The sequence below is a fragment of the Aedes aegypti genome, chromosome 3 (assembly GCF_002204515.2).
Source record: "Aedes aegypti strain LVP_AGWG chromosome 3, AaegL5.0 Primary Assembly, whole genome shotgun sequence".
Classification (NCBI taxonomy): Eukaryota; Metazoa; Arthropoda; class Insecta; order Diptera; family Culicidae; genus Aedes; species Aedes aegypti.
In genome coordinates, this window is record NC_035109.1 from 313,556,619 (window position 1) to 313,691,165 (window position 134,547).

Here is a 134,547-nt window from a genome sequence, read left to right on the forward strand (position 1 = left end):
TACTCGTACCCCGGCCAGTACCACGAGGAGGTAGGGATAGGAGTTGCTGGGCAAGAGGCTAAGGACCGCACAAAGGGGTCTATTTTATTCCTGCAGGTACGCGAGGTACCAATGGTACGCCATGCCCAGCCATTTACCGCGCCCGGGTCTTACTCAAAGGTAATAATTATTGGTCATTGAAAAAAATAAATAAAAAAAAACAAAAGCAATTTAATCAACCAGTGAAAAGAATTTGATAGTTACAAGATAAAATATGGTTCGAACAAAAAAAAACATAAAATTCAAATTATTTATCACATTTTTATTGCATCAAACAGCTATAAATGATGAAATATAATTCCTGAGTCGCCTAACGTAGGAGATAATCCCGAGTAATCACATTGTAGTTCACATAGCATGAAGGCGTTCCTAGTACTGTTTAGATGCTTTCAGCACAGTGGAATGATCCGCAGAGCTCGTTCGAGTTCTTCGTGTAAATCTAAAAATAAAAATAAATTAAAAAAAGAATATGTTAGTCTTTTATATTAATAGGTCGGTAAATCTATAGTAAATATTCATGAGGTATTGATGTTAAATAGGGGTTCTATTCAAATACTTTACAGGTATATAATTTCTCAATGTCTTACTTTTTTCTTTGTTTTTGGCGAACATTTAGAGGCAAAGATTTCAACAAGCTCGTTTTTGATAATTTTCTTACAAATTTGGAAATTTGCTTGGTGTTTTAAATCGTAACGGGGTAACTTTGATAATGCGGGTAACTTTGATAGTGCGGGACCCACCACATACAAAACGAAATAAGATAATATATGTTAATCAGTTAAGCAAAACGAATGCAAAAGTAAAATATATTTGTGTGACACTTCATGGTAGAGCTATTTTCATTTGAATTAAGAACATTTAAGAATTAATATACGAATATTAAATATTGTTGCAACTTTAGCAATTTCGAAACGTTCACTATTTGATGTAGTTTTGAATAGTTCGTCACTTATATTTGGCAGCCTAGTTATAACAGTACTGGAATATGGTCTCAAGTCTATCAGCGAGAGCCTTTTCTACAAACTGTGACCATTTTTGTAATCTAAGTCAGAAATTTCTATATAATGATAAAGGGCTCATTCATGTATTTCGTAACGCTGAAAATGACCATTTTTGACACCCACCCACCCCTTCGTAACGCTTTGGCTTTTTGTATGAATATTCTACAAATTTTGTATGAGCCGTAACATCGCGAGAACACCCCCCAAGGAACAATTGGTAGCTTTTAAGATACTTACGTGTTTAATACAAGCTGCATAGCAGCAACCATTGCTGAACAAATTTTTAGTTGAATCATTAATTGAATAATATTAATTTCCGCTTATAAAAAAGCTGTTATTCCACTTGCAGTTTGTGTTTTGAATAAGAGATGAATAAACCTCCGAAAATGCAAATATAGTAGCTTTTATTCTACAACACATAAGAAGTTTAACAATTGACTGATTAAAAGCTTCTATAGGTTGTAGCTATCATTTTAGTAGCATATTGAACATTTGATTAACAACAAATCGTACAAAAGTTTCAGTGTCTAATACTTAAAATGTTGACCAGCATGATTAGTAAAACTTATAAACAATGTGAATAACAGTATATGAGTATGCTCTTATTCAAGCAAAACATATTATGTCTTTTTATGTTATTTTCAAATGTTACAAATGTTTTTCAAATCAAATCCAAGACGTGTATGCGATAGATGGATTAACGTAATGGACGTAATAGCGACATAATGGATCAACGAGGGTAAAGTTCGAATCACATTGGATTAAAAATATCAAAATTTAAATTTTCCAAATGTAGTGATCATCACCTGCGACGTTATTGATATCGGAAAAAGTTACTAATCATAACATTTTTAATGATAATCGAAGTATAAATACTAATTTAACAATAGTTACATGAAAGTGGTTACCCAACTTACAGTCAAGTGTCACAAATAAACATACATAGTTAATTATTGTTGAATAATGGTGACAGCTGAAAAAATGCCCTACACAGAGCTGATTAGATGGTTTTAAGATCCAAATTTAAGTCAATGTTCAACATTTTTCATTGGAATGAATAATAGTAGAATCAACACTTATTAAACTTCTCCAAAGAATCTCTGCCGACTTGACAAGATTGTATTACTAATGAGTTGAACAAGTCATTTTTCCTTCTATTAAAGAGCCAATATTCCACCAAACAAATATAATTGTGTAAGCAGATGTACAGGAGACGAACTAACGTTTTGGTTGCTTCGCACTTCAGCTGTTTCCATGTTTAACATGAACATGATTTAAAGCTGAATAGGTATTTTATAAAATCCTAATACAACATAGATATATCATCCGAGCAGGTCATCCAAAGAAGTCAAAAATAACGATTACTAAACACATTGTTCAGCAACAAAGAAGCCTTACAAAATAGGTCACACCATAGCCAAATATACGAAAAGTTGACAAAATATCTAAAAATTGCGTTGTATTCCTAATGTATTGCAATGTTCAACTTACTAATATTATTATTATTTATCTTCATTTGAATGGCTTTTCGCCCTTGGCGAATTCGCCACTAACTTACTAATATATAAAAACATGTTGGATACAATAATAACTGATGCTTTCTCAATACAATATTTAAAATGTTTAGAATGTTTGCTGTTTAGAAAATATTTTGAATCAGTCTTCTGACATAGGATTATTGATTGAAATTCGAAGGGTTTAAAAAGCGGAACCTTTCAATTAGAATCCTTTCCTGTGATCAAGTTAGGAATGACAACTGTAAAAAAACGAATACTTTATCACTTCTCGATAGTGACAAAGTAACACGACATGCACTATACAAAGGACACGGGATATACTACAATAGATCAAATATTGGTCGCAGTGGTATATGTTCCGAACAGAAAAAAAAAATTGATTGAAATATATTTTATATTTGTAGAATGTTTAGTAGATGGAAAAAGTACGACAAATAATTAAAATATTAACCTAGTAGAAATATTATACATTTAATAAATGAATTTTAGTATAGTTAGATGAACAATTCAATTAAAGTTTTAACAAGTTAAAACTTATTATGAAATTCGATTAATCATTTCAGACTGTTTTTACTTTGTGAATAAACTTTATTTTTGACCAGCATTGAAATAAATTTTCTCACTGTGCGCTATAAATAGCCGACTGAGTTCAGCTCGCATCAGTACTGAACAGCAGCAGAAGTAATGCGTTTATTCAGTTGTTGATCAGCATAGCACGTGTTGATTAGTTATTGTTGAATAGAAGCTCAAGCATGATCAATAATCAGCTACAAGAGGTTTATATTGAGCACTGGAAGGCTGATATATGAATTCAAGGATGGCGCAGATGGCAAGATATACCGCTGACGATGGGAAGGTCTCGAGTTTGAAACCAGTATCCAGGTAATTATTAAACGTGGTTATTAATTCATGGTAAAAGTATTACACTGCATTTGAAGTACAGTGTTAAGCGATTTTTAGTCATTTATTTGTTTTTAGTTAATTTTGTGGCAGTTGAATAAAAGCTGAGATAAATGCTTATGAAGCGATTTTGAAGTTGTAGAATAAAGTCAATATACAACGACACGCTTTATAACTTCTCCAAATTTGTGTGAACAACGCCTGAACAAAGGCTTCACTTGGAAATAATTAAAATGTTGTTCATCATGATGCTGAATTTGTGAAGAAGCCCAAATGCCTAGATGTATACAATGCCCTATAAATGTTCGTAATTGATCCAATTTTGTTTGATTTATGCTCCATTATCAAAGTTACTCCAAATAGAAAACAGAATTTCGATTATATTAAAAATTATATATCCATTCAGTATAAATATTTCGGCAATCTATCAACTGCAATTGATAGTTAGGATGCCAGTACTAGTTTTATAAATAAAAATTAAAAATCTTTATGGGGGACGGACCTGGTGTAGTGGTTAGAACACTCGCCTCTCACGCCGAGGACCTGGGATCGAATCCCATCCCCGACATAGTCACTTATGACGTAAAAAGTTATAGTGACGACTTCCTTCGGAAGGGAAGTAAAGCCGTTGGTCCCGAGATGAACTAGCCCAGGGCTAAAAATCTCGTTAATAAAGTCAAACCAACCAACCTAAAAATCTTTAAAACAGCATGCCTAAATATTCAAGTTTTCTTCCAAAAAAAAAAAAAAACTATCAAAGCTACCCCGTTTTACGGAAAATTCAAATTTGATTTTTAACAACAATTCAAACGTTTTTGGAAATGTTCAGCCCTTACTAACACATTTCCAAATATTCTAGGATCATCCAAGTGTTTTCCAGGAACTTCAACTCTTGTTTGCAAATCTATGAATACTCAGAAAATATACCTAAACTTCAACAATAATCCAAAATTGTATTTACCTACCATAGACTTTAAAAATACAGATACTGAGGTTATTGTAACTCAAAATTGTATACCCCTATAAATAAGCGAAATAATAACACTCCTGATACTCCTCTATCCGCTACTGCAATTGAAATGTAATATGTTGTTAACAAAATAGCTCAATTTAGTTTTACCAAATTGGGATGATAATATTATTTTACACTGAACACCATGTCTTATATATAAATGTAATGTTTGAAATGATGCTAATAAAATCTGCTAATCTGCTAATAATCTGCTAATATCAACGCACCCCCTAGCCATGGCAAATCTGCGTTGTCTACACAAACATCCCTATAAACCCCACGCTGGGAAATACGTTTACCGAAAAAGGCGTTATGATCTGCACTGCATTCTTGTATTGGATTTACTTTAATGGCATTGTTGTTAGCAATTCACAAAAAAGTGAAAGAGAAAGAAAACATGATTTGTGCAGGCAGAGCCCCATTGGCCATGCTATACCAGTTAGCACGCCCGACGCCCACCGATGACAGAGTGGGTAGGCTCGCACCATCGTCCCGCTCTTCTACCTATTTTTGAGATAGGCAGTTCTGTCAGGGTGTAAATAGTTTTTAAGTCTGAACCATATTAGACTGTTATATTGGATACTTCTCTCATTTAGCTGGAGGTTGCTGCAATCCTTCGTTGGTCCGTTGGTTCCGACGATCGTTCCCGTATCCGCGTTTCCTCGGCCATTACGCTGTTTACATTGCATTGTTGCTCGTGGTAGTGGCGGGTTAAATATGAAAACAAGGATAGGGAGAGAAGACATGTTAGTGATTGTAACATGCTTTATTGCAGTATTGGCCTACACTGAAGTCATACAAAATTCGCTCTTTGGATTCCCACGATAACAATCCCTGAAACTGATTATGAACCACATAAAATTTATCCGATAGAGCAAAAATCTCAATGTTTCAATGTAGGACAATCCAGCTTTATTGCATGTGAGAAGTTCTTGATGATATTCTCACAACGGCCATTCAGAATGGTTCGACGAATGTAGATAAAAGATCATTATGATAAAATTAACGCGACGACATGTTAGTTAGCTCAAAAAGATTATTGTATTTGCAACTGATAATTTAAATAGTTAAGCTAAGGGTCGGTTATTGTATATAATTTTATAGATATGGAGAAGTATAGCACGAACGCGAAGTAATGACCTTCTACTCCATCTTCAAGTGCTCCCCACAAGCCCAACACTTCATTCTGGCAATTTAGAACGTCCATGTTGTAACTTGTTCACACAAGAAATCTGCCTCTGTTCTGCCGAGTTGGCAGAACGCGCCCGTACCCCATTCTGAACCAAAGGACAGGATTCAACTAATATCATGGTACCTTAACTACAAATACAAAAGCTACTTCTATGTCATTTCCACTACTACGCTCACGATAATTATGTTATGATCGTTAGAATAAAAACGGTAGAGGTTACTACTACATAAAAGAAATACTACCCAAAGAACGCTAATGTCGCCAGTGTTGGTGTGGATGCAAGGTAGTGCAAAATTGTTTAGAGAATTAAATAAGTTATAAATTACAGCATTCTGTTCAAAAATATTATATTATTTTATAAAAGACAGTAAAGAATGAAACATTTCAGTAACAACAGCGTCATTAGTTTTCTACTTATTATACATATATCAGTAAAACTTCTCTAATTCCGCTACAACCTTACTAGATAACGCAATATTGTAAAATGTCGTAAATCAGCACATTTTGGAATATTTCTCAAACATTGGAAATTATTGTTTATGATGTTTTTAATTGCAATTATGAATATACAAAAAACAAATAGCGGTATGGGCATCGGATTTAGGCGATGCGCTGAATTAGGGCAACCCACAGTATTGGTCTTATACCAAGGTAAGTATTACTACGTTGTTAGTAAACCTAATATAAAAGTCTATTTTCAATATGTGAGACGCAGAGACCACCCGCACCCACTCTTGCGCCTCGTGGACTATTGAAAACGACTTGTGTATATTGAACTAATACTACTATTAGAAATAGTGCTACTGATAAAGGTGATCGTTGGTTTCCCAGTCTTATTAGTGATTTGAGTGTTAGTAGAGACTGGTAGTAGGCCCTGCCGGTCCCTCCAGCATTACGCGTAGTTATCTGGTGTTAGATCATGCGACAGTAACTAAACTCATGCTAAAGGTGTGATAAATCAAGTGTAAAATATATTTAAGCATTGCAACACATGTCATTATATAACTTAAACTACTAGATTAACTTACATTTTATAAGTTATAATTACGATTAATTTTCGCGATCAATAAACATTAGAGTAATTTCACAATATCAACAATATGTAATGCCAACTTGATTAATCACCGTCAATCCCATCACCCAAGGGCAGGGTTGAAACGATGCTAATAAAATCAATTAAAAAAACCCTCCTCCTTCAATTTCTTCTGAAATTATTTAAAGAGTTACTTTGTATCTATTCTTACAAATTTGATATTGGTAATATCGTGAATTTCTCCAAGGAATTTCTTATGAAACTACTGCTAAAGTTTTTACATTAATCCTTAATTTTGTAAGAACTCGTTCTGTTTTTTTTTTTTCGGGACAGCCTTCCGATTTTTTTTTCCAGGAGCTATAAAAACACTTAATAAATTATTCCTGACAATTTTTCAGGATAGTCTTTTGGAATTCCTTCATTTTTTGCAGAGCGTCTTTCGTTGGGAGCTCTTGAGATTTTGAGTTCTCCCTGCAATTCCATCAGAAACCTTTTTCAAAGTTTAAATCAGGAATTTTTCATCAATTCCTCCATGACCTCCATTACCAATAATTTACCAATAAATTATATTTATGAAAATGCTTCATGGTGTTCTGGTGGAATTGTTCTAGAAGTTCTGTTGTGGATTTTTCTTATGAAATTTAATGTTGGAATTCTTCTACACAACTTCCTCTAGTAGTGTCTAATGAATTTATATCTTAAATTCCTCCATGATTTTTTACTCTTATATTCTATGAAGATTTTGTCATGTAATTGATTCCAGAATTCCTTCCTATATTTTTAAGATTACTTTTAATAAAAATAAATAATAATAATAGTATACGTTCACTGAATTCCTAAAGTGATTTATTTGGAAATTTCGACAAGGTTTTGAATGTATATATCATTTCTATACCCACGTAATTGCTCCAGGAGTTACTTTCTGGCTTAAAATAACTGTCTTCCTTCTGTGAACTCTTCAGGAATGCTCTCTGGAAATGTTTAGGAAGCTCCTTCAAGATTTTCTTTTAGAATCCCTAAATTAGTGCCTTCAGAATATATTTTGGAGTTTTTACGAAGTGCTCAAAAAATTTCTCATGCATTTCATCAGAAGCAATCCTTACAAAATTGCTCCAACTATCTGTTGGTTTAGGGTATTCGGGATCTTTTGAGCGGCTACACCGGATAGTTTGGTGATAAATGCGCTAAAAGCTAAATTCATTTTATTAAATTTTGAGGGTTTGGGTTTACATTTTTTAGGGGAAACTTACATATTTCGTCCGCAGTTCCTTTGTTGGCCAACAAATATTCTAATTTGAAATCACACTACTTGGTTTTGCCCTGAAATTCAACCTATTAACTTTACAAATTTCACAGAAGAGTAAGTACCATCAGTGCACCAGATTCCGCTCATTTAAGGGAAGTTATGTGTTCAAATGTTTATTATAAAATAACTATCGTATCGATCAATACTATTTTTATGTCACAATGTAGTCCCAAGTATAGGTAATCAACGGCAAAATAAGAAGAATTTGTAAAACTTCCATAAAAAATATTCAATAGTATTTGTTACTGCATCTAAGTGTTCCTATTTCCGCTCAGGGTAAACTGATTTCTTGACGAACTTACTAAAAAATGCATTATTTCGAATTTCGTTATTTATCCTGATATTTTTTACGGTCAAACCATAGCTACTACTGCAATAAAGAAGGCTGTATACAAAATTCGACATTTCTTTAAAATTTTGTTTAATTTTTTGCATGAGCGATTATTGGAACACACAAAAATATCTAGTGGTCCAATGACCGCTCACGAGGTCGTTTTCAGATTTTTTATGCATGTAATTTTTGACCTAGCACAAATTTCGTACAACAAAGTCGCTCAAAATTCAAAATCTGCTCTGAAGTGCAAGAATAAAATAAAATGCAAGACCCATTCACGAATTTATTTAAAAACTGTGAAATAAATCCTTGTGGGTTTGTTTGAAGTACTTTTGTAGTAATATTTGCAAGATCTGCTAGAGTAACTATTGTAATAATCTCTGAAGCAAATCATGGAACAGCATTTTGGAAAATTTTCTGGAAAATCTCTGGTTAGGTACCATAAAGCTACCATTCACCGCTCCACAATGTTTGGGCTCCATATAAAGAGGCGACGAAAACTACCAAAAATGATTTTGAGATATAATATTTTCATTATTTCAAAATATGCCTAGTGTAACATATTACCATGATCCTTCAATTAAATTGGACTAAAATTTAAGTTCCCTTGAATTTTATGCCGTTAAATTGACTGAAGTTGAAAAAAATAAAAATTTGATCATAAAATAGAGTACAAAATATATTTTTTAGAAATCAATTATTTCCCTAATGTTATGCACTAACCGAGAACTTATAGTTCAACACTTTCATCAAGCATGAGGATGGGGAAAACACGTTTGATTCAAATTTTAAAGATATTCAATTTTACACTTGAGTAATTCTGATGATTTTAAACATGAAAAACAGCTCTTGTCGCGTCATGTCACCACCATTTGGAATAGTGCAGATCAAACATTTAAAAACATTATTAAATATATCACAAAAAAAAAACATTTATATCAAACTCGATGAAATACAAACAAAATTTGTACTTGTACCCAAATTTTATTGCATCTATATATATCTATCTATATAAATAAAAATGGAGTTGTGTTTGTATGTCACGAAATGGCTTGAGAATGGGCTATCGGATTTTGAAATTTTTCATTAAGATATGATCCTGAAGTGTTCCGACGTGTTTGTGTGTATAAGAAACTCAAGGTGTTCACCGGGAAAGTTAGCAAAAACGGGAGTGAACGGAGCTGCCAGTTTTGTATGGGGCGTTCCATGACGTTTCTCAGCAGCCTACTTGATGGCAAGACGAAGTTTGCCGGGACCACTAGTTTCCAATAAAAACGCAACATATTTAGATTACATATTTCTTCGATTAAATTTGTTTTGGATAAACTTTATCTTTTACCGACCATTGTGCGCTAATTTAACAGTATTTCAACATGTTAAATTATAAATCTCTCAATAATTTCACAACTTTTTGCGCTAGACTCAAGGTAAAACAATTGTTTTTGTAGGAAATAAGTAGAAATGTGAAAATTGTGTAATGGTAACGAAGAACATGTACGCCAATAACACAGATTTAGGGTGCCATAAATTGCTCATCTTAACCTAGTTGAAATTAATTTATTTTCATTAGCTGGTTATCATTTTTGTATTATAGGCAGAACGACAACATATCGAATAGTGGCAGCAAAAAAGCATTTTTCGATCTGTTATAAAAAAAACATTAATAAATCCATGTTTACCGTCTTGAATCGAAAATTATTTTTTATAAATAACATATAGTATAAAACCATATGAATTTCACTCTGATACAATTATTTTTGGTATACATGCTAATAACTTGTATTGCAAAAATTTGTTCAGGTTTTTTTCAAAATAATTTATTTAATGAGCGGTGAATGGAACCTTCTGTATTCCGAGTCATAATTATTGTTTGCATGAAGATGGAAAATAGTGGATTTAGATAAATTTGTGGTTAAAAAAGAGACTTTTTGAAGACTTGCATTAAAATAGAGACCGAGTCTCAAGAAAAATAAATCTACCAGCACTGTCCTCGGAAAGACAATCTTTAAAAAAAATCCTTGAAAACCATCGAACGGAGCCCCTACAGGAATTTGTATTGGAATTATCGTAATAATTGCTGTAATATTTGCTGGTGTGAAATAGCGAATGAAATTTTGATAAATTCATGAAGGTTTTACTTGAAAAATTACTAGTAAATTGTTTGGATAAGCAGAAGTAATTCGTGGAAAAAAATCAGAGAAATTCCTTTAAAAATCTGAGAAAACTTTGTGAGGAATCCCTTATTGAAATTATCAAGAAATTGCTGAAAGAGTTCTTAATATAATTCCTGGAAAAAAAAATTGGAGCAATTCCCGGGACAAACCGAATAATATTTGATAAAGGAAAAATGTCTGGGAAAAAAATCTTTGATAGGTTTTCCGAGAAAGCTCTCAAATAATTTACCTAGGAACGTCTCCGTTTCCGGGTAATTTGAATAATTCGTTTTAAATAATTGAGACATTCCTGAAATAACCCGTAAGATATTTTCAAAACAAATTCAATGGGTGGTTAAACTTCCACAGAAATTTCTAATAAGCAACTGTAAGTATCACTGAAAAAATCCTCAAATCGTGAGGAAATCTTATTTTTTGTTTGAAAATCATCAAGGAATATTTTGGAATTATCGAGAATAAATTTACTTGAACAATTACTCGTTTTTTGTTGTTGATAAGCTGAAGTAATTCGTGGAAGAAATTTTTCGGAGGAGCTTTGTGAAGAATACCTGGTTAACCTTCCAGTCGTCGCGTGGTTGGCCACCGTCAGAAGCACAACGCTTCCTTTGTGAATGAAAAGCGAGGTTTTTTCACCAGTGTTGTAAAAAATACAACAGCGCGACGACTGAAGTGTTAATTTTATCGAAGTATTGCTGAAAAAGTTCCTCATAGATTAAGGTGACGATGCATTGAAGCCAAACTAAATTTCAAAGAGCACAAATCTAGAGAACCATAACGCAACCAGCTGTAGGCACACGCTGGTGGCTGTTTCGTTCTCTTGAAAATATGAGGTTTGACTACGTTGCATCCACACCTTAATTCTATAGCGATTCCAGGTAGATTAATTTATACAGAAAAATTGCTGGAATAATAACGCGAAAATCGATATGAAAAATGGAATGGAATTGGAAAATTTCTTGAAAAAATTTCATCCAAAACTCTAAAATAAACCTGTGAGGATTTTATTGGAAGATTTTCTATTCTACTTTTTAAAAGATCTGCTAGATTATCTATTGGAGAAAATGGTGGAAATTACTGAAGGTAGTTGCGTTGGATTTCGTAAAGAAAATTTTGGAGAATTTTTGTTGAACTTCCATTAAGAACTTCTGGAGGAAGTTGGTTATGAATTTGCCGGAAATCTCTAGAATTTTTGTCGGAGGGATGCCCGAAAAAGTTCCTGGAGGTATTTCAAAATGTTCAAATATCGAATTAACTTAGAGAATAATTCAAAAAAAAAAAATGCAAAAATATGAGAAGAAATTTGTTTACAGCTTCGTGTTAAAAAATGGGTCAACCCAGCGACGTGGCAAAGTTGTCCAAACATCTAACCCATTTTATTAACACGAAGGAGTATATTTCAGAGTTTAAGAGCAGTTTGTGTGTCATTGCGTTCATACTAACCCGTTTCACCGTAGTCGCCGTTCCGATGCTAGATAGCGCTTTCAGGCATTTGAAACACATTGCCGTGATTACATGTCCTGTATTAGTGGGTGCGGGAGTTCCTTCATCCATACAACATGATGTATTGGGTCTATATGATGCCACCTCCAGTACAGTCCGAGGTATATTTACGCCACCGATGGAACGGCACACCATTCCAGAATCGAACGAAAATTGTGGTTCCATTTCTAAATCCGCCGGTAAACTGGATCATCACGAGCAAGAGAACGACTGCTACTTGGTTCTCCTAGCAATCATAAGTAGGGAGACCACCGGGGCAAAAGCGGTCATTTGCTACTCTATCCGGATTCCGAGGATTGGAATGGGAATCCTGCTTACGCTGGTCAATGATGTCTGCTTGGATCATCTTTTGTTTTCACTTGCCAGGAACAAATTACAAATTTGGTAAGTTCCTTGGCTTATGAGTCATTGAATTTATCACTTTTTTGTTTCACCACACTACAATTGGCATCGGTAACGAAATGTTTTTAAATTTGTCGAATAGATAGATCACTTATTATTACAGATTTAAGTAAGATTCCCGAGTATTTCGCGAGATGAATTCGTGCGAAAAAAAAACGCGATCGCGAACTACTGCCATATCGGCCATCTTTAACCGCTGACCAAAACAAAGTATGGCAGTGTTGCGAGATGTTTTATTACATTAGTGTTGAGTGCGAAATGACATCGAAGTTGTGTAATATCACTAAAGCAGGTCGGAACGAAAGGGTTGCAGCTGTTTCTGCGTAATATCTATTTAGTTTTGGTGTGATTATTACACAAATTCTATGTGATCGAAAATGGTAACGTTGTTTCTGTGTAATTTCAAGACGATGTAATATAACATGAAATAGATGCCATATTGCGTATGAAATTAGCGGTTACATCGGATTTTCTCTACATCTACATGAATTACATCGATGCGGATTACATTATTTTTTGCTGTGAAGGAGACGAAAAACCGAGGGGCGCAACAATCCTCAATTTTGATGAATGGCGCATGATGTTTTTTTTATTTATTTTAACATGTTGTTCATAATATGAAAATAAATCAAATGGTTTGTTACAAAAGTAATATTGTAATGGATCATACAAAAATGCATCATGCGATTAAATCGATAGGAAACATAATATAGAATTGTAATTATATCCGCTGAACTTCAAACCGATTTTACTGACAATGTATTAGTGTTCACATTCGCCCTAATTCTGACTCTGTATTGAATTAGTATGCCTTTTATCACATTCTTGATACATAAGATAAATATTCATTCAAAAGCTTCCTTAGTATACTTAGTAGTCAATTATTGTATACTTTGCCATGCACTTCCTGCACACTTAAACCAAAGACCAAAGACGGTTTCGCCGAGAACCCAACAGCTGATATCTCGGTAATAATTTGACGATTCTCGGTAAAAATTTTACCGAAATCTCGGTAAACGTTCAGACAATTTACACTACACATACACTGTCTAAAACAGATACCGTAAAGTGCGGTAATGTATCATTGAAGGTAGTTTTTGCAAGCGCTCACCGCATCAAAACAAACGCGCCACTGTATATGGGATTTAACATTGTGACAGCATTGCTGTTCTGTCAAACACACATACTACGGTGGCGCTATCTATGCTTTCCATAGCGGCCGTTTTGATTATTTTAATGATCCATTCAGCGCACCTAAGGCCCTAATTCCCCTCAATTTGAAATATTCTAAAAAATTGAAAATAAATGAAACTAATAATTTAAGGTACAATAGTGATGTTTTACCATCATATACAGATAGAGGTATTGGAAAATGTTCATAAATTTCGACAAAATTTAGACCACATGCGCAGAATCAGGACGCTTTACGGTACATACACCTAATTTCTTTTTCTCGTAGTTATATTAATTTGACAATATGCATTTCGAAATCATACAAACTGTGTAGGGTAAAAATCAACCCCCATTGCCACTGAACTGCTCATAAAGGCATAAATGCCTCACACGGTCGTTTGAGAATACCCTTTAATGGGTGAAAATTTACCCATTTCCGCTAGAAGTGCCTCTCCACATTTAATGAGTAAACACAGTTTACTCTTTAACGGGTAAAAGCGGTTTCTGTCACATGATGGGTAAATTTTTACCCTTTTTGTAAATCTCGCTTGCGGCATAAAAAGGGTAAAAATTTACCCATTTTTGGAAGGGGAATGCGAATTATCATAACCTCAAATTTATCAATGTGTTTTGAAATAAAATTTCAATACAAATACTTTTTTATTACAAACAATAAGCATTATTTTACAAATATAATTAATTAAAACATACAATTATTTTGCTAATATTTATATAGGCTTCTCCATTCTGTCAGTTGTTGGAATTTTGCTGCAGCCGGCTGGAACCGAGGCAGGAATAACAGGAAAATCTGAAATGTCTGTGTCGTTTGAGATCAATATAAATTTAACATTACTATATAAGTCAATAACTTACCTCTTTCTTGAACGCTGTATTTACAAAAAAAATGAAAGTTGAATTTAAAGATTTATAATTATATTTAATCTTCGGAAATGCAGCTGTGTTATCTATGGAATGTTTGCTTTAACTATTTTTTCACCCATAAATGAGTTTTTTAATACCCATTTTTAATCTGCAATGGCCAAAACATAATGGGTGTTTATTTACCCGTTTTTTCATTTCTGAATTCACCCACTTTTTGACAGAAGTGTGAGCTATTTCAAAATGGGTAAATTTTTACCCATTAAAGGGTATTCGCAAACCACCGTGCATGTAAAAGAGGAAATCCAGTGAACATGGGGCTGACATACGTTTATGGGCAGTGAATCGGATATTACTAGGGGAATTTGACCTTCAAGAATGATGAGCTCTTAGAATGATTGATTTTTTTATGTGATTTGCACATAAATGGGCAAATTTATACACCACGGAAAAAAATACCCTAGTTTGAAACAACCAAAACTTTTGTTGGATTTCAAACTGGAAATTTGGTTATTTTTAATCCAAAATTGGTTGTTGAATCTTCATTTCCTTTTAATCTGAGTTGTAGTTGTTTCAAACCAAGATTTTAGCAGAGACAAACAGACGTAACACTTAGAACAAATCTCGATCAAAATCATAGTCACGATGACATGTACGCCCAATGCTAAAACTAGTTCGTTTGGCCGACAGGCCAACAGATGGCGGTAGTGTGTAAACGTCAAACGCGAACAAAAACGATGCGAGCGCTGCAGGTGGTGGATTGACCACCTACCATATTTTTGAATCGACCGTTAAAAAGGTGGTCGATGCACAATGATGAGAGTGTGACGTCTGTTTGTCTGTGATTTTAGTTTATTTTCACAAACAACAAGTTTGTTTTTACCAAAATATAGGTAGAATGTTTCTCTGAAGAGCCATTATTTTCAAAATAGAATAATGGGTTGATTCAACGAAAACAATATATCGAATCAAACTAAGATTTTATTTAGAATAAAAACAACAAATGTTTTTGTTTGTAATGAACCTTTTTCATGTGTTGTGTCTGCTGTTTCCTGGTTACATGTGTAAGTAATTAACAGTTGCCCTAAAAATATCCTGACTTTTTATATTTGCATTTTGAATAATTTACGTGTGGAGGTGAGCTGAGGGTCGTGGGTTCGAATCCCACCGATCGAGGATCTTTTCGTAAAGGAAATTTTCTCGACTTCCCAGGGCATAGAGTATCTTCGTACCTGCCACACGATATACACATGCAGAAATGGTCATCGGCATAGTAAGCTCTCAGTTAATAACTGCGGAAGTGCTCATAAGAACACTAAGCTGAGAAGCATGCTCTGTCCCAGTGGGGACGTAAACGCCAGAAAGAAGAAGAAGACGTGTGGAGGTTTTTGATTCTATGTTTTTATTTCATTCAGCAAATATTTCTTTTTTCCAAGATCCTGATGGTCATAGCGCAAAATGGGCGCAAACATCAAACCACGAGTGCACGAAGAATGCTGGTGCTGCACATGTCTACTTACAATGGTGAGGCTAATTTTTTATACTTTATTTGAATGCGGTCAATTACAAATATCGTGAAATTTCTTTTCAGATTGGAGAACATCTTCGACGACGTTATTTGCGCCTGCATTATTAGCAAGATCCAAGACGATGGAACTTATAAGCATGTTCATTTAAAAAAAATACTTTAAAATGTCGAATAAATAAATAAAAAACAACGCATTAACATATTTTGTCATCAATAATAATTATAAAGAAATATGAAAAAACAACAGCCCCACTATCCAAACAAAAAAATCGGTTGAATCAACCAGCGTATTAGTTTATTTTGAACCAATTCTTGGTTGAATCAAACCACTTTTCTTGGTTAGAATCAACCTACGTTCTTGTTTGTTTCAAGAACTGTCAAATTGAACAACGAATATTTTGGTTGTTTCAAGATAGGTTTTGTTGAATTTACCTAGAAAATTGTGGAAAAAATACAACCACCAAAACTAACCAACGCATGTTGTTGATTCAAAGCAAGATTTTGTTTGTGCATATTTCAAACTAAATTTTTGTTTGAAATCAACCAATAAATGGTTGTATTTACTAATAATTTTTCTCCGTGCGGTTTCTGTCAAAAAACGGGTATTTTTTTACTCATTGTAGTAGACTCGATTGTAGTACAAAATGGGTAAAAAATACCCTTTTTGGTAAACATATATTCACAGACAAACAGACGTCACACTCTCATAATTGTGCATCGACCACCTTTTTAACGGTCGATTCAAAAATATGGTAGGTGGTCAATCCACCACCTGCAGCGCTCGCATCGTTTTTGTTCGCGTTTGACGTTTACACACTACCGCCATCTGTTGGCCTGTCGGCCAAACGAACTAGTTTTAGCATTGGGCGTACATGTCATCGTGACTATGATTTTGATCGAGATTTGTTCTAAGTGTTACGTCTGTTTGTCTGTGATATATTGCTAGCCGTTTCAATAAAATGCAAATGAATTATTGCAATTTTAGAGAAAACTTTCCGTTTTACGGTTCAATGAAAAGCTACCGCAGCTGTCACATCACTGATTTGCACTGGTTAATCATCAGTAGGCTTCAATGATACCTTGGATACCGTCTTGATGATTGCTGTTTGTTGTTATTTTTCATAGCGTTTTCTCTTTCAAGCATACTATGATTAAATTGTTTGCTTCTATGATAGAATGATTTCGAAGCCTGCGGTAGAACTTTGACAGCTGCGGTAGAACTCTGCGGCTACCGCAAACCGGAAAATTTTCTTAACAACCGTAATAATTTTACCATATGAAGTAAAAATATCGAAATGGATCATTAAAATAACCAAAACGGCCGCTATGGAAAGCATAGATAGCGCCACCGTAGCCTTGTGTGTTTGACAGAACAGCAATGCTGTCACAATGTTAAATCCCATATACAGTGGCGCTTTTGTTTTGATGCAGAGAGCACTTGCAAAAACTACCTTCAATGATCCATTAAACATTGTTTTTTTTTTTGTTTTTATTTGAATCAATATAATGATTGACATTCTCATTAAAAGACACAGGCCTGGACACAGAAGCTGGATGCTGCATTCACATCAAAAGTTGTAATTTTTTTCATTCGAAAATCTGGAAAAATAAAAGTAATTTGAAATAAATAAAATACAATTATAATATTTTATAAGAATATGGTATTCATAAACAATATTCTACTTACTTGCGGGTGCTTTGCGTCCTGGAGAATGATATTATTAGATTTATTAGAGTCGTTGATCCACAAGTGACTCTTCCGCCAACTGATGATGGTCGCGCAGGATTGATTTTTCTATAGTGGTTATCACGCCCAATGGTATGGGTGCCCTAGTGTAGATGTAGTTGTGAACCTTAGAGGAAAACAATATGCACTCAGTCTCAAAAAACACCCAGAAACCGGGTGTAATTTTTTCAAATTGGGTAATATTTCCATATGCATTTTGATGAGTCTGGAAAGCGTGTACAAGTTTCTTTGAGGAAAACAAAAACAAAGTGTGTATGACGAGCGTATGCTAGTCTAAGTGTGTTCAAATGTCACTGAGCTCTATTCCAACTATTAAACTACAGTTAACTCTCCCTTACTCGATATTCCGTATCTCGATATCGAGTTAGAGAACCATAGCAAAAGTTGGTTTTCATGGCTAACTCGATGGTCCCTTGGATCGCAGTTGCACTGGTTTTGTGTTCTGTATCTCGATACCTCCCTAACTCGATGGTCCCTTCAATATCGAGTTAGGGAGAGTTGACTGTATTAACTAATTAAACTAATTAAAGAGTATAATTTTACCCGTTTTTACACTGAATGCGAGTTAAAAGGAAGAGTATTTTTTACCCTCTTCATGATTGTGAAATTCCCCCATTTTATGACAGATATGATTGCTATTCGATAATAGGTATTTTTTACCCATAAAAGGGTATTCGCAAACCACCGTGTATACACTGAAACAAGCGTTGCAGTAATGGGAACCATAAACGTGTTTTTAAATTTACTATTCCAACCACGATTGAGCTATCATGAACGCTTTTTGTTTGCGTTTTGTTCCCTCTCAATCCAACCGCATCGATAGCCGAGCAGCTAGCGTTTGCGCTTGACAATCGCCAGACCCTCGGTTCGATTCTGGTCTGCTGCAAGTTCTTAACCATGATATGGGTCGGTGCGTCTCTCTCTGTTTTTGACAACATTGCTGTTGCGAGAGGGGCAAAACGACCCATCCGTGGGTGAAAACTTAATGCAGTTTACCCAAATTTGAGTAAAAAGAACTTATTTTTTGGTTATTCTGATTTCTCCGATTTGCCGGATCGACCCGAATATGCGATGTTTTTTTCAAAGTCGCGCGACTCGCTTTTGTCGCATACTTTCTCCGGAATGTATCACCGCTCTTTATCCTCCCCAGTAAACAATACATGTTTATGTCAAGCCAGTGATAAGAAATTTGAGAAGTTTCACGTAAAATTTCAGTGATGATTACGGTGAAATTTCGAGTGATTCAGTTAAATTTTTATTGTATTTATTAGTTATTGTCGAAACAAGAAACCAAAAAAGTGTTTTCTGAGAAACATGATAAGGATTCAGTAGAACCCACCACCAAAACCAGAATGCACTGCTACAACATTCCAACGATCGATCCGGATCTCCGTCACGAGGAAACCATCCTGCAGGCCATCAATGCGTTCGAATTCCTCAACGAGGTCATTGAGGACGTATTCGGGAAGGTAAACCGTCGGATTGAGTCCAATCGTGAGCGCCTCCATAAGCTTAATGCCCGCATAGAGAAGGTGAACGATCAGGTGGCCAAACTGAAGGAAACGAGGGAAGCGATAGTTATTTATTCACCGTGCCGTTATCCGGGAGCAGATCTGGACACCAAGGTGCTACCGACCTTCACCGGTGCCAATGGAATCCGTATGCGTGAGGCGGAGGAGGTGGGGAACTTGCGAGAGAAGTCCTACGTGCCAAGCCACTCGTACCAGGAGAAGATTGAGTTCTATCACGTGAAGAGCTCCTCGGAACGGCACCGGATTTACGAGTTTGACGAGACCAGGGCCAATCAAAAGGGGCCGAGGGAGGTTCAGTTCTTAGATTCGGTACTGCTGTTCAACAGTAATCAGTATGCGGAGGAGTACAAAGGAGCGGAGGACAAATCCAGAGGATCCGGGAGGAAAACTCCGGGGAGGATTCGAGAAGAACGGATTCTGTCGGCTTCGTCTCCGATCATTCGGAACCGGTCCCGAAAGAAAGGGCAGGACATTTTCTACACGCCGGTATTGAACGAAGCTCCCAAGATCGACGTTCCGGTGGATCTGCCGGATTTGCCCGGAATTGTTAGCAATATTCAGTACGAGGGAAATAATACGCTGATCGCTCCGTCGCTTCAACTGGCTGCCATAGCTGACCAGTTGCCGGAATTGGGAGAATTGTCCGCGATGGAAGCAAAGGAAACGGTTTCGACGGTGGCAAGTGTCGCATCACCGGTACCGACAAATGCTCCCCCAATGCCACCAATCGCCGCTCCAGCCCCAAATGTAATGATCAATGCTCAACCCCCTCCCCCTCCGCCGCCACCACCCCCTCCACCTCCGGCGGAAATTTTGGCAAACAGCGGCGGCAGGAAAGCCGACGAAAACGATGGGAATCCGGTTAAGAAGGACACAAAGCCGGCAGCAGCTGGCGATGCTCATTTCAATCTGATGGAAGCCATCCGGAAGGCGGGCGGAGTGGAGAAAGCCAATCTGAGACACAGCGACACAAAGGAGGGAAGGACCGATTCGGTAAGAGTTAAATAAAAGATATTCTTTAAGAGCCAAAGCTATACTTAGATTTAACGGTTTTTCCTTCTACAAACCGCGAAACGGTACATCCCAAAATGGTATAATCCCTCTAGCACTAAACCGAATAGCCGCTATTCAATAGCGTCTTCCGCTCTTTCACTAGCGTTGCTGTTTTGCTGGTCTGCTCGATAGGTAGATTTGGTTTCACTATTCATGCAACTTTTCATTCATAGACTCTGTTACTAACCAAAATGTTATACAATCCATTGACAAAAGGGGCCGTCCATAAATGACGCAGCGTTTCTTTATTGTATATTCCAGAGCAAACCCTCGAAAGCAAATCCGCAGAACTTCATCGACGATCTACACAACAAACTACAGATGCGACGCAAGGGAATCTCCGGAGCTCGGGAAAACCAGGAACCAGGAAACGTAATCGATCGCCTCTCGGCCCTGATTCCTCCCCCGCCACCGAAGCTGGAAGCCAGCGCCAGCGAGAGCAACGACGAAGATTGGGACTAGCTTCGTGTAATAAAAAGATAGAGGCGATGTTTGAACTTGTTAAGACTTTTTGTGTATCGTTATTATTCTTACACACGTTTGGAAAGTTATTAAATTAGACACTATTTTAGTAGAAAAGTAAATTATTCTGAATTGATGATTGGTTCCGTACTGTCCACCACGTCCCCGGTTTGCTTCCTAGATAGGCTTAATCTTGAAGTGCAGACCAATCAACGAGAACACCAAACACTTCAGATCCTGCACCAGGTAGTAGAAGCAACGCAGTCCTTCCGGGTCCTTGGATTGGTTGACGTCCACCAGTGAGCCTGTTTTGGAGGTGGTAAACGAGATGTGTTCGTCCCCGATGACAATCTCCAACTCCTGAAAGCCGTGTGAATGCATTAGAGAAAATTCTTATATTCGCACACCACGGTGCTTCCCAGATTGTTATTATCAGAAAAAAAACACCTCCATTAAATCTGTGATCACCTGTCGTTTTCTATGGCTAATGCAGCCCACAGACGCTCAGACGGTTTGACCAACATTGACTCCGCCTCCAAGTTAGTCAAACCGACTTATGTTGATACAACCGTTTGACCGACTGTGAAGGTTGGTTGCAGCAACACGATATTTCTTCGCATGTTTTAGGACTTGCCGAGAGTCTAGTGAATATGTGATTGTTATTTTTTCGAATGCTGTGGCTGTGAGGGAGAAGCTTTTCGCGATTTTCTGGCAAAAATTGCAGTAAGGAAGAGTAGAACTTTCAACATTTAAGTACCGGAAGAAATAAATATTTAAGAGGAATTCCAGTTATAATTCGTTACGAAATATTCCGGCAAAACTCAGAAATCATGACGGGTCTCTTTCCTCCAGGGATTCCACCAACAATTCTTCCAAGAATTCCATCAGAAAGCCTTCAAAGATTTCAGGACAAATACTGCAAAAAAAAAATAATCAAAACTTGATCAGCGGGAATTCCTTTAGAGATTCCACTTGTAATTTTTTAAGAGGATCCCCCAGGTTATCCTTCGGTATTCCTCCAAAGATTTTTCTTATATCTCTGAAGGGACCCTACGAGGCATTCGTTTTGAGATTTCTGCAGGAATTACTTCAATAATCTAATATAAATTTCTCCGAGGATTCCTAAAGGAATTTATCCATCAATTCCATCCAGTATTTCTTGAAAGATTTTTTCCAAGGAATCTACCAGGAATTACCTTAGAGAATCATTCAGAAATTCCTTCAGGGATTGCTTTCAAAGTTCTTCCAGAAATATACTAAGAAATCTCTCCAGGAAACTCTCTAGGAATCAATCTATTGATTAATCCAAGAATTTATATAGCAAGATATATCTCCATGGATTTTTTTCCAGAAATCAATACTTATAAGAAATTTCTGATAAAATCCCTGGATGAAATCCTGATAATCTTCGAGAATCGTTGATTTTGCTGAAGGAATTCCTTGAGGAATTTCGGGAAGTATCGCTTGACTAATTCCGGGAGGAATCCCTTAAGGAATTCCAGGAGGACTACCTTGAAGAGTTCTTGGATGAATCTCTTAAAGTATTCTCTAGAAGTTTGGGTAGTATCTCCTAATAAATTTCGAAAAGAATTCATAATAAATCAACCCAGAATAACCCTAGAGGGATTTCTGAAGGAACCATCAGAAGAATTCCTGATAGAATCCCTGACAGAACTTCTGATGGAATGGATGGCGAACTACAAATAACCTGAATTTTTGTGAATTCATTACAATGTAGTCATTTTCCAATGAGTATCAGAGAGTTGTTCGAATACAAAGTAAGTTATCGAGTTATTTGTTTTATTTAACTCACAAACGGGGCCTTCCACAGACGAGTGGTTAGAGTCCGCGGCTACAAAGCAAAGCCATGCTGAAGGTGTCTGGGTTCAATTCCCGGTCGGTCCAGGATCTTTTCGTAATGAAAATTTCCTTGACTTCCCTGGGCATAGAGTATAATCGTACTTGCCACACGATATAACGAATGCCAAAATGGCAATTTCGACAAAGAAAGCTCTCAGTAATAACTGTGGAAGTGTTCATGAGAACACTAAGCTGAAAAGCAGGCTCTGTCCCAGTGAGGACGTTAATGCCAAGAAGAAGAAGAACGCACAAACGGTATTTTGCGGGTGTCTGGTGTGTTCTGTAAATTTGCATAACTTTCTAAAGTGAATGACTTCGCCGAGCAAACCAATTGAATTGAATTAAAAAAAAAATCGTTCGATTACTTATTTTGTCTTCGAACAACCCTCTGGAACTAATTGAAAAATGCCGCATTGTAATAATTTCACTGCAGACTAAATTTTAGGTTATTTGTAGTTCGTCATCCAAATTTCAGCCAATTAGGAATACCAGAAGTTGAGATACAGAGCCCAAAACTAAAGCAGTTAGTACGAAAAAAAAACATTTGGTTACTAAGGGGTTCACAAATTAGGGAGTCGATGCCGGTTATGGACCCTTTGCGTATTATGGACCCCCTACAGAAAAACATAAAATTAACACTCAAAGCAACTTTATTCCTAAGAAAATCCACCGGGGGAACTTCAATTACATTGTTAGTCAGCAGTTTCAGGCAAAATATTTGGTTTGAGATGCATAAATACAGATATTTGAACAGTTTTGTCAATGAAACCACACAAGAGGGTCCATAATACGCATTTCCAGGTGGGTCCATAATAGGCTCGTCGGCAGCGAGCCGGATTACATGGGAATCAAATGGAGGGTCCATAATACGCAACGTCAAATTTGTAAACAATCCTATTATGGACCCCGGGAGGGTCGAATCGAATTTTCTGGAAGCAATGGGTACTTCGGATCAGTAAGTGTGTGTGCGTGAAACTTAGCACATCAAGCATTATGTTGTCATGACAACGAAGAAATGTGGTGTTAGAAGTGGAGCAACCTAAAGCTGTAGGCCGACGACATAGTAACGCGGCGCGTCAAGTGGGGCGTGAGGCGTTCATCGTGTGATTTGCATATAAGCATATATGTGACATTGTGACGCCTTGTTGAATCGCGTGGGTCGTAACTACATTACAGGATATCCGGAAGAAAATAAATGCAAAATTAATATTTTGCAGTTTTAGATCTACATTTCCTACGATTAAGGGACTGTCCATTATTTACGTAACACATTTTTGTGACCATTTTCTGTATGAAAATAAAAAAAAATATTGTATGGCGCGTAAGAAATCTCAATCTTATTAAATTTTGCGTGAAGTAAACACAATCATTAATGAAATGTTTCGCGAGTGCAGTATAGCATATAGTGTAAATTGGAAACCTTAAGAAAAATCAAACCATCATTGATCATCGGAGAGTTCATCCAGTTCATCAAGTGTTACAAATCTGCATGGGATTCCAACTAACTTGGTGAGATTGTTCTAATTTATATTGTATTTATTTATCTTTTTATATCATATATAACTGGGTTGGGAGGGACCACCAGGGCACCCGAATGAAGCGACTTAGACAGGGAGCTTGGGACTGCCTCCTCCCTGTTGTTAACATATCGTGGATTGAGGACGGGCTCTTCGACCCCATCTATTGGGAGTATTCTGTCAATCGAGGGCTTGATTGTAAAATTGTTCGTGAAAACATTCTTCTGGAAGGAGATTCTTTTCCCCTGCCGCGGGTTTCGTGCAAGTGTCTCTGCTTGCGGGTCCGCACATCCTTTTTTGGCCCTTCATACAGGAGACTGACTGCTTACGAACAACAGCACAATCTTGATCAAATCGCTTTTCAGATTATTCCAGTGCTATAGGCAGATGCCTTGCTACAATAGATGGTAGAACCAAATCATCATCATCATCAAGAACTGTCGTATACAAAATGTATGATCAAACATTCGCCGACAGAATACTTTTAACGTTTCAAAAACAAAATGTGAATCAAAATTCTATGTATGGCTTGGTTTGATTTTAAAAGCATATTTTAGAGCAAAAACTTGAGATATTTCAAAGCATTTTCAAATTTGTCGCGGAGCACCTGCTATGACTTCGCGGAGCACCAAGTGCTCGAGCACGATCTGAAAACCGCTGCCCTAGAGGAACTCCTGATAAAGCCTTAGAACTCCTTATGGAATCCCTTGGGACTTCGTGATGAAATGCCAAAAACGACTTCTGTTGTTTCGCCTTGTAGGAATTCCTAATTGAATCCCTATTGGAACTCCTGATAAAATCCTTAGAAGAACTCCTGATGGAAATCCTTGGGAACTCCTATTGAAAGACTCAGGGGAACTCCTGATGGAATCCCTATAGAAACTCTTGATAGAATACCAGAAGGAATTCCACGTGGAATGTCTGAAGAAAATGCTGAAGAGTTTCTTGAAATCCCCAGAAGAACTCCTGATGTAATTCCCAGAAGAGATCCTGATGTTATCCCTAGAAGAAACTTCTGATGTAATCCCTCGAGGATCCAGGTGAAATCTCTGAAGAAACTTCTGATACAATCTTTAGAGGAACTCTGACGGAATCTCTAAGGGAACTCCTGTTAAAATTTCTGAAGAATTTAATGATGATTCCTGAAGGAATTCCTGATGGAACCCTAGTAATTCCTAAAGATATTCTTGCAGGAACTCCAGGTGAAATCATTGGAGGAACTCCTGATGAAATCCCTTGAAGAATTCCCTATGGAATCACTATAGGAACTCCTGATGAAATCCCTGGAGGAATTCCTGATAAAATTCCTGATGGAACTCCTGATAGAATGCCTAGAGAAATTCCTTATGATATCCCTAGAAGATCCTGATGGAATTCTTAGGTGACCTCCTGATATAAACTCTGGGGGAAGCCCTAATAAAATCTCGGAAGAAATGATAGCTGGAAACTCTGAAAGAACTCTTGGTGGAGTTTCTGGAGAAACTCCTGATGAAATCCTCAGAAGAACTCTAATGGTAGCCCTGAAGGTACTTCTAATATAATCCCTATTGGAATTCCTGATAGAATCCCTGGAGGAACTCCTGGTGGAATCCTTGGAGGAATATAAAGATATTGTTGGAGGGTATTTAGAGGAACTCCTGATAGAATCTCTTGAGGAATTTCGGGTGAAATCTCAGAAGAAACTCATTATGGCATCCCTGTAGGAACTCCTGATGAAATCCTTGGAGAAAATCCTAAATATATTGTTGAAGGAGCTCCTGATGGAATCAATGGAGGAATTTCTGATGAAATTCATAGAATAACTAGTGATGGAATCTCTAGAGAAACCCCTGATAGAATCTCTGGAAGGTATTCCAGGTGGAATCTCTGAAGGAACTGCTGGAGAAACTTCTAATGGAATTGCTAGAGGTATTGCTGATGGAATCCCTGGAGAAGTTCCATTTGCTATCGCTGAAGGAACTCCTGATGGAATCCCTAAAGGAATTTCTGATGGAACTCCTGTAAGAATTCCTAGAAGAATTCCTTATGATCCCTAGAAGGAGTCCTGATGAAATTCCTCAAGGAATTCCTGATATGATCTCTGGAGGAAATCCTGATTGAATCTTTGGAGGCAATTCTGGTGGAATCTCTGAAAGAACTCTGGAGGAACTCCTGATGCAATCCTCAGAAGAACCCTAATGGAAGACCTATAGGTATTCCGGATAGTATCCCTATAGGAACTCCTGATGGAATCCTTGGAAGAATTCCTATCTATAGATATTCTTGAAGGAACTCCTAATCATTGAAGATACTCCTGATACAATCCCTGGAAGAATTCCTGATATGTTTCCGGATAGAACTCCTGATAATATTTCTAGAAGAAACATTGATGGGATTCCTCGCGGAACATCTGATTTAATCTCTTGAAGAATTCCGAGTGAAATTTCAGAAGGAACTCGTGATAAAATTCTTGGAGGAACTGCTGATGAAATCTCCAGAAGCCCTAAAGGTACTCTCGATAGAATCCCTACAGAAGCTCCTGATGAAATCCCTGGAGGAACTCCTGAAGGAATCCTTGGAAGAATTTGTTAAGATATTCTTGAAGGAGCTCTGAATGGAATCTATGGAGGAATTTCTGTTAAAAACCCGAGAAGAACTCCTGATGGAATCCCTAGAGCAACGACGGACAGAGTCCATGGAGGAATTACAGGTGGAATCTCTGAAATATCTCCTGATAGAATCCCAGGAGAAACTTCTGATGAAATCCCCAGTTGAGTTCCAGGTGCAATCCCTGAAAGAACACCTGATCGAATATCTGGAGGAATTTCAGATGGAATCTCTGAAGAATCCCTGATGGAATCCCTAGACGAACATATAATGAAACCCCCACAAGAATTCTTGATGGGATTCCTAGATGAACTTCTGATGGAATCCGGAGAGGAACTTCCGATGGAATCCCTAGAGCTAGTCGTGATAAAAACCCTGAAGGAACTGCTGAATGAAACCTTCGTGAAATTTATGATTGAATCTTTAGAATGCTGGATGAAAACGTGTTTAATTCCTTAGAATAACTCCTGATTCTAGAGGTCTTCCTAAGCCGAGTGATTAGAGTCCGCGGCTACAAAGGAAAACCTTACTGAAGGTTTCTGGCTTAAATTTCCGGTCGGTCCAGGATCTTTTTGTAATGGAAATTTCCTTGACTTCCCTGGGCATAGAGTATCATCGTACCTGCCACACGATATATGAATGCGAAAATGGCAACTTTGGCAAAGAAAGCTCTCAGTTAAAAACTGTGAAAAAGCCCATTGAACTCTAAGCTGAGAAGCAGGCTCTGTCCCAGTAAGGACATAACGCCAAGAAGAAGAACTCCTGATTCTCAGAGGAATCACTGATGGAATCCCTGTAGGAACTCTTGATAGAATCTCATGAGAGACGATTATAAAAATCGAATGTACATCGGATTTTTTCTTGTTAGAGATCAGTATTTGGTCTATATTTTCATAATCGGATGGTTTTAAAATATTCTATCGGTGAAATTTTTCCCATACATTTTGTATGGGCTGAAATGCGTCGAAAACGTGATTTTCATGGGATTTAGTATGAAAAATGGCTAAAAAGTGGAATAAATCAAAATTTCACCGATGGAATATTTTTAAACATTCCGATTATGAAAATATAAACCAAATACTAAACTCTATCGAGAAAAAATACGATGTACATTTGTTTTTTATAATCCAATGATTTGCATGAAAACTAATCTAAATCGTAAGTACATGGGTTCGCCAAACTAGCAAGAATTTTGTGCTACAAAAACTAATTTGGTTACATAGTGAAATTGGCTCCGTAATGCCTTATTGCACTTGAGCCTAAGTAAAATCAGCTAATTCTGAAACACTTTGGCAGCGTATAAGCACAATGTGTCATTGAAAACATTTGAACATGATTAACGATATTAGAATGCCTGATAATTCTATTTCACATTAGTGTTTTTAATGATTACACATCCAAAAGGGCAAAACTCCAAATTTTGTGGGTTTTCTCATTCAAAACTTCGCCCATAAGTTACAAATAACTATATAAACCAACTTTGATTCAAATTATAGCAATATATTTATTCTGATAATCACGGTGAATGAAACCCCATTTAAATATTTCAAATTGCCTTTGAAATTGTGGACTTAAACAATCAAAAGGGCGTAGCATCAAAACGGGCCCTACGATTTTTTTTAAATTTTGCCCAGACATGCAGCTTAGTTATAGAAAACGACTAGTGAGCACAGATTTAATGGAGATTTTTTTCTGATAATAACGGTCAGGGGAGCACCGTGTTCACGCATTTTGACTTTCCACCCATCTGCATCCAATGTGATGGATTTTACTAAGGTGGCGCAGATGATTGATGCGTGCCACTAGTTCTCTCTTTCATTCTCCCGCTGTTCTTATGCAGCGCAAATAGTGACGTCACTGTTTGCGCTGCATAAGAACAGCAGGAGAACAAAAGAGAGAACCAGTGGCACGCATCAATCATCTGCGCCACCTTAGTAAAATCCATCACATTGATCTGCATCGGCAGTTCATGGGACGTCGAAGCTTCAATTTGACATGATGACGTCGGTGTTTGTGCAACATCCCTACAGACGGTACGATCGGTTCGTCGAACATTTGGCTCCGCCCACCGGTTGTTTGAGCAAAATCAAACTCGTTTGATTTTGACCGACCGATTCGTCAACCGTCAAATTGGTTTCACAAACTGCCAAATTGGTTCGTCAAGCAGCATCACACACGATCAAACATAGCACAAACATGAGCATCAACCTGGGGGGCGGAGTAAATGTTGGTCAAACCGTCTGAGCGTCTGTGGGGTGCATAAGCTGCATGTCTACACTGAAATGAATTTTATTGTAGAAACTACTGAATCCATGGTAAAATTAAGAACTGCACCAACGATTTTCAACCGACTACATTAATCTGTTAACTCTACCAAAACATAGTCAACATCACTACACGAGAAAATTTCTTCTGTTGATTTAACCAGAGTTGTAGTTTTTTTCATTAGAAACATTTTTGATTTGAGAAGTTTAGCATCATACTTTTGACCCCATTGTGTTGTACGGTGGGTGTCACGGATTGAAATACAATGCTTTGTAGTGGATGCCACTATGGACATAGTCAAATTTACTGCACTGCTCAGTGATTTTGACCAGATTATAGTAAATTTAACAAATTTTTGTAGTCGGTTGAAAATGGTTGGTGCAGTTCTTAATTCTACCATTGATTCAGTAGACTATACAACAAAATTTGTTTGCGTGTGAGTAGTTTTTTTTATAATAGTAGGGCCCGTTTCTAAGATGCACCTTTTTGATGGTATAAGTCCATATCAGATAAACTTTTTTTCCTTACCATGCTTTCCGAAGACTTATATTTATTTACACATTTATTTAGATTTACATCAACAGACTATCTATAGTCCCAACGAATATACAATCAAAAAATGGTTCAAGGTTGATTGTTTTAGTTATTTGTAAACTCTAGGCGGAGCTTTGAATAAGAATCCACATACAAATTTTAGTGACGCTATTTTGGCGGCGCAACAAGCAAAAGCATTTTTTTAATAAGATTAATGGGGTCTATCCTGTTTGGCATAATGCCGTTTGGCATAACAGTTGTTTGGCATAATAGTCGTTTGGCATAATTTGAAAAAGGAAAATACTGCAGTGGTACAGTAATATGCGGGACCATAAGATGCGTCATAAAATACCATGAAAAAAATGACATAAAATAACTAAGGCGTAGGATACATTTTTGTTAAAAATGCGCTATAATATTACGGACACAATGGTCATGTATGATGCAATTCCAAAAGAGTTTTATTGGATATTGGTTTCTTTGAAAAATGAAGATTAGAAGTATATCCTATCAATAACTGACAACGTAATGTAAGATCGTGAGCTGTTTACCCACATCTCTTTGCTTAATGGAAGTAATTTGATCAAATTCAATGTTCTTCACAATTATGCCAAAGGGCGATCATGCCAAACAACCGTTATGCCAAATGGCATTATGCCAAACAGCTACTATACCAAACGGCATAAAAAAATGGAATGGGTTGTGCACTACATTATAGAATTCTAGTGATTAATTTTTCGCATCGATATATGGAGTGATTCTTTAGATTTGCTTCTTCAAATGGATAGGATGATTATGATGACGTCCCGTGCGACCTTTAGGTGGAACATCTCGGAATGCAAAGATGATCGTCACAATGGCCGACTTGTGGCCTTAGGCGGCGTCCACAAATTACGTAAGGTACCGTGGGGCAAGTGGGTAATGAATTTCACATAGTTGGGATTCTTCAAATCCTAGAGACTTTAAATTAAAACGAATGAGGTCGTGTATATTTCTTAGCTTGACTCCCATCAAATATAAGCAGTATGCTGAAATTTATTTTTATGTAAAATTGAAGACAAAAGTACAGAAAAACTTTTTAAAAAACGTCTCCAAACTTTTCACTTGCTCCACATCTTTTTGAACAATAAATTCAAAAACTAACAGTTATATTCACGATTTCTATTACCTTTAACATTTGTTAAGGCGTCTCGATGAACACTGACATAAGTAACATGTAAACAAAAAAAACAATATTTTTGTTACTTGAATTATCTTCTGTTCAGTTATGTTTGTTGATATGATTCGACAACATCATAACTGCAACATTTCCAATATGAGTTCTCTTATATTGTAACTTTTCAATCAACGTCTTCCTTTTAATCGGCTATCCGAAGTGAACATATAAATAATATTACGTTATTTGGCAACCTTTTTTTCAAAGAAGTTCCATGATTTAACCATGATAATAGCTTTTAAAGCTTTGAGTATTCGTGATCAAACGACAACATCCCGCCGCAAAATCGCTAGTGTTTGGAGGTGATGTTAACCTCCAAAATGCGAAATCATCACCTCCAACTTGGTTCTGATACCCACCGTTATATGAATTTTGGTGGCGCGTCGATCGTCGCAAGTTTCTCGTTAAACAGTCAATAGTGTTTCTTTATTTATCAGCACGTTCTGTAGTTTTTTTTTGTATGGTATTCAGTTGGAGCTGCCTGACAGCTTAACTTGTCAAGGCTGAACCCTCGGTCTGGCTTTTGCCAAGTTTCCCCTCTACCAGGACCAATACTCAGACGGACTAGGAAATGGCGCCCACATGAACACTGCTTTTTTATTAGTATTGTGACGTGGTAGTTTTTGAAAAGTACCCATATTCCCTTGCTTCTTTGAAAAGAAAGCATTGTAAAAATCAGCAGCTCCATCAGAATTTGTTTGAAATAGTAGTGGAGTAGATTGATCGTCAAGTCTTAACAAAATTAGGCTGTTTAGTAGTAGTTCAAGTTAATTTCAGCGTCTTACTTTCCAGTCATTTTTATAGTGAATATTGAAGAGTAAAGTTATCTTAGGCTCCTATTACAGTCTCCTACAAGATTCACTTTTCGGTGGCAAATGCAATCAGGGTGGCCAGTGAAAAGTCAATATCAAATTCCCGGTTTTCTCCCGGTTTTTTCCCGGTATTTCAAAAATATTCCCGGTTCAATTATACGCTACTTTTTACCATTTCAAACGACTTCAAGTAGGTACGAGTTTTTGGCAGCAAAGCATTTCTATTAGCGTTCTATGGATTTTTTTTGCGGAGCTCTATAATTTTGTGGGCCCAACCTTTTCTGCTAAATTCCAGTCTGAACTTGAACGATATTTAACGCCAATCTTAGAATGAATCATAGTTTTAATTGTGAACGGACACAGTCTTGGTAGACTTTAAAGCAATTTTATCAATTGTCATACATTTCCCGATCAAAAGGCAATAGCAATTCTATAACATCAGAAGAAAATAGTAAGCCTGCAACAAAAATGTTTTTAAAAAGTTAGGTAAACTTTCCCATAAATTGATTTCGAAAATTTTTTGAAATAATATTATCATAAGAATGCCAAAAACATACCTTAAGCAATAAAAAAATAGAAGTATTAAGTGGAGGGATTTTTAGCTAAGATTCATAGAAAGTTGAAAATGTAATTAATAAGAGCATCACGATTTGCAAGCTTGCTTAGAGAAATGCAGTTGATGGCATCCAAATATTGTATTTTGTAACATGAAATACTTTAAGAAACGTTATGAAAAAAAAACATTATGCGCAAGATTTTTCAACATTGAAAGGATTTATCTTTTTATCTAATTAATTAGAGAAAGTCGTCGTTTATACTTTTTTCAGAATATTGATCAAATCAGTTCAAATTGACAATATTTGTAGCAAGATTCTGTTCCCATATACTATCTCTTGACTTTATTGACAAGCTTGAGATTCGAATGTTTAAGCTATAGTAAAAACTCACTAAATAATTTTATAGGGATTGTGTTGGTTGGAATAATATCTGATATGTGCAATTTTCCCGGTGGTCATTGAAATTCCCGTATATTTCCAGGTTTTCTCCCGGTGATTTTAAATTCCCGGATTTTTCCCGGTTTTCCCGATTTCCCGGTGCGCTGGTCACCCTGTGCAATGCTTCACAACGCCTACTTTCTACTTGTAAATTTTGCGAAAATGAATCTGGAATTAGATTATTTATACCGCTGTTACAAAAGAGGTATTTCTTATTATGGCAATGTAAAACCATATTGAAATAAGATTGTCGCCACTTATTTCTACTCTGTGAATCTACTAGTAATTTTCCTAAGAGTTCCTAAGTATTTCCTACGTCGTATATGATAACGATGTATCTAGCTAGCTAATAGTAAGAGTGGCTACTAGAGTGGTTAAAAAAATCGTTTTTGCTCCACACCGCTCATTCGATTCTAGATCGGATTCTGAGTGTCCTCCCAAAGTTTGAGCTCATTTGGATGAAAACTGAGACTGCACAAGCCCTTTAAAGTTTATATGGGAATTACTATGGGAAACGCAAGCAATTCATTCAATCAGTCATAGTGTTTGCCCATGTGCTCTTGGAGATAAGAGCCACGTCGATACTGTGAGATACATTTATCAGCTACAACTTTGCCGAAAACCGTTTTCAAATCGGACGCCTCAGTAATTAGTTATTGTTTTATATCCAGTCACAAATTCTTCAGCAGTGCTCATTTAACTTCTGAACAGGCAACATTGCATCTGGCGCGAAAGATAGCACGCACAAATCATGGCTACTATGTTTTACTGCATATATCCAGTGATGCCTGCAGAACAGCCCAATAATTATAGCCAAAGTTTTACAACTCACTCGAAAATCAATAACTAATTACTGGGGCGTCCGATTTAAAAACGGTCTTCAGCAAAGTTGTAGCTGCTTTTTATATCTCACAGTATCAACGTAGTACTAATCCCCAAGAGTACATGGGCAAACACTATGACCGATTGAATGAATTGCTTGCGTTTCCCATAGTAATTTCCATATAAACTTCAAAGGGCTTGTGCAGTCTCAGTTTTCATCCAAATGGGCTCAAACTTTGGGAGGACACTCAGAATTTGATCTAGAATCGAATGAGCGGTGTGGAGCAAAAACGATTTTTTGAACCACTCTAGTGGCTACGGATCATTCTGGTTAGCAAAAGGCAAACTGAACGTCACCAATAGTATTAATGTCCACTTCGAATAGATTAATTATTTGAAATGGGCATCAATTCTATCAATGACGCAGAATGTCCGTTGGATCACATCCGAGATATTATTGCGTCTATGCCATATGAATTATGACGCGGCTTTAAGCAAAAAATGCCAAAATGTGATACCACCACTACAGGTTACGCCTCTGGTTTCCATCATATGGGCTAATGGATTATGCCCTCCCATCGCGGCAAGGTCGCATAACCAAGGGGAGGGGTTTACATAAAGTTCGTTTAAGTTGCCTTCAAACCTTCAAGTAAGTAAGAAGTTCCATTCAAACTTGTTCTGAACTTTCTGTTTAATGACAAGTTCACGAATTACTCTATCGAGAATTAAGTTCCGTTAATATCCATATTATTCTATTAATAAGCGAAAAAGTTTCACTGAAACTAGATTTGTACTAAAAGTGATCTTTGGAGTGCACTGCTTAAGTACAATCCAAACTATTGGTTTCTTGGGAAGTTTACAAAACCCCTCCCAGAACCAAATCCTGATTGCTTCTACTGACACCGAGATTAGGACAAGGAGACCAAATGTAAGTCTACTCAATTGAATTCTATCGCTTAAAGCTAATAATAAAATTAGTAAATAATTAATTAATAAAATAGCTTTGAGCTCGCTTAACCCTAAAGATAGCGTGCTTCATAGAACTCCGAAAGTCCATGCGAAAACGTTCCAACATCTGGAATAAATCTTTGGATATTTTAGGGAGAGAAATTCCGTAGGAATCTTTAGAAGATTTACTAGAGTCGCGGCAAAAGTCGGTGCTGGAATTCTTTTGGTGATTCTTCCTAAGATTCTATCAGAAATTCGTTTAGCAATACACCTAGGGAATCCAAGGCTGATACTTCCAGTAATACAGATACAGGCGTGGCCGAATTTACAGATGTAGGGGCCCCGGGTCCACAGCCTTGTGGGGGCCTTTATCCTCAAATTTGGTGTTTATGCTATAAAGTGGACTGAAATACTGTGGTTCAGACTTAAAATAAATAAAACTCGAATGTTTTTGCCTATTCATCAATGATAACATTGATTTTTTTTCATACGAATGATAATATGTATTTACAATTCTAGAAAAATTCGCGAAGCTGACAAAATGTACACAATTTAAGAAAATATAGCGTTGAAATTGTAGCTTGATTGTCTATTCACTGCACTTGAACTTTTCCCCTATCGATAATTTAACTATTCGAAAAACGCAAATTTGTAGAAGACGAAACTTCACCTCATGCAAAACCACACACTTCGAGAGGGATTCACGATAAGGGCCTATCTGACAATGAGAAAATAATCAATGAAATTCTCATGTGCAATTTTTAATCCCAATTGGAGAAAATATACTCCAACTTTAACTATTTCACTTTAATACACATTTCATAAACCTAGTTTCAAAATTCTCATCAATACCACACACATCTCCTTCAATTTTCCTAGCTATTTCGTAATATTATAAGGTTTCGCCTTAAACGCACTCAAGAATGCCAGTATCGCCCAATGTTATGAGCCTGTAATCGATATTATTTTCAGTGTCGCCTATTACTTTTGCGCCGTGTTTACATTCTGGTTTCAATTAAGCCCGCCATGTACGCCTTGTTTATTTTTTGTTTGCAGTGTCGCCGTTTACTCTCGCCGTGTTTTGATTTAGATTTCAGATGCACCCATCACTTTGATAAACAAAAACACAGGCGTAATCAATAAAGTGTGTGGTTTGGCATGAGGTGAAGTTTCGTCTTCTACAAATTTGCTTTTTTTGAATAGTTAAATTATCAATAGGGGAAAAGTTCAAGTGCAGTGAATAGACAATCGAGCTACAATTTCAACGCTATATTTTCTTCAATTGTGTACATTTTGTAAGTTTCGCCTGATTCGCGAATCTTTCTAGACTGTGATCCAACGGACATTCGTTCGACATTCGGGCGTCGTTGATAACATTGATGCCCATTTCAAATAAATAATCTATCTAAGTGGACATTAATACTATTGGCAACAGTCAGTATGCATTTTGCTAACGAGAATGATCCGTAGCCACTCTTACTATTAGCTAGCTAGACACATCGTTATCATACACGACGTAGGGAATATTACTCTGAGGAAAATGACTAGTAGATTCACTGAGTAGAAATAAGTGGCGACAATCTTATTTTAATATGGTTTTTACATTGCCATAATAACGAACCTCTTTTGTAACAGTAGTATAAAAACTGTAATTATAGCTACAAGAATTAGGTGCCCATTTTCGGATTTTCCAAAATCGTATGGATGGGTCGAAAACTAGCGCTGGGTCGAAACTTGGCGCTTTTCCCCTAGTGATCTTGAAGATCATTTTGGCTAAGGAAAAGACTTAAAGAATTTCCATTGAAAATTGACCTTAAAGCAAGAGATCAAGTTTCTAAAAAGAGACCTGCTACCAGCCCTGAAAGTTTTTTTTCTGATAATAACAGTCTGGTAGAGCACCGTGCACACATAACCGCACTCTCTGCCTCTTTCAAAATACCTGTCGTCCAACGCGATCCGGCGGGGGCCACAGCGAGTCGTCCTCCTGCATGATTTCCGAGTCCACGATGATTCGCTTCAGTTCCTCCATCACCGACTGGTGCACGTACGCCTCCTTCCGGATCATGGTGTCGTTTTTGTAGTTGGAGTTGTTGGCGTACCGCAGTTTGCCATCCGGGCGGAACTCGAACTCGAGAAATTCGTGCCCAAATTTACCCTTGTGGCCGACGTAATACCGCAGGTAGAAATCTTCGGTGCTGGATGCCATCTTGGAGTCCTAGGCTGGGCAGCGGAGCTATAATAATTCAAAAGCCGGAACCAAATCGCGGAGAAAGCGGACCACTTTTTCGACTCGCGAATGCTTTTGCTCTGTGATGCCGACGAAGACGATGCGAAAACTTTCTCGCGTCGCGAGCTTTCTGACAGATCTCAAAATAAGTGACGTTTGGTTTGGCGATGTTTTTTCTTTCTTCGAATGTCACACGACATTTTTGTCGATGATGCGCAACAAAAATGTGATTTTGTTTCTCGCAAAACATTCGAAAAGAGAAAATCCGCAAAATCTACCCCCACGGTGCTCCCCTGAGCGTTATTATCAGAAAAACATCTCCATCAAATCTGTGCTCACCAGTCGATTTCTATAGCTAAGCTGCATGTCTGGGCAAAATTTAAAAAAATCGTAGGGCCAGTTTTGAAGTTACACCCTTTTTAATGTGTAAAGTAGAATTCTTGGAGTAAGACCTGGATATTTCCCCTTTTCCACAGGAAACCTGGATATTTTTTTTGTTGGTCCTTTGTTAAGGTTATATATTAAACAAAAGGTTATGTTTAAAACAAAAATTTCACATCATGCATTGAGGGCGAAAATGGGGGCCGGCGCAGCCGGCCCGAGTCGGTTTCTGCCGCACTTATCGTTTTCGTATACGGATATGATGCTTCATTGGTGTTAGTGAGGCCGTGAACTGTTTTGGATGCGGCGTCGCGACGCTACTGTCAAATCCGGTCGCCGAAGGCGGCCGCATCAAAAATATTGTTTATAAACAACACGCTAATTTCAGTCGACCCAAATATGGGTTAAGTTTCACCGAACGCGAAAAAAAATTTGGGTCGTTCTTTTTGCAGAAATGTGTTTCTCGTCCTCCGGTGCCTAGGTGGTCACTAGCGATTCTCCTAGGGCACCGGGGTGAATTTGGAAGCACTCTAGACGAGAAATAAAAATTGGGTCGTTTTTTTTGCAGAAATGTGTTTCTCGTCCTCCGGTGCCTAGGTGGTCACTAGCGATTCTCCTAAGGCACCGGGGTGAATTTGGAAGCACTCTAGACGAGAAAAAAAAAATTGGGTCGTTTTTTTTTGCAGAAATGTGTTTCTCGTCCTCCGGTGCCTAGGTGGTCACTAGCGATTCTCCTAGGGCACCGGGGTGAATTTGGAAGCACTCTAGACGAGAAAAAAAAATTTGGGTCGTTTTTTTTGCAGAAATGTGTTTCTCGTCCTCCGGTGCCTAGGTGGTCACTAGCGATTCTCCTAGGGCACCGGGGTGAATTTGGAAGCACTCTAGACGAGAAAAAAAAATTGGGTCGTTTTTTTTTGCAGAAATGTGTTTCTCGTCCTCCGGTGCCTAGGTGGTCACTAGCGATTCTCCTAGGGCACCGGGGTGAATTTGGAAGCACTCTAGACGAGAAAAAAAAATTTGGGTCGTTTTTTTTGCAGAAATGTGTTTCTCGTCCTCCGGTGCCTAGGTGGTCACTAGCGATTCTCCTAAGGCACCGGGGTGAATTTGGAAGCACTCTAGACGAGAAAAAAAAATTTGGGTCGTTTTTTTTGCAGAAATGTGTTTCTCGTCCTCCGGTGCCTAGGTGGTCACTAGCGATTCTCCTAGGGCACCGGGGTGAATTTGGAAGCACTCTAGACGAGAAAAAAAAAATTGGGTCGTTTTTTTTGCAGAAATGTGTTTCTCGTCCTCCGGTGCCTAGGTGGTCACTAGCGATTCTCCTAAGGCACCGGGGTGAATTTGGAAGCACTCTAGACGAGAAAAAAAAATTTGGGTCGTTTTTTTTTGCAGAAATGTGTTTCTCGTCCTCCGGTGCCTAGGTGGTCACTAGCGATTCTCCTAGGGCACCGGGGTGAATTTGGAAGCACTCTAGACGAGAAAAAAAAATTTAGGTCGTTTTTTTGCAGAAATGTGTTTCTCGTCCTCCGGTGCCTAGGTGGTCACTAGCGATTCTCCTAAGGCACCGGGGTGAATTTGGAAGCACTCTAGACGAGAAAAAAAAATTTGGGTCGTTTTTTTTGCAGAAATGTGTTTCTCGTCCTCCGGTGCCTAGGTGGTCACTAGCGATTCTCCTAGGGCACCGGGGTGAATTTGGAAGCACTCTAGACGAGAAAAAAAAATTGGGTCGTTTTTTTTGCAGAAATGTGTTTCTCGTCCTCCGGTGCCTAGGTGGTCACTAGCGATTCTCCTAAGGCACCGGGGTGAATTTGGAAGCACTCTAGACGAGAAAAAAAAATTTGGGTCGTTTTTTTTGCAGAAATGTGTTTCTCGTCCTCCGGTGCCTAGGTGGTCACTAGCGATTCTCCTAGGGCACCGGGGTGAATTTGGAAGCACTCTAGACGAGAAAAAAAAAATTGGGTCGTTTTTTTTGCAGAAATGTGTTTCTCGTCCTCCGGTGCCTAGGTGGTCACTAGCGATTCTCCTAAGGCACCGGGGTGAATTTGGAAGCACTCTAGACGAGAAAAAAAAATTTGGGTCGTTTTTTTTGCAGAAATGTGTTTCTCGTCCTCCGGTGCCTAGGTGGTCACTAGCGATTCTCCTAGGGCACCGGGGTGAATTTGGAAGCACTCTAGACGAGAAAAAAAAAATTGGATCGTTTTTTTTGCAGAAATGTGTTTCTCGTCCTCCGGTGCCTAGGTGGTCACTAGCGATTCTCCTAAGGCACCGGGGTGAATTTGGAAGCACTCTAGACGAGAAAAAAAAATTTGGGTCGTTTTTTTTGCAGAAATGTGTTTCTCGTCCTCCGGTGCCTAGGTGGTCACTAGCGATTCTCCTAGGGCACCGGGGTGAATTTGGAAGCACTCTAGACGAGAAAAAAAAAAATTGGGTCGTTTTTTTTGCAGAAATGTGTTTCTCGTCCTCCGGTGCCTAGGTGGTCACTAGCGATTCTCCTAAGGCACCGGGGTGAATTTGGAAGCACTCTAGACGAGAAAAAAAAATTTGGGTCGTTTTTTTTTGCAGAAATGTGTTTCTCGTCCTCCGGTGCCTAGGTGGTCACTAGCGATTCTCCTAGGGCACCGGGGTGAATTTGGAAGCACTCTAGACGAGAAAAAAAAATTTAGGTCGTTTTTTTGCAGAAATGTGTTTCTCGTCCTCCGGTGCCTAGGTGGTCACTAGCGATTCTCCTAAGGCACCGGGGTGAATTTGGAAGCACTCTAGACGAGAAAAAAAATTTAGGTCGTTTTTTTTGCAGAAATGTGTTTCTCGTCCTCCGGTGCCTAGGTGGTCACTAGCGATTCTCCTAAGGCACCGGGGTGAATTTGGAAGCACTCTAGACGAGAAAAAAAAATTTGGGTCGTTTTTTTTGCAGAAATGTGTTTCTCGTCCTCCGGTGCCTAGGTGGTCACTAGCGATTCTCCTAGGGCACCGGGGTGAATTTGGAAGCACTCTAGACGAGAAAAAAAAAATTGGATCGTTTTTTTTGCAGAAATGTGTTTCTCGTCCTCCGGTGCCTAGGTGGTCACTAGCGATTCTCCTAGGGCACCGGGGTGAATTTGGAAGCACTCTAGACGAGAAAAAAAAAATTGGGTCGTTTTTTTTGCAGAAATGTGTTTCTCGTCCTCCGGTGCCTAGGTGGTCACTAGCGATTCTCCTAAGGCACCGGGGTGAATTTGGAAGCACTCTAGACGAGAAAAAAAAATTTGGGTCGTTTTTTTTGCAGAAATGTGTTTCTCGTCCTCCGGTGCCTAGGTGGTCACTAGCGATTCTCCTAGGGCACCGGGGTGAATTTGGAAGCACTCTAGACGAGAAAAAAAAATTTAGGTCGTTTTTTTGCAGAAATGTGTTTCTCGTCCTCCGGTGCCTAGGTGGTCACTAGCGATTCTCCTAAGGCACCGGGGTGAATTTGGAAGCACTCTAGACGAGAAAAAAAAATTTGGGTCGTTTTTTTTGCAGAAATGTGTTTCTCGTCCTCCGGTGCCTAGGTGGTCACTAGCGATTCTCCTAGGGCACCGGGGTGAATTTGGAAGCACTCTAGACGAGAAAAAAAAAATTGGATCGTTTTTTTTGCAGAAATGTGTTTCTCGTCCTCCGGTGCCTAGGTGGTCACTAGCGATTCTCCTAGGGCACCGGGGTGAATTTGGAAGCACTCTAGACGAGAAAAAAAAAATTGGGTCGTTTTTTTTGCAGAAATGTGTTTCTCGTCCTCCGGTGCCTAGGTGGTCACTAGCGATTCTCCTAAGGCACCGGGGTGAATTTGGAAGCACTCTAGACGAGAAAAAAAAATTTGGGTCGTTTTTTTTGCAGAAATGTGTTTCTCGTCCTCCGGTGCCTAGGTGGTCACTAGCGATTCTCCTAGGGCACCGGGGTGAATTTGGAAGCACTCTAGACGAGAAAAAAAAAATTGGGTCGTTTTTTTTGCAGAAATGTGTTTCTCGTCCTCCGGTGCCTAGGTGGTCACTAGCGATTCTCCTAAGGCACCGGGGTGAATTTGGAAGCACTCTAGACGAGAAAAAAAAATTTGGGTCGTTTTTTTTGCAGAAATGTGTTTCTCGTCCTCCGGTGCCTAGGTGGTCACTAGCGATTCTCCTAGGGCACCGGGGTGAATTTGGAAGCACTCTAGACGAGAAAAAAAAATTTAGGTCGTTTTTTTTGCAGAAATGTGTTTCTCGTCCTCCGGTGCCTAGGTGGTCACTAGCGATTCTCCTAAGGCACCGGGGTGAATTTGGAAGCACTCTAGACGAGAAAAAAAAATTTGGGTCGTTTTTTTTGCAGAAATGTGTTTCTCGTCCTCCGGTGCCTAGGTGGTCACTAGCGATTCTCCTAAGGCACCGGGGTGAATTTGGAAGCACTCTAGACGAGAAAAAAAAAATTGGGTCGTTTTTTTTGCAGAAATGTGTTTCTCGTCCTCCGGTGCCTAGGTGGTCACTAGCGATTCTCCTAAGGCACCGGGGTGAATTTGGAAGCACTCTAGACGAGAAAAAAAAAATTGGGTCGTTTTTTTTGCAGAAATGTGTTTCTCGTCCTCCGGTGCCTAGGTGGTCACTAGCGATTCTCCTAAGGCACCGGGGTGAATTTGGAAGCACTCTAGACGAGAAAAAAAAATTTGGGTCGTTTTTTTTGCAGAAATGTGTTTCTCGTCCTCCGGTGCCTAGGTGGTCACTAGCGATTCTCCTAGGGCACCGGGGTGAATTTGGAAGCACTCTAGACGAGAAAAAAAAAATTGGATCGTTTTTTTTGCAGAAATGTGTTTCTCGTCCTCCGGTGCCTAGGTGGTCACTAGCGATTCTCCTAAGGCACCGGGGTGAATTTGGAAGCACTCTAGACGAGAAAAAAAAATTTGGGTCGTTTTTTTTGCAGAAATGTGTTTCTCGTCCTCCGGTGCCTAGGTGGTCACTAGCGATTCTCCTAGGGCACCGGGGTGAATTTGGAAGCACTCTAGACGAGAAAAAAAAAATTGGGTCGTTTTTTTTGCAGAAATGTGTTTCTCGTCCTCCGGTGCCTAGGTGGTCACTAGCGATTCTCCTAAGGCACCGGGGTGAATTTGGAAGCACTCTAGACGAGAAAAAAAAAATTTAGGTCGTTTTTTTTGCAGAAATGTGTTTCTCGTCCTCCGGTGCCTAGGTGGTCACTAGCGATTCTCCTAGGGCACCGGGGTGAATTTGGAAGCACTCTAGACGAGAAAAAAAAATTTAGGTCGTTTTTTTTGCAGAAATGTGTTTCTCGTCCTCCGGTGCCTAGGTGGTCACTAGCGATTCTCCTAAGGCACCGGGGTGAATTTGGAAGCACTCTAGACGAGAAAAAAAAAATTGGGTCGTTTTTTTTGCAGAAATGTGTTTCTCGTCCTCCGGTGCCTAGGTGGTCACTAGCGATTCTCCTAGGGCACCGGGGTGAATTTGGAAGCACTCTAGACGAGAAAAAAAAATTTAGGTCGTTTTTTTTGCAGAAATGTGTTTCTCGTCCTCCGGTGCCTAGGTGGTCACTAGCGATTCTCCTAAGGCACCGGGGTGAATTTGGAAGCACTCTAGACGAGAAAAAAAAAAATTGGGTCGTTTTTTTTTGCAGAAATGTGTTTCTCGTCCTCCGGTGCCTAGGTGGTCACTAGCGATTCTCCTAGGGCACCGGGGTGAATTTGGAAGCACTCTAGACGAGAAAAAAAAATTTGGGTCGTTTTTTTTGCAGAAATGTGTTTCTCGTCCTCCGGTGCCTAGGTGGTCACTAGCGATTCTCCTAGGGCACCGGGGTGAATTTGGAAGCACTCTAGACGAGAAAAAAAAATTGGGTCGTTTTTTTTGCAGAAATGTGTTTCTCGTCCTCCGGTGCCTAGGTGGTCACTAGCGATTCTCCTAGGGCACCGGGGTGAATTTGGAAGCACTCTAGACGAGAAAAAAAAATTTAGGTCGTTTTTTTTGCAGAAATGTGTTTCTCGTCCTCCGGTGCCTAGGTGGTCACTAGCGATTCTCCTAAGGCACCGGGGTGAATTTGGAAGCACTCTAGACGAGAAAAAAAAAAATTGGGTCGTTTTTTTTTGCAGAAATGTGTTTCTCGTCCTCCGGTGCCTAGGTGGTCACTAGCGATTCTCCTAGGGCACCGGGGTGAATTTGGAAGCACTCTAGACGAGAAAAAAAAATTTGGGTCGTTTTTTTTGCAGAAATGTGTTTCTCGTCCTCCGGTGCCTAGGTGGTCACTAGCGATTCTCCTAGGGCACCGGGGTGAATTTGGAAGCACTCTAGACGAGAAAAAAAAATTGGGTCGTTTTTTTTGCAGAAATGTGTTTCTCGTCCTCCGGTGCCTAGGTGGTCACTAGCGATTCTCCTAGGGCACCGGGGTGAATTTGGAAGCACTCTAGACGAGAAAAAAAAAATTTAGGTCGTTTTTTTTGCAGAAATGTGTTTCTCGTCCTCCGGTGCCTAGGTGGTCACTAGCGATTCTCCTAGGGCACCGGGGTGAATTTGGAAGCACTCTAGACGAGAAAAAAAATTTGGGTCGTTTTTTTTTTGCAGAAATGTGTTTCTCGTCCTCCGGTGCCTAGGTGGTCACTTGCGATTCTCCTAGGGCACCGGGGTGAATTTGGAAGCACTCTAGACGAGAAAAAAAAATTTGGGTCGTTTTTTTTGCAGAAATGTGTTTCTCGTCCTCCGGTGCCTAGGTGGTCACTAGCGATTCTCCTAGGGCACCGGGGTGAATTTGGAAGCACTCTAGACAAAAAAAAAAATGCTGATACAATGGATTTTCGATTGATGGAAAACAATTTTCAAATAAATTAATTTTTGCAGCTAACAAGTTTGCTTGTGTTAGTGTACGTGTAGTACTAGTTTTGCAATAGTATCAGTGTGGAAGTATGAATATAACCTAAAACGAAGCAATGGTGCGAAAACATTCAACATATTCAAGTACCTATTTATGCTTAATATTGACGAATGATCCACTTACCCCACTGTACTTTACTTAGTTTAGATAAAAAAGAAGCTTTTTGGCAGGTAGTCAAATCGAAGGAGAGAATTTCCCAGTAAGCTTAAGCATTCACTTAGAAGTCCCATACATTCATCAATAATTTTGTATGATTAATAATATTTCAAATAACTGACTAACATTCTCAGTTTTTAGCGCCCATCCATGATCTAAAAGTATTTTGGTAAAATTAATAATTCACATACATACATGAAGAGTTTTCAAATATTCTTTCAAAAGTATTTAGATTTCATAACTAATATTAATTTATTTTAAAAATAATCCAAATGTTCAAACAAATACTCTCGGTGTTCTCAAATAATCAACCAGAAGTTCTTAAAGTTCTACGTAATTCTTAAGTATTTTTTCTACCAGTTTCAAGCACTCAACTACAATAGTAAGGATATAGTTTTCGAATTGAAGCCAAGGGGTGAATTCAAAAATTTATTATGATCAAAATAGAAACTTTTGAAATCTATCAAGAGACTTGCTTTGAAATCCACTTGCTACCAGCCTGGAACTGTTAAAAATTGAGTTCTTAAGGTATTAAGTTGAAGATGCATCGAAGCCAAAACACGAATTTTCAAGAACACAAATCTAGAGAACCAGACAACCGTTTGTGCTGAAAATTTAAATCACTGGTGACCACCAGCGAGTGACAAGTGAGTTAAATTTTCAGTACAAAGGATTGTCTGGTTGAAAATTCAGGGTTTGGCTCCGATGCATCTTCACCGGGTCTGGGTCATTTGGCATAAAGCCATTTGGCATAAGGTCATTTGGCATAACGCCATTTGGCATAAAGGACATTTGGCATAACAGCCATTTGGCATAACGGTCATTTGGCATAATTATGAACAATGTGAAAATAAAGGGTCATTTGGCATAACGGACATTTGGCATAATATCAAGACATGTGTAAAGTAAGAATCAATTGGCATAATATCGAATCATATGTGAAGTAAAGGTCATATCGGACATTTGGCATAATATCAAACCATCTGAAAAGTAAGGGTTATTTGGTATAATAATTCAGATATTCCTTTTTCTATGTGAAAAAAACTGTTGTAATATTACGCGAAATAAAAAGTCATGTTAAAAAGAAGGGCAAATTCCTATATAACAGCATAACGCGTCGAATCGCTATTGCAATAACCCACGAAAGAATACCTTATGTTTAAAAGAAGGGTAAATCTCTAGATAAATATCATGACTGAACAGGATAACAGAAGATGAACTAGGGTGTCAATCAGTGACGCAATATTTCTTAATTTGAAATTAAAAATTGAAAACAAGTTAATGACTTTGTTAAACAGAAGAAAAAATGCAGCAACATTGCTACTACAATTATCTTTTAAATAACATTTCGTGTTCCAACGAACCCGATCAACCAGTGCACACTGGTCCAGGAAGCTAATTTAGGCGGACATGAGGTTTTCGTCTCGATTTATTGATTTTAGAGTCATAGTTAATATGTGCCATTTGACCGAATGCCGTTTGGTCGAAATTGAAAACAAAAGTGAACATAATGAATTTCAAAGAACTTATTCTGCTAATTCATGGATAAGGTTACACCATCATTGACATACACATAATTAGCTTTTCAGTAGTATTTCTAGAAACATTTCGTGCTGAAAGATGAACATCCTAAATGTAAGCAGTTATTCACTTCTCTGCTAGCGGTGATAGCCACCTGCAGATGTTTGTAGTTAGATTTTTACAGTAACCACAAAGGTTTAAGACTTATTCGTCCTTTTGCTGGATCTGGTTGTTTTGATCCCTCGGATCGTACTAAGTAATATATCATAGCTCTAGTAACCACAAGTTTTGGTTTCTTTGACTTAAATATTCCCCGAGTCATTTATTGCTATACGCAAGCAGGAGGAGAATGACACTCACCCAAGTTGAGGTAAAAAAAATGTGTTTTGAATATGACGTAAGGGAATCTGGGGTAATATGCACCCTTGAGGCAAAACAACCCCACGGTGCCTTTTATGAGTATTTGCAAAAAAAGTGGAAAAAAAACATCAAGGGCGGATAGAAGTGACCCAAAACATGCAATTTTACAAATCCAACTTCCAGAAAAATGTCTATATTTTTCTAAAATATTTGTAGAATCTCCGAAAACTCGTTTTACTCCTGGGGTTCATATTACCCCTGATGCCCTTATTATAAGCTTTAACATGAATAACTAATTTCTCATAGTTATTCACTCTTGAAAGAACAGCCTATGATCAAAAGAAGGAAAAATCTCTTATGAAAAGTTAGGCAAGTGTAATGCATATAATAGTTTTATCAGTACAACTACAAAGAACTTCCGATGATATAAAGAAGGTGAAATTCCCAATTAAAATATAAGCTGAACTATTTTCAATAGTATAACTCGAATGAACAGCCTATGTGCAAAAGCAGGAAAAAAATCTGATGAAATCAATAAATAACTTGAAACCTTATTACACCTTTGGTAGTCCAGAGGCGAATTAACCGTCACCTCAGAGTCTTGACGCAATGTGAGGAGCTCACAACTTCGTCCTGAATTAACGGGTCGATTTTATCATTCTCTTAGAGCTCTTATAGTGTGACAAAAAATTACGTCCTGTCACATTATGAAAAACAACAAATTAATTAGCTTATCAGTTATTAGGTCACACTTATGAAACCTACATATCAGAGGTGGTGTTATATGATTTTTATTTTCATGATTCAGCCAAACGGCATTCGGCCAAATGACCCGTTCGGCCAAACGGCATTCGGCCAAGTGGCCGGACACCGAATTTTCAGTACTACAAAGTGTACGCATCAAAAATTTTTTACGATTATTACAAGATTGAAGTAGGTATAGGCCAACTTCTTTATTTTAACGAATCGTGAGTTGGTATGTTCAGCAAAGTTGTAGCTAATGATCAGAGTTGCTCAATATCAGTCATAACAGCGTATGGCTGATTTACATAAACTATTAATATCAGTTGCGAGCTATCAATATCACTTTGATTTGGCAACCAAAAGCAGTGATGCGACATCGCACTCTAGATTATAATCAATTCAGAATGAGTGATCACGTGACAATTCTCCTTTTCCCTGGGGCCTTCCTTAGCCGAGTGGCAAGAGTCCGTGCCTACAAAGCAAAGCCATGCTGAATCCCAACTGAGAAACAGACTCTGTCCCAGTGAGGACGTAATGCCAAGAAGAAAAAGTGACAATTCTCCAAGCTATTATTGTTCTTCTTGACCAAGACATAGTTTCAATTCATCTGCAGCTTTATCAAAAATATCGTATTGATAAGATGCCATTTTATTTGCTTAAAGGGGCAGGACCGTCATTGATTTCGGAATTTTCAAAAGCAGTTTTCTCGTTCAAAATCAAGAAAATTTACAGGAAATTGCGTTCAATGTATTCTATTCTCCAACCGAAACACAATGAACACCTTTTTATCGAATAATTTTTAGTTCTAAAAAGAAAAACTGCTTTTGAAGTTTCGATGATGACAATGATTACGATGAAGGAGCTTTGATCGTTAATTTAAAATTGAACTTAACCCATCATTGATATACATAGTCTATCGCTATCAATCATCAATGCATTGGTGATGGAGTAGACAGCATGATGTTGATGTGATATAGAATGATCCGTATTGTATCGCAGTCTGCCTGTACAAATCAGCAAGTTTTAGGCGTGGATAGTGACAGTGAGCAACTCTGCAAACGATTAGCTTAAGAGCCGCGATAATTGAGTATTTTTAATAAAAAAATCGTCGCTCTCAAGTGTTTTATTTTTTCGATTTATTGGCCTACTAAGTTCTCAATTATCCGGAATTTATTTTTTGATGTTCTTGTTCTTCAGTTTTTATGCATAAATCTGGGATTATTTGGTATTGCAATATACAATATGAACTGTTTTGCAGTTTAGAACGTATTTAAGAAAAGGAGGGTTTGAAAAGGTGTTTTTTTGTGTACGCTGGTCAAACAATTTTTTTTCTTGTAATGACCCCTACTGTTCCTAGAAAAAACTTCTAGCTACTAAACCGCATCATATAAATAAAATAACGAAAAAAGATAATATTTAAGTTCTTTTATCAAAGATAACAATTTTTTCTTAGTGATTCGATTATCCGGAGTGAAAAAAATCTATACTCCGGATAATCAAGTCCGACCTGTATTTTGTGTGCCTTGTATCTCAACTATGAGCACCTGAAGAAAATGATTCTTCCCACCTAATGATTTTGCAGTCTTTCGAGTATCTATGAGCAAAATTAAGAGAAGATGACATTGTGTTTGCATTTGACGTGCAAATCCAGTATTACTGAGCTGCGGTAACACAAAGTAGCCAAAGGATACTTAGCAACAATGATCCATGTCACCGCCAACATAGCAAAGAAAATCACTCTTTGACTTCGCTTTCCTTATTAAAAATCTTACCGCGTTTGGTGTTCCCGCATTTGATATTTGCATTTCAAACGCACACAGCAATATTTTCTATCTCGTTCAAAATCGATTTTACTAATAGACGATATGAGATAAATCCATATTTATTGAATATTCACACATGCTCAATTCACAAAAGTCACCTGAGCATATACAATTTGAAAGAAATTCACCATTTTTCCTTTATCGGTATTTCGTCTATTAGTAAGCGAGATCATTGGAAGTCAACGTAAAGTCGTATAAAATACATCTACAAAGTTACAATCCGATTGAATTCGGTGGTATGATTTAACCGGAATCTTCTGATGCATTCATACCGCACTTGTTGTGCTTCTTCGGCGACTTGCCAGAGAAGAGAATAAATAAATTATTATAGAACAGATTCAGCTGTTACTAAAATGAAACAGTAATAAAATGCTAAAATCTTAAATTTAAGTATGTACAGAAAATGTATTGAAATTATGCCAAATGTCCGTTATGCCAAATGACCCTCATCTTTCACTTAGTTAAAATTATGCCAAATGTCCGTTATGCCAAATGACCGTTATGCCAAATGTCCTTTATGCCAAATGGCGTTATGCCAAATGACCTTATGCCAAATGGCTTTATGCCAAATGGCCCGCTCCCATCTTCACCTTAATGCTGTTAACAGAATTTGTAGTTGTATCAATGTATTTGGAATCTGAGACAACTGATAGTAAAGCAAGGATTAATGCCTTCTTCTTCTTCTTCTTCTTTCTGGCGTTACGTCCCAACTGGGACATAGCCTGCTTCTCAGATTTGTGTTCTTATGAGCACTTCCACAGTTATTAACTGAGAGCTTTCTTTGCCGATTGACCATTTCTGCATGTGTATATCGTGTGGCAGGTACGAAGATACCCTATGCCCTGGGAATCGAGAAAATTTGCTTTACGAAAAGATCCTCGACCAGCGGGATTGGAACCCACGACCCTCAGCATGGTCATGCTATATAGCTGCGCGTTTACCGCTACGGCTATCTGGCCCCACTAATGGCAATGCCTATCTATAATTAAATACAAGAATTATTCAAAATATTAGAGAACACCCAGCTTTTGTAAAAAATCACTTTCAAAACGACAGTTTTTAAATAAAATTGATGGTATTTTCGTGCTGATTACGTTACACGATAAAAGAATGCAAAAAAAACATATTATTAGTAGATGAAAAAACCGAATTTAGTACTTTACCATTTAATTCCACTAGAGTTTGTATCCTTTGACAGATACGCGTATTTCGACCTCAACTGTAAGGCCGTCTTCAGTGTCGTGTACTAAGTCGAGTCTAGTACACGACACTGAAGACGGCCTTACAGTTGAGGTCGAAATACGCGTATCTGTCAAAGGATACAAACTCTAGTGGAATTAAATGGTAAAGTACTAAATTCGGTTTTTTCATCTACTTATAGGTATTCCACTAAACAGCTCGAAGATTTATTATCAACATATTATTAGCAAGAAAAGTAGAGCCCAGTCCACTAAGTAGGGTAAGACCCAAATAGATAGTAACGCTAGATAGTAGCAGAAGTTTAAGGTGAAGAAGAATCGAAGCCAAACCTCAAATTTTCAAGAGCACGAATCTGGAGAACCAAATATCCGTTTGAGTTGAAAATTTAATCGATTGGTCACCACCAGCTAGTGACAAATCGATTAAGTTTTCATCTTATACATAGGAGAAGGTATCGACCGTGATTGTTTTTTTATTTTAATTGTTTTATGGCTTTAGCGGTCATGCGACTCAAAGCTAAAGGGAGTCAATAGAAGCACCGTTCGGTTGATTGCCGTCAGTATAAGAACACATTGAAGCCTCCTGTATTTTGCCTGTGTTGGTAGCAAAGCTCAAAGCTTTGAGCCAACCCTTTTCCAGTAGAGAAGCTAGGCAAAATACAGGACGCTTCGATGCTTACTGACTTTAAAATGGCTTGTTCAACTTTCACCACCTAATTAAATTTCAATCTTGTCGCTCCCTTGCGACGCCTATCGACCTATTCATTTTTATTATTTGCTTCTATTGACTCCCTTTAGCTTTGAGTCGCATGACCGCTAAAGCCATAAAACAATTAAAATAAAAAAAAGTTTTCATCTTAAAGGCCGGTTTGCTACTGACAAGAAAAGGAATCGCCTATCTCGATGCGTGGAAAATTTCTCCCAAGAAATGGTCAAGAAAATCACTTTTTTCTAATCGCAGTACGCAGTTGAGAAGAAATGTCACTTCAAAGGGGGCTCTCTGTAGGAAATTTCTTGACCCTTTCAGTCAAGTAATTTCTTTACTTTTCTTGAGCGAAACAGCATACTTAGCTTAAAGCTAAGTATGCTGTTTCGCACAAGAAAAGTAAAGAAATTCCTTGACTGAATGGGTCAAGAAATTTCCTACAGAGAGCCGCATTTGAAATGTCATTTCTTCTCAACTGCGTACTGCGATCAGAAAGATTTGATTTTCTGCTCCATTTCTGGGAAGAAATTTTCCACGCATTGAGATAGGCGATTCCTTTTCTTGTCAGTAGCAAACCAGCCTTAAACGAATGTTTGGTTATCCATATTTGTGCTTTTGAAAATTTGAGGTTTGGCTTCGATTCATCTTCACCTTAAAGCTAATTATGCTGTTTCGCTCAAGAAAAGTAAAGAAATTCCTTGACTGAATGGGTCAAGAAATTTCCTACCCTAATTTTGTCCCCTTTGAAGTGACATTTCTTTTCAACAGCGTACTGCGATCAGAAAAATGTGATTTTCTGAACCATTTATGGGAAGAAATTTTCCACGCATCGAGATAGGCGATTCCTTTTCTTGTCAGTAGCAAACCAGCCTTAAGCTAAGGGAGAGATTCATAGGAATAATTACCCTTTTAGGTCCGTACGATCCAAGCAATCTGACGAAGATTCTTCAAAGTCATATAATGGAAATATCCTTGTAGTTCAACTCCGTTGGTGGTCGAAAATTCTGCACATAGGCAACACACTAAATCGCCTACCCCAGGCAGAATCATCCGTTCCGGACTGTGGTTTTCCAGCTCCTTGAAATTGCGACATCGTTTTGCTTCTCGCCAGAAAAAAAATGCGTCGACTGCAAGGTCAGCTTCTCCAGAAAGCCCTCTTGTGCGGATTGGAATCAATACCCACACCGACGGTGCTAATCTTGTCGATCCGATTCTCCGACACAATCCGCAATCAATTCGTAGGTCATCATATCACCTGCTTATAGTTGCTTTAATTCCCTGCCTAGGCTTATTGATCTGGCGGAAGATCCGGAATTGGCTGTTATAGCGAAGACATTGAAAAGACTACGTCCTTCGGGGACACATTGATGGTTAACCTATCCGGATTGCTAGCACGGCCCCCATTCAATCGAGTTGTTGCCGCTGATGCTAACGATGATGGTTGGCCAAGCACCGGATATATGAAGCTTCCTCCTGGTCCTGTTAAATGGAAGAAAAAATCATATAAATACAAGTCAGCGGATTTCGTTCCAACGACCGTTTGGATATTTAATTTTACCCACCGGATCGAAATTCTGATCCCGTCGTGTTGTTTTTTTTTTCACCGAAACCGATACTGAGGCATTAGTTTTAAAATTTTGTGTCCATATTTTCGTGATAAAACCACTCAAATAAACATTCAAACGCGAACAACTTCGAAAAACGAATTTTAATGGCGTCGTCGTTTGTCGACTATCAAACAACACTGTAAGATCAAAGTACCCTTTAAAGGGTAAAAAAGTACCCTATTCGTAAGAAACTAGTTTAACTCATAAAAAGAGTAAAGGGCCTTTACTCATTAAAGCCAAGTACGGACCTGAAACGTAAATCACTCAAGTAAAATTTCTCCTTTTTACCAAAGTAATTTTGACAGCTGATTCAGTTTGAGCGAAATGTCACTTTTACTTGCGGAATAATTGAGCGCCACATTTTTCCGTTCGGCCATTGTTTTTTCAGAAATCCTCGTAGGAGTTTATCAAGGTACTCACACAAGTTCTATCGAAGGTTATTCTAGGATTTTCATTAGATATTCATAAATTTTCACAAAAAAAACTCTGGATTATTTCTTTGGCATTTCCATGGATTAATTATTTGTCTTCTTTGATGACTTCCTTGTGAAAATTTGGTGGAATTCCTGAAAGATTTTTAATTCTTCAGGAACTGCTCTTTGAAGTAATTTTTGTGACTATCCTTAAAAAATTCCAAATTGAATTCTTGAAGGTATCTAAAACGAAATTTCAAGAAAAATTACTTAGAAAGTTTACAAAAAGTCACAAAACAATTAAGAGTTTGTTCTTTGGAGATCTTTGGAACAATATGTGAAAGAAATCTACAGTAAAACGAGCTGTAATACTTGTCGTAATGTCACAAAGAATTCCACAAAAGTCAGAAACATTCTTAGAGAAATGATAAACGAAGAATCGAACTCTCATGTCGTGGTTTCTATTTGGTTAATTTTTGTACTCATATTCATGGTTTTGGTTCATGTTTTCAAGACGATAAGCCGCTACTAGCCTTGATTTCCTCAAGTTATTTTCTAGGAAAAAATATAAAACTTCCTCTAAAGAAATATTCTGGGTACGTTGCTGATGTCTATAAATCTGAATCCCACTTTAAGAGAAAGGCTATTTTTTCCTTCTATTTTTTCATATCATATAAACATGCTCATATTTTATAAACATGCTTGGTTTTCGTGGGAATTAAATAAAATCACAACTTTAATTTTTTTATATGTTGTTCATACAAAATATGTTTTATCTGTTCGCTCTTAATATATATAAAACATATTTTTTTGTATTGAAGTGAAAAATGACTTGTTATTTATTGTTATATTTTTGTATTTATACGTTAGTCATCTAAAATTAACTATTCGTCAATCATTTATGTATTTTGAAATTCTTGAATCTGGAATTATGTTTCAAAACCTGGAAATATCAAGGAATTTTAAAACTGTAAATGAACACCACTAAGTTGGAGGAGATGGTTTTTCGTTTTGCAAGAAAACATCACCTCCACATACTGCTGGAAATTTCGAGTGAACTTTTTGAAAAACATCGAATTGAATTTCTGAAGAATGTTCGGTAATTGATAATTGCAGTAAGAATCCATCGAGGCTTTACTAGACAGATTGAACGAGAAATGTTTGGAAGAACGTCAGTAGGGGCAATGGGGGCAATATGGACATACGGGGCAATATGAGCCACCCCGGTTTTGACCTAAAAAACAGTGTTTCAATGTCTAGTGTCATTATGATCTGCTTAAGGATGCATCAAATAGCCACCACAATAAAAACCGTAAGAATATTCGTTTGAACACTCAAGATATTTACAACAATGTACAAATTTGTCCTTCGTCATGAAAAGCTTATAATTTTGGCAGTTTTTAATTAAGCCTATAAGACAATTATATTTATAATTCTGGTAAATTTTACCAATCCATTGAAACTTCTGATCATAATGAACAGTTCGTGAGTGGAATTAGATTTGTTCGTAAACAAAATTATTGAAAAACAATATATTATTTTCAAGATGAAGGGACGGGGCAAATTGAGCCACCTAGATTTAAGCAAAACAAACGATGTTTTGAACATAAAAATGCATTGCCTAAATATACCAGATTATTAGTTTTACTGCATAGTCATCTCTATGCATCAATACAAATGGAACACTTTGCTAGAAAATACGTTGAACCAGGTATCGCAATTCAGTACTAGCATAACATGATCTGTTTACTATGTATTATGTATCTTTAAAAAATAAACCGCTAGAATCAATTCCAATAATGTACTCTTCACCACTAACTCTTCTCTATACTGTTTTAAATAAAAATCATTCGATTGAATGAGGAGGCTCATACTGCCCCGTAGAGTGGCTCATAATACCCCATATTGGTGACCACATAGAAAAACATGGTTTTCCAAAAAGTTCCTGAAATAATTTGCAAGTTAATGTTAACAATAATTATTGACTTAACATGGAATATAACATTTTATAGTACAAGTCACTTGCATTTAAACCATAATTTTTGCTCTTTTATATTACGGTTCTTTTGAAAATTTTTCGTTCTGCGGTAGCCGCCAAGTTCTACCGCAGCTGTCAAAGTTCTACCGCAGGCTTTAAATTCATTGAATCATTGAACGAAACCATCTAATCAAAGTATGCTAGTAGAGTCCAAAGCTTGTATAAACAACAGAAAACAACAGTAATTTGCGTGGTTTCTAAGGTATCATCGCTGCCGGTCGATGATGCTTTGTGAAAATCAGTAATGTGGTAGCTGCGGTAGCTTTCTGTTCAACCGTAGAACGGAAAGTTATCTCTAAAATTGCAATATGCATTCCATGACGTTTTCCTTAGGCGGCCCATATTGCCCCGATCACCCCTAATAATTTCCGCACGAAATGATGGAGAATCTAGAAATTTCTAGAAAGAAGAAGGAATCTTTTAAGGTACGTAGTAGATTTCAAAGAATAATCCTTGGAGGAATTTTAATGCCTTTCATCAAAGAAAATTTAAATGAATTTTAATAGGAATCTCTATGGAAATAACAAGGGGCCTTCCTTAGCCGAGTGGTTAGAGTCCGCGGCTACAAAGCAAAGTGAAGGTGTCTGGTTCGATTCCCGGTCGGTCCAGGATCTTTTTGTAATGGACATTACCTTGACTTCCCTGGGCATAGAGAATCATTGTACCAGCCATACGATATACGAATGCGAAAATGGCAACTTTGGCAAAGAAAGCTCTCATTTAATAGCTTTGGAAGCAATCAAGCAATTCATAGAGGAAATCCAGTAGAAATGTCTGAATAAGTCCTTGTTGAATTACATGAAACAATAGCAAAATCTCCGAAAAATATCAATGTATAAATAGTGTAATAGCTCTTGCAAACATTCTAACAACATTATTTCTATTGAAGTTTTAAAATTATAAACAATAATTTGAAGAATTTTTGACAGGACTACGAGAAAAATCCGGACAAAATGACTTCAGAAATCTATGCAGGAATTTTTGGTCGATTATTCAACAAAATACTCAACAGGATATTATCCACAGATTTCGATAAAATATGTTTTTTTTTTTCGATAATTATTTTAGTAATTATTCTATCGAATTTTCCCAGACTTCTTTAACAACCCAAAGATTCTTTTAGAGAATTGATAGAAAAGTTGCTGGATAAATTCCAAAAGGGCTTAGAACTTTCTTGAAAAATTCTTTAAAAAAGAGAAAATATCGCCTTTTTTAATGTATTCGAATCCTCTGAGCAGAATCTCAATAGAGAAACTTAATAGTAGATTGGAGTACCTTGTACCTTTTAATTCCGCCCTAAATGCTTATCTTCGACTACCACTTGCAGTCTTCTTCAGTGTCAGTAACTCGTATCATCCACTGTTTATCTACTATTAAGTTTCTCTAGAAGATATCGTGCCGTTTTTGTTCACTTGGTGCCAATTATAATTAATACGATATCTACTGAAGCATGGGTAAATAGGATTGTTTTCAAACTTTAGTTATTTTAAGAACATTTTCATTTAGCGCACTTCACTCCGAATGCGACTAGGTAAATATCACAAAATCTGAAGAGTGCAGACACAGTCTGTGAGACTTTCCCTTTCCTGTTAGCATACGACTAAAGTTCCAACCGGGGCTGATTATCCGATCTTCCCTAAGGTTGCTCTTACCTCGGCCAGTACCGTGAGTGTTGGAATAGAGATAGTGTCGCACCTCAGGTAGAAGAATCGTCGGTTAAGGTAGGTATAGGAGTAATCGGGAAGTAGGCTAAGAACCACACTGTAGGGTCTATTTGATTCCTTCCGATACACACAGTACTTGTGGTACGCATACCCTCCGGCTCCGCGCCATTAGGGAAAAGTAAGAGAAGTTCATATAAATAGTTACCTGCCAAAGGTTTAAGACTGTTCCGAAGTTCTATCACATCAAAGTCGGTTGCTTCTACTCCTAAATGCGGAGCTTTACTTTGTTAGTCAAACAGTTCGATCTCTACATTCTGGATGAAACTGATGAAAGTACGTCATGAACCAATGGCTGCTGATCGAATCCTCCAGCTCTTCGAGTTGATCCTCTTGATGGTAATCCTCGTCATTTCCTCCATCGTCCGATATGGATACTTCATATGGAATATGAAGATATGGAAACCGATAATGGTTGGCGGCGATACGACCAGCGGTTCCAGTGCAGATATGGTGCTCTTGGCGTTTCCCATCCATATACAGTGGGGTTCCGTTTTTGGCAACAAAGTCGAAATTTTCAGTTGCCAAAAACGGAACCGTGCCAAAATCGGAACCCATTCTTTCAATTTCAAGAAAATCATTTGAACGTAGTAACATCATTATTATGGAAACAAATGATGGTCAGACTTCCTAACGGTCCACTTCAAAGCAGATTTCCTTAGGATATGGCTATACTATGAAATTATGGACCCGTCAAATTATTTGTTATGAACATTCCACACACTTTTCACTGCTGAAATATCTTCAATGTGTTACATTAAGCCTCTAAAATGTATATCATTGTTACACATATGCCAAGCAAAAGCAATAATCGCATAAGTGACCTTTATTCAATAACTGGTCCATACCTTAAAATAGAGTAAGGATACAGATATTCAACACATTTCATTAGAAACGTGTTTACGAAAGTAGTTCTACGTGTAACAAAACTAAATAATTTTTGTTTTTCAAATTTATTGAACAAAGGCAATATTCGGTTATTGAAAATGGTTTTCACATACATATAAGGCATCTTATATCATATTATTGAATACAGTCAAAACTGCATACAGAAACAGTTGAAATCAATTGCTGTACACAAAAAATATAATAATTGATATTCAATCAAATTTTCCATATTCGCACAAAAAAATACACAATTTACACACAAATAACTTCATATCACTTCAATTTGAAATTATTTTTATTTGTGTTTTAGAAGTTGAGCTTATATGTTAACCACCCATATGAATTCAACAGAAATTTACAGAATCCCGCAATGAAGTAAGAGATAAGAATCTTCAGATGTCCGCGAAGAGTCCAGAGCAACCCACTAGAACCCTGAAGAAGCTCGGTAGGAATCCACAGGATCTTATGTAGGATTCAGATAGGATTTGACATCTAGCCAAGAAATTGCCAGGAATTCTGAGGATATCGCTTAGAATTCTCAAGTTTCAGAAATTCAATGGTTCTTGCAGATCACCCCTAGCAATCTCCAAATTCAGAAACCTTTTCAGAATGCTCAGAAATTTTTGAAATAAAACTAAACATTCACATTATTTTACTAGAAATTCACAGGACGCTTTTGAAATCTTAGGAGTTTGCAAGGAAACGCCCAATAACTAATTATACATTCTCAGAAGCAATACCTAATGTCCGATAGGAACAGTCAGATTTCGCTCAGTATCCTTAAGAATCCGCTGAAAATTTTCAGAAGCTTACATACTATAGGATCTTGTAGAGAATCTCCAGAATCCAATAAGAAAATGTCTTGACCCAGCTTGGGATCACCAGGGTATCGTTAAGAACATTTTGATCATTTTTTGCGATCCGCATCCTTGATCATATCGAGATTCGTATGACAACCAGTACACTACAGTCTGAGCACCAATGGTATAGGGAGTCGATGCCAGTTGCAGAACCTTTGCGTATTATGGACCCCTTACAGAAAAACACAAAATATGAAAATCCACCGGAGGAACCTCGATTGCATTGTTAGTCAGCAGTTTCAGACAAAATATTTGGTTTGAGGCGCATAAATACAGATATTTGAACAGTTTAGTAAATTAAACCATTTAAGAGGGTCCATAATACGCATTTCCAGGTGTGTCCATAATAGACATGTCGGCAGCGAGCCGGATTTAAATGGAGGGTTCATAATAGGAAACGTCAAAATTTGAAAACATTCCTATTATAAGCATTCGGACAACAGTTTTCAAATGTTTATTTCTCTGGAAAAATCTAATGATTTTGTATGTTCCATAGGCGTACTATGAAGTGAAGACATTTAACTTGGCGAGATGAAATTTATGACAGAAACTCTGAGTGAGTCATAGATCTTTTATTGCTTTTGTGCAAATGCTTGTGCTTTGTTCAAACGAATTGATACAAATTTAAAAAAAAATGTTATTACATATCGGCATACCCAAGTGGGCTGGTCAAGTAACGTGAATGCCTGAGAGGTTGGAGCTCTAGTTGAGATAATCATAGATATTGATGACTTCGTGAAACATTGCGAACACATGACCATCTTGCAATAAATAGGCGCATACGAGACCTCTATCAGTTGGTGCGATTTGGGGGAATATCGATAAAAATTGAGCTCTGGAATGCGGTAAACGTTCAGTTGATTTGTTTTTTAGATGACTGAACCTAAAGAAACAATAATATTTACAAAAATTTACAAATTTCAATGTTATTAAAATATGTTGCCAAAAACGGATCCATTTTGTTGCCAAAATCGGGGGGTGCCAAAAATGGAGCATGCCAAAAACGGAGCATGCCAAAAACGGAATCCCACTGTATAGCTGGACACTTCGGGAACAAATTGTCTCTTCGTCAACCGGTACAAAGCCCCGTGCAATTCAGGGCAAATGTGTCCTTATGGAAAGATCCGACGAAATCGGGATGAAGCGCAGGTTTTGGATGGGCCACTAGATGGATTGCACCGGAGTGCATCAACTGCTTCAAATTTTGGTTGAATCGCGGGTTATTTCCTCCCGACCGCTTCCAAGCAGACATAATGCACTCGCGAATGACCTAAAACACACATTTTCGGAACAGTTCTTGAACTTTTCGCGTCGGAAACATAAAAAAAAGATGCGAGCTATCGGGAGAACAAATTTTGTTTTACCCGTCCGCCATTAACTGAAGCAAAACACGAGCAGTGTTGCGCGATTTATTATCGCGTTGGTTTTGAAGTTTTGAATGCAGAATGACATCGGATTTGTGTAATATTACGAAGAAAATGGGAATGACTTGGTTTCAGCTGTTTCTGTGTAATATTTGATTTGTTTAGATTTGAATATTACACAATTTCAATGTGATGGAAAATGATAACGTTGTTCAGGTGTAATTTTAAGGCGATGTGATATAACATCAAAAAGACGCTATTTTGCATATGAAATGAGCAGTTACATCGGGTATTTTATACATCGACATGAATTACATCGATGCAAATTACATTATTTTTTGCTGTGTAGTCCTAAAATTGTACACGCAAACAAATTTTGTTGTATAATGTACCGACTCCATGGTAGAACCAACGATTTTCAACCGACTACAAAAATCTATTAAGTTTACTACACAGACAAACAGACGTCACACTCTCACCGATGTCCATCGACCACCTTTTTAACGGCCGATTCAAATATATGGTAGGTGGCCAATCCACCACCCGCAGCGCTCGCATCGTTTTTGTTCGCGTTTGACGTTTACACACTACCGCCATCTGTTGGTCCATCGGCCAAACACACCGATTTTAGCATTGGGCGTACATGTCATCGTGACTATGATTTTGATCAGGATTTGTTCTAAGTGTTACGTCTGTTTGTCTGTGGTAATATCGAACGATTGTAATGAATAAAAAAATGTTTTTTGATTGGAAAAGTTCCTATGCATATTTATGAAGTAACGTAAGCAAAAAAATGTTACTCTATATAATTACCGCTGTACCTATATGACAAAGCTTCAAAAGTTGATTAAACAAAAGTGACTTTCTAAAACCGACCTTGTTCCAATAATTAAGCTTTTTTAGAGCAATAATTTATTTTTTTGAATTTCTTTTTACGTGCTGTGTGAAGTAAACATATTTTCCGGTAGAATAAGCACAGACAAACAGACGTAACACTTAGATCAAATCTCGATCAAAATCATAGTCACGATGACATGTACGCCCAATGCTAAAATCGGTGTGTTTGGCCGATGGACCAACAGATGGCGGTAGTGTGTAAACGTCAAACGCGAACAAAAACGATGCGAGTGCAGCGGGTGGTGGATTGGCTACCACCATATATTATATATGGCCATATATTTGAATCGGCCGTTAAAAAGGTGGTCGATGGACATCGGTGAGAGTGTGACGTCTGTTTGTCTGTGGAATAAACTTTTCATCCTATTTTGTTTGATATACATTTTGTTCAATACAAATCATCGAATCTTCAGAAGACACTTCAAAAATGTAATTTTGTGCAAGATTTTATTTTCCATGCTTTATAAACCTTGTTGTATTCATACTAAAACTACATATTATTCAATATTTTTTTTAGCTGCTTCAATATTTGAATGATAAAGATGATAAAGATTTGCGTGAAAAAAGCTTTTGAAAAGATGAACTATGCTCTGAGATATACCGTTTTGAATGTTTGCGACTACTTTTCGATACACTCCTTAATGTAGTCGGTTGAAAATCGTTGGTGCAGCCTAGTGATCCTTTATATCCTTTATATCCTTTATATATCCTTATAAAGAATTTCTAGTGCAGCCTATAATGAGCCTATAAAACGTTTGACTTTTACTGTGTGCCCTGTTTTCAAGTTACCCGTGAGAGAAAGCGAGACAGCATCAACACACGGCGCACAGTAAAAGTCAAAAGAACAAAATAATTTATGGCACGTGGGGTCAGGCGGGGCAAGATGAGCACCATAAGGATAATCGCGATTTATCCTACTTAAACGTTCTTATTTTGGTAAAATTGGTAACCATCCTTATCCTTTACATTATTACTTTGACCTCCAACCATTACAAGTTTCAAAAAGTTATAAATAGTTTTTCAAATAACACGTTGAAAAATAGCTTTTTTATCATCCGTCAAAAATACTCCGGGGCAAGATGGGCACCCCCATAAAAAGATAAAATTTACTAAAGAAAGCTATTATTTTATAAGTGTTTGTCTGTGCTTGTAATATCCGAAGATATTATCTTTAATTTCTGAAAAGCGGATACCGTAAGTCAAGGCCACAGCTAAATGTGGTTCTATAAATTCACACTTTTACTTAATTTTGAGCATGGTGCAACAAAACAATTGAAACATTTTTGTAATTTGATAAAACTTTTGCTCCAGATTATCTACAGAAGATTGTTTTATAACTTTACGGCCAAAAACATATGAATGAATTTGTTTACGCAACAAAAATGTCACTTTTAAATGACCAAATCTTATATGAAATGGATAAATTTATGGACTACTATGTATTTTTGACAATATTTACGTTGTGTTGTTGAATTTTTTGTTGAAATTTATGGTCGTCAAATCATTTTAATGATATTCATCAGGACCCCAAATATTTTTTGATAAACGTCGATAAGAACGACACAAACAAGGAGTGCTCATCTTGCCCCGGGTGCTCATCTTGCTCCACGTTCCCCTACAGAGGTTCTTTGAAGGCACAACTGTGCCGAATGAAGTGCGTAGAGTGACCTTCCCCTTGGATTTTGATGAAAGTCTTCCTAAAATATTTTTTTATTTTATTTTATTTTATTTTATTTTATTTTATTGATGTACAAGGGGGTCAGGGGCCAAGTCTCCAGCATAAGTTTGAAAACTCACACCGTCCATAATACACCGAGGGGGTTTTGGAGTTTGGGAAGTAGGCAACGCAACATCTTTGACCAGAAGGTTCTTTAAGTTTTGCTTCTACTCTTGACTTCCAATACACGTATGAATGATGCAAGGCCAAAAGAACATGAATCAGTCATACATATAGCGGTAGTGAAGTGTTTTTCCTAAGGATATGGAAAAGGAGGGATTTTATGTGGTTTTTTGTAAATAGCTCTGTGGAACAAGTTTGTTATTAGTTAAAAATTTAGTTGATCTTATTTGCAATCAGTAATAAGAATATTTACAGAAACATAATACTTATCTTTTCTCGGTCAATACGCAGCCATGTCTTTCCTCTCGGATGATTTTTTCCTCGTTGTAATGGCGGGTTAGATATGAAAAAAAGGATAAAGAGAAAAGAAATGTTAATGATTGTTACATGCTTTATTGCTGTATGGACCTACAATGAAATCATACAAAATTCGCTCTTTGGATTCCCATGATAACAATCCCCAAATCTTCCGAGAAACTCCATGGCAATGATCACTGTACGCCATGTGCGGCATTCAGGACATCTCAACACTACTGATGACGAACAACAAAAAATGAATCCAAAAGAGCAAAAACCTTAATGTTTCAATGTAGGACAATCCAGCTTTATTGCATGTGAGAAGTTTTTAGTGATATTCTCACAACGGCCATTCAGAATGGTTCGACGGATGTAGATAAAAGATTATTATGATTAAATTAACGCGACGACATGTTAGTAAGCTCAAAACGATTATTGTATTTGCAACTTTTAATTTAAATAGTTAAGCTAAGGGTTGGTTATTGCATATAACTTTATAGATAAGCAGAAGTATAGCACGAACGCGAAGTAATGACCTTCCATCCCATCTTCAAGTGCTCCCCACAAGCACAACACTTTATTCTGGCACTTTAGAACGTCCATGTTGTAACTTGTTCACACAATAAATCTGCCTCGACCGAGTTGGCAGAACGCGCCCGTACCCCTTTCTGAACCAAAGGACAGGGCCGATGAAAGTCTTCCTAAAATATTAATAAAAAATAGAATCTCCAAATAATGTCCTACAAGACGTTTTGAATAAATTACTTGAAGAAATTCCCTGAACTTTGAATAAAGTTTTTAAGAATCCATGGAGATTGAGTAATGTTATTTGAAAAATTATTAGAGAAATGTTTTAACCGCAGCAACAATATTTTGATGAAATTGCTGGAGGAGCTTAATGAGGAATCATATATAAAATTTATAGAGGAATTCTTGGAAAACTTTATATGTAATGGATATCATTGAATAATGCCTGGAGGATTTTTGGAGCAATTCCTGAGAGTGATAGTGGATGAATATTTTTTTTTTAAAGACACCTACACGTTAATGCTTCCAGTGGGCATTTTGCCCTTTGAAGGAAACACCACACTAGACAACGGACTAGCATGCAACGCCCAGTGGTACAGTCGGAGAACATTCCTCACATTAGCACGATGCGGCTAAATGCCTGGTGACACTAACCGCACGGCTACGAAGCCCACACAATAATAATATTTGAAGAAATCCTTATGAAAATGTCTGGAATAAATAAGAAAATCGGCTTAGGAATTATTGTAGACTTTTGTGGAAAATCCCAAAAACTCTGGAATAAACTTTTGTGGAAGCGTTGTAGTACTCTAGGATTTTTGGACCAAATTCTGCTTAAAGAAATTAAGCATCCAAATCACTGGTAGCGTCTCTTAAGAAGTTTATAAAAGCATTCAAGAAGAAATCACTAGAAAAATTACTAAAAATCTTGACCAATGCTTATCGATTTATTATCACATTTCTTACGAATGGCCGTTATGCACCGCTTAAACAAAATTTTCTAAATCTTCCAAAATCATCTGAGTTATGCTTGAGCTTTATATTATCAAGTAGGGGCCCAGATAGCCGTATCGGTAAACGCGCAGCTATTCAGCTTGACCATGCTGAGGGTCGTGGGTTCGAATCCCGCTGGTCGAGGATCTTTTCGTAAAGGAAATTTTCTCGATTCCCAGGGCATAGAGTATCTTCGTACCTGCCACACGATATACACATGCAAAAATGGTCAATCGGCAAATAAAGCTCTCAGTTAATCTCGTGGAGTCTATGTAAAGCTAGTTCAAAACATTAAAAATAGGGTAAAGGTCTATTTATATAAACAAGTTTCTAAATACTTTATTGAACTAACGTCATATCCGATATTCTTAAAAACAAATAACGAGCGGTGGAAATTCTACAGAGCACAAATGCAATTGCTATCCCACGCTGTAAGAACTAACTTTGGAAATGTTGCAGTGCAGTTATAATGTTGTCGAATTGTTTCAATAAACATAACTGAACAGAAGAAAATTATAGTAACAAGAATGAAATGTTCTTTGTTTACATGTTACTTATTGTTTACTGGGACGCCTTAACAAAGGTTAAAGGTAATGGGGCAAGTGAAAAGTAAGGTGACGTTTTTCAAAAACTTTCTGTACCTATTTCTTCAATTTTACATAGAAATCCATTTCAGCATACTAATGGGAGGGAGTCAAGCTGAAATATATGCACGACCTCATTTGTTTTAATTGAAAGTCTCTAGAATTTGAAGAATCCCAACTATGCGAAATCCATTACCCACTTGCCCCACGGTACCTTAATTAGATTTGTTATTTTAAAATTGCGTACAGCACCAATTACAAGTCACTTTCCTTGGCCCGGAAGTAGGACTCTTTCGATCGTTGGCGCAATATCTCCGCCTTGTCCGGGTTTACATCGCGAAGGTTCTCACCAGTTGGGGAAACGCCTGGTAGAGGCGGGAACACACCTTACAACAGTACCAATCGTTGGTCATCTTGATGAACGGATCGTTGTTATCTTCGCTCAGATCGAACGCAATCGGAATCGTTTCCACGGACGTAATCCAAACATTGTCGTCGTCCTCGTCGGCTACTACAGAAGCTTCCAGGGCGGATGGTTATGGACCCACGGTCGTTGTACACATTCGTCCGTTATCTCCATTGGAGTCGGATCTTCCGCCACTTCCGTCTCTACCAGTTATTCCGGAACCGCTACTTCCATGGCAAGTTCCTGCGGTTCTGTTGCAATAATCGTCACACTTTGAAGATAATCCACACATCCCGCACTTTCCTTCGTCGCGTCCATTTCGTTCCTCTTGCGCCGAATGTTCCAGCTGGGAGATGAAAAAGCACAACCGGCAGTATGCGGCGAAATTTTTGTGAGGCCTGCCGACAGTTAAACAGTGGAGGATCATGTTAAATTTTAGATAATATTTTCGTGAAATACTTACAGCTCAAGGAAATCATCACTGTAGGAATCATTCGCAAAAGGCCCCGCGCGTTTGCTTATCTTTCTGAATTAGCGTCGTCTGCTCTTTTGACTGAAATTTCTGTGGGACTTCTGAACGAGAAAATTGTTTTTTGTTTTGGAATCGCGACGCCTGTCGAATCTGAAACTGACAGTATAATCGATATCACTAACACTAATATAATGACTGATAAACGATAAGTGCGGCACATACCGCTGCGGCGTAAAAATAGGCATCCGAAAATGGCCATTGGCTTTGAAACAATTGCAGCAGGAATTCTATCAGAGACTCTTTTAGGAATTCCACCAGGGATGCTACCGACAGGATTTTTTTAGGTATTTCTCCCGTAATTTCACCATTATTCATGCTTCCAAAGATTGCTCCATGCATTTGTCCCAGATATTTCCCTCAGGCTCCTCCAGGATTTTTTACGGTTATTTCTCCCAGAATTTTTCTCAAGATTCCTCACGGAATACCCTTGAAAAAAATCTCACAAGGATTCTTTCAGGGAGTTCTCTAGAAAATTTCATGAGATTCCTCCAGCAAAACTACCAAGGAGTCCACATGAAACTCCTCCAGAGATACCTTCATGAATACTTCAAGAAATTTTGCTTCAGAAATTCTCAGTAGTTTTTTTCAGTTTTTTCCTTCGCGATTTTTTATTTCAAAAAGTCTGCCAAAGATTCCCCTAGGCATTTTGTGTTAGAGGTTTTTTAATCCCTATACGAGCAGCTTCAATATTTTGCCATGAAGAAAAATTGAAATCGCTATAACTTTTTTGTTCCTTAATATATTTGCACCACCACAAGTTCTCAAAATCTCTTCTATTTTAATAATCTGTATTTGTTTTGATCATTGGTCATCTGGATCAGGAGATATTCCAAAATTCTTTGGGGGACCGACGTGTAGCCAATGACCCACGTTAATATCTCAAGTTACAGATTTTCTTCATGTTCTATTATTGGCTTTTCAAAACTATACATTGACGAGAGTCTGTTGTGAAAAAATGAAACAAAATGGTGCAACCGTTTTTGAGTAATAAGCTTTAATGCTTTTGGTACAACTGCGGCCGTAACAAGATCTTGAAAACTTAAAAAAAAAAACATCATATTGTAGTTTTGGACTTCTCGAAGGGAACTCAACTGATTTGATTGATTTTTTCAGTGAAGCTCTTTGTTACCTGACACTGTATAGCCCGCATTTTTTTTTTTTTATAAATTGACTAAAAACAAAATAGCGGCCTAAGAAATTTTATATGAGAAGTGTCGGTCCCCCAAGGAATAACGGATTATATTCTAAACTAGATGACCAATACCGAGACAAAATCCAAAAATAGAAAAAAATGTTGAGAATATGTGAAAAAAGGTGCAAAAATATCGAGAACCAAAAAAGTTATCGCATTTTGAATATTGTTTTTTGGTGATAAGATGAAGCTGCCGGTAGAGAAATTAGAAATCATACTTGGAATTATTCGAGTCGTTTCTGTTTCTCTGCTACAGTTTTTCTTTTTCGGATTTTACTATGCATTTCATTTGGGGTTCCTCTAAAAATTCCTGCAAGTATTTAGATAATTCATCCAAGGATTCCTTTATAAATGGCTCTAGTACAACTTTTAGGGATTGCTTATGGGTCTCCTTCTGAAATTTCTTAAGAGATGGCTGCAAGTATTTTGTTTAAAATTCCTCTAGGGATTCCTTCAAGAATTTTTTTAGAAATTTGTTTAGGGATTTCTCCAACCATTGCTTCAAAAACATCACTTGGCTCCTCCAAAACATTTTCCTGTGGTTCTATCAAGAGTTCCTTCAGGAATTTCTTCAGAGTTTCAAAAAAAATCTCATTGAGGTTCTTGAAGAATTCCTCCAAAAAATCCTACACTGCAAAAAATGTAATAATTTTCTGTATGTGTATCGACACATTAATATTCGGATCGGTCGCACACATTGAATTTATTTAAATGAGACCGAATGAACTTTGTTATTGTGAATCAAAAATATGTGTGAACCCACATAGCAAAAATCTATATGGTTTCACACATAGTGATGCGTTATGTGATACACATGGTTATGATAAATCATAACCATATGTATTATGATTAACCATAACCAATGTTTAATCATAACATGTGTATGGACACATAATTCAAATATATTATGAAATGAACCGTGGTTATGTATCTCACACATATTTACCATGTACCGATACAAATTGCAAATATCTATGTGTGACACAAATAACGACAATATGGAGATTTGTGTCAGTGTAGGATTTTCCTTTATAAATTTATCCAGTGATTCCTCTACGACTTATTCTAGGAATTGTTCCAGATTTTTTTCAAGGGATTCTACCTGTCATTCGGCCAGAATTTCCTCATGTTTTGTATTTCAGTACCGTGCACCCCCGTTAATTTGAACGGTACCTCATGCAAACCATCGGGGTTCATTTTTAATTTGAACATCTAGTCACCCTAGAAACGTGTTTCTGGTTACCTCTTTTACTGTTTTGTTTTGATTCTGCGTTCCGTTCCACAGTGTTCCATCTCACTTTACTCCGTTCCATGAGCTAAATGACGTTTGAACCATTTTTAATCTGAACGATGTGCAAATTAGCGGGGTAGGGGAACTGGGGGTAAAATGAACACCCTAAGCAATTTTCATGTTTTCTTGCTTATGAAGCTGTCAGATCCTTTTTCAATTGCTCAGAATTGAAGAAGGATGTTTATGCAATGTAACAAGTTGAAATATTGTGATAGAAATAGAATTTTATGAACATTATTATAATTTTGAAAATTTCTTTCCACAAGGTCAATGTTCCAAACATGTGGGTAAAATGAACATGTAACGGGGGTAATATGAACATATACTTGGGGGTAAAATTAACATACAATGGGGGTATTATGAACACATGCTGGGGGTAAAATGAACATGTAGTGGGGGTGAAATGAACACCATTCAAATTTAACGGGTATGATGCTCGGCATCTGGTACATGTTCAATGCATATCTCACGGACAATCTGGAATCGATGGAACGTTTAGCCGCGTCCATTTGGATGGCTGTCCATGTATGTCTTTGTATTTTCTCCAGAAAACTCTCGGCATCTGAAATAAAATCCGGTAGTATTCACCCTGCGATGGTGGTCATATTACCCCCATCTCGAGTGGTTCATTTTATCCCCAAAGAATCAACATGTTCAAATCATTTGTTAGAATTTAGAATTAAAAGAATTTAGAAGAATAAAAATACTTTCAATTTCCGTCTTCTTATCATAAATAATTTAAAGATATGATGTGATGCGTAGTTGAATAGATTTTTGATGATTTTAGTCATAAAAACCTTAAATTCTAGGAGTGAAAATTTACATCATATGAGAAAACGGAGAGGCGTACTTTGTTTTTGTTTACTTTTTCAGCTTTTGATAGTTCAAGATCGCGCTAGAGTTGTCGAAATAGTTCGTTAGTCTGAGGATTATTGATGGTGCAATGTTTTGCATAGTTTTGTAGCATAATTGCCGTAAAACACAAACCTGTTCATTTTACCCCCACAGTTCCCCTACAGATTAAAATGTGTTCAGATTAAATGAGGTCAAACGAAAGGAGGTACCCGGTAATCCCTTATTTGTTCGTACAAGATTTCCATGAAGTCTACCGTTAATTTCTCAACAAATTCATCCTGAAATTCCTTCCAGGGTTTCTTTAGTAAAAACAACAAGTATTATTCCTGAAATTCTTTGAAGAATGCATGTAAAAACTCATCAATTACGATACATCTGAAAACTCCTCCTGGAATTGACAATTTTTTTTCTTTCGGAATTTCTCCAGTTATTTCTCCAGGGTTTTCTTCAAAAATTTTCTCCAGATTGTTTCCTGGAATTCTTTCAGGAAGTACTCCAAGAATTTCTCCAAGAAATCCGAGGAAAAGTTTTTATTAAATGCCCTGGTTGAAATCGCTGAAGAAATCTCTTAGTAACGTCTGGAGGAATTTCTGAAGGAATTCTTGCTGGAATCCTAATAGGAATTTTTGGGGGAATCCCTTGAACAATTCCTAAAAAAATGAGGAGGAATCTGTGGACGACTCCTGGTGAAATTCTTGGATCATTTTCTGTAAGGATTCTTAGGGCAAATACTGCAGGTGCACATAGAGGACGTTGTGTACGGTCTCATGAGGGTTTTCTTGTAGTGTTTTGCATAGGAATCCTAGATGGAAGTGATAAAGGAATATTTTGGAATGTTTCTGGGAAACGCTAGAGATTATTTTGACAGTTTTTTTTATTTATTTTTTTAAATGCCTGGAGGAATAGCCTTGAAAATAATGCCTGAAGAAGTCTTGAAATGAATTTCGAACCAATCTCTACCAACTTCCTGAATAAATTCCAAGAATCCTTTGACGAATCACGAAATAATTTGGGAAGGAATCCATAAAGGAATTTCTGAAGCAATTCCTGAAAAAAATGAAGGAATCTCATATTTAAGCTTCATGTTGAATTCCTAGAGACATCTACATGGATTACACAGCTATAAATATTCCTAGAGATCTCTTTGGAAAAATCTTCGCAATGTGATTCCTGGAGCAATTTTTGGATTATTTGAAAAAATCTGTACAAGCTTATTAATCTATGAGTTCCTGAAAAAATTAACGGGAGAATCACTCTGGAAATTTTCATACGATATTTCTGGAGCAATTTCTGTAGCCCTATCTGTACCGATTCCATGATTCTAGTTATTGATCGCAGGTTTTTTTTTTTACTTTTGTATAAAAATAATATAAATTTCGTTCTATCTTCGTGTTTTGTCATAAAATTAAGAATTCAGAAATAACCTATTTAATATTTGCTTATGGTATGACGTCTTTCTGAGTGTAGATAAAAATCATAGATTTTGAACTGACGAATGATGTTACAACATGATGTTTAGGAATTGTCCACACAAAATCTACCAGAACCGATATCACATGACCAAAATCAATCGTCCATGACATGATGCTCTTGTGAATCAGAATAAAAAAGTAAGCCATACACGCTTATGAAATTCTGACCATAGGTGTATACCACTTCCTTGTGTACAGAATGATCAAATTTACAAAAACTGCTCAGAACTCTATTCTAGGGTCTCATACCTTTTCATTAGAGTGTAAAAGAAAATTAAATTAGGTTCAAAAGTTAATTTTTGAGAGCGTTTAAAAGCATTGTAGCGCCGCTCACCGAGGTCACTGAAAGATTATTGCAGCATGGATATGATCGCTTTCCAAAGTTAGTTTTCTTAAGCAAGGAAATATAAGAACTATCTCCAATGCACGTTTCTTCACTCACCAAATTACGCATATTGTTAAGCTCTAAAAGTGTTTCATAGACTACTTTGATGAGAAATTTGAATTGAAATCTCTAGAGCCAGAAAACCAGTTTTGTTCGGAGCACCCTATGTCACCGTAGGAAAATAGCTCTAAATCGGTCAATTTAAGAGATACTTTTTTTGGCAAAGTTGCTTGAAATTAAATGGTCTACAACTTTGCTGAAGCATGTATAATATAATTTCTACAAATAAGAATGTTAGTTACACAATTTCTATGAAAATGTGGTCCATCCTAATTTTCAATAACACCAAACAAAGGACCTTACTATCACAAACAACTTTGTAGAAGACCGTTTTTGTCTAATGTTTCATTCTAAAGCTCAAAATGCATCTTTCCGCGTAAAACTGATTCCTGGATCACTGTGCAATGTTTAAAAATCACCCCGATGTACAAAGAAAAAAAAAAATAGATTTTTTGATAAATTCATTGTAAACATTCGTTTAAAAATGTGGGAAAATCTCAAGAGATACTTTAGGAAGATCATGTGGAATCTTTCCAAAAGTGAATAAAGGAAATTGAGCAGAATATTTTAGCAGAATATTATTTCAAATGGGACTCTCTCTGTAGGAAATTTCTTGACCCATTCAGTAAAGAAACTTCTTTACTTTTCTTGAGTGAAACAGCATACTTAGCTTTACACAACACAGTGTTTTACAGAAAAACATCATAGTAGTTTTAATTGGTCATTTTATTTTGGAAAAATAGTCAAATAATCGAAGTCAATTAATCGATTATCTCGATTATTAAGTGAGCCAGTTATCGATGGAAAATTAATCGATTAGTGAGTCGATTAATCGATTAATCGAAATAATCGATTAATTTGCGACAACCCTAACCACTATATCAATGGTTTTGGCACCGTCCGGACATATAGGAGAGTTCTTCAAAAAGGTCTACTGATAGAATTTGACAACCGAAAACGTCTTCGATAGAATTACAAATAATATATATTTCGTTAAAATTTATCGTATTTCAATAATAGATTAGATAAACGAATAAATATATAGGTTTGCAAAAAAGCAACTCACTCTTCCAGCGTGTACAGTAAACTCTTTTAGTTTGTAAGGTATTTCGAATGTGTATAGAACCAAAGCAATGACGAATACAAAATTAATGGTATGCACTGAAGGAAATTGTTAATCTAAATATAAGAAGTTTGTCTTTAGTAACATAATATGCATTATACGGTAATCAGTAGTCGTAAATTTTGCATCGATTCAGCGTATGGTGACTAAGTCAATACATGGGTTTATAAAAAGTTGCTTCATTTTTTCTCTATTGTATACATTACAGAAAAATGGCTAGTGATAATAAATATAAATATTACGATACTCGTTCTTTTTTCTTTAGATTTCTTAGTACGCTACACACGAATATCGCATACTCGTGGCAGGCGCTTCTAGTGTTGCACCTCTACTCACTTCGTTTTGTTACCTTATCTAATTTTGGAATCGTGTTATGTGGAAAAAGTCATATTATCAGTTTAAATTGTACAACAGAAGAAAAAAATACTCTATTATACAGGAAGCAATGACCCGTCCCCTCGAGAAGCAAGGGGACCGCACCTTGGACGGAGCCCTACTTGTCCTCCAAACTTAACCGGAGCACTTCGGCGAGCATTTCCTCTTCCCGTTTGCGTTCTTCCTCGCGGCGCCGTTCCTCCTCCTGGCTTAGTTTGATCGCCAGCTCCAGGTTCGGATCCAGATAGTCCGGTATGCTGTCGAGTTCGTCCGCGCCGGCGCCATTTGTGGCGTGCGGTTGTTCCTGTGTTCCCGTGGCAGCCGCCGTCGTCGTCGATCCTCCCTCTGGGGACGCTGCCGTTACGCTACCGCTTTGAAACCCTGAGATCAGTGATTCTTGCAAAGCTCTGTGGATTACAACACATAAAAGCGATTTGTTTCTCTCTAGCGATAGTGAATGGTGGGTGTGGATTGTATGGAAACCATAGTGTATATAGTGCGTACTTTTTCCTTGTACAAAATGGCGCGTGTGATTATTGTGAGGTAGCGTGAATGGTGGGTTTTGTTAGTTAAGCGAAACGATTGTAGCTACTAGCTATAAGATACAGAGAAGGATTCTTGCTACAAATTTATTTCACTAAAAAATAGCAAAATTTGCTTTAAGTGCTTAATGCAAAATTTGCTTTAAGTTTAGAGAGATGCTCGAGGGTATGCCACTGAGGGACTCTCGCAGAATTGCGTTCGCGTTCCTTTAGAATTGTTAGAACTGCCTTTGTACGGGGATTCTTGCAAAAAAGTAACTGAGGGAAATTCGAGTAGAACTGTTCCTCGAAGGTGATTTTGGCAAAATTTCCTTTTGAGAGTGATTCTTACTCAAGTAGGAAGAATCTTGCAGAATTGTGCCCTGAGGGGGATTGTCCCTTAGGAGGATACATGCAGAATCGCTCCCGAGAGGGATTCTTGCAAAATTATACATTTTAGGGGATTCTTTCAAAATCATCCCCCGAAGGGGATTCTTCCAGAAACGTTCCCCGAGGAAGATTCTTTCAGAATCGCCCCCCGAAGGGGGATTCTTTCAGAATCTTCCCCCGAGGGGGATTCTTTCTGAATCATCCCCCGAGGGGGATTCTTTCAGAATCGTCCCCCGAGGGGAATTCTTTCAGAATCGTCCCCCGAGGGGGATTTTTTCAGGATCGTCCCCCGAGGGGGATTCTTTCAGAATCGTCCCCTGAGGGGGATTCTTTCAGAGTCGTCTCCTGAGGAGGATTCTTTCAGAATCGTCCTTTTAGGGGGATTTTTTCAGAATCGTCCCCTGAGGGGTATTCTCTCAGTCGTCTCCTGAGGAGGATTCTTTCAGAGTCGTCTCATGAGGAGGATTCTTTCTGAATGGTCTCCCGAGGGGGATTCTTGCAAAATTGTCTCCCAAGGAGAGAATTCTTAAAGAATCGTTACCCTGAGGGGGATTCTTTCTGAATTGTCCTCTGAGAGGTATTTCTTTCTAAATTTTCCCCTGAGGGAGATTCTTTCAGAATCGTCCTTTGAGGGGGATTCTTTCAGAATCGTCCTTTGAGGGGGATTCTTTCTAAATCGTCCCCTTAGGGGGATTATTTCAGAATCGACTCCTAAAGGGGATTCTTTCAGAATCGACTCCTGAGGGGGATTCTTTCAGAATCGTTCCCTGAGGGGAATTCTTTCTGAGTCGTCTCCTGAGGAGGTTTCTTCCAGAATCGTTCTTTTAGGGGGATTCTTTCAGAGTCGTCTCCTGAGGAGGATTCTTTCAGAATCGTCCCCTAAGGGAGATTCTTTCAGAATTGTCCCCTGAGGGAGATTCTTTCAGAATCGTTCACTGAGGGGGATTTTCCAGAATCGTCCCCCGAGGGGGATTCTTTCAAAATCGTCCCCCGAGGGGGATTCTTTTAGAATCGTCCCTCGAGGGTGATTCTTTTAGAATCGTCACCTGAAAGGAATTCTTGTAGAATCATCTCACGAGGGGATTTTTTTTATGAATTGTTCCCTGAGGGAGATTTTTTCAGAATCGTCCCCTGAGGGGATTCTTTCAGAATCGTCCCCTGAGGGGGATTCTTTCAGAATCGTCCCCTGAGGGGGATTCTTTCAGAATCGTCCCCTGAGGGGGATTCTTTCAGAATCGTCCCCTGAGGGGGATTCTTTCAGAATCGTCCCCTGAGGGGGATTCTTTCAGAATCGTCCCCTGAGGGGGATTCTTTCAGAATCGTCCCCTGAGGGGGATTCTTTCAGAATCGTCCCCTGAGGGGGATTCTTTCAGAATCGTCCCCTGATGGGGATTCTTTCAGAAACGTCCCGTGAGGGGAATTCTTTCAGAATCGTTCCCTGAGCGGGATTCTTTCAGAAACGTCCCGTGAGGGGAATTCTTTCAGAATCGTTCCCTGAGCGGGATTCTTTCAGAATCGTTCCCTGAGCGGGATTCTTTCAGAATCGTCCCCTGAGGGGGATTCTTTCAGAATCGTCCCCTGAGGGGGATTCTTTCAGAATCGTCCCCTGAGGGGGATTCTTTCAGAATCGTCCCCTGAGGGGGATTCTTTCAGAATCGTCCCCTGAGGGGGATTCTTTCAGAATCGTCCCCTGAGGGGGATTCTTTCAGAATCGTCCCCTGAGGGGGATTCTTTCAGAATCGTCCCCTGAGGGGGATTCTTTCAGAATCGTCCCCTGAGGGGGATTCTATCAGAATCGTCCCCTGAGGGGGATTCTATCAGAATCGTCCCCTGAGGGGGATTCTTTCAGAATCGTCCCCTGAGGGGGATTCTTTCAGAATCGTCCCCTGAGGGGGATTCTTTTAGAATCGTCCCCTGAGGGGGATTCTTTCAGAATCGTCCCCTGAGGGGGATTCTTTCAGAATCGTCCCCTGAGGGGGATTCTTTCAGAATCGTCCCCTGAGGGGAATTCTTTCAGAATCGTCCCCTGAGGGGAATTCTTTCAGAATCGTCCCCTGAGGGGGATTCTTTCAGAATCGTCCCCTGAGGGGGATTCTTTCAGAATCGTCCCCTGAGGGGGATTCTTTCAGAATCGTCCCCTGAGGGGGATTCTTTCAGAATCGTCCCCTGAGGGGGATTCTTTCAGAATCGTCCCCTGAGGGGGATTCTATCAGAATCGTCCCCTGAGGGGATTCTATCAGAATCGTCCCCTGAGGGGGATTCTTTCAGAATCGTCCCCTGAGGGGGATTCTTTCAGAATCGTCCCCTGAGGGGGATTCTTTCAGAATCGTCCCCTGAGGGGGATTCTTTCAGAATCGTCCCCTGAGGGGGATTCTTTCAGAATCGTCCCCTGAGGGGGATTCTTTCAGAATCGTCCCCTGATGGGGATTCTTTCAGAAACGTCCCGTGAGGGGAATTCTTTCAGAATCGTTCCCTGAGCGGGATTCTTTCAGAATCGTTCCCTGAGGGGGATTCTTTCAGAATCGTCCCCTGAGGGGGATTCTTTCAGAATCGTCCCCTGAGGGGGATTCTTTCAGAATCGTCCCCTGAGGGGGATTCTTTCAGAATCGTCCCCTGAGGGGGATTCTTTCAGAATCGTCCCCTGAGGGGGATTCTTTCAGAATCGTCCCCTGAGGGGGATTCTTTCAGAATCGTCCCCTGAGGGGGATTCTTTCAGAATCGTCCCCTGAGGGGGATTCTTTCAGAATCGTCCCCTGAGGGGGATTCTTTCAGAATCGTCCCCTGAGGGGGATTCTATCAGAATCGTCCCCTGAGGGGGATTCTTTCAGAATCGTCCCCTGAGGGGGATTCTTTCAGAATCGTCCCCTGAGGGGATTCTTTCAGAATCGTCCCCTGAGGGGATTCTTTCAGAATCGTCCCCTGAGGGGAATTCTTTCAGAATCGTCCCCTGAGGGGGATTCTTTCAGAATCGTCCCCTGAGGGGGATTCTTCAGAATCGTCCCCTGAGGGGGATTCTTTCAGAATCGTCCCCTGAGGGGGATTCTTTCAGAATCGTCCCCTGAGGGGGATTCTTTCAGAATCGTCCCCTGAGGGGGATTCTTTCAGAATCGTCCCCTGAGGGGGATTCTTTCAGAATCGTCCCCTGAGGGGGATTCTTTCAGAATCGTCCCCTGAGGGGGATTCTTTCAGAATCGTCCCCTGAGGGGGATTCTTTCAGAATCGTCCCCTGAGGGGGATTCTTTCAGAATCGTCCCCTGAGGGGATTCTTTCAGAATCGTCCCCTGAGGGGGATTCTTTCAGAATCGTCCCCTGAGGGGGATTCTTTCAGAATCGTCCCCTGAGGGGGATTCTTTCAGAATCGTCCCCTGAGGGGGATTCTTTCAGAATCGTCCCCTGAGGGGGATTCTTTCAGAATCGTCCCCTGAGGGGGATTCTTTCAGAATCGTCCCCTGAGGGGGATTCTTTCAGAATCGTCCCCTGAGGGGGATTCTTTCAGAATCGTCCCCTGAGGGGGATTCTTTCAGAATCGTCCCCTGAGGGGGATTCTTTCAGAATCGTCCCCTGAGGGGGATTCTTTCAGAATCGTCCCCTGAGGGGGATTCTTTCAGAATCGTCCCCTGAGGGGGATTCTTTCAGAATCGTCCCCTGAGGGGGATTCTTTCAGAATCGTCCCCTGAGGGGGATTCTTTCAGAATCGTCCCCTGAGGGGGATTCTTTCAGAATCGTCCCCTGAGGGGGATTCTTTCAGAATCGTCCCCTGAGGGGGATTCTTTCAGAATCGTCCCCTGAGGGGGATTCTTTCAGAATCGTCCCCTGAGGGGGATTCTTTCAGAATCGTCCCCTGAGGGGGATTCTTTCAGAATCGTCCCCTGAGGGGGATTCTTTCAGAATCGTCCCCTGAGGGGGATTCTTTCAGAATCGTCCCCTGAGGGGATTCTTTCAGAATCGTCCCCTGAGGGGGATTCTTTCAGAATCGTCCCCTGAGGGGGATTCTTTCAGAATCGTCCCCTGAGGGGGATTCTTTCAGAATCGTCCCCTGAGGGGGATTCTTTCAGAATCGTCCCCCTGAGGGGGATTCTTTCAGAATCGTCCCCTGAGGGGGATTCTTTCAGAATCGTCCCCTGAGGGGGATTCTTTCAGAATCGTCCCCTGAGGGGGATTCTTTCAGAATCGTCCCCTGAGGGGGATTCTTTCAGAATCGTCCCCTGAGGGGGATTCTTTCAGAATCGTCCCCTGAGGGGGATTCTTTCAGAATCGTCCCCTGAGGGGGATTCTTTCAGAATCGTCCCCTGAGGGGGATTCTTTCAGAATCGTCCCCTGAGGGGGATTCTTTCAGAATCGTCCCCTGAGGGGGATTCTTTCAGAATCGTCCCCTGAGGGGGATTCTTTCAGAATCGTCCCCTGAGGGGGATTCTTTCAGAATCGTCCCCTGAGGGGGATTCTTTCAGAATCGTCCCCTGAGGGGGATTCTTTCAGAATCGTCCCCTGAGGGGGATTCTTTCAGAATCGTCCCCTGAGGGGGATTCTTTCAGAATCGTCCCCTGAGGGGGATTCTTTCAGAATCGTCCCCTGAGGGGGATTCTTTCAGAATCGTCCCCTGAGGGGGATTCTTTCAGAATCGTCCCCTGAGGGGATTCTTTCAGAATCGTCCCCTGAGGGGGATTCTTTCAGAATCGTCCCCTGAGGGGGATTCTTTCAGAATCGTCCCCTGAGGGGGATTCTTTCAGAATCGTCCCCTGAGGGGGATTCTTTCAGAATCGTCCCCTGAGGGGGATTCTTTCAGAATCGTCCCCTGAGGGGGATTCTTTCAGAATCGTCCCCTGAGGGGGATTCTTTCAGAATCGTCCCCTGAGGGGGATTCTTTCAGAATCGTCCCCTGAGGGGGATTCTTTCAGAATCGTCCCCTGAGGGGGATTCTTTCAGAATCGTCCCCTGAGGGGGATTCTTTCAGAATCGTCCCCTGAGGGGGATTCTTTCAGAATCGTCCCCTGAGGGGGATTCTTTCAGAATCGTCCCCTGAGGGGATTCTTTCAGAATCGTCCCCTGAGGGGGATTCTTTCAGAATCGTCCCCTGAGGGGGATTCTTTCAGAATCGTCCCCTGAGGGGGATTCTTTCAGAATCGTCCCCTGAGGGGGATTCTTTCAGAATCGTCCCCTGAGGGGGATTCTTTCAGAATCGTCCCCTGAGGGGGATTCTTTCAGAATCGTCCCCTGAGGGGGATTCTTTCAGAATCGTCCCCTGAGGGGGATTCTTTCAGAATCGTCCCCTGAGGGGGATTCTTTCAGAATCGTCCCCTGAGGGGGATTCTTTCAGAATCGTCCCCTGAGGGGATTCTTTCAGAATCGTCCCCTGAGGGGGATTCTTTCAGAATCGTCCCCTGAGGGGGATTCTTTCAGAATCGTCCCCTGAGGGGAATTCTTTCAGAATCGTCCCCTGAGGGGATTCTTTCAGAATCGTCCCCTGAGGGGAATTCTTTCAGAATCGTCCCCTGAGGGGATCTTTCAGAATCGTCCCCTGAGGGGATTCTTTCAGAATCGTCCCCTGAGGGGAATTCTTTCAGAATCGTCCCCTGAGGGGGATTCTTTCAGAATCGTCCCCTGAGGGGATTCTTTCAGAATCGTCCCCTGAGGGGGATTCTTTCAGAATCGTCCCCTGAGGGGGATTCTTTCAGAATCGTCCCCTGAGGGGGATTCTTTCAGAATCGTCCCCTGAGGGGGATTCTTTCAGAATCGTCCCCTGAGGGGGATTCTTTCAGAATCGTCCCCTGAGGGGGATTCAATCCTGGGTTTCAGAATCGTCCCCTGAGGGGGATTCTTTCAGAATCGTCCCCTGAGGGGGATTCTTTCAGAATCGTCCCCTGAGGGGGATTCTTCAGAATCGTCCCCTGAGGGGGATTCTTTCAGAATCGTCCCCTGAGGGGGATTCTTTCAGAATCGTCCCCTGAGGGGGATTCTTTCAGAATCGTCCCCTGAGGGGGATTCTTTCAGAATCGTCCCCTGAGGGGGATTCTTTCAGAATCGTCCCCTGAGGGGGATTCTTTCAGAATCGTCCCCTGAGGGGGATTCTTTCAGAATCGTCCCCTGAGGGGGATTCTTTCAGAATCGTCCCCTGAGGGGGATTCTTTCAGAATCGTCCCCTGAGGGGATTCTTTCAGAATCGTCCCCTGAGGGGGATTCTTTCAGAATCGTCCCCTGAGGGGGATTCTTTCAGAATCGTCCCCTGAGGGGGATTCTTTCAGAATCGTCCCCTGAGGGGGATTCTTTCAGAATCGTCCCCTGAGGGGGATTCTTTCAGAATCGTCCCCTGAGGGGGATTCTTTCAGAATCGTCCCCTGAGGGGGATTCTTTCAGAATCGTCCCCTGAGGGGGATTCTTTCAGAATCGTCCCCTGAGGGGGATTCTTTCAGAATCGTCCCCTGAGGGGGATTCTTTCAGAATCGTCCCCTGAGGGGGATTCTTTCAGAATCGTCCCCTGAGGGGGATTCTTTCAGAATCGTCCCCTGAGGGGGATTCTTTCAGAATCGTCCCCTGAGGGGGATTCTTTCAGAATCGTCCCCTGAGGGGGATTCTTTCAGAATCGTCCCCTGAGGGGATTCTTTCAGAATCGTCCCCTGAGGGGAATTCTTTCAGAATCGTCCCCTGAGGGGAATTCTTTCAGAATCGTCCCCTGAGGGGGATTCTTTCAGAATCGTCCCCTGAGGGGGATTCTTTCAGAATCGTCCCCTGAGGGGAATTCTTTCAGAATCGTCCCCTGAGGGGGATTCTTTCAGAATCGTCCCCTGAGGGGAATTCTTTCAGAATCGTCCCCTGAGGGGAATTCTTTCAGAATCGTCCCCTGAGGGGAATTCTTTCAGAATCGTCCCCTGAGGGGAATTCTTTCAGAATCGTCCCCTGAGGGGAATTCTTTCAGAATCGTCCCCTGAGGGGGATTCTTTCAGAATCGTCCCCTGAGGGGAATTCTTTCAGAATCGTCCCCTGAGGGGGATTCTTTCAGAATCGTCCCCTGAGGGGGATTCTTTCAGAATCGTCCCCTGAGGGGGATTCTTTCAGAATCGTCCCCTGAGGGGGATTCTTTCAGAATCGTCCCCTGAGGGGGATTCTTTCAGAATCGTCCCCTGAGGGGGATTCTTTCAGAATCGTCCCCTGAGGGGGATTCTTTCAGAATCGTCCCCTGAGGGGGATTCTTTCAGAATCGTCCCCTGAGGGGGATTCTTTCAGAATCGTCCCCTGAGGGGGATTCTTTCAGAATCGTCCCCTGAGGGGGATTCTTTCAGAATCGTCCCCTGAGGGGGATTCTTTCAGAATCGTCCCCTGAGGGGATTCTTTCAGAATCGTCCCCTGAGGGGGATTCTTTCAGAATCGTCCCCTGAGGGGGATTCTTTCAGAATCGTCCCCTGAGGGGGATTCTTTCAGAATCGTCCCCTGAGGGGGATTCTTTCAGAATCGTCCCCTGAGGGGGATTCTTTCAGAATCGTCCCCTGAGGGGGATTCTTTCAGAATCGTCCCCTGAGGGGGATTCTTTCAGAATCGTCCCCTGAGGGGGATTCTTTCAGAATCGTCCCCTGAGGGGGATTCTTTCTGAAACGTCCCCTGATGGGAATTCTTTCAGAAACGTCCCCTGATGGGAATTCTTTCAGAATCGTCCCCTGAGGGGAATTATTTTAGAATCGCCCCCTGAGGGGGATTCTTTCAGAATCGTCCCCTGAGAATGATGGAAATTCTTGCAGAAATGCCCGCTGAGGAAGAAACCTTGCGGAAGTGCTACCGAAAAAGAAGTTGTGCCGGATTCCCCGTGATGGTCAATCTTGCAGAATTACCTTTTGAAGTGGCGGCAGCACTTTAGAATAAATCATTCAGTATTCGTCCTGAGTAATTGTGAAGTATTTTATTGATACAAACTCATTAATCAATTCATTAGTAGATTGTAAGAAAAAAATATGCGAAAAGTGAACATTTAGAATCATAAACCCAAAGAATCATTAGTAAGTTAAAGTTCAGAAATCAATGTGTAAGATAGGTACAGTGGGTAGATTTGTAATCAAATACATTCAAAATTAGAAAATTTGGAAAGGATTTCGTCATGATATGCTAATAATAACAGTACAAAACATTTTCCAAAAAGTATACTCCATAAGTGAAAGAAGATTTAAGCAAATCTAAATTAAATAATTGATCATCTTAGCAATGATGTGCATGAGCGATACAAAAATCAAATGAAAAAAAAGTTCTAAATTAGCTTTTGCTGAACAGCTTCTTGAGTGGACTTTTAGCAAATGAGTTCGGAAGCACGCTGGTCATTAGGGACGGTGTCGGCGTGCGAGATTTCTTATCGACAGTCGTCGTTTTAGACGGGCTAAAGCGGTTACAGGATTTTGCGTGAGTTAGTCATTAGTAGGAAAAATTGGCGGCAAGCGTTAGTGCAAACCACAGAACCACGGCAATTTAGAGGGTAGAGAACCGCAGAGAAACCATGCAAGAAAAAAAAATACAAAACGTAACCAGTTCAGTAGTTGGGTCAAAATCAAGGAACCAATTTTGTAGAGCAGCAGAAGAAACAACATCGAAGAACGGAACGTCATCATTATCCAACCCAACCCCCCAAAACATACCTCTGCAGTTGTTCGTCCTCGTAGAAGCTGGGCGTGAGGGGACGTTGCGCCTTCAGCGCTTCCCAAATGTCCACCTCGTCGTTTTCGCTGCCCTGCTCGATCAGACTCTGCTGGATGGCAAACTGCATCAGCTCGTCTTCGTCCTCGAAGGTGATCTGTCGCCGGAAGTCGTTGCCCCGCTGGACGTACTCGGACGGCACATCGAAACAGCAGTCATCGATGATGCACGTGGTGCGCTCTTCGCTCTCCTGCAGACTGCTCACATTGGCCACCGGTGTCTCCATCGCGAACACGTTTCCGAATGTGACCACCGCGTTCAGCACGTGGAAGAGTGGGATTTCTGGAACGGACACAAAAAAGCGGTTGAAAGCGTCAGGGGTAGTATCGAATGAGTTTCTTAGAAATAGGAGCTTTAGAGACCTCATGCTCATGCCGTTGCCTCTTACAGCCAATCCTTCGTGGATTTTCTTGGAGGATCCTTTGGAAAATCTCCTAGAGTACCAACTGGAGAAATCAATAAAAGAATTATTAGAAAAAACATTGGATAGTCTCTAGGAAAATTTCCAGGAATATGGCTGTGGAAATTATTGAAGGTTTCAGTGTAGAAGTGCTTAAGGATTTCTTGAAGCAAATTCTCGACAAATTCCTCTCATTCTTCTCCTGGACAAATCGCTGGAAGAAATTTTGCGGTAATCCGAAGCGTAATTTCAGGAGGGTTCCTCGGAGTCCCTAGAAAAATCCTGCAGTCTTGTCTGCAGAGATCATTTTGGTTAAAATAGAAACTTGAGAGACCTCTTTAATGGGAGGTGGTAATTGGAGACTTTTAAAAGAATAACTTTAAAATAAAGAACAAGTCTCTAAAAGGAGACCTGTTACCAGCCCTGAAACGTGCATCGCAAAAATGTATTATGTCTTCCTTACCAATCTTAACGGGGAAGCCGGACGGAAGCTGCATGGTGACGAAATCTTTCAGCTTGGACACATGGGGACTGGCCATCGTCGACATGAGATCCAAAATGGGCAGCACCTGTTCCTGCAGCTTGATGGGGAACTGTTCGCTCAGCCAGATATTCGCCTTGAAGCGTTGCACCTTGGCCGATACTCGTTTCGGCTTGCCAACGTCGCGTCCTTGCAGATCTACTTCGGCCGAGAAGTACTCCTCAACGCTGGGAGCCGCACCATCCGAAACTGCATTGGAAGCTCCGGCCACTTCATGGACGGGGCTGTTGTTGGAGCTACCGTTGTCTTGACCTAGCAAGGGCGATGCCCCTGAATCTCTGAGAGGATTGGATGCCCCCGCGTGGTCGTAGTCTTCCTCGGTCATTCCCAAAAAGTGCTGCAGCGGTGTACGGGAGCTTTTGATTCTAGCCTGTTCCTCACTCAGGTGTTCGTTTCTAGTACGGGTGATAAATTCTACATTGCTCGCTCCATACACCTTGCACTCGTACCCGTTGATGTTCTCGACTTTCTCGCTACGCCATCCCCAGAAACCGGATTTATTCCGTTCGAAGCTGATTTTGTCCATATCAATGTGGTTGCAAATGACGGGAGCCTGCAGGCGTAGCGCTACCGATTCCTTCGACGGGGTGATCCCGTCGATGTCTTCCGATTCGATGTTTCGCATGTGCTCGATCGATACCTCTCCGGTATCGTGGTCGATTTCGATCATCGTTGCCGACTCGGCCTGGCCCTTAAAGATGTAGCTTCGGTTGCCACGCTGCCAGGTATTGTTGTCGAACCCCAGCAAGGTGGTATCGATCCGAACGTTGGAACCCCGTTTGTACACTTTGTAGGTATCGCTCGGGCAGACGCGCGACATCAACGGTACCCAGCTGGTGAACTCCCACTTCATCTCGACGTAGAAGTCCGGCGTGTCCTGCAGGTGCTGCAGCAGCTGGGGAACGTGCGAAACTCGCTTGATGTGACGCTGCAGGTCCCGGACTTCCAGGACGGCGGTTAAGATGTTGGCATCGCCGGAGCAGACCGCTTCCTGGACCACTGTTGGAAGAGTAAAAGAGAAAAATGAAGGTGATTTAGTAATTGCATTTGAAAAAAGTCTAAACCAGCAGTAAAGGGGTAAAGACTTGCCACAACCTCAATGATACATAGGGTAGGTGTACCAGTTATGGACATAGTGGTTCCCTATTTCGCCATACGTGATTACTTGAGTTTCTTCACATTTTGAATGTGTTGTGTAGTTGGTCCTCACCCTTTGGTCGATAGCTATCGGTGACCAACTTCAACACGATCTTATCGCCTGGGGGAATGGTATGGGTGATGGGCGACTGAAGCTGACGGCTTGGTGGCACAGTATCATCAAATAGGACGTGTTGGATACCAATTCCAGTGTCCTGAAGATCCTGGTGATCCGGTGATTTCTGGACTTGGTAGGCCTTCTCACTTAGAAACACAAAACACGCGCGGTTGGAGGGAAACACAATCTTTATACATACAATTTATTACTTAACACTAACACATATCGTCTTAAATCTAACAGATTAAAAATCACGGTACAACGACCGACCCGTTCGACGCTCAATCCAGACTGACTTCTCCCAATTTAAATTGGTCATCGATAAACCTAAGGGTCACTCACAATCTGCCTAAGAACAGGAGATCTGAGCAACACCTCTGTACTCTCCTGCACTCTGCTGCTCTAGGTAGCTCTACATCGCACATCTCGGACATCGGGTGACCCATACGCATGCGAACAGCTGCTATCGTTGCTGGGATGAAATGTGGGTCAAACTAGGCGACCATCGTCCGCACGCCGGACGGTAAGTGTATTGAGCCAGCTATTCCAATTATCGGTGGGTTTGTTTTGGTCATCTCTATCGTCGCAATTTGTTGAACAGCAAATAATCTGTTGTTATTCTGGGTAGAGCTATCGTACAGAATGGTTTTGTGTGTTGTAGTAGTAAGATTGAGGATATATCTTCATGCCAGAACATTCAAAAAGATTAAAAATGTGAAAGGTTTCAAAATTTCACATATGTCTAAATAGGGAACCACTATGGCCATAACTGGTACACTTTCCCTAGATAAAAAAACATGAATTTTAAGCTGTCACACGGTATCAGTGTATGGGATCTAGCATCCTGCTAGATGTATACCATGAGAGTCTTTTTCGAAATCATATTTAGAAGGCGTGAACGTGTCAGCTAACCCAGGAAATGCGCTGGCCCATCCCATTCTTTTTGAATTGCTCAAGTGGTGTACAGTGCATTGACATGACCCTTGAACTCAGACCCTTATCTCCCCGGAACCACCTTACGGTATTTCTTCGGGGAGGGGCCTGTGCATATAGCACAACGGGGCTACCCCGTTTGACATAAAGTCATTTGGCATAAAGCCATTTGTCATAAAGTCGTTTGGCATAATGGTCGTTTGGCATAATGGACGTTTGGCATAAAAGAAAAGAAATTAGAAATTTAAATAGTGCTACTTAAAAGAAGATCTGGTAATCAAAAGAAGGGAAAATCGTCGATGAAAATGTTAGTAGTTATAATGCCAACGTAGGAAAGAAAGCAAAATTGTCAATGAAAATGTTAGTAGTCACAATTCAAGCCACTAGTTTAACAACGTAATGAGAAAGAACAGCCTATGACCAAAAGAAGGGAAAATCACATATGAGAATGTTAGCAATGGTTATGACAAAAACATAACAACTCAGTTTTCAATGATTATGCCAAACGGCTAAATGACTATTATGCCAAACGACCGTTATGCCAAATTATTTTATGCCAAACGGCTTTATGCCAAATGACTTTATGCCAAATGGCGTCCCCCCTAGCACAACACGTGTAGCAGAAGTAGCCTAGGCAAACTGCTTCTCCTAGCCGACTTAAACAATGTTACAAGGGACCAGCCTCGGCAGGGCTAATCCTCTGCAGCCAACTCTTGGTCGGCGCGCCATAGGCGCTGCAATTCTAGCATAATGTGAGTGACAGCCGTAGTTACTGCATTCCAGCACTCGGCATCCGCACACATTCTCTCTATTATATTGTCGAGGGACGTGTCCCTCCGCATGTAGCGAGCATCCGACCTCTCACAACAATGAAAGTGGAGCAATCGAACACGACATGCTCCGCTGTTTCCTCTACACCAGCACAATTGGGGCACGCAGGAGATTCTGAGTGCCCGAACCTATGCAGGTACTGTCTATAGCAACCATGTCCTGACAGAAACTGCGTCAGGTGGAAGTTCACTTCCCCATGGTTTCTACCATACCAATCTGACACGTTTGGTATTAGCCGATGGGTCCATCTACCTTTAGTGGAGTTATCCCATTCCTGCTGCCAGCTTCTGAGCGTTTCCTCTTTACACGTGTCGCGGACTCCTCTGGTACCCCTTTGGTTGAAGCATTGAACATCTTCCTTGATGATGAGCCCGATGGGCGTCATCCCGGCTATGATGCACACGGCCTCTTTAGATACCGTCCGGTATGCACTTGCTACTCTTAAGCACATTATCCTGTACGTGCTTTCCAACCGCTTTAGGTTTCTGTTCGTTCTAAGCGCTTTTGACCAGATTGGTCCTCCATACCTTAGTATGGATAGCGCCATGCTTGCCGGTAGCTTGCGTTTGCTGGCAATTACAGCAGAGCTGTTAGACATCATCCTCGAAAGCGCCGCTATTGCCGTAGATGCCCTTTTACAGGAATATTCAACGTGGCTAGCGAAGCTGAGCTTGTCATCGATCATTACCCCAAGATGCCTAAGGGATCGCTTGGACTCTATGGTCCAATCACCTACCGAGATAAGCGCCCGTTGCTCGGACTTGCGATTGTTGACCACCACCACCTCAGTCTTCTGACGGGCCAGTCCTAGTTTCCTAGACTTCATCCATTCCTCAACTATGGAAATAGAGTGCGCTGCTGTCAACTCTACTTCCTCCATCGATTCACCATAGACCACTAGGGTGATATCGTCAGCGAAGCCAACAATCTTAACACCCTTCGGAAGGGGCAGCTTCAGTACGTCATCGTACATCGCATTCCATAACAGCGGGCCCAGGATTGAACCTTGAGGTACTCCCGCGGTAATTCAAACGCTTTTCTGCCCCTCCTCTGTGTCATACAGTAGAATCCTACCATCGAAATAGCTTTCTAGAAGCTTACACAACTGCACCGGTACCTTTAGGCGGTGAAGCGCGTGTGCTATTGTTTCCCAGCTTGCGCTGTTGAACGCATTCTTCACATCCAGAGTGACAAGCAGTAACGGATGCCGCTCCTTTTATGCTCGATTGAAACCTCAGCTGTCTGAACGACCGACTGGGCATATGGGATGGTGCGGGAAGAGTACATCGATTATCGATCGCAGCAACTCGGGCGACTTCTCTTGGGGCGCTATGGCACCTTTGGTCTTAGCCATTACCACTCTGTAGGCGTCACCCCATGGATTCGAATTGGCACTCTCGCATAGACTATCAAAGCATGCCGATGCCCGTTGTCGACGCTTGATTTCTTTTTGAGACCCAACTTTGCCTCTCTGAATGCTGCACCGCGTTCTTCTCTTTGTGCTTCTGTGCGTGCGCGTTGCACTCTTCGTCTAGCCCGAAGGCAGATTGCTCGAATATTGCCTGTTCTCTCTAGGAGGGGCTTTTCTCGGCATGGAAGCATCACACGCTCGTGATATCACAGCAACTAGCTCTTCACCGTTCAGGTCCAGAGTGTTCCGTTCGCGCCTCAGGGCTTCAGTGAATACTTCGCCGTCGAAGCGCGCTGTTTTCCAACCTCGGGCTTGGGTCGAGTTACATCGCGCTGCCTTCCGCCCGCCTGGTATTATACTATAGCGAATCGATCGATCATCGCTATGAGTATAACCGTCATCAATGCGCCAGTTCATGGTATATAAAGGTTAGGACTACAAAACGTCACGTCGATAATCGATTCTGCACCATTTCTGCGGAAGGTAATCACTGTACCCACATTTGCAAGCTCTACATTTAATGCGGCCAAGGATTCCAATAATAGCTGGTCTCTTTGGTTGATGCAGCGGCTACCTCACTCCACTGCCCATGCATTAAAGTCGCCAGCTATCACTGCTGGCTGCCGATTAGCTAGTTCGGCTAACATCCTGTCGACCATGTGGGAAAATTCCTCAATCCACGACCTTGGGGGCGCGTAACAACTGCAATAGAACACGCCGTTGATTTTTGCTATAACAAAATCGTCATTTGAGATAGAGACTACTTCTTGGATTGGGTATCGTCCTGTCGTCCCTATAGCTGCTAGCTGTTGAGACCTATTGTCTAAAACAAGATGTCAAGATAGTCATCGGTGACGCAAAAGCGCAGATAGGGCAAGAAGGATTCTTCCGACCCGTCATTGGAACGGAAAGCCTCCATTCCGTTACCAATGATGACCGCTTGTAACCTTCGCTGCTGATAAAGGGATGGCAATCAGCAGTATCTACTTCTAGCGACAGCCGAGTAGTGATGCCTGCTCCCAAATATGAATATAAATATAAATATGGTATATGAGCGGCATTTCTCAGATGTCATGGATTTCAAGAACTTTCGAGGCCCTAATATCGACTCGGAAATTTATCTTCAATATCCACTGCTTGTCGACTGATGGGGTAGCTGCACAGTACCGCCATCAGCTAGACGAGCAGTTGGGAAGAATCAATGTTTTTGGAGATGTCAACAGCCTATCCACGAAGCTATGGTTACAACGACGCGGGAAATGATTGGCACTGATCAACGACGAAGACGAAACGACTGGTTCAATCGCCAGAGTGACAGACGTAAAGAATGCCGCCAGTAGCCGCATATTTGGGATTGGTACCCGGTGGAACAGAGAGCGGTACAGGGCAGCGAGAGCCGAAGAAAAGACAATCACGAGCACGAAGAAATTGTGGTAGCTGAAGCTCAAGCGCGCGAGAAGGGAATTTGCTGCCGATAAAACGGCGATGGCAGGTGGAATGAGCACTTTCAGCAGTTGTTGAACGGTGAACATGGAAATGTGGCGAGAAACAGGGTGAACATTGATGATGACGATCGAGCTGTGGACCCACTAACTGTGTAACGACTTTCTAATACATTGCTATGTGATTCCTTAGGAATCCCATCACAATATGAATATTGCGCAACTGACAGCATGTGGCAGTGCCATCTCTTAAGAAAAAGAGGAATTGCGACACTCGCGTGACGGAATCTATGGTCCACCCAATCTCTCTCCCACCGTCCAGATACAGGTAGTTAAACGAAGTGTAGAGTATGAGTGCATGCGGAGTGAGATGGCTCACGCCCCCAGCAATAAGGATTGCAATAGGGATCGCGGCGCATACCATAAGAGGAAATGCGAAAGAGTATCTTCGGATCGGGCTACGCGGCAGATATGGATTGGCTGAGATATATCTGCATTGCAGATATTTTAGCACTGCGAATTTTGAACAATAGGTGTTTACCAGTTTTGCGAATTTGTATTGTTGAGCCTGAGTTGAGGCATGTAGAAGGGAATGCCACCAAATCACTTTTGTGAAGGCAAGCGATTGAGTCACACGTAGGCCAGCTTCAGTTCAGTTCGATTAGAGCAAGATACTTAATACCTATAAACCAGTTCTGTGCTTGGTGAATAGTTGAGGTGAGAATTGAAGATTTAGTGGTAGATCCAAACTAAACAAATTCTATAGTTTGCAGGATAATAGTTAATCCGTTGATTGATATAGTACACTGTGTGAGTGATAAGCATAAAAAAGCATAGGTAAGCCAGTTTGTGATCCAAAGCTTTTAGGAAGCATTCTAATTTCGTTGTGGGATAGCTTTCCCTGAACGAAGGGTTTTTATTTTGGGATTTAGAATCCCCAAGCTTGTCGGCGCATCGAGATTTCCACGCGCATCGCCGCTTTCACGCGCATCAACGGTCTCACGCGCATCAGCGCGAGCCTACGCGCGACGGTGCTCATCCCCTTCCGGTGAAATCGTTGAGAGGAACATCTCGCACGCTACAGGAGAACGCTGCGACTCTCCCAGCGCCGCTCCCGACCAGCGACGCTCAAGCCCATCGCCTTCCATTCATCGACGATCGATTTGAGTTCCCCAGACGCCGAGTGATCTCACAGTGCCAGTACGAACGACACCCGTAGCCAGGGTGGAGCACTCAGTGGATCCCCATTAGCCGAGACTGCAGAGAAGCCGCGAAAGCCGTCGCGCTCTCTCTCGTTATCACTCAGCTCCGCGCTGAGAGGTCAGCCATACGATCTGGCGCTCTAGGGAGCGACCGTGATACACCAACGTGTTGCACCCCAACCGACCATCATACCTCGTCAGCCACCCATCAAATCTCCAGAGCTGCAGTCTGCAGGTCACGCGACATCGATTGGAGCAACACGACGATTGGGCCCCAACGTCAGAACACAATTTGTAAGACAAACTGTAAGTTTTTCACCCCTTTGAGCTCAAAGTAGGATTAGTTATGATTATAAAATTGTGAAACGCAACAACTGCACCTCAATATATCGCTTTCTTTGCTTAATTGGTTAAGGCTTTCCTAAATTAGGTTTTAAAATTTTATTCGGTGATTCTTTTTCCATTTCTTAATTCGTTAGAGCTTCCATTTGGGTTGGTCGGAGAAAAATGCGTGTTTGAGCCACTTAAAATACTCGCCCGTGTAAAGAGTCTCTTAGCCGGACCTTTGAAAAGCGTCAGCAGTCTCTCTAACCCGAGAGTGGCGCTAAAGCTGCTGTACGTTGTGTGCTAAGCAAGCGTTACAACTGTAGAAGAGGTTAAAAATGCTATTAGTGAGCTGTAGAATTGTAAGGCCGCTGGGAAGGATGAGAACCCGGTCGAGCTCTCAAGGACGGAAGCGAGTAACTTTACCAGTCGATCCAACCAAGTATTTCTGGGAAGGAAGACGAGCCTTCGTGGCTCTGAAGGGGGAGACAGCGACAATAGGCCTAACCATTCATTCTACCAAAACGAAGTATATGATTGCAGGTAGAGATAGAGGTAAGTTTAGTGGCGGTGGTGCTGACGTAATGTGTGTTGATCGGGATGTGTTTAACAAGTGTTCATCGCTCGCAATCGCAAGAGCAAGCGACGCGATCAATAGATCAAACACTACTTAGCGATCGCGGCTCTTTTTTTACTACGACGCGAACACGCCGCGCGACATGTTTGGTCCTACCCTCATCGCCTTCCCCCGCAGGAGCAAGCGTCAAGGTCGAAAAATCAAACACTACTCATTTGGAAGAAGTGAGAACTATTATTAAAAAATTCAAAAAGATGGAAGCTCCTAGCGATGATGGAATTTTCTACATCCTCATCAAGAAACATACAGAAAGTAGCTTATCATTCTTAGTTGATATATTTAACAAATGTTTTCAATTAGCATATTTTCCTGACAAATGGAAAAATGCTAAGGTTGTTCCAATTTTAAAACCAAATATCAGGAAGAGCTCCAAAAAATTTGTCCAGGAGGTGCCCCATAGATTCAATGGAGCACTCTGTTAAAACTTCTCAGGAGGAGTTTTTGAATAACTCTAGAATGAACTCTTAAGAATTTATATTGAAATATATTTTTGAGGTATAACGATAGCTTCTAAACATTTCATACGTCCTAGCAATCAAGATGTTCCAATATTCCTCGAAAAAAAAATCTTACTATCAATTCCTTATCAAACATTGATAGATAGAACAAAATAAAATAAACTGCATTCAACGTGAATCACTTCCCATCCTTAGCTCATTATCACAGCAGCGGTTGGTATTCACGTCTCGTCAATAATATTCATTTAGCGACTACCCTCCTTCCTCTTCCTCAAGTTTGAGTTCTTCCACTATACACACACTTCGTGTACACTGATCCCACAGTTATGGATCATTTAAGGCTCAGCTTAAATTTGAAAAATAATAGAGAGCAAAATAAACAATAATTTTTGGTGAAATCAATGCTAAATGGTAAAGTGGGGTATATACCTGCGGTTCATACACAATATTGTCATTTAAGTTAATGAAAACATTTAAAATTTTCACTTATTTCAACATTGTCTTAAACCACAATTTATGAATCGTCAAAAATGTTGTCCACAAATATGAATCAATGTGAACACGATTTATGAATCAGTTATTTACTTTCAATTATTTTGCAATTAAATGCTATATATTTTATATGTTTTTTAAAACACTGCCTCAAACAACGTTAATTATATCCGGAGGTGAACAGAAACCAAGTATTTTAAGAATCTACATGACATTGCATGATTTTTAATGTTGCTACTGAGCGGGCTGAACTAGTGAACATTGAATTTGTGGATTTATATGCTTCTGGAGCATGTTTATTTGGATGATGATGGCAGGTAGTGTAATTGAACAACAATTAGATCTAGATTGCAGAACTCGTAAATGCTTGACCTTTCGACTGCCTTTACTGCAGTGATAAAAATTCACACGTTCGATTTGTGTGTTTAAAATTATGAATCGATTCATGAACGTCCATATCGAATTGCTGTGATTTTCTTGCAAACTTCGTGTGTGTTACACATTAAATTTCTTTGTTTTGGATTGATTCATCAACCGATTACAGGGATTCCAAAATGTTTCCACATAAGTTCCCGAAGCTTTCCCTTCAGATTTGTATGCGTCAACACGGATTCAGTGTGTTTTGCTTATGGTTAGCTTGTGTCATGATCATTATGTTCAAGTTGGTCAATTAATCGATTTACGCAATGAGTTTGTTATGCTGAAATCGATGAGCTTTGCTATCGATTTCCATATTCAAACTTCTAAATTGTTTGTGATCGAACGACACTGTGGTTGGACCTCGTATTGAACAACAGTCATCATCATTCTTCGAAAGAGAAGAAGCAAATTTTGAAGCTGAATGTGTTATAGAAAAATTGTGAATTCAATTTTTCTTTTACTAGTAAAGTTGTCTGATGTTTTTATTTTTTTAAATGTGAATATCTTTTACTTCTCCATGTATCTGATAAAAGAGCCAACAGTTTAGCCTGGGAGTTAATCTAAAAAAAAACTTACGTGCAACAAACGTGAGACGGGGTTGGTGGTCTAATGGCTACCGCTTCTGCTTCATAAGCGGAAGGTCAGGTACTTTGTATTTGGAGCTTTCACTTGCTTCTATCTACCACTCTAATATATCACAGTTGATCTATAATAGTTCATAGCATTTGCTAGAACCCGAGACGGACAGAAATGAATCGACCGTTTCCCTACGTTTCCATTCTTCCATCATTCCAGCATGCCTTTCCTTACGTTTGATACATACGCAGTCTGCCAAACAAACCAGCAAGCCTTTCCGCCATAAAAATTACCCCACCCCTGCACCCTTCCCGCATGAACTGGCGTAGACGCAGTGGTATGTACGGTCTATCGTGGGAGCCAGTTAAATGCATCATCACTTCCTTCCCCTTCCCCTCATTGGTCTGCACTCTGACGTGGTAGGCACCATTATCGTCTGAACATAGAAGATCACCAGCACTTATACACTGAGGGTTCCAAGCAGTCATCTGATTGGTTCCTTGTGTAAGTGCAGATACTGGAGTAGCAACCACGGGCGGCCTATCAAGCTCAAGCTCAAAAACATACGTGCAACAAAACTGCCCCTCTTTGCACAACAGTCCCATGTTGGAAAACGACAAACTGAGAAAAAGACGATTGAAATGTGAAAACAATTTCATTCCATTTTGAGTCTCTATTTGGCCTGAAATGTGTTAAATTTCTACATATCACTATTTGTTGAGTACACGAACAAACCTAATAAATTTTCTTTTGAATTCAAGTTGAAAATTTGCCTTAAAATGCAGAAAAATCGTAGCGAGACTGTTATGCGATTATATACAATATAATATACCAATGTATTTGCATATCAGTCCCATCATGTTCATCGACTCGTTCGACAGCTACTGAAACATTCATTGTTATTGAAGTACTGGTTGTTTCATTTGCTATTTATGTTCTTCGGCCGTAAAAAAAATAGTTATTACAGTGAAACCTCAATGAGTCGATATTGAAGAAACCATCGACTCATGGAAATATCAAATCATGGAACAGCAATTCTTTGGAAAGCTGCTTCTGGGGACCATCATAGTAACCATGAAATTATGTTTTTAGTATGGTTCCATGAGTCGATATCGAGTCATGGAACATCGACTCATGAAGGTATCACTGTATAATACAGTCAACTCTCCGTAACTCGATGTTAAGGCGATTATCGAGTTAGAGAAATATCGTATTAAAGAACACAACATCAGGGTAACTTTGGTTAAAGGGACTATCGAGGTATCCATGAAAACCCACATTTACTACACGTTCTATAACTCTATATCGAGATACGGAATAGCGAGTTACGGATAGTATACTGTATGTCCATAAAAAAACATAGGATTGAATACTTTCTCAAAACACACGTCATGATGTGGAATGCGCTTACAGTCATGAGTCCCAGTCATGAAAGACCCAGATGATCATCTTTTGGATAATGCGGAAATGAAATACGATGGAAATGATTCGAGATGTTCCAAAACAACCTGGTTCAGGACGAATCAAGCTAATCCACAAAATTTAAATGCAAAATGTAGAATGAACTTTATTTTTTTTTGTTTTTGTTCCTCATTTATTTGTATTCCCCTCGTACCACCCAAATGGTTAAGTACGGACATAAAAGAAGATTAATATTTGTATAAGCCTTATCTAAAATGAAAATCTTTAATGTATCGTAATTGAAAATACATAATTATGTGTGATATCCACTAATTTAAAAATATTATCGAAACAACGTGAATTCATAACATTTACAATGCCGTAATCAAGTGTGTATTAAATACAGTCAAACTTCCATGAGTCGATATATGAAGGGACCATAGACTCATGGAAACATCGAGTCTTGGAACAGAAATTCTTTGGAATGCTGTTTGAGCGAATCATCATAGTTACCATGAAATTTTGTTTAAGTATGGTTCCATGAGTCAATATTAAGACATAGAACATCGACTCATGGAGGTTTCACTGTATAATTGGTTTCCCTTTACTTCGTTACACATAAGTGAACAACTAGTAGTACCGAGAGACCGTATGTAGTACTAGAAGTGGTACCCATTCTGAGCCCGACCACTATACGGACTTTGATGTGACTGTTATGCGAATATTTTCAAGATGGGACAACACAAGTGGGGTTTGTTTTTGTACAAGTTAGGAACAAAGGCTACTTTTTTAGCAGTTTTTATCGATCTTCTGACGATGTTGAGTTGATTTATGTAAAAAACGCAAATCGGTCAAAAATCGACATGGGACTGTTATGCGATTATGGGCAGAAAAGTGATCATAAAAATGACAAACAATTGATATTGATATCAATCAGAGAGGTTTCTTCTTTTCTTTTCTTTTCCACTCGTTGCTTTTGGTCCTTCTGCAGAAGAAATACCCCGTTTTTATAGCGAAATTATGGAGAACCTATCAGGTGTAACTAAAAAAATTCTTTACATGTTTTACGTCTATACTGTTTCTTTTTGTTCCTCACAAATTTAGGATTTTTTTATTTATCCAAAAATTATTCAAAATAATAATCTTTAAACATAATAATTCAACATAATAGTCATGATATAAGACTATAAACCCCCAAAATAACTTTTTTCATAAGAATTTGTTTTTTTTTTCAAAAATCATGGAAATTCATTTGTATGTTCAGAAAAAAAAATCCGTAATTTATGAACGATCCCGAACCATTTTTGCTCTTCCATGACAAAATTTTACATCGAAAATAACTTGAAGCTAAGAATTATTTTTAAAAATACTAAGCACTAGTAGTTTGAACGCTGATTCATAAACTGTGAATGGTGTGTATATTTCCCACAATTTATTGATCAAGTATTCTACTCAAAAATCTTAGCCAAATCCGTATAAATACGCATTTATCTCTCATTGCTATGTTTATTCAATCTGTAAAAGTTATCTGGGGCTTAATCTCTCACAAAAAAAATCTTTGAAATAAACTTTAAAACATCGTTTCTAGCTAAGCGTCAATAGCCACACGGCTTACAAAGTTGGCCAAAAATACAGCCCAAATAGCTACCAAAATAATTTAGTAATATTGTTGGTTCATACCGCGATCAAGAGCTTCTTTACTAAGATAAAAAGGCTTGAAATGGCTGAACACTATGTGTTGCTTATCAGTAAAAATGATTCTGTGATGTTTTGTGATAAGTTTGATAATCATTTTGTCTTCTTAAAACAGCTGATTCATAAATTGTGGGTGATTCAACTGCGTGGGGTTACTGTACATCGTACAGCAGCTGATAGGCCTGTCGTCCTCCAATTTGACCAACGTACGCGAATGAACGAGCAACGAACGATAAGTTTGTGTAAATATTAAACAGCTTTCTCTATCTTCTTTTCGCGTAGGTATCGTTCGTACCGTCCAGACACCGGCTCAACTAAAAGAGTGCGCATTGTATCGAAATATTTTTGGATATCGCCACCAACGACAACCCAATCGAACCGATCGATTTTCCGTCCCCATAGAATTAAATTGGGCAGGCCGCAGCGATAATCAAATTTTGCCCCTCTCTGCGAACTCAAGTATGCATGTTGTAGACTCATTCTCTTATCACGCAACTTACCGGACCATCCGTCGCACTCGAAATTGGCATTACATTTGGCCGCCAGCAGGGCCTTGACACACTCCAGATGCGAAAGCTTGACCGCTAGCATGAGCGGCGTGCGTCCTCGGGGATCCAACTGCTCCAGGTCATGCTGCAACGAAAGAAATCGAAGGTGAAATTAATGAATTTCTTCAGGAATTTTATCAGAAATCAATTTACGTATTTGCTTGAAGTTTGTTTCAGATATTACTATACTGATTTCTTCAGGTGATCATTTAGTGATTTTTTTTCTTCCAGGAAATCTAACGCTAATTCCAGTTAATTCTATAGAAATCCATCAGGAGGTAATTCGGGGGCCTTCCATGGCCGAGTGGTTAGAGTCCGCGGCTAGAAAGTCAAGCAATGCTGAAGGTGGCTGAGTTCGAATCCCGGTCAGTCCAGGATCTTTTCGTTGTGGAAATTTCCTTGACTTACCTGGGCATAGAGTACCATCGTACCTGCCACACGATATACGAATGCGAAAATGGCAACTTTGGCAAAGAAAGCTCTCAGTTAATACCTGTGGAAGTGCTCATAAGAACACTAAGCTTAGAAGCAGGCTCTGTCCCAGTGAGGACGTAATGCCAAGAAGAAGAATAAGAAGAAGGTACTTAATTTGGGATGTCGTCCAGAAAAATTTCCATCGATTTCTTAAGTAATAAATCCAAAAATTCCTCCAGGAGATTTTCCCGGGATTCTTACAGTACAAAAAAATCTACAGGATGCCTCATGTCACGTTCAGGGTTTTTCATCCCATGAATACCCTCCAAAAATTTCTTCACGAGATTTTCCTAGAGTGCTACTACCCTAATTTTACCCGCCAGATAAACCTGATTTTGTCAGGAATACCAGAAATAATTTCTTCAATATTAGTTTGTCGATTTTTTGGAGAATTTCCTATATAAATCTACAGACAACATAATTGAACAAAATGTTTGAGACATAGGTGTGTAATCTCTGAAGAAATCCTGAAAGAGATTTTTTTTTAATAAAACCAGAGGAAGTTTGTGCATTTCTCTAGAGCCACGATTCTCAACAGGGGGTTCGCGAACTACCGACCATGTAAAAAGCACGCTGAAATGAACATCTCACAGCGAGCCGTTTATCCGCCGTTACCAAGGTTGAGAAAACAGTGGGAGTATCTGGAAAAAAATCAACATTTCGTTTGAGAAATTTCTGGAAGGATCTCTGAACAATTTCTAAAAGAAACTTTGAAATCATTGAGGACTTTCTTGCAAAAAATCTGGAAGAAAAGAAAGAAGTTTCTTGAGGAATTGCTGGAAAAATGTTATGATGTTCCTTTGGAAAACAAAATCCTGGTTGAATTCTCAAATATATCCCGAACACGAATTCTTGGTGAAATTTCCTATCTTATCAGTTTATTCTCAACTTCAAAACGAGGATTTTTTTGACAAAATCCAAGACGGCTAATTTCAAAATGGCCGCTAACAATGTTTTAACCTTCAAATGAAAACTATATCCTTCCTCTATACGATGCCGCTATGTTTACTATGTGTTCCAATGGAAATATTAGACATATATCGCGAAGAAATACCTAAGATTCAAAAAAAAATAGTTTTTTCGCAAACTGTAATGCAAGCTCTCGTACGAGAGGTCCACCAAATTGAGAACACCGAAAGGATCACCCCTTAGTTTCAGCATATTCTAGCGATTAGTGACATAAAATTGGAATTCCAACGATGTGTGCCAAGCCAACCCACTGTGTTGGATTTCGTCTATTTCATGCGCTTTTTGAATAGCGCCCAAACCGTTGATTTGAGCGATATAGTTTGTTCGAAGAAGTTTCTTGGTATATTAAAGCGCATCTTTTGATGCAAAAATTTCTCTGATCAATCCACCAAGCAGTGAGCTAGAAAAACAATGTTTTCATAACATTTAGATATACATATGGTGTCTTCGGCAAAGTTGTAGAATCGGCAATTTGAAACAACTTTGTCGAACACACGATTTTCTATTTCTTATACTTTTAGAGATATATGCCGTTGTGATTGGCCCTTAAAAATCATATTTTTTTTATCATAACTTTTTCCAAGATTTTTAACATTTTTTGTGATTTTTACAAAGTTGTTCGTCGTAAAAAACTCCGTGTTTTTGCTGAACATATCATCACGCTATATTTTGAAGTAACAAAGTTATTTATGAATCACTCTTTTCTCAAGGGGTAGTTTAGGCCTCTGTAACTGCCTTTGGCACAAAATGGCGCAAACAACTCTTACAAATCATGAAAGTACCATATCTTCCCTTTCGACAGTTGATAAAAACTATTTTTTTTTTCTATAAGCGTCTTTTAATAGGTTTTTACTATCAAACAAATAAGCCTTAGTAAAACGAATTCGACTGATAATTCCTTTACTTTAAGAGATAGAGAGGTGTGATGTTCAGCAAAAACACGCGTTTTGAGATATCTAACAACTTTGTAGAAGACATGGAAAATGTAAAAAATGTGTGTAAAAAAGAACAAAACTGTATACAAGTAATAAAAAGGAAACCTATAAAGAAAGTTTGATTCATCATATACAGGGTGATTACTATTTCCTGTCAGTAAAGTAAATGATCGTAGATAAAAATGTATGTATGAATTTTGATTTCCAGTGTACATCCTGTTTTGTACATCTATAACCAGCGCTGGGAATGGTAATAGTAGCAGGCTTGAATTTTCGCGAAAATTACGTGGCTCTCCCAGTACAGTAGTTCAAAAACGCGAATCTCATCAAGTAGCCTATGTTGGGTGCACGAATTTTCTTAATTTTTTTTTTATTTATTTCATGTCGTCAATCAGAAGTAGACCATCTTATTACAATTTTGAACTTAATATTATATAGTTTAATTTCTTTTCTTTTATAGTTATTTTCTTAATCTAGTTCGAATTTTGATATGACATAAATTTTTGTTTTAGTTCCGATTTCGTCATAGTAAAGTCAATGGTTTCGCAATGTTTATTGTAAACAGACATTATTTGATTTAAAGGCTCAAATTTGGCATAATTCGTGCGGTGATGGTTTGTATAAAAAATACTACGACTTCGCAGTTGTCTTGAAGGATTAATTTTGACAAAAGTGTCATCGAGTCAATACGATGCGAAACTATATCGTTTACGAACGAGACCATTGCAAATTCGCGACGTTTCTTCAATGTTTGAATATCAATGAGCATGCATCGTGCTTCATAAGATGGTAGAGGTAACTTTGTCCAACCTAATTTTCGAAGTGCGAACAACAGAAATTGTTTTTGAACTGATTCTATACGATTTTCATGGGTTGAAAATGGTGACCAAACTATGCTACAGTATTCTAAAATTGAACGCACATAGGTTATGTATAATGTTTTTATAGTGTATGGATCGTGAAAATTATAGCTAAATCGTTTTATAAATGCTAACATCTTGTTTGCCTTGTGAAATAATTGTATTATAGTGATCTATAAAAGTAACTTTGGAATCTAAAATCACTCCTAAATCTCTTATTCTTACGCATTTTTCTACTAGTTGATTCTCTAGGTAGACTGTTGTGTTAGGTATACTATGCTTTCTGCTAAAGGATATAGAATTACATTTTTTCACGTTCAATTGGAGAAGGCTTTTATTGCACCATTTGTAAAACATATCAATTTCATTTTGAAAAGTATGTATATCTTCATCGTTCGCTATTTCAAGAAACAGTTTCATGTCATCAGCATATATGAGAGCTTTCACTTTTTTCAGAATGAAGGAAATGTCGTTAACGTATAAAATAAAGAATAATGGCCCTAAATGAGACCCTTGAGGAACTCCTGATGTAACTTTAATTGGAATGTATCTTTGTATCTAACTATTTGTTGGCGATTAGTAAGATAAGACTCTAAGAAGGTCCGGTTGAAATCCTATGTTTTCTAACTTAAAAAGCAACATCGAGTTTTACTGAAAACTGTATAGAGAGCTTTCACGTGATTGCCATTATCAATGGCTGTCAAAGAATAATGAATGAACTCCAGCAAGTTAGTGCATGTTGAGCGTCCCTTAAAAAAAACCATGCTGAGTATGAGTTATTCTGTTTTTAACCATATCGAATAAAATTTTATTTATTATTGCCTCGAAAATCTTAGGAATACAAGAGACAATGGCTATCCCACGATAATTACGCATGTCAGATTTTTTGCCACTTTTAAAGATCGGCACTAAAAATGAGCTTTTCCATGTTTCAGGGAAACTACCTGATTGCAGAGACATATTGTAGAGCCAAAATAGCGGAGATGCAAGTTCGATAGCTAACATTTTCAAAAATACAGGTGGAATCCCGTCAGGTCCAGCACCTTTGGAGACATCTAGACTTTTTAGTGCATCTACAATATCATGTACTTTGATTTGATTGACGCAAATGTCATTTGGGATTTCCGGAAGAAATGAGAAATATTCACGATCTCGATTATTTTCCGAATAAGCAGTGTAAACTAGAGTGTCCATTTCCCGGCCATTTTGATCGTCCCGGGATTCGGGACAAAAATCTGTGCTTGTCCCGGGAAATCCCGGGATCCCGGGATTTATAAATTTTTCAATAAAACTAGCATTTCGGTTGAAATGGAAGTTCAAATTTACCAATGCAATGTTTTTTCAATGAAATAAACAGATAATGTAACTTTTCAGAATAATATGTTAATTATAGCAAATCACATTTCAGGTATTCTGATGAAGGAACCTAACAAAAATCAAAACTTAGCTTGACTAATTACGGGTTTGCTATGGATTTTTTCAAATTCTCCATAACACTTATGAATGGAAATATGATAAAAACTTAAATCATAATATTAAAGCAATTTTTTTCAAACATTTGAAAAGCCATAAAAACTTTAGAACAAACGAAACGATCAAAGATCATTGATGGTATTGTAAATCATGCCAAAAGTTAATTACTAAAAATTATTGACTGCAGTTTACTGTCGTGAATCCCAAGTCAAGGCCATCTGCATTTTGGTCAAAATTGAGTTGATACCAGTTTTCATTATATCTTCTAATGATCTTTCAGCTGCACTAACGAGAAATCACTTTTTGTTAAGTAAAATTAGGAAAGAACACTAAGTCGAATTGTCCCATAATGGAAAGTAAACGCATATCAGTCCCACTGCAAATTTTTGCATTGTGTAACACAAAAATGAATCGTTATTTGGTCGTCTTCATATTTTTCGTGGAAAAGTAACGGAGTGAAAAGCAAATTATGAAAGTTTCATTGGAATCGAAACATGTTCCAATCTTTTGAATTTTTTTGAATATTTGTATAGAAAAGGAGATTGAAAACTTCTCAGTCAATTTTCTCAATGCCTGCACACTTAAACGGTTTCGCCGAGAACCCAACAGCTGATATCTCGGTAATAATTTGACGATTCTCGGTAAAACTTTTACCGAGATCTCGGTAAACGTTTACCGAATCTCGGTAACGTTCGCCGAGATCTCGGCAAAACATTCGGATTGCCGAAATCTCGGTAAAATAAGTACCGATATTCGGCATTAAAAAATACCGAATTCTCAGCTGTTGGGTTCTCGGCGAAAAATTTTACTGAGGTCGGTGAAATAATTTAAGTGTGTGCTTTTCACAGGTGGTACCAATTTGCGATGGGCCCAGATAGCCGTAGCGGTAAACGCGCAGCTATTCAGCAAGACCAAGCTGAGGGTCGTGGGTTCGAATCCCACCGGTCGAGGATCTTTTCGGGTTGGAAATTTTCTCGACATCCCAGGGCATAGAGTATTGTCGTACCTACCACACGATATACACATGCAAAAATGGTCAATTGGCATAGAAAGCTCTCAGTTAATAACTGTGGAAGTGCTCATAAGAACACTAAGCTGAGAAGCAGGCTTTGTCCCAGTTGGGACGTAACGCCAGAAAGAAGAAGAAGAACCAATTTGCGATTTGCGGCAGTTTGGGTTACTTTCAAATTTGTTATCTCAGCATAGGCTTATAAATATTGCTAGTGTTGAAAAGAAAAGCATTAAAACTTTGCAAATAAACAAATAAAAATATGCGTTTCTTACTTGGTAAATTGATCTTTTCATGAAAATAATTACTCGTTAATTCTCTTTTTCATTATACTCTATCAAATAAGATTGATAGTGAGGAAAAATGTAATTGTTTTTTTAATTGAAATTTATTGGATTTCATCAAATTCTTCGTACATTTCGGGAATCCCGGGATATCAGAAATAAAATCCCGGGAAACGGGAAATCCCTAAAATTGTCAAATCCCGGGATTTTTTGTCCCGGGATGTCCCGGGATGGACACTCTAGTGTAAACGTCTTGAAGAAATGTTGCAAAAAGATTGCAACTTTCTTCAGGGTTCACACCAATTTTATCATCAAGGTGCATTTCAGATGGAAAGTTGTTAGATTTGGTTTTTGTTTTAACGTAATTAAAGAAATGTTTAGGACATGATTTCAATTCACGCTCAGTTTGTTCATTATACTCTTCAAATGCGGTATCAATGGCAAGATTTAATTGATCGCAAATATTTAAATAATTAATTAAATTTTCATCATTTTTACATTTTTTGTATATTTTATGTGCTTTTTGCTTACGATTCTTTAAATTTTTGATTTCTCTACTAAACCATATAGTTATTATTCCTTCTTCTTTTTATTAAGGGTATATCGTCGTGTATTATTTCGTTTAAAATTTTGTAAAACATTTTAACGGCAGATTCAACATTTTCTTCGTTTCTTAACACATTTTGCCAACTTACTTGATTGATGTTCTGTCTTATATTGTCATAATTTGCTGAACGATAATCATGAACTTCTTCAAAGTCGCAATCTTTAAGTCTGTTATTTCCATGCACGAATAAAGAAAACTCAATAGCTGTATGGAAAAGTTCGTTTTTCCATAAGGGAGTCAATGATTCTACCACATCTTCATCAGTATTCGTCATTAAGAGATCTAAATAACAGTTCTGCTGATTTTTAACATGATTAATATGATTTAGACCTAGACTTGCCGATGTATCACATATAAATTGCAAAGCCTCATTTTCTCCAAATATTGGCAGCAGGATGCTCTTGTTGTCGACGTCTGGGGAGAAATCAATATCACGTTGATTGAAATCTCCATATATATGTACTTTTGTTTCGGGAGGAAATCCGCCAATAACATGTTCAACAATATTGTAAATCATGAGTGTCATTGAAGGCTCTAAATGCGGGAAATGCAGCGGGAAATAGAACATTTTTCTACAGTAATTCTGGGTTGCTCTTAGCAACGGGTGTTTTGCTACAGTGATACCTCCATGAGTCGATGTTCCATGACTCGATATCGACTCATGGAACCATACTAAAAACAAAATTTCATGGTTACTATGATGGTCCCTAGAAGCAGCCTTCCAAAGGATTGCTGTTCCATGACTCGATATTTCCATGAGTCGATGGTCCCTTCAATATCGACTCATGGAGGTTTCACTGTATTTTCAAGGCATTTTTCCTACAGCAGCGATGGGCGTGAGTTTCACTGGCTTCGCTGACTGTGATTGGCTTTGCTTGGCTACTGTAGAGTGAATTTCAGATTTTTTCCCAACTTTGTCTATAACGTTTATTTTGACAAAGTAAATATTAAATCTGTTTTCATTTACCTTAACTTTAAGTCATATGTGTTGTTTTAAAAACATTACAGTACCAGACATATTCTACACAGATATGCATTTTTGTCTAAACTCCGCTGAAAAATTTGCCTGATTGAAACAGCATGTTACCACAATCTTTTAGACTTACTAGGGAATAGCATAAGACTGATTATGAAAAATTTTAGCGAAAAAAATATGTCTATTTTGGTTAAAATATATGCTTCTGAATAACGTGCGTGTTAACTGAAATGCTTCTGAAACAACACATGTGGCTGGAAATTGAGGTAAAAAATAAATATGTTATATATGTATAGTGAAGACAAATGCTACAGATGCCCAAAACTGGATATGCACTGGTAATTAAAATTCATACAACCATAGTTTTTTATGATTACTTATTTTACTGACAGGAAATAGTAATCACCCTGTAATCTGTACATAAATTTCCCTAAAAATATTTCTAAGGCATTCATGGGAACTGATAATGTTCGCAAGGAATTTAATCAGAAATTAGTGCAAGTACATATATGTCCAAAGTTTCCTTTAGATTTTACTTCGAAGATTTCTTTAGGTATTCATTTCCAAAGTCCATAAATAATTTGTTCAAGAATTTCATATGAGAATTTAATCTGGACGTTTTTTGCGATAAGGACAAAAACTAACGCAGATAATCTATCAGGGATTTCTCTAAAGAAAACAAACAAGATTTTTTCCACATTTCTTGGGATTTCCTAAAGTGCCGTTCAAGATCAAGATTTCAACCAGGAATATTCTTGAGGATACTTTCAGAAATGACTCCAAAGACCTCCTAAGATTCCTTCAAACATTTCTGGCGTAATTTTTAAAAGAGCCTATGGAACATTAAGAGGCTCTCTTAGTTTACTTTCTCTATAATCAATAACAGAGCCACATTAACCCCTTTTGTTGCGTTTTTTTGTATGAAACGCTGGACATTATATTTCGATCTATAGTAAAAAAAAACTTCCCAAAAGGTTTCAGATATTAGGTATCATAAGGCCGGCTCCAAAGGCACGTTCCCCACCAGTTGGGAGATTTGTGCCATCGCCATATTTGAGCCTATTTCATCATCTACTCGATGGGAGAGGAAAGGAAAGGGAAAGATGGGAGGAAATAGGAGTGGGCTCCCTTGAAGAGGGAAGATAGCATAAGCGAAATGAGAGCATGTAGCTCCATACTACAATTGGTTTGAACAGCGCCCTAAAAAGGGCACTGCAAAACGCATGAGCGTAAAGAGAGTCTATAACTCATTATCACAGCGGGTTAAGAATAACAGAATGTCCTGAAGATACAGGCTTCTGAATTCAGTTTCACTTAATAAGTGTTTACCAAGTAATTGGAATCGCATTTGCGCAAAAACTGGAAAGTTACATATCAGGTGATACGAAGTTCCATAATAGTTGAGTCGGCAGTGGCCTGTCAACGCTCTGACCAAGAGACTGCAATTCCGCTTTGACAGATTTGTTAAATACCCTTGGAGATGGCTCAGTGATGTACAATTTTGTTTGACGACACGACTCCAAACTATTCCAATATTGCTTGTGCTGAGTTGCCGCCGAAGAATTTATCTGAAGCTTCACCCAGCACTTCGAAATTGGAATAGCTGGCTCCGGGTCAATGAAGTCATGTCAGGTACCCATACAAGGTTAACAGAATTGACTGAATTCAGTGCCTCAATTTGAGTTCGACCTTGAGTTGGCCGAAGCAAGAGCTTTTATAGCAGCCTGACTATCTGAACAGAAGTATATGACTTTACCCATTACGCGCTGTTGAAGTGCTGATTGCACTCCACACATAAGAGCAAATATTTCCGCCTGAAAAACGGTGCAGTTTCTACCAAGTGAGTAAAACTGATTCAGCTTTAGCTCACGAGAATATACTCCTGCACCAGCTCTCCCTTCAAGAAGGGAGCCATCAGTGTAACATACTATATTGTTTGATATACTTCTTTCCAAATAGCCAGACGTCCGCTCTTCCCGTGAAGGGACTTGTGTGGTAAATGTCCTGTAAGGAAAGTTACAAGCAATTGTGAGATCACTTGGAGCAAGGACAATTTTGTCCCAATTCACCAAAAGTGGAAACAACGAAGTGTGTGTACTGCCCATAAATGCATGTCAGTCCCATGTTTGCTGGATTTCCTATGTACATGGGACAATTATGCGTTTATGGGCAGTGTAGATCTACGATTCACTGGATTTTTCTCCAGTAGATCCTGTACCCATAAACGGTAAGAGCAAGAAAGTGCTTCTTGTTTAAGATATATGTGTAGTGGCGCAACGTCGAAAAGGGCCTCGAGCGCTGCTGTGGGAGTTGTAGAGAACGCACCAGACATCGCCATCAAGCACATCCTTTGGAGATGGTCCAATTTTGATTGGATTGTTCTCACTTCGCCCTTTTGCCACCACACAAGACATCCATATGCCAATATTGGTCGAACAACTGTTGTGTAAATCCTTTTGATATACTTGGGTTTGAGGCCCCAAGTTTTACCAAAGGTTCGCTGGCATTAACCGAAGCCCATGCAAGCTTTTTTGAATATGAAATCAACATGAGGTGTCCAAGAAAGTTTGGAATCTAGAACGACTCCGCTATACTTTACCTGATCAGTTACATTAATCTCAGTGCCAAAAAAACGTAAAGGTCGAATTCCATCGCGGTTTTGTCTTTCCGTAAAAAAGAACAATAGATGTTTTATTCGGGTTAACCGAAAGGCCATACTGGTGACACCAACTCTCGACTACCTGAAGAGCACTTTGCATCAGGTCGAATAGGGTGCTTATGCACAAACCAACTATTAAAGATAGATAGTCGTCGGCAAATCCATAAGTTGGAACACCGCTATTATCGAGTTGCCTCAATAGCGTATCTGCTACGAGATTCCACAAAAGTGGTGACAAGACTTACCCTTGGGTGCATCCGCAAACACTAAATTTTCGAATCGCAGCTTGACGCAATGTCGAGATGTCGGTTTTTGAGCATTTGATGAATCCAATTGGTAATCATTGTAGGTAGCCCATGGTTTCGTGCGGCTTTCAATATGGCATCGAAAGACACGTTATCAAAGGCACCCTCAATATCGAAGAAAACACCCAAGCAGGATTGCTTCTGAGCGAATGCTTTCTCGATATCGTATACAACTTTGTGTAAAAGAGTCACTGTGGACTTTCCAGATTGGTAAGCATGCTGATTCACATGAAGAGGCATGTTTGCCAAATAAACATCACGGATGTGATGATCGATAATGCGTTCCAGACATTTCAGAAGAAAACAGGTCAGACTGATTGGTCTAAAACTCGTCGCTTCTTCATACGACGCACGTCCTCCTTTCGGGATAAACTTTACAGTAATATCACGCCAGGATCTGGGAATATACCCTGCTTACAAGTGGCTTTTTCAAACATGTTTGATAAACTCAAATCCCTTTTGGAGCAGAACAGGATAAATCCCATCTGCTCCTGGAGATTTGAAAGGAGCAAAACTATTAAGTGCCCATTGAATCGATTCAGTAGTTACGATACTGCAAGCCGAGCCCAGAAACTCGTAACTACATGGAAAGACATTTGGTTCACCCGTAGATGCTATGTCCTCACATCCGGGTAAGTGTGTATTGAATAAACATTCTAAAACTTCTTCATCAGAAGAAGTTAAGTCACCATTAGGTAAGCGAATTTCGTTCACTTGGAAATCCTTAGATTTTGCAAGGATTTTGTTCAGCCGACTGACTTTACTCAAACTGGAAACATTTGCACAAAGGTTTTACCAGCCGGATCGTTCAGCAGCACGAAGAGCCTTTTTGTAAGCCTTGCGAGCCAACTTGAACGACTCTGATCCAGCTGAACGGCGTCTGTTCCAACTCCTATATTGTTTCCTGAGTCTAGTCAAATCAGAATCCCACCATGGGGTCCCTCTTGTAGTCTTTACAGACCGCAGAGGACACGCTTCTTCAAGAGCTTCCATAATGTAGGATGTTGTAGTATCAACGGCATCATCCAAACCACTTGGATTTTCAATGGACGGAGAATATCCATGAAATTTGGTCGCAACAAATTCAGTGTAGAGTTCCCAGTTTGTTGACCGAGGATTCCTAAAACGCAAAGTCTGCGCAGTTACATTTGAATGTTCAAAGAAGATGTAGCGATGATCAGATAATTCCTGCCAATTCTTCGTGAACAATGATCGACGCATCTTCGCGATCCAACAGTCGCCAAAATTCATTCTTCATTTTTGCGTCACGAAGAGCATCGCAAAAAGCGAACGGATGCAACGCCGAAGAAGCAAAATGAACACACCGATAAGTGGTTCGCGAAGCCTTTCCACTCGTAGGATTAATTTATCCACGCGCTGTTCATTCTCGTGATTCATTGCAAGGTTGATTCTTCTCGTAAAGTCAAGCAAACACTCCACGCTAAGCCAGCTCCACGCAGCGCATGTGTTAAAACTACACAGAATGAGGCAACCAATGCAGAACTGGCTGACTGAGTGAAAATTCTGAGTAGGTCGCACTCATTCTGTGAGTTGCCGACGTTTTGGCCTTCGGCTGTCCGGGATCGATGGAAACGGAACTATCAATGATATCCCGCATGACAGCAAACAGTTGGCCGATGGGGAGTTTTCTGAGATGTTTTCTAGTGAAAAGCCGGAAGATGGTCGCAAATGCGTCAGTTTTTTCCTCATTTGCTTCCGCTTCGGCTATTCAAATGAAAAAATCTCTAAATATCTTTAAAATTGGAATGTTTTATTTTTATGTTTTCAGAAGCAAAACAAAAATGGAAACGAATTCCGCATTCCAAGCGTTCCTCCTCTGTGCGCAATTTACTTATTCAGTTTTGTTTACCTCCGTTTGCACAAAACTGTGTACAGCCCCTTTGCACGGAATCTATGCTGCACGAAAAGAGGCCAATTTTGTGCGCTCGGCATTCATTTTTGAGCGGAGCAAGTTTAGCGTGATTGTTGCAAACCCGCATGAAGATGATCGAAATGAATATTTTCCTGTTCTTCACGAAGAGCAGGCAGCGTGGATCGCACCGTTCACATTATCGAGCGATGGAAAATCACCCGATGATAGCGTCGGGAGAAACAGCGATCCGAAAATGAAACACGAACGAATGAAGCGCCCGAACGGTTGTTTGTGTTTATTCGCAGATTCTGTTTTGATGCCTACGAAAATTCAACGTGCTTCGCGTTTCCGATCGTTGTTCAGCAACATTGCTGCCAATTCATCAACTCGTGACTGATTCTATTCGAGTACAGCGTTATGTCTTACACTTCTTATCTATTAGATACCATGAAGGTTGGGCGATGTTGATGTAATCCAAGATCTGTACTACTTAAGTAATCCATCAGACTGGAGCCTCTCAAATTGATATCTAAGCTGCCCCAGATGATGTGATGAGCATTAGCATCACTGCCCACAATCAGCGGAAGGCTTTTTGTTACGCAGTGTACGACAACTTGTTTGAAGTCATCCGTTGGGGATGGTTCATCATGTGGTAAATATACCGAACAATAGACGTATTTCCTGTTAAGGTCACCAACAGAAACATCGATTGTGACACCACATACATCTCTGGTGGTTAGCTCAGAAATTAGTGTAGCAATGATTGCTTTATTAACGAGCACGCATGCGCCATTTCAAGTTTGCTGAAAGTAGCTGGGTCCACAAGGTAATCTAGATAGAAATTCCCTCTACGAAACTAGGGTTCTTGAACTAGCGCAACTTGGGCTGTACCATTTTGCATAAGTCTGCAAAGATCAATCGTTGCTGTTCTTTTATGCGGAAGATTGATCTGAGCTAGCCTAATCGTAGCCACTACCCAAACTAGGCAGGATTGAGCTTTTTGCAATCTCAGCACGAAAAAGACCAGCAGCGAAAAAACAGATCGGTATCTATTGAAAGTCGCCAAAGGCAAAAAAGCACAGAATACACTGTGTAAAACGCATAATGCGAAATCATATAGGTGATAATTTCATAACATATTCATAATCCCACCCTTTATTTAGCCTCAGGCTAGAGACTGAAGAAGAGCAGCCGATTATCTCTGAGAAACACAAGGTCACCTGCGCCATTGCTCCGTGTAGCACAGGAAGGGCACAATACTGCAGAGGGCGCCCTGGTACTCCACAGGCTCCGTTTTCGGTTAGGTTTTATTTAGACCCCCCCTAACCATTCATTCCTAGGCACGGTATGCATTACACCATAAATTAAGGGTCACCTGTGAGGTGGACTTTTACTACCGGAACAGGCAGTCCGTAGTGTTAATTCTTAGCCAGTTGAAACAACCGACACTACGACACTACGCGGCTATCTAGGCTGCTTGGGAAAAGGAGGTTAATATTGATGATTAACTCTTGACGTGCTCAAGCAGTCAATAAAATCTATATCTAAGATCTATAGTAACAAAACTTCCCAAAAGCTTTAGTATTTCGAGAAGCGAGAGAGGAGATAATCTTTCATTGTTACATAGGTCCTTTAGTAGAGTTCAGAGAGATATTTCAGGAAATTCTTTGAGAAGAAAAATGCACGGCAAATGGCTGGTCATGGCGTACCATTAGTACCTCGCGTTCCTGCAGGAATAAATTAGACCCCTTTGTGTGGTCTTTTAACCTCTTGCCCAGTAACTCCTATCAATACCTTCTCGTGGACTGGTCGGGAGGTTTGCTTCTGTAAACTTGGAGCGTCTATACTTCATGTTAGAAGCGGCTCATAACAGCGTCTGTTCCCCATGCCAGGGGCGGCTGATCATCGTCCGAGTGCCAGAGAAGGACTCAAAGCTAAACTGCGCACTATGGTACTCAAAACATTTAGGGGTAATGGTCCTCCGCAAGCCTTCCGTAAAAAAAATCAAGCAACGAATAATCAACGAGAGAACACGAACCGGGACAATCGGCGAAGACCATAACGACGTAAAGAGATTTGCGATTGGAAGCTCGGTACGTGGAACTATAAATCTTTCACACGCATACTCGCCGGCGTGCTGAAGGACCGCGGATTCGGCATCGTAGCGTTGCAGGAAGTGTGTTGGAAGGGATCTATGGTGCGAACGTTTAGAGATCTACCAGAGCGGCGACAACACACACGAGCTGGGAACAGCTTTTATAGTGATGGGTGATATGCAGAGAGGCACGTGAACGGGGGTTTGGCTGATCAATGAGAGAATGTGCAAGTTGAGGCTCAAAGGCCGGTTTTTCAACTTCAGCATAATAAACGTGGACACTGTCCACTGGACAGTAGGGCGATTCAAAATTTAAAAAAAGTTTGAAAATCCAATCTCCCATACCTTCCTTACCATTTTTATAATAAAAATAGAGTTCTGTGAAATTTTCAGCTTTCTAGGTGATGATTTAAAGGAGGCCCAAGGACAGTTTAGATTTATATGGAAATTACCATGGATAAATTTTGAAAAATATTCCAAACATGTTAGTACTTGGATTTTCAGTACAAACTTATCATCCTATAGTGAAACCTCATTTTTCTAACCTGCAGTATAATCCCATATCTTCTTCTTCTTCTTGGCACGACGTCCTCACTGGGACAGAACCTGCTTCTCAGCTTAGTGTTCTTATGAGCACTTCCAATGTTATTAACTGAGAGCTTCTTTGTCAAAGTTGCTATTTTCGCATTCGAATATCGTGTGGCAGGTACGATGATACTCTATACTCAAGGAAGTCAAGGAAATTTCCATTATGAAAAGATCCCGAACCGACCGGGAATCGAACCTTCAGCATGGCTTTGCTTTGTAGCCACGGAGTCTAACCACTCGGCTAAGGAAGACCCTTCAGTATAATCCCATATGAAGCTAAATACCAGCAAACAAACCATTTAAAATTTTGAACCGCCCTAGTTCACAGCCCTCACTCCGGAAGCACTGATGATGATAAAGACGCTTTTTACGCGCAGCTGGAACGCGAGTACGACAGCTGCCCAAGCCACCACGTCAAAATGGTCATAGGAGATCTTAACGCTCACGTTGGCGTTCCTTACCGATACACCTGGAGATCACCACAGCAGACAGAATCACAAATGATGTGACCACGTTCTGTTTGATGGACATCTGTTTTCCGACATTATTGACGTCAGGACTTATCGTGGCACTATCATCGACTCTGAGCACTATCTGATGATGGTCCAGCTGCGCCCAAAACTCTTCGTTGTTAATAACGTACGATACCGACGACCGCCCCCTAGAGCGGCTTAAGCAACCGGATGTCGCAAATGCGTACGCGCAGCACTTCGAGGCTGCATTACCGGAAGACGGTAAGCTGATTGAAGCCCCTCTTGAGGACTGCTGGAGAACAATAAAAGCAGCCATCAACAATGCAGCTGAGAGCAACGTCGGGTACGTGGGACGAAGTCGACGGAACGATTGGTTCGACGAGGAATGTAGGCAGATTCTGGAACGGCAGAACGTAGAACGTTATAGACGGAAACGGCAACAGCAGACCCGCCTGGAAGAGACGGAGTGCGAGGAGATGGAACAGCTGTGCCGGTCTAAAAACAATGTAAGTTCTATCAAAAGCTCAACGCATCCCGCAACGGCTTCGTGCCGCGAGCCGAGATGTGCAGGGATAAGGGGATGGGAGCATCTTGACGGACGAGCGTGAGGTGATCGAAAGGTGGAAGCAGCGCTTCGACGAACATTTGAGAGCACAGGCAATGAAGGACGGGACAACGGAGGAAATGCCTTCGTCAGTACTGCGGGCGATGGAAACCAACCAGCCCCCACTTTGAGGGAGGTTAAGGATGCCATTCAACAGCTCAAGAACAATAAAGCAGCTGGTAAGGATAGTATCAGAGCTGAACTCATCAAGATGGGCCATGAGAGGCTGGCCATTTGTCTGCTTCAGCTGCTAGGCACAATCTGGGAAACAGAACTGCTACCGGAGGAGTGGAAGGAAGGGGTAATATGCCCCATTTACAAGAAAGGCGACAAGCTAGATTGTGAGAACTTTCGAACGATTACCATTCTAAATGCGGCCTACAAAGTATTATCCCAGATCATCTTCCGTCATTTGTCACCTGTAGTTAACGAGTTCGTGGGAAGTTATCAAGCCAGCTTCGTTGACGGCCGATCGACAACGGACCAGATCTTTACTGTACGGCAAATCCTCCAAAAATGTCGTAAATACCAGGTCCCAACGCATCACCTTTTTTATCGATTTCAAAGCGGCATACGACAGTATCGACCGCGTAGAGCCATGGAAAATTATGGACGAGAACAGCTTTTCCGGGAAACTCACGAGACTGATAAGAGCGACGCTGGAAGGTGTGTAAATTGTGTGAAGGTTTCAGACGAACATTCCAGTTCGTTTGGATCCCGCCGGGGACTACGACAAGGTGATGGACTTTCGTGTCTGCTGTTCAATATTGCGCTAGAAGGTGTTATGCGGAGAGACGGGCTTAACAGCCGGGGTACGATTTTTACGAGATCCAGTCAATTTGTTTGCTTTGCGGATGATATGGACATTGTCGGTGGCAGATCTGTACACGCGCTTGAAACGCGAGGCAGCAAAAGTTGGACTCGTGGTGAATGCGACCTAGACGAAGTACATGCTAGCTGGTGGGGCCGAGCGCGACAGGGCCCGCCTAGGTAGCAGTGTTACGATAGACGGGGATACGTTCGAGGTACTCGACGAGTTCGTCTACCTTGGATCCTTGCTGACGGCTGACAATAACGTTAGCCGTGAAATACGGAGGCGCATCAGCAGTGGAAGTCGGGCCTACTATGGCCTCCACAAGAAGCTGCGGTCAAAAAAGATTCACACCCGCACCAAATGTACCATGTACAAAACGCTCATAAGGCCGGTAGTCCTCTACAGGTATGAAACGTGGACGAAGCTCGAGGAGGACTTGCAAGCACTTGGAGTCATCGAACTTCGGGTGCTTAGGGCGATTTTTGGCGGTGTGCAGGAGAACGGTGTGTGGCGGCGAAGGATGAACCACGAGCTCGCCCAACTTTACGGCGAACCCAAGGTCCAGAAGGTGACCTAAGCTGGAAGGTTACGATAGACAGAGCATGTTGCAAGAATGACGGACAGCAACCCTGCAAAGATGGTGTTCGCTTCGGATCCGGTTGGTACAAGAAGGCGTGGAGCGCAGCGAGCTAGGTGGGCGGATCGAGTGCGTATCGATTGGCGAACGTGGGCAGAACCGAGGATGGAGAGATGCGGCCACGAACCGAGTAGTGTGGCGTAAAATTGGTGATTCAGTGTTATCTGTTTAGATGTTAACTAAATGAATGAATGAATGAATGAATCCATGGTTGCATAGTATTCATCTGATTTGGTTTGTCTGGACCTGGAAAGAGAGGAAAAAATGGCGTACGAACTCCTTGAGGAATTCTGATAGGGTCACTGAAAAAAAACCTTTAACAAATTTCTTCAAAAAATACTGAATATGTATGTATAACTTTAAGGAATTTCGTAGGAAAATCCCCGTATGGTTAACTACTGGAGAAATCAATGGTAAACTGTAATTCTCTGAATGAAATCCTGAAATACCATTTTGGTAAATTTTCAGAGTAATCCTATAGTGACTTTAGAGACTATTTCGGGTCAAATAGAGACATTAGAGAGCTTACATTAACAATAGAAAGGTTTTAGACTGTTACACACATGCATTAAAATAGCATTCAAGTCTTCAAAATAAGACCTGCTACCAGCATTGAGTCTGTTAGTAAAACCGAATATTTTATACAATTTGTCGCTTATCAATCTTTTGTCTACCTTTCCGTACCATCTCCCTGGCCATGCAATTGCATTCCTGACCGCGTATGACCAGATAATCGAATTATATTTCGCCAGCTAATTAGATTAATAAACATGGCTAGAGTAATGGCGAATCCCCAGTGCGGGTGTTTGGTGAATGAGACTTGTATGTAGCATTTTTGCGAATAAACCGCAGATCCGGAACCAACAGCTGGCCCCCGGCAATCATCGCCTTCCTTTCAAGTCCCTTACCTCAGCTTTCTTATCGATCGCTTGCTGCAGCTCGCGGAAATCGTTGTTCCACACCAACCAATGGATGGGATATTGTTCCTTGATCTTATCAACCGTCAACATCTCGTCTGCTTCCAATTCCTACTGCTCCCTGGACGACTTGCCTTGGCCCCGATCTTCTCCTCTCACCCTCGCAACAGTTGTTACAGAAAAACAAAGATGATTCACTAATTCACTTGATTCCGTCGCACAGCAAAATCCGAACACAACACTGATTTATTGGAGGCTAGTTTACACTTTCGCGGAACGGTGATAGGTGCGCGTTTACTGGAAAACTAAACGAAACCCGATTTATTCCGTCCGCGGTGGGGTGGTAAGGATTTTATAAAAATAGATTTCACTGCGCCCGCTGCAGCTACAGAGCAAAACGCTTCGAAGGACTGTGAAAAACAAGCGAAGCGAACTGACGGGACGACGAGCCGAATGTGACAGAAGACCAGGCAAAAGGAACACAAAAAGAATCTTAAAAGAAGAGTTTTTGACAGTTGTTTTCAGCGAATGTCGGAGTTAAGGTACGTATTTCATGAAGCCTTTGTAAGCGACCTTTTGACGTGGGACTACGTCTTTTATTTCGGTATTCAGGTCTTTTATTCAGGTTCAGGTGGATTTTATTGCGATTTTTTCATCACTTTATTTAATCCACGCAATGCGATTATCTGAAAATGTCGATACACCCGATTCTGTTTTTGTACGGGGATGTGTGCCGTGCAATAGAAAATTTCCAACATTTTACGTCGTTCCATGCGAGAAAAAAAATCAGAGAGACACGACTACTTGTAATGTAATAATTCATTAACCTTCATAATGTAGATTTGCTTGACTTTTCGGACAAATATCCTATACGATATAAGAACGGCAAAATTGAGAACAATCGCTCTGAAGAGAATCGCTCTAAACGAGCCTTGCGTTCTCCGCGTTATACGACCCAAACCAAGGTTCTGATGTGAAATGTTCGATTTTTTTTTTTGCACGAAAGGAGAATGCTTTTTCGCTTCCTCACGTGAACATCTTTCTTCGCTCACACTTATTTTCCCTTGTTAGGATATGGAGGATAACCGAAAATCATTCCATGGAATCCTAGACTGGAAATTTCAAGTTACCGTATTCAAAGGGCTCAAACGCAAAGAGGTGTAAGTGACATTTTGGTCGGTTTTGAGTTGATGAAATTCTTCTGTTTCCAAGCATTCTGAACATATTTTCAAGTGACTTATCCGTTCAATAGATGAAATAACATGATTGTTAGAAAACTGGCTTGTTTTTATTTTTTGGCTCTCATACAATTCGTCCCCTTGATGCTACAACTAGATAACTCGAAATTTGAAATTTTTGACTTCAATATGTCAAAACATTTTTCTTAATTAGATCTGCAAAATATCCACAGGTCTTAAGCGTGTGATTCAAAATACACAAGTTAAAGATTATTTTTCAATCATAATCTCTGCGATTAACCATCACCTTGTTAAACGGTCATACTTTCAAAGTTGCACATCTCAAAATTTTGATTTTCGAGTTATCTAGTTGTAGCATTAAGGGGACGAATTTGTATGGAATGAAAAATTTCAGTTTAAGTTCGAAGTAGATTTTCTTAAAACTGAGTTTTTTTTTCATTGACACCCCTTTGCTTCTAATACCCTCATTTTCACGCCAGACTACGCAAGTGGCTTAAAATAGGAAATTAGAGACCTATTGCCTGAAAAAAGAGACTTTAAAAGAATCAGAAAGAGGCTGTGAAGAGTCGTAACAAGAACCAAGAAAACAAAACGAAACCTATTATAAGCCAGGAGTTCAGGCAGTTCCTTCTTGAAGAGTTTGATTCTTCATAGCATCAGAGCAGGCATATCAAGATCCAAGAACTTTTTGGAATTACGTGATTTTCCCCAGGAATTTCATCTGCAATTTATTAAGATAAAATGTTTAGATGTTACTCCGAAAATTTCCTAAAGAGTTTGACCAGGGAACTTTGTTTTGGATGCCTCAAGAATTCAACCTAGATTCACCCAAAGAAAACTACAGAAACAGAATTTCTTCAGAGACTCATCAGAATTCCTCCTGAAATTCTTTGTGAATTTTTTCAAGAAAGTCTCAATTCCTCTATGATTTTATCCAATGATTAATCAACCTTTCTAGGGTTTTCCCATAAAACTGTCTTTGACGTTTAATATAAAATTTCAACTAGAATTCTCTAAAAATACCTTCAGCAATTCCCTCAGAGATTTCTTCTAAGGTTTCTTCAGAAATTCCTCCTGTCATACTTATATTTTCTCCAGGAAAATGCCAATGAATTATTTTGGAAGAATAAATCCGTGAAGAACTTCTAAAGAAAATTCTGAAGTTATCTCATATAAAACTAGTGGAAGTATTAAAGTCACTATCAATCATCAATGATCTCTGAAATAACGCCTGAACTCTTGAGTAAGTTGCAGAGGATTTCCTAGATAATTTGCTAAGATAAACTTATAAACAAAATCAATCGAGTCTCGGGATAGCACTTTGCAAGATTTTCTAAAGGAATTCCACGAAAAACATTAGAAACAATATCTATAGAAGCTTGTGTAGGAATGATCGGAGGAATTATTGGGAAAATTGGTATAGTATTAGCTGGTGTGAAAATTTAAATAAACTTTCAAAAGTTGCATGTGAATTTTTGGGAAAACTTTTTTTTTCAATGTTTGAAAAAACTGCAGGAGTAATACTTGGATGAAATGCTGAAGAAATTTTTAAGTAAATAAATGTTTTTTTTTTCGAAGAACCCTTAAGAAATTTTGGGTTTCTGGGATAAATCGTGGATGTTTTCTTGAAGAAATCCACATGAACAGAAGAAATTCTTGCAGGCTTTCTTGAAAAAAAAAACCAATAGCGATTTTTTTCGAAAATAAACCTTTGAGGATTTCCTCAATTCCGTAGAAACCTGTGGAAATCTTAGAAAGATCTCCTAGTAATAAACCAGAGAACTCAGTTGAAGAGATAGTGAAAAACATATCTGGTGAAAACTCAATGATAGTAAATTACTGGAGGTAGTCGCAAGGAAACCTGGAGCATATTCTGAAGAAATTCTTCTAAGCATCCTTTGTAAAATAGAATTTCTGGGAAAATTAGTAGATAAATCTCTAAAACAATTTTGAAAGAGATCCCTGTAAGAGACCCTGGAAAAATCTAGTTAAAAATACTATGATAATTCCTGAAGCTATTCTTAGGGGAATCTGAGATAGAATTCATGAAGAGCCTGTTGGACCCTTTATAGTCTCTGAAATTTCTCTGAAGCATAGTTTAATTTATTTTACAAGCTTTCTGCCCGTATATTCAAGAACTATATTCGTACTGTATCCCGTAGTGTGCACAACAATTTGCAACAATATATCAATAATTTCGTTAAACATCAAAAATAACAATAAACCGACACTACCGAAAACGGTTTTTACAATTTGGTGAACAGTAATCGGGGAAATCACAATATGCACACTAAGATTTTATTACCGAAGTCGGTAAACTTTTACTGGGTTTTTGAACAGCAGAGTTAAGTCGGTAATACTTTGTGAGTACCGAAAACTCCGCAAAAAAATATTGAGCTGTCAAAAAAAACTACCGATAAAGTCAGTAAAAATCTTTCCAAAACGTTACTGTCTTTTTCGGTAATGTTATTTTTTTTACTTTTGATAGCTGATTTTTCCAGTTTTTTCAACAGCCCCAATCCCATTCCCATTGTCCCAAATTTCACCATAATTTTAATAATTTCCACTATATTTTTATAATTCCCATATTTCGCTTCTATCGACTGCTCGTGGTTGGAATTTGGTGTCCGCACCCAAAAACTCAATTTTCACGATGTCTGGCTTGTCGGAAGTGCGCTTAATTATGCAGACCAAACTAGCCTCCGACGAGTTGGATCACCGCGAAAAGTTTGGGATGCGCAGTCGATCGAAAATTCATTGCACCGGAACTGGAATAGCCTCTCGGAAGTATGGGATTGAAGACTTATAATGCTGGACTAACCTGTTGGTGTTGCATATCTCACAGAAGATAAAAAATATGTACAATAACAAATGTGCTATCTTTCCGGCCAGTTCAATGTTGTGCGAGTTTAGCTGCGCAAACATAGGTAGCATACCATCTGGTCCGTCAAAAGATTTTTTGAATACTTACCGTGAGCAGCGATGGGGTAGAAATATTGATAAATTGGAATTACCGTCCGTCCATTCCGTTAAAATTATCATCAAGAGGCATTCTGTTGCAGGAGCTTCTTACTAAGAAAAAATTTTCTCTTGACAGATTGTAAATTTGGTTAGGTACTTGTTTTCGTTGCGTTTTAAAGAAAACTCGGTAAAAAATATGCGGTACTGGTAAGTCAGTACTAACATTTACTGACTTTTTACATTTTCTCGGTAATTTGTGATTTTACGGTGCTATCAGCACAAAAGTTTACGGTGTTCAGTAAATAAAGAAATATATTACCGAAAAATCAGTATTTTTATCAAGAAATACTGGAATCTCAGTAATTTTTGTGATTTACTGATCAAAAACCGTAAAATAATTTACCGAACAGCGATATCGTTTTTAAGTGTGTGGGGAATAGGCGGTTAAGTTATGTAACCATTTAAAAACGTCGATTTCTCCGAACAAAATTTTTCGTTAACAGTTTGCCAAATGATGGATATATTGTCCACTCTTCCACACAAATCACTGTATTGGAAATAGCTATGGAATAGTTGACCTATATGATTGGAATGAAAACGGGTAATGTATGAGTAATTATTGAAATATGGTTTGTTACGGTATTTGAACCGTATGCGGTACTGTACTTAAATGTTTATATTATAAGAATGATTTTCGAACAAATTGAATAAGAAATAATTTCAACAACAAGTTTAACCTTTTTTTCTGTATTTATTTATTTATAAACACAAAACTTGAGCTTAAATCAGAATTTTCATTATCCGTCCTGCTCGTTCCCGTTGAGCATTCAGAAGCTCGAAAATTACAAAAAGTAAGAGGTTGTTTCCGAGATACGACCGCCAAGTTGACGTTGGATAACGTTAGCTTCTTCTATTTCCTGATTTAGGACCGTCACGAACTTATGGAAGATTTCTAGGTACTGACAAAAAATCTAATCAATTTTCAAATTATTTGTTGCATGTCAATTCTGACCTATTATGGACATTGAGTGTTATTATTTGGTTGGTTCGGTTAACACTTCAACACCGATAGAACCGGTCGATGGAAGATGATGCATTAGCGGTAACTTTTGCTCTCCAAACAAATATACCGGTTGAACGTTAGGTCCATTCATGATCCACTAAGATTGGTTGCTTTAGTGGATTCCGAAGCCAATTTGAGGTTGAGACTCTTGTCCATGAAGTCCGCTAACTCTGTGTACTCCTCTTTGCTCAAATCGATGTTGAAGTTACCTGTCACGATGATTGGCATGGTCTCCTTTTGATACTCCAAGAAGTTCCGCGCCATAAAGAACTTCTTCTGCTTCATTGTGGTATCCGGAGAAATGTAGAGGCAAACCAGTAGTGGCCGACAATTCATGATAGTGATCTCGGCAGCGCAAATATCACCATAATCATCTGACAAGCCAAGCTCCACATCATAACAGGTGCAGAGTTTTCGAATCTTGTGCGCCACAGCAATCGTTGTTGCTGGTGGTGAAATCGATCAGGACTTCTTGATTAAGGTCACAGGACGGTGTTTTAATCACCCTCTCCATTTGAAAAAAATATCTCAAGTACCGATGCGAAAAATGTATCACTAGCATTATATATATGTAGTGCACAACCCATTAAATTTTCAGTTTAATCGGTTCACCTAAACTAGAGATTTGCTTCTGCAAAGTTATGATGATAATTGTTAGAGTGAGACAAAAGATAGGGAAAATAAAACGGTCTCCCGTGTCACCTTAAGACCGATCTGCGATTCCATATTCCGTATTGTCAATTATTCGTAATAAATCAATTATTGTATGATGCTATGAGATGAATTAAGAGATTATAGCAAGTATGTGGTAAACACATTAGGGAATATTATACAAATAACTCTTTAAAACACATTTGTTGGCTCTCAAAAGGGCCGATTGAGTTGTTGAATTTGCGTAACACGGACACATTTTGACGGCGCACTGGTTTCAATCCTCCTCGCCCGATGAGATTTGCGGTGCGGATGACGATGTGCGCTTCAATAAGCGGCTTTGGTCGATTTTCTTCAGCCATCTCGTACAACAGCTTGCCTCTGGTAGCGAGGAGCTGAGCAGGTTTGGAGAAGCTCTTACCAGCTCGAAAGCGAAAACAGAATGAAACCAGATTCAACGAAGGAGGGATGCTTTATACCCTTAGAATAGCAGATGATGCTCCTCCTTTCATATTCTTCGTTTTCTTATCTGGGAAATAGGCTATATGAAACTGATGTCTGGGTAAGGGATGTACAGATTAGCATTATGCTGTTATTGTAACCCGACGGCACTGCAGCAGCATCCTCGGAAATAGCTTCAAATTGCCGTATTGTCAATTACTCGTAATAAATCAATTATTGTATGATGCTATGAGATGAATTAAGAGATTATAGCAAGTATGTGCTAAACACATTAGGGAATATTATACAAATAACACTTTAAAACACATTTGTTGGCTCTCAAAAGGGCCGATTGAGTTGTTGAATTTGCGTAACACGGACACATTTTGACGGCGCACTGGTTTCAATCTGCCTCGCCCGATGAGATTTGCGGTGCGGATGACGATGTGCGCTTCAACAAGCGGCTTTGGTCGATTTTCTTCAGCCAACTCGTACAACAGCTTGCCTCTGGTAGCGAGGAGCTGAGCAGGTTTGGAGAAGCTCTTACCAGCTCGAAAGCGAAAACAGAATGAAACCAGATTCAACGAAGGAGGGATGCTTTATACCCTTAGAATAGCAGATGATGCTCCTCCTTTCATATTCTTCGTTTTCTTATCTGGGAAATAGGCTATATGAAACTGATGTCTGGGTAAGGGATGTACAGATTAGCATTATGCTGTTATTGTAACCCGACGGCACTGCAGCAGCATCCTCGGAAATAGCTTCAAATTGCCGTATTGTCAATTATTCGTAATAAATCAATTATTGTATGATGCTATGAGATGAATTAAGAGATTATAGCAAGTATGTGGTAAACACATTAGGGAATATTATACAAATAACTCTTTAAAATACATTTGTTGGCTCTGAAAAGTGCCGATTGAGTTGTTGAATTTGCGTAACACGGACACATTTTGACGGCGCACTGGTTTCAATCTGCCTCGCCCGATGAGATTTGCGGTGCGGATGACGATGTGCGCTTCAACAAGCGGCTTTGGTCGATTTTCTTCAGCAATCTCGAACAAATTAGGGAATATTATACAATCAACTCTTTAAAACACATTTGTTGGCTCTGAAAAGAGCCGATTGAATTGTTGAATTTGCGTAAAACGGACACATTTTGACGGCGCACTGGTTTCAATCCTCCTCGTTCGATGAGATTTGCGGTGCGGATGACGATGTGCGCTTCAACAAGCGGCTTTGGTCGATTTTCTTCAGCCATCTCGTACAACAGCTTGCCTCTGGTGGCGAGGAGCTGAGCAGGTTTGGAGGAGCTCTTACCAGCTCGAAAGCGAAAACAGAATGAAACCAGATTCAACGAAGGAGGGATGCTTTATACCCTTAGAATAGCAGATGATGCTCCTCCTTTCATATTCTTCGTTTTCTTATCTGAGAAATAGGCTATATGAAACTGATGTCTGGGTAAGGGATGTACAGATTAGCATTATGCTGTTATTGCAACCCGACGGCACTGCAGCAGCATCCTCGGAAATAGCTTCAAATTGCCGTATTGTCAATTATTCGTAATAAATCAATTATTGTATGATGCTATGAGATGAATTAAGAGATTATAGCAAGTATGTGCTAAACACATTAGGGAATATTATACAAATAACTCTTTAAAATACATTTGTTGGCTCTGAAAAGTGCCGATTGAGTTGTTGAATTTGCGTAACACGGACACATTTTGACGGCGCACTGGTTTCAATCTGCCTCGCCCGATGAGATTTGCGGTGCGGATGACGATGTGCGCTTCAACAAGCGGTTTTGGTCGATTTTCTTCAGCAATCTCGAACAAATTAGGGAATATTATACAATCAACTCTTTAAAACACATTTGTTGGCTCTGAAAAGTGCCGATTGAATTGTTGAATTTGCGTAAAACGGACACATTTTGACGGCGCACTGGTTTCAATCCTCCTCGTTCGATGAGATTTGCGGTGCGGATGACGATGTGCGCTTCAACAAGCGGCTTTGGTCGATTTTCTTCAGCCATCTCGTACAAATTAGGGAATATTACACGGACGGTGACGGCTGTGCCGCTCGATCTAATGAACCAGAATGACTGCGCTAGCCTCCCGCATGGCAATGACAGCGGAGCACTGGCTGGTAGCGACGATTTCTGGCCGAAAACGATTATGCTGGCTGGTCCACTCAAATGAGCGGCTTCAGTTGCTGCGGCTCCGAAATGCGTGGTTCTTCGGTTCTAATGCGTGTTGTATTCGCGTCCTATTGAAAACTGAACTGAGGACGCGAATGACTCTCGAAATTTGCTCGCCGACCGTGTTCACAGTCTGACGGCAAAAAGAAGAATGAGGGAAGAAGCAGGGTGCGGTGCGCTTTTATAGTGGGAAGCGGAACCGAAAAATGTGCTTGAACGTGATTGGTTAGATAAGAAAGGGGTCAACGTTTTACGATATTTCAATAGTTTGTTGCTAATAATCAATAGTGTCCTCCATTTGGATCGACGCGTAGATAAATTTCCAATCGATTCATGGATAAATATTGAAAATCTATCGATAAATGACTGAGTTATTAGCGGTCAAAACCTGACCATTTTTCGTTACATGCTCCATTTTTCGTTTTTCTGAATTGTACCCCCATATGTTGCCGTAAGACGTTATCCAACGTCAAAAATCGTCGGTCGTCTACTGGCCCTCCCGGAATGATTAAGCAAGGATCGGGATTATGGATATAATCCTGCCAAGGATTATATCTGGTGTTCTGGTGATGCTGCTGCCGGGGTACAAGTCCGTTGGTGTAACAGGAACTGCAACATAAAAGGATAGCCAGTTTTACCATTCAAATTAACAATATCAATTCTAAATTTTACTTACGATGTTGCTACGGACGTGGTTTGAAATCGTTTTTGATGCGTATTTTTCTTGTGGCCCAGACGGTAGCCGGGTCTTCAATTTTCCTTTTGTTGAACTGAAAAAGAAAAACGTAATCAATACGCTGTATTCATGACTTACGTTCACCAACTTACCTGTTTCCTCAAGCCGTAGGCCGCACAATGTCCCATCGCTGCTCTTCTGCATCCTTGAAGGAAACTACGGAACAAACTTTTCGCGACCGAGGTTTTGGTTGTTGTTTTTTTTCACGGTCTCGAAAGAGGCACAGAAAAATGCACGCTAAAAAATAATATACTCAGTGATCAAAAACTTACGCACAATCATCGAAAAAACTAATTATTTTTGTTTTCTCGTATTATATTAATAAATTATTATTAACACAGTTATGCAAATGTTGACGTGTATAAAGTGCATCTTTTCGAAAAATGAAAGTATTGTTGTTATTTCACTTACTGCCAACTATATTTTTAAAAGCGTGTATCGGCGACCGTTCGCCAAACTGTTGCAATGAAGTCTTATATAGTAAAATGCACATACATGAGTTGTTCTCATATAAAAGAACAAAACATGCCTATATTGTTCAACAATATCTACACATTATAGTGTTTCGTCACTGTTTAGGATAGTTTACTTTAACAATTTTTAACAGTTCCTATCTTAAGGCTTCCTATTGTTCAATGAAATAGCAACTGCTTGTGATACACTTACCATAACAGTTAAAAGAAACTTACTGTTTGGAATGAACAGCAAATTGTATTTTTCTATGCGGGTGCTGATCTTATTTTTTATTTTTTTAGCTAAATCGTGGGTAGGGCAATCCTTTGAGTGTCCTACCCAGGTTTTTTTGTGCGTAGTACATGTCCTACCTGTCCTACCCACTTCCCGCGCCACTGACACTATGTGGATAAACAAAAACTGCCCAAGCAACCAATAGTTCGGATTGTACTTAAGCTGTAAACTCCAGAGTTCACTTTTGGTACAAATCTAGTTTCAGTGAAACTTTTTCGCTGATTAAGAGAACAACACACCAGAACTGAACTTCTTTTGTACTTGAAGGTAACATTCAAACTTAAACGAACTTCATGTAAACTGTAAAGTTCGGTTAACTACTTAGAAAGCTGATTAAGCCAAAACATGCCCTTTTATCCGAACTTTTGGTTGCTTGGGTGGTGCCGGCGACGTGATTCGAACCTAGTACATTGTTTAAAATAATCGCGATGCGTGCATGCTATCTATACTACTACATCAACTATAGATGTAGTCAGTTGTTAGTTTGGTGTATAAAAGCAACTTCTGCTTCTTACGATGGATACAGGAAAACTTCTGCATGGATAGGAAAAAAGAAGATACACTTCTCACAGCTGTGGAAGTGTCCGATTATCTATTTTGGTTTTGTTTTGTTGATGCAGTGTTGTGAAAAACACAATTGGGTCCTAAAATTTGTAATGAAATCTTGTTTTTATTTAATAACACGAAAAAGCATGTTACTGTAATTACTTTAGCAATTTTTCCCGCTCAAATAATGGCTATATCACAATTAAACTTTAATTTAAAAATTTGGTCCATTAATGAACCTTGACACTTTTGATCATGTTTGACGTTCGCTTAGTCGACAAAAACACCACAGGGGTTTTAGTTCGACCACTGGGGTTGTTCCTATCTGACATTTCGTAAGGAACACGGAAAACAAAATACACCCAATATTTGAGTTAAAGCCAAAGGATGTGACAAAATCTAATATAAATGTTTTTAAGCTTAAACCAACGGAAAACATTAGAGAATTGAGTAAACATGTGTTTTTGGCCTAAACTTAAGCGTTTGGCACTAAAATTGGGACAGGGCCTTAGGACCCTATTTCTCATAACTCATGCTTGAGATTTTTCATGCGTGAGTTGTCAATCACGCAACTCAGCAGCCAAAAAATCATGGATGAGTACCCAAGCAACCAATAGTTCGGACAAAAGAGCATGTTTAGGCTTATTCAGCTCATCGAAGGATCATGGAAAGCGTTCTATACAGCGCACTTTTTAAGTAATTATCCGAACTTAAGTTCACAAAACGTTTCTCTAAGCTGCTGTAAAGAATGTAATTCAGCTTATATAGGAACTCCAATCAGGATAACAAAAATGTAAAAATAAAACACTTTTTCTCTCTATCGGTGTGCTGTGTCACATTTTTGATCAGAAGTTTTTTATGACTAGTCATTTGAAGAATGTTTAGCAACAATGATTGTTTGTTTTCCAATGTCTACTACAAGACTCGAACTCAAGTCGTCATCGTTGAATCTGTAGTACGTACCGCTGCTCCACATACGTGTTGTGCTGTTGCTTGAGAAATAACGCAATGTCTTTGTACGCGCCCTACGCGTTCAGAATAATTAAAATGCAATCGTTCATTCATCTCTCCGTCACAACCCTGTGAGCGATTGCGTCAGACGGTTTTTACCCGGTTGTGCTCCGAATGGGCGGAGCCTAGCATGCAGCGTGGCAAATGCCGGCTGCTGTTTTTTCTAAAGAGCAAACATATATAAGCATAAGCATTGTAACGAAAATGATCAGTATTAATAAATCCATTGCCACGAACGGAACAAAAACGGAGAAGAAAAGTGTTTTTCTGAACGAGAACCGAAGAGAATGAGGGCGATGACATATTGAAAGAGAAGAGAAGTGAAGTGAAGTGTTGGCGAAAAGAGAAGAGAAGAGGTAAAAATGGTATGGCATACTGGAAGAGGTTTCGAAAGAGTTTCAATGCGCTCCGTGTTTTCATTGATTTTGTGCTTCGGCAACAGCATGCTGCCTGCGACCGGAGAGAGAGCGCGCACGGCTGCTCTATTCGGTTTCTTCTCCTTTCCCATGTCCCATTCGCATCAACAGAGGCCTGTAAAGGCGACTCTGTAGAATGTATCAAGTTTGTTAAAATCATTTCTCATCAAGCAGGAAGACTGCTTCTCGATGGCGTGCGAAGAAATCTACATTCTTTGGATGTGATCCATAACCGTAGTAAACAATCATTTCCTGGTCCATATTATGGATCACTAGTTAGAAGTGCTAATATTTGGTATTTAGAATCAACAGTCAAGAAAAATGTTTTCCAATGATGAATTCATACTGAATCGAAGCGAACGAGCATGTTTTATGCTATAACATTTGAATTTTTCCACCTGTGGGAGCTTATGAATGCTGACGGCACTTCTTACAGAAAACGACCATATAATGATAGCTATGTGGTACCAACTAAACATTTGTCAAATACACCGTTATTTAGCGGTTGAACATTACAAATGGTAGAAGACAAATAGTATAACATGGGAAAAACATGTTTTACGTAAACGTTTATGTTTTGGGCAAGTTATTCGATGTTGAACGCCAAAGTGATCCGTCACTGTGGGTGATCCGTAACTGCGTGGGCAGAACAACATAAAAATTGGAGAAAAATATAACAGAATAAATAAGAAATCTAGAAACGTTTTTCTCAATTAAGAAACAAAAATTTTGAAAATAAAATTTCTCAATTGTACCTTGGCTCTAAGCATTTTTGGAAATTATCTAAAATTAAAAAAAAAAACCTCAGAAGCCAATACCGGCATTGGAAGAAGAAAACTTCTATGCAGTTTGAAAGCGCGCACAATTTTAATTAAGGACTTACTAGTCCAATAGAAAATCAAGTTACTCAGGACTTCGAAAATATTCTCAATCAAGAGAACGTTTTCGAAAATTCCTGGGATACTGATTTGGAAGAAATGAGAACTATTATTGAAAAATTCAAAAATATGAAAGCTCCTGGCGATGATGGAATTTTTTACATCCTCATCAAGAAACTTCCCGAAAGTATATTTTTAACAAATGTTTTCAATTAGCATATTTTCCTGACAAATGAAAAAATGCTAGGGTTGTACCAATTTTGAAACCAGACACAAATCCTGCAGAAGCTTCTAGCTATCGTCCAATCAGTTTGCTTTCCTCCATCAGTAAACTTTTTGAAAAAGTCATTTTGAACAGAATGATGGCCCACATTAACGAACATTCATTTTTTGCCAATAAACAGTTCGGATTCCGCAATGGACATTCGACCACTCATCAACTTTTACGTGTATAAAAAAAGTGATTCATTCCAAAAAATCTGAAGGCTATTCTACTGGTCTTGCATATCTAGATATAGAAAAAGCATTCGACAGTGTTTGGCACTGAAGGCTTGATCGTAAAATTAAAAAAAAATAATTTTCCAACATACATTGTTAGAATAATTCAAAGTTATCTGTCAAACCGTACATTTAAAGTTAATTATCAGAACTCCAGATCTGAAAGACTTCCTGTAAGAGCGGGTGTTCCCCAAGGCAGCATTTTGGGACCAATATTATACAATATTTTCACATCTGACTTACCAGAGTCAGGGATGTCAAAAATCTTTGTTTGCGGATGACACAGGCCTCTCCGCCAAAAGACGAAGCCTGCGTGTCATCTGTAGTCGATTGCAAAAAAGTTTGGATATTTTTTCTTCATATTTGCAAAAATGGAAGATTTCTCCTTATGCTTCCAAAACTCAACTAATAATATTCCCACGTAAACCAAAAGCTCTTTATTTGAAACCTTCAAGTAGACATGTTGACACGATGAGAGGGGTTCCAATAAATTTGTCAGATGAAGGTAATTATCTAGGGCTCATGCAAGATAAGAATTTAACTTTCAAAAATCACATTGAGGTCATTCAAGTCAAATGTAACAAATATGTAAAATGTCTCTATCCCATTATTGATAGAAAATCAAAACTTTGTCTTAAGAACAAGCTTTTGATATGCAAACAAATTTTCAGACCAACCATGCTGTATGCTGTATCAATATGGACTAGCTGTTGTGATTGTAACCAGGAAATGTGGGCTTCGTAGCCGTGCGGTTAGCGGCGTCAGTCGTTTAGGCCTATTGTGCTATGGAGTGTGGGTTCGATTCCCGCCCCAGTCGGAGAAAACTTTTCGTCAAACGAAAAATTCTTCACTGGTCCACTGGTTGTTCCGTGTGTCCGTTGTCTAATGTTAGTTATGTTCAGTCTGTGCAGCCTATAGCTGAAGACGGTGTAAATTGTCTTTAAAAAAGCTCTTCAGAGAATTCAAAATGAAATTTTGAAAATGATTCTGAAGCTTCCTCCCTTGTATAGTACTAATGTGTTACATAAAATATCCAATGTTGAAATATTGGAACAAATGTCAAATAAAATAATTGATAATTTCAGGCACGATTAATGCGTTTTTTCTCTTATAAGCAGGTGAAATCAACTCACCTGTTAAAAATCTGAACTGCTACAGCAAATGAAATGTAATATGTTGTTAATAAAATCTTAAATTTGTTTTACAGAATTGGGATGCTAGTGTTGTCTAATAACACAGAACACACAGAAATGAATGTAATGTTTGAAATGATACAAATAAAGAAATTAAAAAAATGATATCTATCAAGCCTACCGAATATTTTTTTCAAAAAAAGTTATAATTTTCGAGAATTTTGAAATTGAATTCCTTTTTCCAATCAAAATTAAATTATTAAACTTCTGCTGTTATGAACGAAAAATTTCTTTAAATTCACTTAACACTTCAGTCGTCGCGCTGTTGTATTTTGTACAACACTTTTGAAAAAAAAACTCGCTTTTCGTCCTCAACAGCAGTGTAGTGGTTTTGACGGTGGTGAACCGCGCGACGACTGGAAGTTTAAACAATACACTAGTTATAGATATAATATCATGTTTGTATCTATGGAATGAAATAGTATGTTAATTGCATACCTTTTCTACGAGTAGGGGGAGATCCCCCAGTACCGGACAGCACCCAATACCGGACAAAGTCGAAACATTGAGAAATCATGGTCCAATCAAGATGGTGTATTAGTAGTAAAGGAAGCTATTATGGAGACTAATGTTTGCGTAGAATAACACATCCTTGAAATATGCATGCCTTCTTAAAAAAGTACAAAAGTTTGAAAATTTCAAAAAAATTTACGTGTTGCCTTAATGTTGAGCCTATTTAGTAATTATTTTGAATATGAAAAAATACTTTGGATCACGCAAGCATATTCGAACATAAGCCTTTTTTGATAGTCTGAATATATTTTGTACCATAATTGAACTAAATATGGACAAATTACAATTTTGGTTAAGCACCTCCTATCCCCCAGTTTCGGACAGCCTGATTTGTTACATGAAATCTTTGTAAATATTGCATCAGTGTCGCAAAATACATTCATTTTTCATGGATTCCGTCGATCATGGTATCAAAGATGCAATAAAAATAAGGAAAATGAACATTCAGAACAACATCGTAAAATGTGCTATTTTTCATCATATAAGAAACAGGTTTTTTATGTACATTTTGCTAACTAAGAAATACTCAAATTGTTCTTGTAAATGTTGCAAATGCATTGAATTGGCAATTATATACTATTCCTATAGTAAACACATTCAATGATGTTCAAATTTACAGAATTCGAGGCATTTCCAGATCGTGTCCGGTATTGGTGCCACCTTTCAAGATCGATCAATTTGATACTAAAATACATAATCAAAATGCAGTGTTAAAATTCAAATTTATATTTTCAAATTTATTTTTGTACACTATAAAAATGATAATATTTATCATAAATGAGTAACACGAGCACATAAAACATATATTTTTCGAAATATGAATTTAGTGGCTTAAGTGTCCGGTACTGGGGGATCTCCCCCTACTTTAAATGGTTTATGGGAATCTTTTCTAAACTTGAATCATCGATATTATAAACAAGATCACGAATGGTTCCAATTGCAGTTAATTTTTAAGTAAATATTGATTTTCCGAACGGGTAATAATCGATCAAATTTGAGAGAAATTTCCCGTTTTATTGAAGTAAAAGCTATGGTTTTAATGATTGATAACAAATCGACTCTCTTATTTATAAGTCATGGAACATTGTGGTTTTCCTTTTTTTTCTACGGAATGGCCGAGTGATAATTTTGCTTTGGGGAATTTAATGTATAAGATCAGTTCAGTGGTACAAAGCACACATTTTTTTTTTTTAAATATAAAAAAGAACTTTTCTTTTGTGTTTGTTAATTTAGTTTACTCCCAACTGTTTTCATCAGTTCGAAATTCACGCGCAATATTAGTGCTGCCAATAATAGTTCAAATTATCTTCAAGCGTTTTCGCGCGTCGAAGCACCACACGAACTGCTTTCACGCTTGACCACACTTTCCATCCCTCTTCGCATCGCTTCAGTATGCCAGGTAAGCGCGATTTTCATACAACATGCATGGAGAGACCTTCAACGCGTACGCTCCTCTTTCACATCCTCGCTTTCTGTCTGTACTAAGTAATATAGTTTGAGATTTTATCAAACATGCCTTGTCGATTTTTTATATACCGTATTGACAAGTGATCCACAAGGAGCAAGTTTGTTTTACGTAAGCCATAGTGTTGCACAAAATATCTAGATACAGTGAAACCTCCATGAGTCGATATTGGAGGGACCATCGACTCATGGAAATATCGAGTAATGGAACAGCAATTCTTTGGATGATAGTGTTGCACACAATATTTCACAAAATTTTATTGAACTGGTGCTTGATATTGAATCGTAATCAAGAACTCTAGGAAGATTCCCTGTTTTTAAAGGCGTTTTACAAACAGTTACTTAAGGTTTATCCGATCGAATTGCCCGGAACCCATAATGGCGTTGTTTTGGTTTTGTTTCACATTGGGCTGGATAGATTATTTTAGATAGGTGAGGTTGGGACGGAGAATATTGCTTTTACCTTGAATTTCAATTTTCGATGGAAAATCCATCTGATTTTTTTTTCTAATTTAGATGTCAGTATTATCATTCTGTATTTCTGTTTATTTGCTGTCAAATCATCTAACAGTGAACAATCTGCTCTTCAAATCAGCAAAATGGAGTCACATAAAGCCAAGAGTACTCTGAAAATTATACAAGAGTGAATATTCAAACTGATGAAAGTTTAAATCAAAGCCTGAGCTCACATGATCAACTGATCATATTCCTCGACATCTTTTTATCTCGATTTATGAGGAAAATTTATACAGGAAACAAGACAAATAGAAATAACGAATATATGATTGACGAATTATAATTATTCATGATTGTAATAAAAATGTTGAAAAATATAGATATTTAAAAGAGAGATTAGTGCTGAACAAGCAAAATATTATTCACCCCTGTTCTTGTTTATATTCAAATGCCATTTCGATCGAAAACAGTTTTTCATTTTCGCCAACAATACCAAGTAGGGATTCTTCCACCACATTTAATGATAAAAGATGTTCTGAAGTAAGTAGATGAAAAAACCGAATTTAGTACTATACCATTTAATTCCACTAGAGTTTGTATCCTTTGACAGATACGCGTATTTCGACCTCAACTGTAAGGCCGTCTTCAGTGTCGTGTACTAGACTCGACTAGACTAGTCTAGTACACGACACTGAAGACGGCCTTACAGTTGAGGTCGAAATACGCGTATCTGTCAAAGGATACAAACTCTAGTGGAATTAAATGGTATAGTACTAAATTCGGTTTTTTCATCTACTTATAGGTATTCTACTAAACAGCTCGAAGATTTATTATGTTCTGAAGTAGTTATCAACTGGAGAAAGCAATAAAATAATATAGAAAACAAAAATACTGATTACTGTGATGCATCAAAACCTTGACACCTAAGATGATACACATATTCAAATGCTTGCATACTATTGGTTAATCGTTATTTTATTATGTATTACTTTGGGATGATAGCTTTTAGGTTAGAACTTGATAATTTTCACCAAATTTACAATGAATTTAATGAAAATTGAGTTAATTCTGCATCATGTCGTGTCCATAAATCCGGACACATGAATCAAAATCTGGACATTCAAAAAATCGCAGTTGTTCTTAAAAAAAATAAAAACCATTAAACATACCTTGATATCACGATACAAAGATTCATGGATTTGTAAAAATAATGTTGTTCCTCTGTTGGATTATACAGAAACATCATAAAACGTAGGTTACTTGTGATATGTGCGTCGTTCCCCCAATAATTACACATAATTTACAAACATTTTCAGTTAATACTATTTAAAATCACAACGGTATAACATTCAACGAGTTTTCCAGGTTTTCGAACAATTATGATGTTGTATTTCTTTTTGAACTTTGAAAAATTGTATGCTGACACACTGTGTCAGGATCCAAAACCACACATATAAGTATCCGGACAGTCTTTTTCTAGCACAGAATTACATGCATTTCATTAATTTCTTCGAAACTATTGACTTTACCGAGAACAAAATATAAACAAATCACTACAGAACATAAATCACATATGATAAGCACGTAACAAACGCGTGATGAATCGCCGAAACGCGATGGCGCATTGAGTAGAATTTCTTTGGTTATCGTTAATTTTGAAAGCAAACGCGTCCTAGCGGAACCGACTTTTGTTTTTGTCTTTGTTAATGATTTACAAGACTAACTTGATGTCGATTCATGTTACAATGGACATTAATAGTAGGAATAATATTCTCACACTAGGAAGGATATTTAACATTGAAATTATTGAATTTCACCAGAGTGTCCGGATATTGGTCCTGTCCGGATTTTGATTCATCACGGTAACAGTTTATCAATAATCAGTTGTAATTATGATTGTAATTATGATAAGTTACAAAAGTTAATTCATTTAATTAGAAAATTCCCTATTTGTGGATTTAATTTACTAGCAAACGTTCTGATCCGTGCTCCATTTACGCCAAGAACGAGCGCAGTCATATCATATTCCTCTAGCGTTCACTAGCGTTCTTGCGCGTCGAAGCAGCAAATGATTTCCACAGATCTCTTTGAACCTCTTCACTTCGCCTTCAGTATACCAGGTAAGCGCGTTTTCCATATAGTTTGCATTGAGAGAGCTTTGACTCTTTTCTCTTCTCTCCTTTTATCCCTTCTCTACTCCTGCAATATGTCATCGCCCTGAGCCAGACCGGTCAACGAGGCGATCGGTTGGCATTTTTTCCCTTCCCTTTCTCTCCTTCCACGAGATCGTGATACGAGACGGCGACGAGTGTGCCTGTGTCTCTCTCATTTCGTGTGGCGGTGCGGCTGCAGTGGAGTAAAGCTGCTGTGGTGGTGCTGCAGCAATAACTTTTGAACTAAAATATATATCATCAATATTTTTACATGAAAATTTGCGTTTTGTTAAGTTCTTAAAGTCGTTCATAGACCGCTTTGATGAGAAACTAATATTAAAAAAACTAGAGTTGAAAAACTTATTTTTGTTGGACCACCCTGCGATGATTAGTTAGTTCAAAAGTTATTGAAGTTTTTGTGATAAAAAATATTTGTTTTTCAAGACATTTTATTAGAGTTACAAAAATAAAACATCTGTGATTTTTTCATATAATATACAATTTTATTTTGTTTTTTGAATGCCGTCAAAAGATATTTTTTATGTTTGCCCCAATCAGAGACATTCTCAATCAAAGTAGGCATGTTTTTGAGAGAAAAACAACAATAACTCCCAAACGGAAGGAGATAGCGAGTTTCTTCACTCACCAAATTACGCATTTTTCAAAGCTCCAAAAGTGTTTCATAGACTACTTTGATGAGAAA

The 134,547-nt window shown here is 39.2% G+C and overlaps 3 protein-coding genes and 3 long non-coding RNA genes across 7 annotated transcripts; 1 reads left to right on the plus strand and 5 right to left on the minus strand.

Moving 5' to 3' along the window:
- Window positions 1-280: 280 nt before the first annotated feature.
- On the minus strand, window positions 281-12,714 carry LOC5574600. The gene is made up of 2 exons (XR_002501921.1): window positions 11,949-12,714; window positions 281-478 (listed from the first exon to the last, which is right to left on the minus strand). It is a non-coding gene; the product is annotated as an uncharacterized LOC5574600 (long non-coding RNA).
- Window positions 12,715-18,889: 6,175 nt separating this feature from the next.
- Window positions 18,890-20,906, plus strand: LOC5573349 (WASH complex subunit 1). Its single transcript, XM_001660781.2, has 2 exons — window positions 18,890-20,262; window positions 20,584-20,906. Exons 1-2 carry the CDS (start codon window positions 19,090-19,092, stop codon window positions 20,782-20,784), a joined length of 1,374 nt encoding a protein of 457 aa, XP_001660831.2. The 5' UTR covers window positions 18,890-19,089; the 3' UTR covers window positions 20,785-20,906.
- On the minus strand, window positions 20,814-36,707 carry LOC5574943 (protein mago nashi). Its single transcript, XM_001655359.2, has 2 exons — window positions 36,279-36,707; window positions 20,814-21,144 (listed from the first exon to the last, which is right to left on the minus strand). Exons 1-2 carry the CDS (start codon window positions 36,543-36,545, stop codon window positions 20,962-20,964), a joined length of 450 nt encoding a protein of 149 aa, XP_001655409.1. The 5' UTR covers window positions 36,546-36,707; the 3' UTR covers window positions 20,814-20,961.
- Window positions 36,708-64,044: 27,337 nt separating this feature from the next.
- LOC5574630 lies at window positions 64,045-65,424 on the minus strand. Its single transcript, XR_002502060.1, has 2 exons — window positions 65,202-65,424; window positions 64,045-65,136 (listed from the first exon to the last, which is right to left on the minus strand). It is a non-coding gene; the product is annotated as an uncharacterized LOC5574630 (long non-coding RNA).
- A 6,063-nt stretch (window positions 65,425-71,487) lies between these two features.
- LOC5573352 (ankyrin repeat domain-containing protein 13D) lies at window positions 71,488-115,180 on the minus strand. 2 transcript variants are annotated; one of them, XM_021848648.1, is made up of 5 exons: window positions 114,711-115,180; window positions 96,120-96,252; window positions 82,465-83,541; window positions 81,544-81,883; window positions 71,488-72,430 (listed from the first exon to the last, which is right to left on the minus strand). In XM_021848648.1, the coding sequence occupies exons 1-5, from the start codon at window positions 114,810-114,812 to the stop codon at window positions 72,142-72,144; spliced, it is 1,941 nt and encodes a 646-aa protein (XP_021704340.1). In that variant the 5' UTR covers window positions 114,813-115,180; the 3' UTR covers window positions 71,488-72,141. The 2 variants fall into 2 exon arrangements, with proteins under 2 accessions (XP_021704340.1, XP_001660834.1); XM_001660784.2 differs by lacking the exon at window positions 71,488-72,430 and adding an exon at window positions 80,830-81,287.
- Window positions 115,181-123,726: 8,546 nt separating this feature from the next.
- On the minus strand, window positions 123,727-123,998 carry LOC110678860. The gene is made up of 2 exons (XR_002501997.1): window positions 123,910-123,998; window positions 123,727-123,842 (listed from the first exon to the last, which is right to left on the minus strand). It is a non-coding gene; the product is annotated as an uncharacterized LOC110678860 (long non-coding RNA).
- Between the last annotated feature and the right edge of the window lie 10,549 nt (window positions 123,999-134,547).

Coding starts and splice junctions, on each gene's coding strand:
- LOC5573349 (XM_001660781.2), top strand. CDS start 19,090: ATGCACTGCTACAACATTCCAACGATCGATCCGGATCTCCGTCACGAG. Junction 20,263..20,583: donor AGGAGGGAAGGACCGATTCG/GTAAGAGTTAAA, acceptor TGTATATTCCAG/AGCAAACCCTCGAAAGCAAA.
- LOC5574943 (XM_001655359.2), bottom strand. CDS start 36,545: ATGGCATCCAGCACCGAAGATTTCTACCTGCGGTATTACGTCGGCCAC. Junction 21,145..36,278: donor CGGATCGCGTTGGACGACAG/GTATTTTGAAAG, acceptor CACGGCTTTCAG/GAGTTGGAGATTGTCATCGG.
- LOC5573352 (XM_021848648.1), bottom strand. CDS start 114,812: ATGTTGACGGTTGATAAGATCAAGGAACAATATCCCATCCATTGGTTG. Junction 83,542..96,119: donor CGAGTGCGACGGATGGTCCG/GTAAGTTGCGTG, acceptor CTCTTCCAACAG/TGGTCCAGGAAGCGGTCTGC. Junction 81,884..82,464: donor CGGCTTCCCCGTTAAGATTG/GTAAGGAAGACA, acceptor TGTCCGTTCCAG/AAATCCCACTCTTCCACGTG.